The sequence below is a fragment of the Lytechinus pictus genome, chromosome 2, assembly GCF_037042905.1.
Source record: "Lytechinus pictus isolate F3 Inbred chromosome 2, Lp3.0, whole genome shotgun sequence".
Classification (NCBI taxonomy): domain Eukaryota; kingdom Metazoa; phylum Echinodermata; class Echinoidea; order Temnopleuroida; family Toxopneustidae; genus Lytechinus; species Lytechinus pictus.
Genome location: NC_087246.1, coordinates 50,869,125 through 51,010,000, shown reverse-complemented (window position 1 = coordinate 51,010,000; position 140,876 = coordinate 50,869,125). Strand labels below are relative to the sequence as shown.

The window sequence follows — 140,876 nt, the reverse complement described above, 5'->3', positions numbered from 1 at the left end:
TGCCTACTCCTTTTCTTTCATCCCCTTCACTAACCTGATTGGTCTTCTCTACTCACTAATGCCCCTTTTGTCTCCTTGTTTCTAGTGTTGCTGTAGCTTGTTTGTGGTCTATATTATGGTTGTTCCACTTTATATGTTTGTCATTTTGCCTCCGACGAAGATTCTGCTAGGATCGAAAGCTTAGGCCCCTTTTTGACTTTCTAATTTACTCCATTGGCTCTCTTTTATTAGATAAGCAGTTTTCAGCAGCTTCTTTTTGCCAATTTTAAGTTTTGGATCTGTGACGTCATAACGAGCTGTTGCCCCATATGTTACGTAAAATAAAATGCATAAATTCAATTTTTTAATGGCTCGTGATGACTTATTTTGGTTTTCTTTTCAGGAACGGGTATGAAATGATATGTCTATTGATATACTGTATGTACAGTAAAAACCATTTATGACTTTCTGAGAAAATGACATTTCAATAATTCTTTTACCATTCGATACGTAGGAAAACTGCTCGCATATGACGTCGCAAATCAAATAATTAAAATCCTATTAACTTTTTTTATTCTCCGATGGATTTTTTTTCAAAACTTCGGATTTTTTTTTCTTTCTGTTATTGCAACAAACTTTTCTTCAGGCTGAACTTCCCCTTTAAGGCAAACGTTCAATCCATGTTATTATCAGAATATTTGAAGTAAATTTCTGTGTCAATCTTTTAGTTTATCACGTAGTTGTTCTTCCTTTTACATAATCATCACCATTAGTTCCTCCATCACCATTATCATCCCCATGGTATTCACCTTCACCCCATCTTCACCAGTGTCACCATCATCATCATCATCCGTATCATCTCCATCTTCACCAATGTCACCATCATCATCATCATCCGTATCATCTCCATCTTCACCAATGTCACCATCATCATCATCATCCGTATCATCTCCATCTTCACCAGTGTCACCATCATCATCATCATCCGTATCATCTCCATCTTCACCAATGTCACCATCATCATCATCATCCGTATCATCTCCATCTTCACCAGTGTCACCATCATCATCATCATCCGTATCATCTCCATCTTCACCAATGTCACCATCATCATCATCATCCGTATCATCTCCATCTTCACCAGTGTCACCATCATCATCATCATCATCCGTATCATCTCCATCTTCACCAGTGTCACCATCATCATCATCATCATCCGTATCATCTCCATCTTCACCAATGTCACCATCATCATCATCATCCGTATCATCTCCATCTTCACCAATGTCACCATCATCATCATCATCCGTATCATCTCCATCTTCACCAATGTCACCATCATCATCATCATCCGTATCATCTCCATCTTCACCAGTGTCACCATCATCATCATCGTCCGTATCATCTCCATCTTCACCAATGTCACCATCATCATCATCATCCGTATCATCTCCATATTCATTATTCAATTTTGAACTGATATTACCATTCTGTAGAATAAACACAGCAAAAAAATAAAATAAAAATAGCACGTTGTTTAAGCCTGTTACTCTAACAACAAGTTGTTCAATTTTTTTTTTAATTGTTTAAACTTTTCAAACAACTTGTTTAAAAATGTTAAACAGTTGTTTAAAAAGTGTAAACAGTTGTTTAAACAGTTTAAACAATAGTTGTTAGAGTAACGGGCTTAAACAACGTGCTTTAGATTTCAAATAGCGTTTTTACAGTGAAGGTATTATTGATTTTAATGAGTTTTAAATCTGGGGTTGTCATTTTTCTTTCAAGCAAACTGCTTATGATGACAATCATTCTCCTGCAAGTTGTGTTTGTTATAATTTGATAGTCATATTTGTTCAGAATTATATTCTGTTATCATTTTTTTCTATACGATTCAATAGCTCTATGGTTTAATGAATGCTCTGAATGAAGAAAGAAGAAAGCAATAAAATCAAAACAAATAAAAAAAATTCAGATTTTATTATCATTATTGATTGCATGTTGATGGGTCAGTGAGAATGAGTGCAGCGCCACATTTCTGGGGATTATGTGATAATCGAATAAAAAGACACCAGTGTATGTGTGTCCGATTGTGTTTTGTTTGTGCTGGTGCTTTAGATGTCGGGGGGGGGGGGTGTTTTGAAGACAGATTAAACTTCTCTCAGACCTTCAGTTAAATTATGTTGCATGTTCATTATGTTCAAACAATTATCAATGATGTATTACTTTTTATATGAAAAATGAAAATGTTTTGTTGATTGTACTATAATATATGTTTATTGATTTTGGAGAAAAATAAAACATTACTAAAAAAAAATTAAAAAAACCCCAGTCAAGTGCCACATTCAGCCCCCACCCCCTTCTCTCTCTCTCTCTCTCTCTCTCTCTCTCTCTCTCTCTTTCTCACTCTCACTGCAACAATATTAAAATATCATTCAATATGAATAGCATATATTTTTTTTCTATAACTGATTTAATTCGTTTATTTCCAGATATGAAATAATAATAATAATAATAATATAGGGTATTTATATTGCGCACATATCCACCTTGTTAGGTGCTCAAGGCGCTCCTATATTACCCGGCTAAGCTAGGCGTTTATAGCGCACACAGCTTTTTAAGGAATTACTTCCTACCGGTACCCATTTACCTCACCTGGGTTGAGTGCAGCACACTGTGGATCAGTTTCTTGCTGAAGGAAATTACGCCATGGCTGGGATTCGAACCCACGACAAATAAGTAACAGGTTGTGAGTCATTTTAGAGGGGAGTTGTTAAAAGGCATCGCCTGTAAAGTGCAGACTACTAGTGAATAATACGAAGATGGCAATGATTGTGTATCTTGACAAAAAGAAACTAGGAATATGAGTGAAGGTTTTACATTATCCCTGATTTATTGTAATGATAATGTCATTACCATGATTACCAATGAATGATTGGCAATGAAGTACCCGACTCATTAAAAAAAATCTTGCACGTCGTCACTACAAGACTAATGTGTGTATCAAAACTTACAGTATTGGGCAAAATCTGAGGAAGTAGTTCATTCCGCATTCCCCGATACTATTGCCACAATATGTTGTTACTTTGGTCACCCAGTACCATATTTGGAAAATATATTATCTTCACTTCAAGCACATCGTGTGTACCAAATGTCTTTAGCATTGGGCAAAAACTGATGCAGTAGTTCGATACGTCTGGTGTGCGATCGATCGCCCGCATCCAGTCGCATTCGCTGATTCATTATGTACCTCAAACAAAAAACAAATAAGTTGGCTATGGGACTAAATGAAGTTATTCATATCAACAAAATATACCTACCTGCCCCCCCCACCCTCTCCTTCCACTATACCTATATACCTATCCCCCACTCCTATACCCTCTCCATGCAAAATCTATGTCAGCTAGCTGGATTAAGCTAATTTTTATTTGACAAGGTCAATTTATCCAATGCCGGTTAATGTTAAGGTACGAGTGTCGTGTTTGGTATATGGAAGCGAGATCATTTCCGCGAAAGTAATCGACTCGACATGAACGAAGGCTGACGTCAAAAAGCCCCAAACAAACCAAAATTAACAATCTTCGGTTCACAACACCTATATCGGATGTCAAGAGCGTTATCAAAGGATTTGTCCGTTATTACGATTTTAAATAATATAGAAAGAAAAAAAATCACAACTACAATCCGTTTACAAAAATCTATTGAAAATTCTGAATGCCGTTATTAAAGATTCTTGAAGAATCGTCAAATACATTAAAACACTTTAGGTAATTGAGTATAATCTTTTTAAGGATCTAAATGTCAAATCACTATCAATAAATCCCCAGATTTCTCGACTAAAGAACAGAAAAATAGAATTTGGACGTCGACACGACTACGTTTATTATTGTTTTTATTTTTTATTACTAGTCGAATTCTTCGCTCTAAATAGCAATTCTAGTTAACAGAAGTCGTATCCATTTCAATTAATTTAATGCAATAATAATTAAGGTAAATCTTATCCGGCTTTATAGTCCTGCGATGTCGCCTATATACTAGTTTACTTTCGAGGAGGAAGAGATTGAAGAGACTGAGAAGGAAGAAGATGAGAAGTAGAACCAACAGAAGGAGGATGGGGAGAAGAGGAGGATGAGAAGAAGGTGAAGGGGAGATGTAGGTGTAATGGTTGAGAGAGGAAAATAAAGATAAGGAGGGTGAAGAAGTTTGTGGTTATATAGGGATAATCGATGTATAGTGCACGGTCAAGAAAACAAACCAAAACTCAGACTGTCAAGTGTTACTTACAGATTTGCTTCCACTTGCATTCAGGTTACGAGAAATCCTCTCAGCTAAGATTTACCAACTAATCCATCAAGTCGTGAATCATTGTTCTGCGTTCAATTTGATATGATGCTTTCAAATGCTGATCAAAGATAAAGAATTATTCGATATCATAAACTCCGGACCTCGAGGATCAACAATTTACCTCGAACATGACTTGTGAAACGAAAATAAGTTTTTCAGTCAAATGGGGATAATTCCATGAAGCGAATAGATTGAAATCTCTGTCATACAAAAAGCTAACGTTTAGGGTCTTTGCTTGTGACGAGTGTCAAAGTTTAAGTCAGTGGTGGATAAACTGGCGTCAATATTGTAAATGGTCCCGGGTGCATGGTTGCGTGCGCCAAACAGTGTGTTTTGTGTGATCAGCTAAGAAGGACCAATCAAAAAGCCGCGCGCTGCATAAATTACACTACCAAATATTGAATATTTATTCCATTATGATACAGATTGGATATATATGTACAATAAAAAACACCGCGAACCATGCAGTGGACTATATGAATAAAAATCTAAATATACGACTTCATCGTTAATAATGTCAATTGTATTATAAGCTTCACCGTGCGAGAATAATGTGGTGATAATAGTCTAATATATTATTTCAGATTTTTTTAAAGTAAGTGTTTAATATATATATATATATATATTTGAGGGGGGCATGTGTGAATAGGGACTATGTTGATTGATTGATTGATTGATCATTTACTTATTCCATTCTCATTAAAATATTCACACAATTATGACGAACAATGTCCAATATACTACTGAATTGTAAGCAGTAATGCATAAAGAATGTTCATTTACAATATGGTGCTGGGAAATGAGAACACTTGGAAAAGCCTGATATGGCTTTGCAAATTTATAGTTCTCAGGAAAATTTTATTTTCGCATTAGCAAGTATACTGCTCTGTTTTTAACAAATGTGAAATTATGAATTTGAATTTTGAATTTGAATTCTTTACTCTGTATACAGAGTGAGTCAGAAAAATTGTATGAAGATTTAATCATTTATAAAATTATTGCTCTATTGATTTATTGATCTACTACCAATTTCGTGTGGATCTATCTAAAAAAAGGTCGTAAAATCTCAGATGTTGACTGACTCAATCTGTATAGGACTAATACTTTGTATCTATTCAATTTTCTTTTGCCTTCTAATTGTATAAGTTAGATATAGAGAATAAGTTATAACTTTCTAACAGATAGTAAATGTATAGGCAGAAAATATAACAATGATTGTGTATTAGACCAGTACGTCATGGTTGGATAGTACGTGCCATTGTTTATGAGGGTGATCAGGGAGGGTGTAGGTGTATAAAGTCTCTCCGTTTTGGCAAGGTTGAGAAATTATTGAGATAATGACTTGAACAGTATCTGTATACTATATCATGTGTGAGTGTAAGGGTGTGTAGGTACACTGCGAAAACTGCGGTGTTAACACAGGTCGGAATCTATATAATTATATGACCACACCAGGGATGCTGTTTTAACACTAATTGGTGTTGTATAAACGCCTATCTGTAATTAGTCCAAAACCAAACCGGTGTTGTTTTAACACTTCTCCTGTGTGGTCATAATAGATTCCGGACTGGTGTTAAATTAACACCGCAGTTTTTGTAGTGTACGTTACATATTGTTACGACCTGTGGAAGTTTCACACACACCTCTTCGTCACACATTTGACATGTAACAAGAATTATAAATCAATAATTATGAGAGCGAAGTTGGCTCAGTCGGTAAAGTGTCTGCCCGTCGAACCAAAGATCGAGTCCACCCCGGGCGGATGACTAAAGCCAGTGCGTTGTGTGTAAACGTCTCTCCCCAGTTTCATAGATGCAGGCTATGTTACAGTGGAAAACACTCCGTCCCTCGGATAGGACATTAAATGGAGGCCCCGTGTAGAGGAGAGTCAACAACTTTGCACGTTAAGAACCCACTGCACTATTCGAATAAGAGTAGGGGGAAACCGCGGTGTAGTGGTCCACCTGCAGTCCCCCAATCATATCGGGAGGAGAGACCTGCGGGTCACAGTTCTGTGTGCGCGCCCTTCTTGGCGACCCAGAAAAGCTCCTCCAAAAAGCGCCTTTGAATGTCTTTGACAGATATATGGCGCTATACAAATGCTGTGCATCATCATCAATAATTATGATTAATCATAATTATTGATTTATAATTCTTGTAATTTTTTATCAATTGATAAAAGACGGTGTCTGATTTAGAGGTGACCTCGTGGCATCTAGGTCCTTAAGTAAAACAATATAATAAAATTCATGAAAATAAGAATTTGGGGAACAAACTTTTAAATTCTCTTACTTTCTAATTTTTGGATTTTCAGTGGCGCCAAAAAGTCGTGTTTTGATCGATGAACTGGCTTAGTCCTACAACATCGTTGGAGTAAACTAAACTAAACAAGATTCAAGAACATTCAAGATTCAAGAAAATTATTTTCATTTCCATGACAAATATAAACCAAGATCACTTTTACCTCAGCATAATTATACAGTGCGTCCCACAAAAAACGAAACCGAGATTTATCGATGATTTATCATAACTCAATCACAAATACAATAGACAAATGACCTACCATTGTAAAGCTTAGAATCTCTTCTTTTATCTGAAATTACTTAGATTATTTCTCATTCACGCATGACTGAGCAAAAATAATTTGAAGAGAGGATACCAAAAAGTCACTTGGCGGGCTGTATCTGGGTTTAAAAAAGAAAACCATATTCTTAAAAAGTTCAATATCTGCTCTTTAATTTGATACCTCAATTACAGAAAATGGTTAAGAAATAACAAAGTTCTGGTTATTTGAAATAAGGCTTGAATTTCAATTATTTCATAAAATGAAGAGGTTTTACAGGCTAGCGTCCAGACTCACTCGACACTCCTTTTGTTGATGATCAGCCATGCATTAAGTCTTTTGTTAACCGTGCGATATAGCTTCTGTGGGAAACCGATGAAAACACGTTTATTTAATGAAATTATGGAAATACAAGCATTGTTTCGAGGGAACATAACTTTTTTACTTCTTGGCCATTTTCGGTGATTAAGGTATCAAATAAAAGAGCAGATATTGAACTTTATAAAAATGTGGTTTTCTTTTTGAAACTCAGATACAGCCCGCCAAATGACTTTTTGGTATCCCCTCTTCAAATTTTTTTTGCTCACTCATGCGTGAATGAGAAATAATCTAAGTAATTTCAGATGAAAGAAGAGATTCTAAGCTTTACAATGGTAGGTCATTTGTCTATTTTATTTGTGATTAAGTTATGATAAATCATCGATAAATCTCGGTTTCGTTTTTTGTGGGACGGACTGTATAATATCACACAACAATCCACACAAAAAGCGAGTACAGTATGAAATGCCGTAAAAGAAATAGGTTGGCAAAGTAAGGAGATGGAAAAAATGAAAGCATTCAATAGTAAAAGAAGCGAAATATAAGAACTATCAAACAAAACAAAAATATGAAAAGAGGGAGATCCTAAATCAACGAAAAGGGTACCCCCCAAAAAAAAGTACGAAAGAGAAAGAAGAAGGGTGACTGATGATTGTATACTTTAGGTGTTCACCTGATTTAAAACAAAATATTTTACCTTTTCTTTCAAACTCTCTCCAACGACTGTTCTTTGACGGGTCAATGGGGAGCAAAAATACAGAAAGGGAAAAAGAAATTCCCGTTTGAGACAGGATGAGAAAACACAGAGTCAGGTTGACCGGGGAGGAATAACAGCAAACATCGGACTCTAAAGTCACGAACGAAAATGCCTAATGGGGGCAATGAAAGGTACCATTGGCGGTGTTTTTAGCAATGACCAAGTACACGTGATACGGTAATTGCGAGCACTGCTGATGGGATTACGGGATCTATAAGAAAGTCCACGCCATTAGGAAACGATCCCTGATCAATACGGTATTGACATTTGTCGACTTTTAAAATAATATGAGCTTCGGGGGTTCGTCGTGATCTGTTTGTCTTCATGTTCAAGCTATAGTCGATGTAGACTGTTTAGACTAACATCGATAAGCTTTAAAAAAAATTATTCTCATAATGAACTAATAATATAGGGTATTTATATAGCGCACATATCCAACTTGTTAGGTGCTCAAGGCGTTCCTATATTCCCGTTAATAAAATAAATAATAAAACTTCAGAAACGTGCTGCCAGAATAATACTCAAAGCAAACTTCCTCACCCCGTCTGATCAGTTATTTAAAAAACTTGAATGGTTCTCCTATCCCCAAAGAGTAATGTATTTTCGATGTATATTTATATTTAAGAGCTTAAATAATTTATCTTCCGACTTTTTTAATGAAAATTTTAAATTAGTATCCGAAAAACACAACGTAAATACAAGATCCGCCTCCAATCTACAGCTCGATGTCCCAAAATGCAATACTGAATACTATAAATGCTCATTCATTATTTCCTCAATATCAATGTTTAATTCCTTACCCCTTCATTTAAAAACCCTATCCACCCTCTCTAGTTTTAAAAAAGAACTCAAATCATATATAATGTCCAACAAATGTTAAAATGTCAATGTTTCCTGTGCCATAAATATTTTAATAACTCAATTTTGCATGCCTTTCTGTGTTCTAATATGTATGATTTATATAATGTTTTTACCTTGTTTTACCTTGTATGTTTTACCACTTGTATATACATGTCTTGTTTTTATGCTTTTAGGGCCCCTTTTGATACCAGCTTTTGCTGAAAGGGCACCCTATTGAAATATTGTTTAATAAATAAATAATAAATAAATAAATAAATATTACCCGGCTAAGCTAGGCGTTCATAGCGCACACAGCTTTTTAAGGAATTACTTCCTACCGGTACCCATTTACCTCACCTGGGTTAAGTGCAGCACATTGTGGATCAGTTTCTTGCCGAAGGAAATTACGCCATGGCTGGGATTCGAACCCACGACCCTCTGTTTCAAAATCCGAAGACTAATCCACTGGGCCACAACGCTCTACATAATCATAATATATCGCCAGTATTTGTGTTATCCCATCCCGTATTCTCATTATCCGTTAAATGCGACGGCCACACCAATGAATCCGACTCCACACCGACCGATGGTATATCAATATTCAGTCGATCTGGAATCAGCTTTGCCGGTGTGACTGAAGCATATATATATATATATATATATATATATATAAATATATATATATATATATATATATATATATAGTGTGTGATGATAAGTTTACTTCTACCAATCGCTGTTGAGTTGTGAATATTATAATGAGATGAGGCGAGGCCAACTCAACAGATGACGCAGGACACCATTATTTGCTTTAGCTTTCGTCTTTTAATTGAGACTTCGTCAGAAGCGTCTGAAAATATAAGGAGATACAACATCCAAGTTTGTTTTGCACATCAATGAATTATTTTAATTGAATTAATTATTTATTATTCATTAATTTATTTATCTGTTCATTCATTAATTTGTCATTATGGAATATATTCAACTTGGTGATAATTCATTGATGTGCAAAACAAACTTGGATGTTGTATCTCCTTATATTTTTCAGACGCTTCTGACGAAGTCTCAATTAAAAGACGAAAGCTAAAGCAAATAATGGTGTCCTGCGTCATCTGTTGAGTTGGCCTCGCCTTATCTCGTTATATATATATATATATAATACATATTGTTATATATAAGTAGAATTGTAGGAGCAATTACATTCATTTATTTAGTTATTTCCTCTTTAAGGATATTCATAGCATATGATTAAGAATATTCCAGAATGTCTCAGTAAAGCTTTGTTAGGCATGTTTTTTAATGAGATAGAATAATCTTTGTTATTTCTGGAATTTCCAAAGACAATAGACAATAGACTGCTAGTGGCAGTGAAAAGGACAATAGGATTAGCTATGTTGTTTACATTATTAATTTTACTGAGGTCATTCAAGAGTCTTCTAAAAATTAGACTGCTCTAGGAATTGGCAGAATGTTCTTTTTGTATAGACAACACTAGAAGCTTCCAGAATAGCGAATACTTTGTATATAAGCTGACAGTTTCTTCAAGGACATCACTGCTCATATCAGATCAGAGCTTAGAGTTTCACGCCAGACTTTATGTCAGAGCATAGTTTATTTCCAACTGGAATATAACATTTATCTTCTGTGGAATTATTTGCACGCCATCAATGAACTGTTTGCTTTGACTTTGAGAGAGGAATTCTCAGTTCTCATCGAGATGATCAACCTGTTTTAATAAACGCTTTTCAACCCATGGATTGCTGAGATTGACTGTTAATCATCATCAACATCGTCTTCACAGACATTTCAACTCATTACAGTGACTCTTGTTATTCATCATGCTTCAACATCAAAATCATCATCGCCATCATTATGAACTTTAGTTTAACGAATCTTTGCCAACCAACTTGGATTTTATTTGGATATACTATCATAACTTTGGATTGCACATCTGACACCTCAAGAGATGTAAGATCAATATTTATATATGTTTTGTTAGTTTATGATTGTTATGTTTCCTGTAATAAAAAAAAAGGAAATCAAATTTAAAACTAAATTTTCATTGTTATTTGTTGCAGTATCGTAACAATATATATATATATATATATATATATATATATATATATATATATATATATATATATATATCTTTCCTCATTCCTTTTACAACACATATAAATGAATATAAAAAGGAGTGCGCCAAATTTGTTGTTCATGTAAATGTATAATATCTCATGTGGAATGACTACACGTTCTGCCTTGTCCATTTTAGAAAAATATGTTCAAAGATTTTTTACAATGGTACTCTACACCACGGAAAAATGTTTCATTATTTTCTCATATTCATTTACTTATTCCAATATTCCATCATTTAGCGAACGTAAAAACTTTCTTTATTGTCTTTCATAATCGTTATGATTCATCCAATGGTAGCGTTCAAAGTGTTTGACAACTTTCACATTAACAGTTGTATATAAGAAGTGTATACAATCAACCGACATCTTCCTTTTCATTCTCTATATAAAAAATTCTCCTATTCTTCCCACAATTTCTTCGATATCCTATACCACTTAGTAATTACCTACTCGTTCTCAGTCTTTGCTTCTTTTTGTCTCACCCACCAGAGGTGAAGGCGAGACTTAGGGATCCAAATGTCGTCCGTCATCCGTCCGTCGTCCGTCCGTCACAAACCTGTAATGACACATAACTCCACAACCGTAAGTCGCTTTTCAACCAAACTTGAATGGTTGAGGGACTTGGGGGACCTGCATGTTATGCTCCAGTCTGAGGTCACATGGTAAGGTCAAAGGTCATTTTCAGGTCAACGTTAAAGTTTACATGCAAGACTCTCTTATGACACCTAACTCCACAACCGTATGTCGCTTTTCAACCAAACTTGGATGGTAGATGGACGTGGGGGACTTGCATGTTATGCTGCAGTCTGAGGTCATATGGTAAGGTCAAAGGTCATTTTCAGGTCAACGTTAAAGTTTACATGCAAGACTCTCTTATGACACCTAACTCCACAACCGTATGTCGCTTTTCAACCAAACTTGGATGGTAGATGGACGTGGGGGACTTGCATGTTATGCTGCAGTCTGAGGTCATATGGTAAGGTCAAAGGTCATTTTCAGGTCAACGTTAAAGTTTACATGCAAGACTCTCTTATGACACCTAACTCCGCAACCGTATGTCGCTTTTCAACCAAACTTGGATGGTAGATGGACTTGGGGGACCTGCATGTTATGCTGCAGTTGGAGGTCACATGATAAGGTCAAAGGTCGTTTTCAGGTCAACGTTAAAGTTTACATGCAAGACTCTCTTATGACACCTAACTCCGCAACCGTATGTCGTTTTTCAACCAAACTTGGATGGTAGATGGACTTGGGGGACCTGCATGTTATGCTGCAGTTGGAGGTCACATGATAAGGTCAAAGGTCGTTTTCAGGTCAACGTTAAAGTGTACATGCAAGACTCTCTTATGACACCTAATTCCGCAACCGTAAGTCACTTTTCAACCAAACTTGGATATTAGATAGACTTGGGGGACGTGCATGTTATGCTGCAGTCAGAGGTCACATGGTAAGGTCAAAGGTAATTTCAGGTCAACATTAAAGTTTACATGCAAGACTCTCTTATGACACCCAACTCCGCAACCTTAGGTCACTTTTCAACCAAACTTGGATGGTAGATGAACTTGGGGGACCTGCATGTTATGCTGCAGTTGGAGGTCACATGGTTAGGTCAAAGGTCATTTTGAGGTCAACGTTAAAGTTTACATGCAAGACTCTCTTATGACACCTAACGCCGCAACCGTAAGTTACTTTTCAACAAAACTTGGATGGTAGATGTACTTAGGCGACCTGCATGTTATGCTGCAGTCGGAGGTCACATGGTAAGGTCAAAGGTCTTTTCAGGTCAACATTAAAGTTTACGTGCAAGGCTCTTATGACAAGTGTTATTCCATCCCAGTCATTTCACAATGAAGTTTCGATATAATTCTCTTGCGTGCCCTCGCAAATCACGATATTTCTGGTTATTTCAATAAGTGGGCGAGATACAAAATTGCTTTTGCCTTGTTTTTAATTTCTAAAGAAAATATGGGCCTGCTTTACATTACTGAAAGTCAGCATTGATAACTTCTATTCATTTTTTTTCCTTTCCTGATGCCCTTCAGCAAGGCAGGTTATCCACATTGCTGTTTTATCTTACATCAAATAAAAGAAAATGTTACATGCATTATGAATAAAAATGTGTGGACTTGTTTAAAAAAAACACTTCGATCTCTGTTATAAAATGCGTTTCTAAATTTAAAGGAAAATACAAACGAAATAAGTCAAAATAATGGAACACAAATCCGCAAAGATTTTGTCATTATATTTTTTTTATTTCTGTGATATGAATAAACGAATATGTACAATGATACAACACAAGTGAATACTGAAAATGATAAATAGATATTTTACTGACATTCGATGTAATAAGTAATCAATCCGACTGGCTGTCCAAGAATCAGAATGATAAGAGGGATCTGCCCAGACAAGAATACAATATAATTTTAGCTTCTTTGGGAGGTAAATCGAATTAATGAATAGAAAGAAAGTATTAATAACAATATCATGCACATGGATTATGGCAAGCTAAAAATTGCGTTTGTACGTTCTGTATCATTCCAAAATACGTGCATCTGCTGACAGTGTATGATATATCTTTCTTTGCAATGTTTACTTTCAATAATCATGAATCAACATACAGATTACAGTTACAAATTGAATCAACAAAGCAAGCATTTTTCATAATAATAAATAATATGCCCATTTATATAGCACAGTTTATATGTGCATATACTCGACTGCGCTTTGATACCTGGTATGATATTATTACCTCGGCTGTAGCTAAGCCGCCATAATAGCCGCTAAAGCATTCAAGGAATAAATCCTACCGGGTCCCCATTCACCTCACCTGGGTCGAGTGCAGCACAATGTGGATAAATTTCTTGCCGAAGGAAATTACGCCATGGCTGGGATTCGAACCCACGACCCTCTGTTTCAAAGTCCGGAGACTAATCCACTGGGCCACAACGCTCCACATTTGCCACACTAAGATATTTAAAGAGGTAGAAATGTCAAAATATCACCCGAGTACGGTACATGGAATAAAATGCTCTAATATGATTACTTTCAATTAGGACAGCTATAAAGAAAGCATTTTGAAAACATAGATGACAAGATAAATGTTGAAATAGGTAGAAATTTCTAAGAATCATTCTTTCTACCTTGGTCACAATTGTTCTACGGCGGCCGTACGGCGAGTCGAAAACAGTCGTTTTATTCATTTTTATTCAAACCACCTATATGTAGCTGGTACAAAAAAAATGTTAAAACGGCTGTTCTCGACTCGCCGTACGGCCGCCGTAGAACAAATGTGACCAAGGTATTAGACACCGATCAGACACGTATACATTATGTAGACCTACATGGATCTTACTTTTATACGGGAACATACTAACATGGTGCCTTATTAAGATAGTCTTACAATATTTCAACAAGATTGTTGGAGCCATTGAAATTAACCTCTTATGGCTGGAATCTTGTAACATCTCATTTAAAATACAAAATAAATTGGCGGGAGCACAAATATACTTCATTACATGAGTAATCAAATTGTTATACCTGGAGAATTTAAGGAAAGTAACTTACACACACAAAAAGAAACACTGTTATTGCTTATTCTTCACTATTTTTTCAATTGATATAATCCTACTTACTGTCATAGTCACATGCACTAATTAACGAAACCAAACGCAGAGCGAATAAAGTTGTTACGTATTTTCAAAATGTATTATTGGACGGTATGGAAGTTTCGTTGAGTTAAGAACATAATATACAGTGCGTCCCAGAAAAAACGAAACCGAGATTTAGCGATGATTTATCATAACTTAATCATAAATAAAATAGACAAATGACCTACCAATCTAAAGCTTAGAATCTCCTCTTTCATCTGATATTACTTAGATTAATCCTCATTCACGCATGAGTGAGCAAAAACAATTCGAAGAAAGGATGCCAAAAACTCATTTGGCGGGGGGTATCTGAATTTCAAAAAGAAAATCACATGACTAAACAGTTCAATATCTGCTCTTTTGTTTGATACCTTAATCACAGAAAATGGTCAAGAAGTAAAAAAGTTATGATCCCTCGAAACAATGCTTGTATTTCCACAATTTCATTAAATAAACGTGTTTTCACCGGTTTCCCACAGAAGCTATTGCACGGTAAAAAAAAGACTTAATGCATGGCTGATCGTCAACAAAACGGAGCGTCGAGTGAGTTTGAACGCTAGCCTGTAAAACCTCTTCATTTTATGAAATTATTGAAATTCAAGCCTTATTTCAAATAACCAGAACTTTGTTATTTCTTGACCATTTTCTGTAATTGAGGTACCAAATTAAAGAGCAGATATTGAACTTTATAGAAATGTGGTTTTCTTTTTAAAACCCAGATACGGCCCGCCAAGTGACTTTTTGGGATCACCTTTTCAAATTGTTTTTGCTCACTCATGCGTGAATGAGAAATAGTCTTAGTACTGTCAGATGAAAGAGGAGATTCTAAGCTTTAAAATGGGAGGTCATTTGTCTATTGTATTTGTGATTAAGCTATGAAAAATCATTGATAAATCTCGGTTTCGTTTTTTGTGGGACGCACTGTATAGTGTCACAAATAGTCGTGTTTTCTGGGGAAATGCAATTATGATAATAAAAAAGGTAAACCAATAATGAAAAGTTGATGTTCAGGAAGTAGAGATGTTATACGTGTGATATCATCCCACCAGGGAAGTGTTCCCTGATCCCACCAAAAGACCAATGATTCAGTGTCTTTAGTGGAACACTAGCAAGATACTGTCAAGAAAAGGTGCAAGAAGGAGGGAAAAGAGAAGGTGAAGAAAAAGAAGAAGAAAAAGAAGAAGAGGAAGAAGAAGAAGGAGAAGAAGTAGAAGAAGAAGAAGAAGAGGAAGAAGTAGAAGGAGGAGGAGGAGGAGAAGAAGAAAATCAAAGATAATAGATGAAACAACAAAAACACCTACTTAGTATGCAGAGAATACATATGATTTGAATATTTGATTTAAGTTTGATTGACAGCTGCAAACTTTAATGGACCATGAATTTCCTATGATATTTTCAGTACCTAAAACAAGATTGAATTGGATGATCTTTGAATGCTTGAATGGTGGATTGAGTTGAGTTATGATTGAGTGGACACACTAATTTTTTTTTTTGGGGGGGTATTTTGGTTAGTTATTTTCTCTGTTTATGTTCAATGGATGAGATCATTTATCATCCATCGCTAAACTGATTTTCACCAATCATGACACTTATTGTGTTCTGAAAGGTTTAATGAGCATGATTCTTGTGATTTTATTGAAGAAAATAAAGATCAAATATTGAGTAAACACAAGTTTAATTTTCATGTGAAGGTTGAGTAACTGCTAATATCTTTACAATATGGCACATTGATGTTTTTCTGTGACCTTTGAAAAGTGATAATTTCACCCCTAGTGCTTGCTCTCTCGTGCATGGCTCAATCACTACATACCTAAATGTAAAGGGGTTCTCGGCGTATTTTTTGCTTTCAAGCACTTATATATGCGAATGAGTTATGCCAATTTGATTTATGGAAAACTTATTACTGCTAACTTTTTATCAATAAAACCAAACATCTCCTTCCAATAATTATTCCAAACCAAATAAGGATATTCACATTCCCAAAATAGATCCTCCTCTTTTTTTTACAATAACAACAAGGGTTATTTTTGCGAGATTTAAAAACGGAAACAAGTGGTGATTTGTATAAGCAATGCCGTGCAACATTTTAAATTGAAACTCTCTTTATCTGCTGTTCAGGGTTCAGAGTACAATGTCTTTGTCTCATAAAAATGTGTTCAATCTTTTCACAAGAAAAACTATACTTGTTCTTTAACCTTTCAAAAACATCAGGTATTGCGAAGTTACATTTTGTAAAAAAATTGGCATAACATTTTTCGATACTAACTCATCTATTGATAAAATTCTTTTTACTGTCTGACACGATATGACAATAAACAATCATTTCATTGAATATGATAATAAACAATCATTTCATTGAAATCAAAATATTTGGTGCTGCTTATTTCTGTCTATCTATATGGCCAGCTTCCCCAATCGAAGAAATATCGTGGAAAGGGTCATTAAATTTCTCATATACTCTAACCTTAAATACACTGTACACAATAATCCTCATTCAATGCATAGTTCATTAAATCAAACCCGATTTCCCAAAATTTGTAGAAAAAAATCTTCTTCAATTTACAAATATTCCAATTCACACAACATCACACCCCTCTCCATACTTAACTATGTTATATTAAACAATACATAATTTGAATAAGGAAGGTATGGAGTATAGTAATGCAAATACAAAATCTCTCTCTTGGAATAAAAAAAGCAAACAAACAAAACGATAAATAGATTTTCAAAACACTCCTCAAATCTTACCTCATTAAGCAGTCCTCTTAATTCCATGCATATCCTGTTCTCTCTCACTGTATTTTGTTACTTCTTTTTTTTCCTCTCTTTCCAACGCGCTTAGAAACTGTTGTATTAAGCGCTATATAAATGTTAATTATTATTATTATTATTATTATTATTTAAAAGTCAACTTGCGCTACAAACTATCGGTTTTAAAATGTCACCGACTGTACAAAAAGGAATGTACACCAATGTTAGTTCTAGACTTGTCTTGCCAATGCATTAACTATGCCCCGTTTTGACTATTGTAGTCCTGCCTGGTCCAATTATAATTTGAACGTGAAAGACACAATTATTAAAGGTCAAGTCCACCCCAGAAAAGTGTTGATTTGAATAAACAGAGAAAAATCAAACTAGCATAACGCTGAAAATTTAATCAAGATCGGATGTAAAATAAGAAAGTTATGCCATTTTAAAGTTTCGCTATTTTTCACAAAACAGTGGAATGCAAAATTCCGTGACATGCATATGAGACAATTGATGATGTCCCTTACTCACTACTTCTTTTGTTTTTTATTGTTTGAATTATACAATATTTCATTTCAGATTTGACAATAAGGACCAACTTGACTGAACCATATAGTATTAAACAATGCCAATACCACATGTTCAGGAATGAATTAATTGCTGTTTCATTTGACAATGAGGAGAAAATTAGACTATTTCATATTTCATATAAAGAAAAACACCCACTCATACCGTATGGAAATGCTGATAATTTATGGGGTCATTATACAAACATGTAAGACAGCAGTGGCGGATCCAGGGGGGCACAGGGGGCGCACGCCCCCCTAATATTTGAGCGGCTCAAACAAAATAAAAGAAAAGTAAAAGAAAGAAAAGGCGCAGTTTAAAAAATAAAAATAAAGGAAAGAAAAGAAACGGCGCCGCTTAAAAAACTTATACACTGATATACTATTAGCAACATTAAAGGAAAGACTATCCCTCAGCAAAGACTTTACCCCTTTTTCAACGTTTTCTTTTATGGCGTCGGTGAAGTGCAAAAATGTGTGCGCCGCTCGGCAGTACGCCCTCCCCCCCCCCCCCCCATTCGCCAAAAGCTGGATCCGCCTATGGACAGAGAAGGGGAAGAAAAGGTTATCAGTACACGGTATCGTTCTCTGAAATAATATTCCAACTGTATTAAGAAAGGCAGTCCTTCATTTCAACCTATTGGAGAACCCGCAGACAGCACACGTTTTTAAGACACAACTCGGCAAACTTTATTCTTTTCGTGTCTTTGTATTCTTTGTTGTTTCGATTTTGTATTTGTATGTGTTTACAGTCATGTAACAGGGCCCTCTGGGAGAACAGTGTGCGTCACTGATGAGGCTACCCTGTATAACAACAAGACTTAATAATAATAATAATGATAATAATAATAAGAAGAAGAATATTAGATTAGATAATTGCATAACAATAAGGCGTTGAAGTCTTTAGGCATAAGATATTAAAGTGAATATTTCAAATCAGCAAATGTAACTTAAAATTGTTGATATTCAGCTCGCGCAAACTAATCGTTATTTTTTTCTAATATAAAGGTCATACACGTGTGTATTTCCTAATTTGATAGTGGTTTGATTATTTTTTGTTACCCTACAGATGGCAAAATAATGACATATTTTACGTCAACATATTCTGTTCAGTGTGATACAAGGATCTGTTTTGTCAAAAAAAATTATCAAGAATAATTATTTTCTCCATATTTTTACTGATGGAGTTTGTTTTTGGAAGTTTTGTATTTTTAGGGTTCCTAATGCAATGTGCATGTATTTTCATAAAGGTTTTCTATGTTATGCAGGGCCTTATATTTCAACTACTGATATACCTTGCTGTAAGAAAATAAAATAGATGAATAAATACTGAACAAAGTGAAATAAGGGCAAGATCTAGATCTGGATATTGGAGCAAATGGTACAAATGCAGCGGGTGAGAGAGGGCGCGGTGATATCTAGTCGTATCGTATAGGTGGCTCTTTTCGATCTTTGACTTGAACACCTTTAGTGATGTGCTGTTCACTATGTCAGGTGAGAGATGGTTCCAAGCCAACGGGGTACTCACAAAAAAAAAATGATTGTTTTAATTGCTCAGTGTTTGTTGGGTGGATAGTGTAACCTTTATTGTGGTTCACTTCTTGTCTTTCTAAGATATTCTGTGCTTGAAAGTCTTTAAATTGTTTAGTTTTGACTTGTCGTTTTGGTCTTGGTTTAAGCAAGAAATCATCAATAGAAAGGGCTGGGACCAACCCCTCGACCACCTTGAAGAAGAAAGATAGCTTCAGGACTTGATAGCTTGAGGATAGTGTTGGCAGATTTAGCTTTTCTCTCATGCTGGTAATGGTGGCAGTGGCGTACCTGGCATATTTCGTCAGGGGGGCAAGCGACAAGGATGAGCAAGGTGGGGGGGGGGGGTTGTATAGGCATGGACGTATGTAGGCACAATTTTTTCAAGAGGGGAGGCTGATAATCATTGCCCAAATATCAACTTCACAGTTTTTAATTTTCGAGCGAGCGAAGCGAGCGAAAATTTTTTTAAATTATTATTTAGCCTTTTTACATGATGTGAAACGTGCAGAAATTATACATTCGGTCATAAAATTACCAATACACGAGGGTATTTGGGCACCTCGCAGTCCTCGTTGCCCTGCATTTTGCAGCCAACCCCCCTTACACGTTTTAATGTGTAGGTCAGGTCTGGCAGTGGCACTGAAGATGGAAAAGGTTACCCAGGGGGTGCCCAATAAAACAGTTGGGATCTTGCTACTACTGATTTTTGCTATTGGGCGATTGCACTTTATTGTCGAAATTAATTATTTTTATTTTGTATATCATTCCAGAAATGAAATGTATTGGATCGTGATCGATGTATTTCTAATCAAGTGGTAATTGCAATGTTTATATTAAAATGAAAACTTTACATTCTGAGCACTTCATTTAATTATGAACAGGATGGAATTTTATGCGAGTGCGAAGCTCGAGCTGAATTTTTTGATATTCCGACCTAAGAACTTGATATTCTAAGCAATTTTTGTAACCGTGAACAAATTGGTTTTTAATGATATATTTTTGATTTTTCATATTCCTACCTGAAAACCGGACATTCTAAGCACTCCATTTAACTATGAACAGGATGGATATATCTAAACAGTATATATGAGCACGAAGTACGAGCTGAAATTTTTGATATTCCGGCCTAAGAACTGGATATTATAAGCACTTTTGTAACCGTCAACAAATTGGATTCTAACTAATCAATTGACGCTAGCGCGAAGTGCGAGCTGAACATTTTTTATATTTCAACCTGAAAACTAGACATTTATCATAGGTATCCAACTAAACAATTGATGCGAGCGCTACGCGCGAAATTTTTATTGTTATAATTATATTACCTAAAAGTTGTTCTCTAACTTTTTCCTGTCCCTGGTCAGCCCAGTCCGTCCTCACTATCGGTACAGAGAGCTCTAAAAGTCGCAATGCGTAAAAATCACAATTTACCGATAAAAGTGTACAGTTTAATTGACATTTACCGACAAAGATGGTGGAACTAACAAACCGAATCAGTTGGAACAGCCCCGTGTGCCTGACAGTTTATAATTTTTTTCCGACAGTCTGCGGTCCAGTTTTTTGTTTTCCCCTTTCTCTTAAACTCTTTCTTCTTTTCACTTCCCCCTTTTTTTCTCTCTTTTCCTCTTTTCTTCCCCCCCCCCCTTTTTTTTCGCTTCTTTTTTTTGCTTGTGACTCGTCAGGGGGGCAATCTGCCCCCCTGTCCCCCCTTAGGTACGCTAGTTTTGCCTGGGTTGCGAGATGTGTAGTCTCCTGTGATGAACCTCACAGCTCTGCGTTGAACCCTTTCAAGGCTTTGGATATCTTTCTGAAGGTATGGATCCCACATACAGGCTCCGTACTCGAGAGACGAGACAGTACAAGAGAGATGTAGGCTGTACGTATACACTTCTCAGGGCATAACTGGAGATTTCGCCGAAGAAGTCACAGGATGAAGTTCGCTTTCTTCGTTGTCATGCTGATGTGAGGGGTCCATTTACGGTCTTCAGACAGCATGACTCCAAGGTACTCTCTTGGGAAATGTGTTTGAGAATATGAGCATTGATGTTGTAGAAGTAGGATGACTTCTGATCAGTACTCAGAATACTCGTGCTAACTATATGATTTTAGGTGTTTATGTAGAAAGTATTAAATCTAAGTACATGTACGTAAGTTATCTACTCACGGCTTAAATCTCATGATTGCAACAAGAGACACAGCGAAACGCAGTCGGTGTAAAGGCGACTGCACACCTTACGATTGGTCTGCGACCCGATTTCAGAATAAAATGTAGTAGAATATGATGCTAATATTGAGACTTGGAATATCTTACTGTGTAATGTTCTAAATCATCGTACGAATACCTATGTTCAAATCTGTGACTTATGCTCTCATCCTTCTTTTAATAAAAGGGAATCTAATTTCTAGTCGTAATGACGTCATAGCAGTCGTACAATTGGCTACGATTTGAAACTAATTTGGTCTTTTCTCCTAAATGAAGGCTTGCAATCTTTCAAAATGGTTACATTAGTATTCTTTCGATGATATGTTCCATTCACATTTTCAGAAAATGAGCAAAATGCCATTTGTTCCAAAATCGGATCGCGAACAGTCGTAAGGTGTAAATAGCTAAATCTTTATGTAAAATGCTGCACCACGAGCGCGTAGCTCTTTATGACGTCATCAGTTATTGCACTGTTGACTTCCGCGCAAGGAGTGAGTGCAATGCGCATGAGCACATCGCGTCAGAACTGACCTATTTTCACCTGAACCTATGATGTCACGTGATGTAAACAGTACGAGGTGAAAGTCACATTCAAGATGTTACACAGGGAGCAGAGCCAGCTGCCCGAGCTCCAAATAGTATCACTTGAAATCTATTAGTGAGTGATTTATAATACAAGGCGTCGATTAATTTTGTTTTTATTGATTTTTTCATTAAATAATCATTTCTTTCTGTTTATTAATTTACAATATTCATTAATCATTAATAGAAATAATTTATTCATTCATAATTCGAATTTTCAAATTTTGTTTACTGTTTTATTTATTTACTTTTCTATCCGTCTTGGTATTTCAATTGTCGAATATTGTATTTAAGTTTAATAAAGTATCTTAAGAGTTTCTTCTAATTCTTTACAGGAGCGTTCGCGCTTATGCTGAAACCCATTTATTAAGTTCTGTTAGCGTAACTATTGCTACGATTTTTTTCACTAGGTGAATTATTAAAGGATGTATAATATTTTAAAAAATGTCTATATTTTTTGCCTACTTTAATCTTTCGAAACTGGAAGATACCCCCTCCCAATAACATATCCCTGTTATTAAAAAGGATGTATTTTGACTATTTGATTTTTTTACATTTGAATGTAATGATTATCAGGAATTGACCAAGCAAATTACTGTACTATTCTGCCTTATTTATACGTCATAATTTACGCTGTATCCTTCATTATCGAGAATTGCTATGAAACACGCCCATGACAACAAATGAGCAGACGATAGTAAAGTCTTACCGTATAGAGCGAAGAAACCAACAGAATTAAAATGTGCCCCCTCACTCACTCTCCTCTATTATAATCCCCCTCTTATCTTTCTATCCTTTGCCTATCATTCTAACAAAAAGATGGCCATACCAATACACGCATGATGATAAAATATCATTAATGAGATCAGTCTGTATTTTAAAACCATCCTTTTGGAAATTGAAAATGGAATTTTAATTAATATTTTTGTCAATTGGACTAGACATTTTCTTTAAATCGTCTCATATTGTTTGAGGTTATTGCACCCCAAGTACGATTTCGGAAATGAAAGTGAATAAATGATTTAAAAAAGTTATAATAAATCGGCTTCTTCCTCTTCACTTTCCCCGTTTTTCTTTATTTCCCTGTCTACTTCAACCACCTAATAATATACATTAATGTAATTTACAATCTTCAAGTCCTCTAAAATACATATCTGCAATTATATTTTGTTCTCTCTTCTCGCTCTTTCCCTTTTCCCCAGTTCTCATATATAGCGCATAACTTTGTAAGTGCAGACGTCTCAATCTACATGGCAGCCCGAGAGGGTTCCATGACATTTGCTCCGGCGACAATTGCTCCGATTTAAATACCAAACACTAACGAAATGACCAAATTCAACCCTGGATTTAGCACTATCCTATCCTGAACCTAATATAAAACCCTATTGCAACCTAAATGCTAACCCTACATCTTAGACAAAATAAAGCCCGGAGCAATTGTTGCTGGAGCATATGCTGTGCCACCGCTTGGGACAACGGTATTTACAACTTTAGATCGGAAAATTAAATATGTCTATATTCTTATACAAACTATGTCAGTTTCCCTCTCTCTCTCTCTCTCTCCTACCACTACAAATTCCTCTTCCTCATATTACTCAGGGCTCTGATTCACAAAACTTCCTATCAATAACAAATGCTATATAAATCAATTGCAAGTTGCTCTGACCCAATCACATTGTAGGATCCAACTGGCTTGCAAGAGGTTGTTGTATTTGTCATCGATAAAAAAGCTCTCTCTCTCTTCTATCAATAACTTCCTAATACTTTCATTATCATGAAAAACTATTGGAAGAAAATTTTAGAAAACAAAAATGAAACAGAAACGTTATTCAAGGAAAAAAATGGAAGCACATTTTTTTATTTTATTATTATTCATATGTTTTTCTTCTAAAATGTGACATCTTCATCTACATCTTTGCAAAATGATTGTGACAATAACAAATATGAGCGTCTAGGAGATTACAATCTTGAAGCGAAAGAAACCCCAGAAGCATCAAAAGAAATTGGGACTAACAGAAGACCGTTTTAACCCTTAGAATTGTGGTTTTTTTATTATGAAATATAGAGTAAAAATTTGCAGGCACATGTTTTGCACATCAAAATTGCACACAATCTACACAAAATTGTACTCTAAGAAAGAAATTGTTCATGCACGTGGAGTATAAATAAATAAAACATTTCTGGCAACTATCTAGGTACAGCTAATCAAATACATGTTTATAGGACAATACTTTTGAAGCATCACCTTATGGGGATCTGTGGCATGGGCTATCACAAAAGGCTAGAGCCATGTAATGGTTTTCATGGTATGAATTAAATGAAATTAGCTTTGATGGTAAAATGCAGAGTAGCGGTTGTCATAAACAGGATGAAATGGATGCAGGCCAATGATGGTTTATGTGTATTTCTCATTGAATACAATAAAATCATTTTTGTATCATAAATGAAGTGTACTAGCAAATTAATCCTATATGGGTGACTTAAGAGTAAAAACTAATCTTTCAGATGTACTGAACAATGAAATGGAATGCAAAACAAAAAAAAAGAACATCTGATAGATCTAAATAAAACAATGTATGTGCCATGCATGGACAAAACAAAACCATTATCACCTGCAAAATGTATTTAAGGCAAGCTTTCTACATGTAATGAATAACATATATATATTCCATAAATGTATAAAACATCCTGATTTGTTTATATATAATAATAGAAACGACAACACACTGATACCCAATCAGAACACACCTTAAACTCAGAGACTTTCAACATTTACAAGAGATGTAGATAAATCCTTCTAAAAAGATCTACCATTCATGTTTTGAGCACGATACTTCCAACGCTATCATATTATTATATTTGATGATGAAATCTTTGAAAGTTTGTTTAGTCATTCCCATTCATGATGATGTGATGGTAATTGGTAAAAGTAAAGAAGTGATATCTTACTTCTGAGAATTTTCTTCAATTCACAATTGTTTTGCTTAATTAACACCCTGCTAAAATTGATATCGATATGTAGTTGATAAGAACTTGATACCAAAAAAAGAAAAGTGGGATGTAGTTGATTTAAATTGTAAATTTCATCAATTGCATATAGTTAATTGCTATAAAAGTCAGTAATGAATATATGGAAGTAAAATCATTACAAATGCCACATCATCTTAAATAGCAATGAGTTTCATCATAACAACACGAGATAAGATAGTAACAAGAGTTACATAAACACAAAATCATGAATTGTAGACCTTTATGATGAATTCCTACTTCTTATTCTCCCTCCTTTCCTTCTTTGAAAGCCACAACCACATGGGTCTTTTATTGACAACATTTCCGGATTTCAGCAAATTTTGCAATTAGGTAAAATCCTTCTAAGCAATGCAAAGATGAGATAAAATATCGTAAGTACAATAATTTACATTACAAAAAAGAAATCTCTTTACAATCACATTTATAAATTCATTTCGAAGTAGAAAATATACAACCCATGCTTTTGAATATTTATTTTTGATATGAATAACAGAAGAACAGAACTCTATAGACAAATTTCAATAATTTTCTTGCATAGAAAAACAGTATATTTTATCAACATATTTATGACAATAGAATTCATCAATTTTTTTTGTCATTCTATTTCTTTTCAAACTTTTTATTCAATATTTCTTATATGTTTTACTGTTTTTAATTTGTGCAATTACGCACAGAAAGAAAACAAAAATGAATTCCAGAAAAAATTTAAGTCAAACTATAGATCATTCAACTTTCAAACTGCACTGGAAAGGTCTTAAATATATGATGATATTTCAAAATGATATTAATAATTTTCTCCTTTTTCTTCAACAGATACATTCAGACAACCCTCAGAATACAACTTGTGGCAGATCTATATATGTAATTTTCTGTAAAATTTATTTTTCTTTTCAATTTCAGAATAAAATGCATCTACGATACTATGAAAATTTTACCACTGATGGTTTTTATCATAATTCTGTTTGAATACTCCTGCCGAAGAGCAAGAACATATAGGTTCTATTTTAATCAGTATCGATTCCTTGCTTCTCAAGCATAATCATATAGGGCATGGCAGAGAGGATGATTAACATATCTTTAAAATGTACAAAATATCTCTGATTTGTAAATTCAAATGAGACAGACACACACATTAAAATGAACAAGGTAAACACCAAAATTGCACACTACTTCTTCCACCCACTATACCCACTTGCAAATATAAAACTCTTTGTGAAATAAAGACAATGAAACATCACAATTTTTCCAAATAATAGATGAAAAGAAAGCTCAACTTCCTGGTTCACAATATTTTTTCTTTCATAAATATCCATTGTTAGTTTTGTGCATTCTCAGCTGGTATCAAAGTGATGATTATCATTGCGATTTGATCCATTATCCTCTTAATCAAATCACATGATTGCATAAAACAATTTCAGTATCTATAATGCCACAATAGCATGATATCCCCCTTCATATCACATCACACATTTTCACATTATGACTTGCCCTCATTCAAGAAAATACTGATAGAGATTGCTTCTAAGGCCACGTTTATTGTTCTCCAAGCAGAGAAACGGTTTATTTGGATTAAAAATAGCTCAATATTACAATATTTTCTTATAAAAGGACATTTATCCTGATATGTTAACAGCAAAGCTTTGACATAGGATAAAGCTTTGCAATAATTAGTTGAGCACAACTTTTGAATATTTACATACATCAAAAGATAAGTTAAATATTATTGTCGGAGTAGGAGTCCCATTACCAAATGGGTAGCATAACACAAATGTATAAGATGCACAAGAAATATCCACTGGGTGTTTTAAAGTTTAGTGTTAAAAGTTGGAGTTAGTGTTAGAAGATGTTACAGCAATAACCATAACATCAAACTTGGGTGAGTTTGGTGTTTGGATCAATGTCACTTGGTGTTCGGCTCTCAATGGCATGGTTGGTATCAGTCTTGCAGAATCACAGTCAGTGTTGTTCGCAACCCTGATTCATGCTCTGACAATGACACTGACACCCAACACCAAACTTGAATCACCCAAGGCGATCCTGCAGTGCATTTCAATCATTTCATATCCTCTCTTTCAGGATTCTGAGCGTCGTTGCAACAAGATTATCCCTATGGAACCTGTAGGGATTTTAATCCATACTCTATGGTCCCCGGATAAAGACATATTCACAAAGCCCAGTATTCGAAGGGCACATCTGAGATATTAACCCGACGACTGGAATTCCATAATTTCCACAGACTTTGCACAGGGACCACATAGTTACATTAGGTGACTGATTAACAGCCTTCTGGCCCGAACAGACATTGAGAAGATGATAATGCAAACTTGAAGAATCTGGTGCGTGTGACCTATAATGCACTCAACAACCTCATCTCACAGTCAAACCGGCATTTCATGAAAGAGGACTTGTTGGACTTTTTATCTGACAAGTCCCATTTTATCCGACAGTTACCATAATAACAGTGCCTCTCAGCCAATCAACATCAGGGAAAGATGTCAGATTTGACAACTTGTTGGATGAAAATGTTGATGAAACGCGCCCAAGGTCTTTCTCCAATAATGCAATGTGCTATCGGCAGTGGATAGAAGGGGGTATACCAGTCTTTAGCATAGGAACAGAGGCAGTTGGTCATCATACGTGGACTTCCGAGGACTTGGCGTGTAAGAGACCCAATGCTTGTCTCTCCGCGTCTGTCAATCCACTCTTCAATGTTCTCCTGACTGTAAATAGGGATCAAAATAAATCACAAAAATATGAAAACAGCACACAGATTTTGGTTTAATGTGCAACCAGTCAATTGTCAATTATAATCATATAAAAAGGTATTAATTGTACTTGTAGTGAAATTTGACTATTTACCAATTATTAATGGCATTTCATCTGGTTTTTTTTTTCTTCAACATTCCTACAAGGTTTTTAACTTCGTATTGTATTGTACAGTATTGTTATACTATTTCCAGGTAATAAATTTACTAGACAGTTACCAATAGACATTAAAAGATATTTTTACCAATTTGAGTGAGAAGATTTGAAAGTGATCACAAAGAAACAATCAGCTATACATGACTGGAATAAGAAAATCTTGGAAAAATCAATAACTTTTGTTTAGAATGGCCCAATCAGGTTGGGCAGTGTGTGCAGGTCTTTGTAATAGTAAGGAAAGGGTGTCATATTAAACAGCTATTGGTGTGAATTCCATCTCCTCCCCCCCCCCCAATTTTTCAAACTTTCTCATGCACATATTGCCTGATATATGTTTTCATAAGATTAATATAAAAAAAAATCAGAGCAGCGTATTCATTGCCAATAAGAAGATGTACAAGGTGTAGATTTAAAGGGGAATTCAACCTTGGTCATAAAATGTTGTGTGGGAAAGGAGAAAAAATAAGTTAAACCAAATGGTGAAAGTTTGAAAGAAATCGGAAAGCAACAAGAAAGTTATGACTATTTTAGAATTAAGATCCTAAAACTATGTAAATTTCAAATTGGCAACTGGATAAGTAAATTATGACAATTGGAAGGACATCTTTCCCCAATAGGCCTGAAATTAATTGTAAAGAATTTGTGGTTTTCTCTCAAGTACCTATTCCCCTGGGGCAGTAATCCAACTATATTCAATGTAGTATAATGCATTATATCCTCATGAAAGAAAAATATAGTTAAAAATAAAACTTTTGAAAAAACGACAATTTAACAATTTTATGTATTGGAGTAAATGGGAGAGTAGTCCTTGCCTTACATCACTATGACATCACCAATGTGGATAATTCAAAGTATTCATGCTTATAGCAATTACCAATTTTTGCAACTTTAAAATATTCATAACTTTCTTATTGTTTGTCCGATTTTGTGCAAACTTTCACCCATGTACTTGTCTGATTTTTCTTCTTCCGATAAAAAAAACTTTTTTTTTTAGTTTGATTGTCCTTTACCCTGCAAATAAATCCAATCATCAATGAGATACTAGATAGAGTAGAATAAAAATAAAGGCTAAAGATTTGACTATCATTTGGATCAACCTGTTGACTTGTAACCTATCAATTTGATCAAACGCAATACATTCTCATTTGTATGCCCATATATTGAAAATTGCATTTGATGCATGCATTATTCATTCAATCATACCATGATTCCCGCTGGGTCATAAAATGGTCATATTTTTTTTTTTTTAAATAACCAAAAAAGTGAAACATAGATAAACTCAATTTTTCTAAGAAAACTTAATGCATTCATCGAATTATTTTCAAACTTATTGACTATGTGAACTTCCTTGAATTAATATCTGCCAACATCCAGTCTGAAAAGTGAAGGGATTTTTTTTAATCACAAAAGGTCAGTTTTTCCGGTATTTAAAGATATTTTGCAAGTATTGTTCCTGTTCTGAAATTATATTAAGTTTCCCTGTATTAATGGAAATAATTGTATTCATTGCCTGGACATCTGAAGTTGAAAAATTATTGACTAGTGAATTATGAATAAACAGGTATTTCGGTCATAAACACGATGTCAGTTGTAACGAGAATTATCTTTCTATTAAATCAAGATGCCATTGTATACATGCCAACTCTAATGCTTGAAAATACATGGAATATAATTAAGAACCTGTTTTAATGCACTATATACCATGCAGTCATAATTAAACTGATTTTTGCTCATGTATGAAATAAATATATGTAGATTTGATTCTTCAAGGATATCATACACAAGAGTAATATCGCATATCATGGCCAGGCTGAAAAAATCTCAAAATTTAAAAATTTTGAGGTCAGCTTAAAAAAGGCTGTATTTTAAAATCATACCAATGGTGGCAGTCTTGTAATCTGAAAACAGTCTCCTGAGGTAAAGAAGGTTGCTACCCATGTTATAAACTCTAGAATCTACCTCATTCTGAGTTGTCATAGAAATATTTAAATTTTGAGATACAAGGTTATATCAGCCCACCAGTGATATGCTTCATGATATACCTCTTCTATTTACTCTACAACATGATGGAAATTTGAATTTTCCATTGCACTTTAAAAAAAAAAAAACCCTACTGGAAGTATGCGTCATGGTTCCATACCCACAATGCACCACGTACGGATGCACTTCGTTACTTACGAGATTTCCGGTTGGTGTTGCGAGTGCGTTTACGCTCTCGCGGGGCCGATCGTGAGCTGGTATTTTTGGCTGTGTTGACAAGAATTTGGATCATTTCGTCAGTTTGTTCATCGGCCACTTCTTCATCGGCCGTCATGCTCATGTTCAGACGGCCGCCTACAAGGGCGCACCAGTCATTCAAGATGCGCAGGTTGAAGTGACCAAGGTTGCAGATGGTTGGAGAAAGATCATGCAAGAGGTCATGCAAATAAGATTATAAAAAAAAAAAAAAGATGCACGATCAAAATATGGTAATGAGTATATGATTTCAAACTTTTCATTAATTGGTAAAATAATAGCATTCTAAGATACGATCCAGCCAAAAGTGCACTATTCGAGATATTAATCCAAAGATAATGAACCACCTTGGAAAATAATTTTTTTTTCTAAAATATAAAAACCTTGCATATCACTATTAAGAAAATTAACAGTTGAGTATTACTTTTATCTAAACACATGTAAATTTTACAAGAAATTTGTGCAATTAAATTCATATATATGCAGTAGCCTTGTGGTGATAAATAGTGCACAACTAGTACATTTTTGTAATATGCACACAAAATGCAGAAATTTAATATCATTTTTATTACACAACACAGATACAAGCAGTATCATTTGAATAAATACTTAACTCAAATATGTATTTGTTTAATTTGTTTTCATTCAACCATGTATCAGTAATATTATCATGCCTGCATACTAATATAAGCATACAAACATATCACCTTTCAAGAATTTAATGCACGTTTACGATATGAAAATTCAATATTTATGTTCAAACAATATTCCTTATTTTTTTATACGTATGCATCATTTAAACTTGCACGCTCCATTTTGAACAGAACATGATTAAAACACATTCAACATGCACATAATGAAATGAAAACTCCAAATCCAACTGTAAATTATAGAATCATTATTTCTGTTATCAAATCCTTCATACATCAACAAGATTATTTTTTTCCCAATATCAATATTTTAAACAAATTTTGAACAGTACATTACTGGAAAAGTGGTAGTTTACTCCCACAACTATTGTTATTGTTGCAGATAAACAATGGCTTAGTAATCCGAAAGATCAAAGGTGATGATTAACTCTTTGCCTGCCACGGACAGAATCACTCCTGTGCCACATTGATTTCAAGGCGCAACCTGAAGAGGGGTTTTGCATGGACGATGCCAATTCCGCTCCGATAGCTTTTGATTGGTTTATTGCAACGAAAAGCTTTATGTGAACACAGTATAATGCGATGCACACTTTACTATTGTGATTATGTCTATGAACGATAGACTTAATAATGCACTCTGTGTGTATTGCGAATAGAATGTGATTTCAGTCAAACTTGGCAGTCTGCTGTATGCGACTCCAAGTCAAACAAAGCGGGCAAAGAGTTAAAGTAGGTTTGAATGTACGTACTCATTGAAGGTCTAGCTCGTTGTCTGCTCTGTAACGTCTCATCACCCGGCGCTGTTCCTTGCTGGGTGCTAAGTAGTTCCTTTAACTTGGCATCCTCTGCACTGTCTTTACTAATTGAAAAGTTCTGTTGTTTTTTTTGTATCAAGAAATAGAATTCAAATTTATTAGAAATAATTGTTTAACTGTGACTGAATTCTGCAATTCCCCTAACCTTTGTACAAAAATCACCTGGGACGGACCTGTAACACTATGCTTTACAAGAATTACTTGTAGAACAAATTATTATGTTTGAGTGCACTGACCAAAATTTAGAATCATGAAAATCAAGTATAAGATCAATTTCTGTTATGGGACCCTTAATTGTGCGGGTAGTCAATGGGATATTGAAAAGCGAGAAAGATTTCACAGAAAATACAAGACTGATGAGATAAGGCACTAGACTAAAGCCCGGCTCACACTATCCGATTCGTTGCGATCCTAATTTCAAAGAAATTGTGATCACATTTGATATGGACATTCCAACTAATGAAATCTTATCAGAGTTCAGAATAGTGGTAGGACTACTGAAATCAAAATTCAGTCCAGTTTGAGCCTCCCTAAATGAAATTAAAAAAAATTCAAATCCAAATCGTAATGATGTCATCATCGGCTGCGACTTGAAGCTGATTTGTACTTTACTCCGACAACAGGGCTTGCCGCAAAGTAAAAGTATAGCTTTAGTATTCCTTACATTATGCCAAACATTGAATAAAATAATTTTACTTCTTGGAACTTTCATATTTAATGCAAAATGCGATTTCTTGAAAAATTGCGTCACAACGAATTGCTTAGTGTGAGCCGGGTTTAAGACCAAATCTGTAACTGCCCGGGAAATTTATTCCAATTGCCAACTGGGGATGGTACCTCAAAGCGTTTTGCATTTTGTGGAAAGGCACTATAGAAATATCAATACTAATTATTACTGACCACCAGAGTAACTTCTAAATAACCAATATGTTACATCAAACAACCAAAAAATCTAACCTCTGTGATCATCTTGCCCCTTGTCTTGTTCCTCTTCCGATGGTTGGCTTTCTTCTTCTCTTGTTCTATGATGCGTTCCCTAGCGCTACGATACTCCAGAGCAAACTCACTAATGATACGACAGAAATCACTAATCTTGACCTCCCTGGCTGCACTCGTACTCATACCCAGGTACAATAAGAACTTGTTAAATCTGATAAAGGGAAAAATAGTCATTATGGAAATTAAGAAGGACTTCAAAACTAACAAATAGAAGAACGCTGATGAAAGAAAACATAGAATTTAGAACAGATAACTATTTGTGGATTTTATTTGTCAACATATAATTTGTTTTCCCTACGTTGATTCAATAAAGTATGTAGTCTGATATCCTCCATGTGGGATAATAATAATAATATAGGTATATTTACCCAGGGAAGCCACTTCAGTTCTGAAAACTGTTCTCCCAGTGGGCCCTGCTATTATTATTACCCCGGCTTTAGCTGGGCTGCCTAGGTGCTCAAGCATTCAAGGAATTTCTTCCTACCGGGTACCCATTCACCTCACCTAAGTTGAGTGCAGCAAATCTTCCTAAAGAAATTCATCTTTGTTTTCTAGTTCATATAAATGGTTGTAATGCTCTCAAATTATAATGGCTTGTGCTATTCATGAAATAAAGTAAGAACGGACAAAAATGGGAAGGGGGTCCGACTAAAAAATGGTGATTATTTAATGGATTTCCCTCATTCAAAGTCTTTGTATGCATTTATCAAACTTGTCCGAGAGTAAATGAAAAAATGTCAACACTGACTAAAACTATCTGCTCTATTTCAGTGAAATTCTTGGTATTGATTTGGTGAGAGGCAAAGGGGAGCATTTCATGAAACAGTTGGTCAGGTATTTTCATCAATGAATTTATTCTGAGCCAATCAGATGCAAGGATTTCAGTAGCTTATAACAGTTGTCTGTTCAAATCACTAACCATGTGCTTCATGAAATGCTTCTCAGGTCTCTGGTTGTTATTATCTTGCAATTGTCCATGAAAAACAACTTGTCCGTGCTAACATGCTTCATAAAATGATGCCCTTTTTACAGATATCATACAGTGTCAACTAGACTAGCAATAATAAAATAACATGCTTACCTATTGCTCACTCTTCTGTGAACTATCTTGAGTACTATAATTCTCTTGGCACAATCTTGTAGAAAATCATGTAACCTGGCAAGAAAGGAAAGATAAAAACATCACAAACACCAATAACAACTACAATATCAATGATTATAACAACATTTATCAGCAGCAATAATGCTGGGTCAGGGAGGGGGGGGGGGTTGGCAGACCATGCAAAAAATCTATCACAATCAGATGGTAATTTTCATGTTTTTTAACACGGTTTTTGGGTTGAAGCCCTCCCAGTCCCCCCCCCCCACCCTTCCCGGTTCCACAGCCCCTGTTTGACATATTCATAAGATACAGGCAGTTGATTTATTCATAAAAAATATAAAAATCAGCCAATCATAACCAATAAATATTCACAAAGGTATTATTCAGGAGATACAGTATGTAAACAAAAAATGTCAAACTGAATGAAAGTTCTAATTTAAAAAGGCTTAATTGTCCAAAAAAAAATAATGCTGGGTCCTTGTATTACAGAGCTAATAGTCAGACATTAACATGCATATTACTGCACAATTTTATAAGTGGCTTTAGTCAAAGGTTTGAATCACAGTGGCAGGTCAAGTGTAGTGACTGAAACATCATAAGATACTGGTAGATATTTGTCAAGATATGTAAGAGTAAACCGATTTTGTAACATTCCCACCCAGAATGAGGAATATATACAGCATGAATTCATTCAACTAATGACAATGAGAATATTTCATGAAATGCACTTACAGACCATAATGGTCAAGCTTGATTATCAATCTACATTGCTGTTGATATTTCATTTTCATACCATCAGAATTAAAGATGCATCTGTTACCGGCTGGAATATAAATTGGATTTGGTTGCTCCAACTAGGAATATACTTACTTGTTTTTATTCTGTGATGTTTTCTCATGTTGCGTAATGACTTGAAGATGGTCCCATGACACCTTACACTGTTCTTCTAACTTGGCAAGATTGATTGTTAGTTGGTCAAAGTCAACCTTAATGAAAGAAGAAGAATGGGAAATCCAAAGGAGATTTAGTTAAATGGTGGTCAATTACAAAATAGATCAAGATCAATCATTATCACCATCACCGGATCATCATCATCCTTGTCACTTTCTCCCCTACCACAATCATCACACTCTTCTTCATCGTTATCCTCACTGCATCGTCATCGTCGTCGTCATCATCATCACCACCATTTCAACCACCACCTCCACCATCATCCTTATCATCCTCGTCATCATCATCATCATCCCCATCATCATTATCATCATCATGATCATGATGATGATGATCATCATGATCATGATCAACATCATCGCCATCACTATCCCCACTATCAGCACCACCACCAACATCACCACCACCACTATCAACATCACCACCACCATCACCATCACCATCACCATCACCATCACCATCACCATCACCATCACCATCACCATCACCATCACCATCACCATCACCATCACCATCACCATCACCATCACCATCACCATCATCATCATCATCATCATCGTCATCATCATCATCACCACCACCACCACCACCACCACCACCACCATCATCATCATCATCATCATCATCATCCTCCTCCTCCTCCTCATCATCATCATGACCACCACCACCATCACCGTCATCATCACCACCACCATCATCATTACCATCACATCACCATCATAATCTCCACCACCAACAGACCAGCACAATGATCATCACCATCACCACCATCATCATCATCACCACCACCATCATCATCATCTTTACCATCACATCACCATCATAATCTCCACCACCAACAGACCAGCACAATGACCATCACCACCACTAGCATCATCTCGCTCATCACCACCAGAACATTCACTACCATGACCACCATCACCATCGCCATCAAAGGTCACAACTCCACTAACCTTTGCACATCTTGAGATAGTTCCAACCTCTGAGAAGAAGTCCGAGCTATCCGGGAACTGTTCCATGACCGTTGAACAAAGATGATGAAGGAGCGATTGTTTGTGGACTGTGTCTTTGACTTCAGGAACCTTACTCAAGTACTCTAGGTTAAAACCAGCAGCCTAAATCAAACCAAAGGAAAAATTGCTTAGGACTCAACCATATGGAGGTGACATTGCAAGACATGTACATATATCAATGCTACATCCGCACCAACAAGACCAAGTCAAAACCAGCCATTGATATGTCACTGGAAATAATATAATAGTGCTTGTCAGTCTGGAGATGCTTTTATTTGCGAAATAAAAGTAATAATTGAAAATTCTTTGTGGGAGAATCCTGAGTAAGGTAATTTTCTGAACTTATCTGCAGCAATTATCACATAGGTACCCAATATAGATAAATTATTCAAACTTACAGATCATCATGAATAACCAGACAATCTTACAAAACTCTCAAAGAGTTATAAAGTGATGAACCTCCTGTAAATCTGCAGGTATTAATGAATAGCTTGTGTCCCCCTGGTACTCTAAGATTTGGGAACACTTGTATGAGGTATCTTGTATAAAAATTATGATTGAATCTTCTTCACGATTTTGCTTTCTGAAAAATAAGGAGACTTTTCAGACTACTTTTAAACAATGGACCTAAATATCCCATTATCTATTGGAAGTAAAAATAAATCAATTAATAAAAAAATCAATCAAAATATGAGAGTTGGATCAGTGAAATAAGTTTTGTTTTCATTTCAAACAATTCAAATATGCCATGATAAAAAAATACATCTTACTTCTTACATTCCTGTAATAATTTATTTACTGTTGGAAAAATTCATTAGATACTTCATGCTCCCACTGGGAAAGGATCAGAATTCATTCAATGAACACTATCATCTATACACATGTAAATGTACACTTCACATGAATATCATTGTACTAAATGGTTAGGAAATGAACTTTGGAAACACACAGCACTCTTATTAAATTCATGCTTAATCTAACTAGTTAAAGCAAAATTGAAAATAGAACTTTATGATTAAATCTTATTAAATTGTTTACGAGAATCCATTGTATACTTGCAATGGTTCAAAATTCTAGAACAAGCTGGAAACCATTACAATTTAATAAACACATATGGCTCTATGATTTTAGATATTCAAAGCGATTTGCATAAAAAGATTTTCATGTAGAACAACTAAGAAATGGTGGGAAATAATTTTTAAAAAGACTTCTGTACATTAATTCTTTGTTGAAAAATGGTATTCAGGGAAAATATACCATATATTCAATTATTTCTTTGATAACACTTAAAAATACAAAATAATTTAGTTTACAAGTATTATTTTTATGTCTACAGTCAAAATCAATGCCAGATGATCATAATTGGTTGAAGAATAAAGGCATTTTAAATGTAATTTTACATGTTGTCTCATCAAAACTAAGAAGCAAACTGAAATCTCATGCTTGACGTGTACACTTAATCATTTCATCATTATACGGAAAGTATATTTATTTATATGTACGGTTTATATATTTATAAACAAACTGAAATGTACACAGGGCTCAACATCGCTGATATTCGGGGTCATTTGATGATTCCAAACCACTAAGTGAGCCCCCAGCTAGTATAAAGCCCTGTTGTACATTGCATGCTTCCTGATATCAGGTCTTTATACTTAAAGAACTTGTTATCACGTACAGTCTGAAAATAACAAATGGATGAGGGGGAGGAAATTGTTTTGAGTGATATGGAACATCTATCATCATTAATAATACTTTTAAAAATTTGATTCTATCAATAGCAACACAAACAATTGGTAAAATATTTGACTATTATCGGCAAGGTAAGCAAGCTCCTGAAAATTGCCGATAATAACAGGAGAATATTGTGAGAGCTGAAGTACTTAGCAAATACAAAAACCACAAGAAATTTCACTTGTTTCATGCACAAAAGTAGCAAGTGTATGAAGCGTAGTAATGATGCTTCCTTTCATTCAAACCAACTAAGAATGAAACTACCAAACGTTTTGGCATTGATACAAGTGAAATATTCAGATTCAGAATAAAAGTGTCAATGTCTTAACTTTGGTTACTTTCTATAACAAATGTCAAAGAAAAAGAGCATACCCTTATTAAAAACAATATTGATTATTCAAAGTGGTAGCAATTACTACCCTGTCTGCCCCCCCCCCCCTTAAAAAGGAGAGAGGGAAAAGGTTATATCAGTATCCTTTGTTATCATACTAATATTCACAGTAAATACCAGTCTGTAAATTACACAGAAAAAAAAGCGCTAGAAGATAAAGAATCGAATAATGAACAAATGACTTACTCTTCCGCCGTTCAAGAAGTTTCCAATGGCAAGCAATGTTGATAAGATCTTCTTGAATGTTTTGGATTCTCTCAGGTCTTCTATGCCTTTCTTCAGGTCAGCCATTGGTTCTGCAACTTCCTGTAAACCACAGCGTAATCAAAAGAAAGGAGAACAATTAAAGAATTTTCTAAAAGCTAATGCAGATCGAATCAAGTATCTATATTCCTTTATTCTAAATGCTTAAACCTTTCAAACTATGTAATGATATAATGACCTATATGGAATAAGACATTACATAGGTCTTCATATTGGTCCCTGACATATGTAATGGTATAATGACCTATATGGTATAAGACATTACATAGGTCTTGGGATTGGCCCCTGACATATGTAATGGTATAATGACCTATATGGTATAAGACATTACATAGGTCTTGGGATTAGTCCCTGACATAGTACTAATGAGCTATGAAAAAGTCTTAATTTACATTTGCCACTTTATACCCAGGAGACAAAGGTGTAGAAGCTTCATATTAAATAGCTAGGATTATGGCAAGATATTACTTAATAAGATAATCTGCTCCTGCGAATGTCAAAAGGAAGTGTTTTTTCTATCACAAAAAGAGATATGAGGTAATGCCATTCTAACAACTATCAGCATATTACTTGAAGACAAAGTATTACATATTTACATACCTCTTCCATGTTATCATAGTCCATTTTGAAGAGCCATAGATTGAGTCTCGCTTCCAAACCACTGATGGTTGATAACATATGAAGGAACTGCTCAGCTGATCCTAAAGGCACATCAGGGTTTGCTACCATGGCTTCCTGTATCCTAGCAACCTCTTCTTCGGATGGTACCATACTCAACAGTTTCTGGGTGTGGAGAATAAATTGATCACAGGAATATTATACTTAAAGGACAAGTCCACCCCAACAAAAAGTGGATTTAAATAAAAAGAGAAAAATCCAACGAGCATAACACTGAAAATTTCATCAAAATCGGATGTAAAATAACAAGTTATAACATTTTTCGCAAAACAGTTATATGCACATCCTGTTCGGTATTCAAATGAGGAGACTGATGACGTCATCCACTTACTATTTCTTTTGTATTTTATTATATGAAATACGAAATATTCTAATTTTCTCCTCAATGTCATGTTCGACAACGATTAACCTCTTGAACATGTGGAATAAGCAATGTTTAATACTATATGGTTCAGTCAAGTTGGTCCTAATTGTCAAATCTGTAAAAAATGAAATATTGTATCATTCAAACAAGAAAAAACAAAAATTGTGATTGAGGGACATCATCAACTGTCTCATTTGCATGTCGCCGAGTTGTGCATACCACTGTTTTGTGAAAAATAAGCGAAACTTTAAAATGTCATAACTTTTTTATTTTACATCCGATTTTGATGAAATTTTCAGTGTTATGCTTGTTGGATTTTTCTCTTTTTATTTAAATCCACTATTTGTTTGAGTGCATATGTCCTTTAATTAAGAAAGTCAAAAATCTAATGTGGATATGTCCTGACCAAAGTCTCACCAACCCATTTTTCTTCTCAACTCGCCCTCAATTTTTTCAATTTCATGAATCGATCAGACATCCCCATAGTCAAAGACTAAACCAGATTTAAAACCAGGGCCCCGTCATACAAAGAGTTACGATTGATCCAATCAACCACAACTATGGAAAGCCAGCAACGTCAACATCTATAATGCATGTTTGTTCAAAATATATTCTAGATGTGATGTATAATACATTCATTGCTTTCTTGAGAATTCAGTGTGCTTCTCTTTGTTTACAAAGGACATCATGCAAATCACCTGGAGGACAAATTATGACACTGATGGATTTTCATTGAGTTTAAGATGATCAGATCAATCTTAACTCTTTGTAAGACAGGGCCCTTTACTACTACTACTACTACTACTACATTGCCATTAATTCATTATTTTTGAAATGAAATGAACTTAAGTGCAATTTGATGCCAAATTTCTATTTCATTAATTTGTGATCATTTGGCAGTCACAACCACCACTTGAAGTACATAATTCTCTGGAACTGCTCCAAACTGGTCTCACACCTACCCCCATCTATACTTCATGTTACCCTTCCTCCCACTCCTCATACTCACCTCCACGCCCTCTTTGTTCATCACCATGCTATCCATATTCAAGATAGCTTGTTTGATGGACCGTGGTTGTGGGAGTACAGTTAGTCCGATGTTGATTGCGTTGGATTTCTTCGGATCTAGCACCGTGATGAAGTTCTTCTTGTTTGCCTCCATCGCTTTCTGTAGATTCGAGGGAAGTAGAATTCTATTTTAGAATTTGAATCATTTTCATTGGTAGTTTATTGAGGATCTCTTCCATCCACCATCTTCTTTTCCTTTTCATTTTTCCTCACAAAAAGATTTGTTCTGCAACTCACAAATGAAGTCTGTTGATGTGTGAAATACTTATTTTTTCACTGGCTCTCAAACATTCTAATATCACTGTATTTTTTTTAAATTCTGATAATAGATACTTTCTCAGTAGCATGCAGTATTGAAATAATGCCTCTTCTGAAGAAGAATACAATAATAATAATAATAATGGTAATAATAATAATAATGATAATAATAAAATAAAAAAATGAATATAATAATAACGGTAATAACATTAATAACAATAATAATAATAATAATAATTACAATTGAAGTTCTTTTATCTGAATCATCACCAGTACAATAATCAGAGCATTAAATTTCACTTCCATGGTATTATTACCAATTTGTGTTTTCAATTATATTACAAAAGGGAGCAATGTTCTTTCTATCAATGACTTGCAGAAAAGCAACACTGTGTTAATACTATTTAAGATTAAAGACTAATGAATTCTCTTTAAGAATATTGCTAAATAAATTATATACAAATTTGGAATTCTATCTACAGAAAGACAATTTTGGAAATGCAATAACACCTGAGATTCAACCACACAACAAAGAACTGAAAACTAAAACTATTCCACACTAAACTTGGACCAATTGATTTTAAATCTGTTGGTTGATACAAAATGACAGTCAGTGAATAGATCAGTCTGATTAAACAGGCAATGAATTGCAATTCACTGAATATTTCAATCAAAGATCTACATTTAAGATTAAAAAGACCAATTCTTAAACCATGATCAACTCATCTCCACCAGAAATATCAGATAACCCTTCTAAATCACCAAAAGATATCTCCTTGAAAAAAAAAAAAAAAAAAAAAAAAACAAGAGCGAAATATATGCCAAGTATAAGTAATAGAATATATCAGAACATCACCTTTTTCTTGTTATAGTTTAAAGCTTAAATTAAAACACTGTACTGAGATCTAATCATTAGGCATTCAACGTTCATTAGTGCATGTTATGACATTCATTTTGGTGCAAACAAGATAAACAATATCAATACTAAATTAATGTAGTAAAACGATAATTATAAAGAAAAATAAACATTGAAACAAAATAAATAAACATGAATAAACCAACATAAAATAAACATAAAGAAATAAAACAAATAAACATTGAAATGGATAATGAGATCCAGTCCCAGTTCCAGGTAACTTATAACAACAAATGTAGTTTTTAGCAATAATGTTGAATAATTTGGCACCTTTCGTTGATTTGTTGTATCATACATGTATAAGGCATTACCAAAATATTCAATATCATAATGATTGACCTAAACTATTTGGTACAACAGAAAACAATAGTATTATAGACAGAAAAAAATTATATTTACTATTATTTGTATTCAATATAGTTTTATTGAAAGTGTTAAGTACCCATGGAATTAATAGTAAACAGCAATTTATCCTGTTAACTTTTTTTCTAATTCAGGAATTTAAATCATTAAAAAATCCCATCAGACAGTGATGAATATGAAAGAAATGTACTTTCTTCTACCTAATCTTTTTCCTCATATGGACCGAGAAAGTTACGATTATTATTTTATATTCCTTATATATATATATATGGAAACTTCTTAGTGTTCAAGATATAGTCATTAATTTTCATCATCATTAATATCATTATAAGAAACCTGGGACTGGGGCTTTGATAAAAAATGAAAATATAACAAACCTGATGATCCTGCGGTAGTATAATTGTAGCAGAGTAGTAGAAGTAGTATTGTAGTAGCGGTTGAACACCAAGTGTATGTGTGCACACGTGCGTTGCATAGAAGGCAGCAGAGACATTTTTTTTGTTTTGTGTTTCCACAAAAATTAAACAAAATAGATTACAACAGCCAGTGCAAGACAAGACGAGACAAAAACGAAAAAGAGAAATAGGGGGAGAAGAAGAGGGGGGCTGTTAGTACTCGGGCAGTACATCATGCCTAAAGACCTTTCAACTTGGACATGCTACAGGCAGTATATATAATAAGACCTTTTAGATATTTTTCTCTCCAGAAGATGATTACTGGAATTTTGTCATAAAAAAAAAGCTAATATCATCATTATTTGAGAAAAAAATCAAAATAGGGTAACTCTATTATGGCAATTCTAGCAATGATGTTAACATTTTAAAAATAAACTCTGTATACAAAAAAAGTGACAAAGAGTATTGCAATGCCGTGATCATCGGCTCTGTGTGTTGGATGCCAGGAAGTTGAGTGAACATACACTCTGGACAATATTAACAATCTCATTGACACAATAAAAAAGGTCTTATTATTCTAAGTTCATTATTACATTATTTTTGTATATTTTAAGGACAAGGCTAGCTGCAAAAATATTTTCAGGTAAATAGAAATTTTTATATATGTTTGAAGAATTGCTGATAAATATTGCATTGCAGGGGCTCAAGTATATATATACATGTAAAATTAAAACACTTGAATTTGCACTAATATACTTTTTTTTTGGGGGGGGATGGGGGCTTTCTACTCAAATCACAATGCATAATTTTCCTTATCTTAGACATAAACCAAAAACTTGGTAACTGCCGTTTCTTTCTATTTAATCTAAATTTTGTTAACTTTCATAAATAATATTATTCAACTCAGAGAGAAAATGAATGGAACTGTGCCTCAAGCTCATTGCACATCTGTTATCATATTGTACCTTGCATATATCTTAATCTTTGTGATATAAATCGATACTTAATTCATATTTTGCTGATTTTCTCACCAATTAATTTGCATACTACTTGTTTGTAAACTGGCTTGCTCGAATGGGACTTTGTTAATACAAATTCTTGAATTTTGTTCTGTTGCTATATATGAGCAGTTAAACTGATTTTGCAATGATATATAATGGTAATTTAAGTTGTAATATACAAGTAGTTTGTCCACAATGCAGGATTCTAAAGAGAGGGATAAAAGCATGGATCATATACCTACACGTACTAGGAAACTTCAACAATTTTGAAGTCATTTCAAATTTGAATGACAAGTCAACATAACTCAATGGATATGAAAATATATTTCAATGTAAATAAACCTTAGGTATTATTTGAACAGCACTGTATAATTTAAAGCACTTCCTTCCTTGAAAACTAATATCAAACTCACAAACAGCGATATAGTAATAATGTATATAAAGTTAATGCATAAATTCATATACGTGTACAAAATATTGATAAAAGCAATTTAAGGATAATAAAATCTGTAGTTTGACAAAGAGCAAGATATTTAAAGGCCGCCGCACAGAATACAATTGGAATAAAACGTAGTAGAATTTTATAATATTGAGACATGGAATATCTGTGTAATGTTCTAAATCGTTGTATGAATACCTACATGTATGTTCCAATCTGTTACTATCCTTATAATAACAAAAGCAAATCTAATATCTAGTCGTAATGACGTCATAGCAATTGCACGGTTGGCTACGAATTATATCAATTTGTCCTTTACTTCTAAATAAAGGCTGTCATCCAAAATGGTTATATTACTATAAGTATGCTTTCCGATAGTATTAGCCTCAAATAAAAAGAGACTTATTGTCAGAAAAAGAGCAAAATGCTATTTGTTTCAAAAGCAGATCATGGACCAGTGTCAAGGTGTGCGATGGCCTTTAAGGCCCGAATTCACAAAGGTGGTTTTGAAAACCCACGGTTGAGTCCATGGTTTAAGCAGATATCCTGTATAAGTTATGCTTATTTCACCGCGTATATTAAAAAATGTCCGATGCTGATGCACGCTTTTGTCACAGTGCGCCAAATTGACACCTGTTGCCGTGGTTATCCACGCTATTTTATTCATGAGTCCACTGTTTTGAATTAATGAGCCCACTCTTCAAACAGTGGACTCATAAATGAAATAGCGTATCTAACCATGGTAACAGGCGTCAATTTGGCGCACTGTGACAAAAGCGCGCATCAGCATTGGACATGTTTTATACACGCGCCCCATACGCGCTTCATTAAGCGTAATTTATACAGGAAATCTGCATAAACCATGGACGCAACCGTGGGTTTTCAAAACCACCTTTGTGAATTCGGGCCTAAGTGTCCCAGAAGTTTCTTTCTACTGTCATAGTTAAATACACTTGAAAATTTGGGACACAAAATGACCAATAATAATCATATATTCAGTTACACAACATGTTTATTTCCCAAGGGAAGTTATTTTAAAAGTACATTGGTTAAACCATCAAGGTAAATATATTGTTAGAATTTGTTGCATATTTCTTGACATGCTACATAAAATATAACATTTTGTGAGAATAATTACAGAGCTTACACATGCCAGGCTGCGTCAGATTTCAATTATATTCATAAAAGTGTTAAAGCTACCAGTCGTATCTTGCATTCATATCTTGCATGCGATGCACATTTCTTGCTTCGAGTTGAGTTCTCAGTAGTTAAAAGAATAATAGACACTTATCTGTATAAGTGTTGTTTATTGCATTCGTAAACAAATACATTGGTTGTCCAAGCTTTGTAATGTTAAAACATATATATACCTTTTCCTAACATAATTTGAATAAGCAAAATATCATCCCACATAAACTCTATTATTAAGATTTTTTTCTTCTAAGTTAGCCTTGTTCAATATAATTTCTAGTTTCTGTATAGATTCCAGAATGATTGCTGCTTAAAACTGGATATTAACATACCTTTGTAATGAGATCTTTTCCTCTGTACTCAAAGAGATGTTCTAGCTTTTTACCGTCGAGGTTGACATCATCCAGCTGAGTCCAAATGGTGGATTTGATACCGTTCCTTCCCAAAGTCATCGTTTCTGGCTGGGTCTCTTTCCAGAAGAGGCGGACGGTCTTCTTCTTCTTTGATTTGGGGAAGGTGTTGCTGCCGATGACTGGTGGTGGTGGTGGAGGCGCCCCTGGCCCCCCAATGGCGGGAGGTGGAGGCGGAGCACCAGGGACAGGGGGCGGTGGAGGGGGTCCACCTAGACCAGGAACAGGTGGTGGTGGTGGCGGCGCCCCATCAGCGGCAGTCATGTAAGGTACAATACCCATCATCAACGGGATCGGCTTGAGGACATCTTTGTCATCATCCCGACCCAGATCGGTGAAGTCCCATTTGTTAACCCGCAGCTCGCGATCGTTAAGCTTCAGAACCTCCTCCCAAGCTTCTTCTTCCTTCTTGCTCTCATCCTCCTTGGGCTCTACAGGTTCCGGTTGCTTCGGAGCAACATTACTGACCTTGATACCCTCAATGGCTTGACTGATCTTCCCACTAACATCACCACGTGGCCCTGTCTTCTCCTTCTGATCCTCAGATTTTTCCTGTTGCTGTTGTAACTGTTTATGCATAGACTGAACAGCACCGCTATTGTTCAAGATTTCCTTGTCCTCTTGCAACTTCTTTTTCTCCTCCTCCTCTTTCTCTTTCACTTCCTGAAGTTCTACCTTGCGCTCTTCCAATTTTTTCACATTCTGCAAGGTAGTCGATACCTTCCGTGACACCTTACCCGATGAACCATTCTCTTCCTGATCACTGGTCGTCACGGACAATAAATTCCCGCGATCTGACGGATCAGTCTGGGCCTTTCCATTTTCAACAATCTCTTTTGGTGCTTGTTCATTTTCGTCTGTAGTTGTGACAGCAGATTTAGTATCTGTTACAACTGGTTTCAAAGGCACAACTACTTCCTCTGTCTCCTCTTCACTAGGTTCCTTGTTCTTTTCATTTTCTGAAGTTTCTTCCTTTTTCTTCTCCTCTGTTTCTTCTATCTGGATTTGAGGTTTTTTCACTATAACAAGAAAGAGAGGAAAACAAATTGAACAATGGCAATGATATCTTTCTGGAATCTCATATTATCACTTCCAAACTCACATAAATTAGTCAGGTATACTGCAAAAACCATCTAGAAATAGCATAAAATATATTGCATTACCAGGACATTTTTCCTGAAAAAGATTGCTTGTCAAATGATAACAATTGCTCTGTTGTGACTTTAAATGTGACATTAAAATTTGCAATAACAGTTACAGTATAAGCTACTGAAATACTTCAATGTAATTGGCTGATATTAAACCTGTTATTGAAATTGTTCATTTGTTACTATAACAAATCTTTATGAAACAGAACCCAGAAAGCTTTACAATCAGGTTATATTACTCACCAATAAAAGCTCTCTTTATATTTTGATTGAGTTTCTTCTCCTCATCTTTGGTGTCTGCTGGTTTGTCTTGGACTGGTTCCCTGATCTCATCTTTCTTCTTGGTTTCTACGCCTTCATTTGGTTTACGCACTGAAGATGTTTCACCATTCACCACCTTGGTTTCTTCTGGTTTCTCCTTCTTGTCAGCTAGGGTTTGAACAAAACAAGCAAATTTGAATAATCACTTGGAGGTGCAATAGCTCAGTCAGTAGTGCGGGGGTTTTGTATTACGGTGACCGGGTTTGATTCCCACTTGGTGCGCTAGTGCCCTTTGGTAAGGCATTTCAACCCTCATTACCAGGTCCCTCGGAGAGGGCCTTAAACCGTCAGTCCTCTGGTTGCTTGCTTATAAGCATTCATGCTTTCTTGGCAATCAGGTAAAAAATTACTACCATCACTACCATTTCCAAGAGAAAATTCCTCAGATGAATGATATTCTTTGGATCAATAATTCATGGTGCAACATTACCACTCACATTGATAAAATGCAGATAATAAGCAAATAATCACCGTTATTGAAGGTGATATGGGCATACTATCACTTACGAGGCAAGCTGGATGTAGCTATCTTTCCGAAGCGAAGCTGAGGAATGATAGCGAGTACATCCAGCTTACCAAGAAAGTGATAGTTTGCCTCGTCACCTGAAATCAAGAGGTGATTATATGCTTTATATTCCGCATCGAGAACCATAATAAATGAAGAAACCAATATCAATACTTCTCAATAAGACTTTTTTTTTTAAATTATGGTTTCCTTTGAAAAAAATATCCCTTGAGACAATTACGCTTGTTTTAATGCTAGTGTGTAAGTAAATGTGCGCAAGCGTCCAAGATCTTGCTCCAGCAAGATTTATTGTGACCACACAAAGGAACTTTACCGTCACAGCAAAACAATCGAGGGGCAATGTACTTTTTTGTGCATATGCACACTGCGCAATCGTCACTGCAGGTGATGGAGAAAGACGGACCAAAAAAATCAAGTGGCAAAATTTGCGCATTCTCATACTAATTCATAACGCGTTATGACCCTATGGGCCGAAAAAGATCAGCAAAACAAAAATGATCCATCACTGAGAGTGCTGATTGACGGGAAACTACCCAATATCACGTAACTGACTTCTGACCAATCCTATAGCAAGATTCTTAGTATGCGGAATATAATACACTCTAATCAAAGAAGATTTGTTACATTACTTCAAGGCAATATTTCCAGGTTGATATTTTTTTTATTTGAATGAAAGCAGATTGATTCTTTATCAGGTCATCACACGTAATTTTCAAACATGAGCATAAATAATTTAATAAGCTGTAAAATAGATTTATCAAGTCTAAATTTGTGTTCCGAAACTATACAGAAAATGGATCAAAATAACATACACATATACATGCTTGTATTTGGTGAGAAAGAGAAAACAAAAAGATGTTTACCATGCACAAAACAAATCGTCTGACAGATGAGAAACAGAATAGGTGAAAATGGGTAAAACACATCCAGATTTCACATGAAAATAAAGAGAATCAATCAAGGAGAAAGGAAAATGAAATTAAGTTATTAACAGAAGTTTCTTCATACCTTCCTTCTCTCTTCTCCATCTGTATCTACTTGATGTTTCATCATCAGTGTTTGAGATTGCAGAAATATCACCATTTTCAACTGGTTTGGCTTTGACATCACCGCCTCTCAACTGATCTAATATAAGATTAGCCGATCTGGTGTCAGTATCTTTCTTTGTTTGCGGAGTGGATGCCTTCACTTCGTTTACTGTTGACGTCTTCTCCGTTTTATTTTCCTTCTTTTCTTCTGCTTGTCTGCTCCTACGTGCAGCGATGCCATTTGTAAGATCTAAAAATAAAAGAAAAACCAAAGATGAGTGGCATTAAAAGGTTATTGGTAAAAGAGTTATGGGGAAAATCCTTAGTAGATACCTTGCTTGCTTTATAGACAGGTTTTGATTATCAGTTCAGTTTAAATGTTAGCATTACAGAAGTATCTCCATAGCTATAATAAGATAAGAATTTCAAAATCATGCATCTCTGAGATAGATTTTGGGAATGCTATAAAGCAAGGTTTTTATTTATCTTAAATAGGTCCTCATAATAGAAATACAGATTCTATGAACAAGTAATTACATTATCAAGTGAAGCGGTAGAAATATCGTCATCCTGATTTGGATTCAAAATGATGATAAGATCCTTAATAATTACAAATTTCAGGCAATCAAATTCTTTATAGCTGTAATACGATGCTGAATTGGTTTCAAATTGGATAATCCTGCTAAATCTTTAATGATTGTTCACTGTACAACCAAACAAAAACTAATTAAGTGTATTTTTCTTAATCAAAAAATGTTTGAAAAACGTTGGTTTACTTTAGTATGTATAGACATACAGATCCTCGGTCAACTGAATTATGTAAATAGACATTGAATTCGGAAGATCATGAAAATGGATCAAAATCAAAAGGAAAAAACAGATAAAGTAACAAAGCATGTGATAGGCTATTATTTCTATTAAAAATACATATAATATCCATGCACTTCATTATTTCAAAAAGGTATCAATGAGCTAGTAGGTGTGTTAAAAACTTTTATATATATCATTATATATATCACATTTGTGAAATTCATATAAATGTTGATACAAGTAGAATATACACTGTGTTGTACAAACAAGAGAGATAAGATAATTTCACAATTTTCATTTTCTAAAGTGTACAACATCCATTTAAAATATGAATACAATCGGTGAAAATAAAGAAGAGCATGCATCTTTACGATAAAGTCCTAAAGAATTCATTTACAAAACAATCCATATTGCATGCACTGACACTATCAAAAGTGTGTAATTTGAAGAAAGAAAGTCATCCGGAAAAAAAGACATCCTAAAATATACAAATCCCATTTTGAAAACCTCATACAAGGAGAAGCAATATAAAGATCTGTACATGCAAAAAGCAGGTGTAAACGATTGAAATTGTGTAAAACTATAATAGCAAAAAATAAAAACATGCATGATAATGTTCTCTGCTTCGCAATAGTATGTTGGTAGTAGTTTTTATTACACATTTTTATAAGTAACTGACGGTATCTCTTTTTCTTGGAAGTGGGTTGTATAAAAATAATTTAATAAATATGAGATACCTTACATTGAAATGTTACAATAAAACAATGAAGGCTTACACAATTTTAAGTATAACTTTCAAAAATTATCAGCGGTAGAGAAAGAATCAACTCATTGCTAACTGGAACCCGGTGATCCCTGTACAAATCCTATATAGGAATAACACATTATCCAGAAGTCAACAGGGTTAACCCATTGCCTACTGGAACTGGGTGATCCCAGCACAATGCCTAGATGGGATTTACAGAATTCAGTAGCCAATAGGTTAATTTTCCCCTGGAAGTATACAAATGTGGAAGAGGGCTCCAATAAAAGGTGAGGTCACTAACGTGTAGACTGGGAAGGAGTTATCTGCATCTTCATCACTCTTGGCTACATGCGTTTTCCAAGGCAGCATGTCAATGTTAATTATATACAGAAAGTTAATTCTTACTCTTTTATTTAGCAAAATCATACACAATCGTCACAGTGCCATTATTTGTTTTATAATTGACATTGGCATTCATAGGGTTAATAATTTCCATGCCGTGCTTTCCATGCCTAACTCACAATCAGGTTTCTTTAAGTCCTTGCTTTCAGTGGTTTTATCTGAAGACTCAGATGTCGTCCTGTCTCTCGGCCTTCTCTCAGAGGATTTCGTACTTGATGCTGTGACAATGAGAAGTTATCTCATACCATTGATGATGTTGTTAGTGATGTAAATGATATTTGATTTATTGCATCTTGCCTCCATCTAAGCAGTGCTCATGCAATGGCAAAGAATAGTTTCACTATCATTTCACTATACAGTGCATATAAAAAAAAATTTACACTTTGAAAAAGCCCTGGGAATTAAAAAATATAGAACATGTGTGTAATTTTTTCACATATAATCTTGGGTTTGGGTCTCATCTATCCAATGAAAGTAAAAGTTTTGACAGAATGTTACACTTGAGTGACCACTGTCCATTTTTGTAAAGCTCGCAGAAATCTGTTTGCGCAGAAATGCTTGTTTTCACGCTGTGTCAAGGGAACATGGCGGAATCAAACTTCCCCTGCGAAACATTTCTCATACATTTCCCTTGCACTTTTAGTCAATTGAAATAAAACGGATACATTCAAGCATTTTGTAACAATTTTGCCACCAAATTGAAATTTCAACACATATTAAGCACAACATTTACCCTTTTTGTGCCAGCTGGATCTGAGGACATAACTGAATCTGAACAAAAGTTTATATCAGACATCTCCAGAATTTCTATCATTTAAAGTGGGTTTACATTTCATTTTTCATTTAATACTTGTTTCCCCACACTTTTCCCAAGCTTGACAATGATTAACAAAATGAAAATCAAGCCTAAGCCATTTCAAGTAAATCACAGCTCAAAGTAGAGCAAATATCGTCACGATGGTCTTGGTGTGTGGGGGAGTGGGGTGGGGCACAATGCACTCTTCAAAGTGTTTTGGGCAAGGAAACAAGTTAATAAAAGGTACAAGATATCTTCAAATCAATAGCAAAATTTCACGTGTTCTTTATGATTAAGGTCTACTTTTACTCGCATAACTATTTCAAAGTTCTGCGCAAATCATTTTTCACTAACTTTTCAAAAGTAAGTGGTGCTCACTCAAGTGGAAATATTTTTCGACAGTTATATCGAAAGAGGAAGAAATCTCAAACTTAAAACAAAAAACAAAACAAAAAATCTAAAATTCTACTGATATTTGTTTTCAATGAAGTATTCTTGAAATATATTTCAAAAATTGTTAGAAAACTAAAATGTTTTAGAAAAAAATAGATGAATCATTGCGGCACACACGCACCTTTCTTCCCACTACAAGTCTGCACTGATCATAACAAGACTCAAAACAAAGGCTGAAACAACTAGAAATATGACCCCAAAACGTACTCCTTTGATCACATCGTCAAATCAGTAATTTGAAAATCCATATAATTAAAACAGTTGCATAATTTTATAATTATTTTGTTGGAAATAGTATTTATCTTGTGCGATTGTTCACTCCGATTTGGAGTTTGATCGGGGAGGTGCCGGTGCTGCAGCTATTTCGAACCAATCTATTGGCTCCTGCCTGCCATGCAGAAGCCCCAGCCATCTGCTACATGTATGTGTGTAGATCGAAGAAAATGGCCCAAACTGGCTTGCAATTTGAAGAGTTCTCTCTCTCCTGTATTTTTGCTTGTGAAATATGGGCAACTTTATAAAATTTAATTTCACTGTGTGAAGAACTGAAATGGTCAAAACAAATTGAAAATGTATGTAAACTTACTCAGAAAAGTATTGGCATAATAAAGAGAGCGAAAAGTTCTTTGCCTGTGCAGTCCTTAAAGTTGCTTTATAACAGTTTAGTGTTGCCAAGATTTGATTACTGTTCTGCTGTATGGTCGAATAGATTTCAATCCCATACAATTAAGCTGCAAAAAATTCAGAAGAGGGCTGCAAGAATAATATTGAACAAGACATACGACACACCGTCGGCTGATTTGTTCGCAAGTCTTAAATGGATGACACTAGACAAACGATTTGAGCTCAGTCGCGTTTTGATGATATATAAATGTGTTCATAATTTTGCACCTTCTTACCTTCAGGTAAACTTAACCAATCCAAATGATGTACATGAACATCATACCAGACAGAGAGACAGTGGATATTTACGCGTGCCCAAGTTTCGCACTGATTGTTATAAGTGTAGTCCAATTGTATCTTCAATATTTGAATGGAATAAGCTTGATAATTCAATTAGAACAGCTCCTTCTGTCATTTCATTTAAGAGAATGTTTAGAAGAACTTGTAATTTATAAATAACTTGCGGAACATCCACTGTTGTGCGTATTTTGTGTTAGCATGACCTTGATGATTTGGTGTATATTATCAGTATTTTCAAGATGTCGTTCTTAGTTAATTTGATTTATTTATATTTGATTATAGGTCAAACGAGTGCCCGTCTGCGTTTTGTTTGCTGCTAATTTTTTTTAATGTTTTGTTTTACATTCAAATCCCAATGTGAATCTTAATGCCGTAACATTCTGTACATACCTTATGCATTTTGTAAATATGTTTGTTATTCAGGGCCCCATGGAAGACCACTACTTATTGGTGAATGGGCTACCCTGTCAAAATATCAGAAATAAATAAAATAAATAAATAAAATATCGTCATTTGCTTAAATGGATCTGTACCAATGTTAAAATGTGAAAAAATCTTCAGGTTATTACAGATGTATAATTTTACAGGATTTTTTCTAAATGTAAACTTTTTTTATATATGCACTGTATAGTGAAGTTTTTATAGCAAAGTATAGTTTCACTTCATCCCTGGCCATGACCACGCTGCCTGTAATCATCTTGAGGAACACCTTCATAAAACACCCCCTTGAGCAGAAAATAAGGAGTTTTCGCACAGCCAAAATGCTCTTCATGACAAAGAACAACCAGGATGTCTTTGTCGGAAATTGGTGAATCACAACAACAGTTTAGCCCTTGACTCCAGAAAAACAACACATGTACAAGTTGTCATCAGCTCCAAACTTAGGACGAAACTGCTGTCCCCGTTTCACCAATTTTCGACAAAGACCTCCCAGCTATTCTTTGTCATTTAACATGCATTTTCAATACATTATTCTGTGATCTTGAATCCTTCGTACGCCGAGGAGCGATAACTCCCTGTTGACACTGTAGCTTCTTGACTTGCCCAAGGACACTGTCCTTAGGACTTGACACATTGGATTAATGCTATGCTGATATACTATTTGCATGAAGCTCCTCTTTTCGAATTGACCTTTTACCTACAAAATCAACAGAGCAGGCATATTTTTCTTTCTACCTGTACCAGACATTTCTACTGTATTTTCATGATGCACATACATTTACATGCATAGCAGCAGATCTTTACTGCCTCAATGATAGATGGTAACAAAATGCAAATCTAAAACCTTGATCAAACAGCAATCAATGGCATTGATGATGTTGCAATTTCATCTAGATCTATAAGCAGTGCTTGAAGTCAGTTTAACATGAATTTTCGTTTGTGAAACGGGGGGCATGATTGACATATCGATCACTCTCATTTTGGCCTGTATTCTCAAAGAGGTTTCAATTGAATAATAACAACAATATGTCCATTTATATAGTGCAGTTACTATGTGCATATACTCAACTGCGCTTTGATACTTGGTATCATATTATTACCCCGCTGTAGCTGAGCCGCCATATTAATAGGCGCTAAAGCATTAAAGGAATGAATCCTACCTGGCACCCATTCACCTCACCTGGGTTGAGTGCGGTACAATGTGGATAAATTTCTTGCCGAAGGAAATTACGCCATGGCTGGGATTCGAACCCACGACCCTCTGTTTCAAAGTCCGGAGACTGATCCACTGGGTCACAACGCTCCACATTGCCATTGAACCATGGTACAAAACCATGGACTATGCAGATTTTCTAGAAATGTAATTATCCTTAATTCATCACAAACGCTAAGAAAAATCGAATTAAATGCACGCTTTTGGCAAAGGGCACTAAAAGGGAAGTGTGATAAACCATGGTTTTGTACCATGGTACAATTGAAAACTCTTGAGAATAAAGGTCTCCATGTTTCTATCTATGTCTCCTATTTAATTCTCTACCTTGAAACAACACAAACCTTTACGAAGTTCAACATGAAACAAATATGCATATCATTCTTTATAATATTGAATTAAATTTCAATCTGCCACTGAATTTCTGATCTGTATGTTAGTACTAAATACAATCTCAATATACTAACACAAAATATATACTAATAAAATATATACTAAATAAATCTCATTGTAAATTCATACTGATTTATAATGTTTAAAAAAGAGCAGTACAATAACGATGACAGATCAGATTTTAGTCAGTAAGTAATGCACATTAAAACTATGTTATAACTACACTAAGTTTATATTAAACTATAGTTTTTTTACTTTAAAACATTATCATTTATTCTGTTATGTTAATTTAGGGGTTTATTTCATTTATTTCTTTTACAAGATTACCATTGAAAAATAACAATTGAAAGAAAACATTTTTTAATTTTTTTTTTATTTTCAAATTAATATTTATTACGTTAATACTTATAAATTTGGTTAATAAAGGGAAATTTAAAAAAAAATTGCTTTTAACGACAGGTTGGATGCAGAAAATGGTTTGCACAAGCAAGAGGGGTAAAAAACTAGCAGGTGAAAGGGGTCATGCAGGGGTCATTCATAGGTCCAAGGGTCATTCAGGGTCAAACAGAGGTCAAGGGGTCATTCAAAGGTCATGCCTCGGGATGGAACCAACAACTCACATTCCTGATTGGTAGTCGTTTTAGTTGTATCATCAAGCATTCGTCGTCTCCTGCTTCTATACGGCATGCTCAAAGATGTGCCTTTAAGTAATTCAAAAGGCCGTATAAGCCATTTATTTCAAATTGACGGAAGAGCACTTAGCTTCCGAAGGCAATCACTTGCAAAATAATCTTTTTGGCTCCCAAACTACCACTGTGTATAAAGAGAACTTGATATATTTTTCATAAAACTTTAATAATGGACCATGGCAACTTGTAAACACATTCCAATCCCATCAAAGAATATATACACAATAGCCTTATATGAGGATATCTTACCAATCGACACCACAACTGATACATATCAACACAGAAAGCAAAACAAACCACATGCATACATGTACATGGATTACCCTTGGAATTTCAAATATCCCATTAAAAATATAATGATATGAAGCAATCAGAAGGAATGACTAATACAAATTGGAATACATAACTTTGAATAATGAAGGCATTATGATAAAAACTCTGTGATAAAATGTATTATTTTTGTATGAATTAAAGGTTTACAGATGAATTATGTAAATGTCTCAGAAATGTGACAGAAGTTTAAAATCAGGGAGTAGGTGGTCTCCAAATTATCATAATATTAGAATATACAAGAAAATATGTAGGATGGACAAATCATAATAGTGAGTAGAGCAAATGGTTACCGGTAGAGTAAGTTGAATTAATAACATTATCGTTTGATGGTGATTATAAGAAATAAACACATATGTTTGAGATTGTACGCAGAAGCATTGGAAAGCCTGATGTGATAGTTTACTTTTATTATAGTTGTTGAAAAGATAGATATTATACCTTCACTTTCATCATCTTCATCATCGGCAAAACTAAACCTGACTCGACGTTTCACTTCTGTACGATAAATGTTAATATGTCATTGCCATGTCATTTTAAGCAATTATAAAGAGGACGAAGAGGCAGCATTTGCTGAGTTCTTAAATATTTTCTTTTTTTATGGCAAATGCATGCAATATATTTCTACCAGCCAACAGACATGTAAAGAAAACTACTAACTTTGATTGTTTTTCCTTAGATAAAACAAGGGAAATGATAATACATTTGTGCATTAGGAGATTTTTGTTCTAACTACACGTATGGGTATTTCAGTTTGAATTAGATGCTTAGATAATATCAAGCAAATATGATTTTTTTTTCTTAAAGTATGAATGAATTTGGTTAATGAACTATAGAATAGGTAAGTCTGAACTCAAGAAGACATGATTTCATAATATTTGCATGAAAAGATAACAGAGCACGAACTGATGGCACATTTGCTATTATGTATACAAATTGTTGATTGTTGAGTTTTGTTCCCATGGTAACTAAAACTGAAGGCAAAATACCACTTATGGTAAGGCTCAAGTTATGAAATATTGCAGGAATATACCACTCTGTGGCAAATATTCAAGAAAACAATTCAAATGTTCTCATCAGGAGTGTAGAAACCCTTCTTCATCTGTCTTTAAAAACAGATAACAGAATACTTTTCTAAATGCATAACGAGACTTGGGCAGTTTTTTATTTGAAGAGCAGGAATTCAAAGACATCTTTTTCAAGACTACTCATGGGCACATTTTATAATGTGAGGTCTGAATAAGGAAAAAAATTGCACAGAATATTTTTTTGTGTGAAAACCCTTCATGAATTACTTAAATAATGAACATTTCTGGAATCCACTCACTGTTTTCGGCCGATTTTTCTTCAGCGGGTTTCTCTTCAACAGCTTCATGTCTCCTTCTTGACCTTGGAACATAGGAAGCTAAGGGAGAAAGGTCAAAGGTCAAAGGCCATTTTCCACACTGAACTGCTTTTAATCCATTTATATCTCAGCAGATAATTCAAGAAAAATTAAACCTGTTCATTGTAACAATACATTGTATTTACTGGAACAATATTCTCTCCCACTGCTAGTGTATTTTTCATTGACACATCTAAAGTGTAATATATGCCAACATTTCAAAACAAAATAATTCTAATTGTAGGTCTTCTGCAAGCATGTGGGTGTAATCCAATTTTCCTTGAGGTCCAAGGATGAATTACTCTATAGATATTAACTAGAAAATAACATACATGTATATTCACATTGTACATATTCATTTCCCACTGTTAACAAAGATATTGAGAGCATAACTACAAACAGAATGCATGGAGTTGTATCAAAGTTTTGTAAAAAAATAAAATAAATTACAAATTTAGTAATTTAAAATTACTAAAACATTTTGACTTACACATGGTTAACTCTTCTTTCTTGGTTTCAGTTGTGTCTAAAGATAATAATAAATCACAAGAGAGAGAAGGATTTAAATCATTAAACATTTTTTTTTTACCAATGATGAACTATTTCATTGGGGAATAAATGATCTTATCACAAAATCATCCAGGTTGTATATAATATGGCATGCATATTTTGGATAAGAGATCATAGTCACATCAGATCTCATACAGGACTTACACTGTTCAAACATTTTTTTCTAATTTACAGAAATATTACATAATATTTAAACTAATAATAATATCTTATTAATTAGTAAATGCTGGAAACACATCCTCCGGTAGTAACATGTCTACTTACAGAACATATAATAATAAATAAAATAATCATTAATGATTCTAAACTGCTAGGATAGTAAACATGAAAGAAATTGGGAATTAGACAACATGAATGAACCATGAAATTTGCAGATTCATCTTAACTTATTAGGTAGCAGACACATAAAACCATAAGGTAGCAGATATATTGGAGATTTACAGACAAAACAGATATTAGCCTTAAACTATAAATGGAATAAAGGATATGTAACCAATAAAATAAGAGACTTGGAGTATATCCTTGGCAAGGCATCAATTCACACTTGGCCACTCTCCACCCAGGTGTTAAATGGGAACCCAGTAAGATGCAAACATCAATGTAGTTTGCTTAAGCAATGAGGACATCAGGGCGGGTCATTGCTAGAATACTCCCCAGGGAGTGGAGACTGTGCATACATTGTATGCAGGCAAGCCAGGATCTTATCACCTGGGTAATAGTAATATATCTCTGAATTGCTTAGCGACATCGTTCCAGTGTGATAAACGCTGCATAAAGCCGGGATGTTGATATTATGACAGAGAAATAAACCAATATGATCATACCTGTGGATGCAATAGATTCATTATCTGTATCTCTATTCCGTCTCCTTCTATACGATACACCTGAAACAAAAAGGACATCGGTTGTAACACATGAACAAGGAGAGAAGATTGGGCAAGAACTGTGTATGCAAGCATTACCAAACATCATTTTCATTTGGAAAATAATTTTACAGATAGGTTGTTAATCTGACCCAAGCTTTAGACGAGAATTACTCGGATAAAACTGATCAATACACTAAATTCATAATGTGGACTGTGATGGAGTGGATAAAAGCTATTTGGGACTATTCAAATACCTGCTCATGAAGCTGTTTGTAAAGTCATGCATAGCCATATACCTACTGGATTATGGCAAGCCTAAAATCTGTCTCAAACGTAATAGCTATACAAGAGGTAGATGTTGAGTAATGTTTCTATTGTTATTGCACATTTTTGCAGCAAATTATATGCTTTCTTTTACATGAATACATTTGAAATACAATCATAGTTTGTCAATATGTCATAAGGAATTATTCCAATTATTGGTAAACATAAATTTATGAACAGCTTTAACCCTAATTCTCCCGGGGGGGGGGGGGCCATTATGGCCCCCCCCTCGACAATTTTTGCGATATATCTGCTGCGCAAAATTTTTTGACCTCGCCGCTCACTGACTTTTTACTTTCAAGTCTCGCGCAAATTTTGAGACCAAATTTGTGACGCCCGGGTACGCGGTTACGACATTACGCAACATTATGTAAGTGCATGTCAGACCCAAAATTGCTCATAAACGTGATTTCATGTACAAATCCAATGCAAATTGTGTATTTGGCCAAAATTCATAAATGTATCATTATTTCTACTTTTAGTGATCAAACTTAATTAATTTTGCCTTGTTTATGATTAGAATTAAGTCTGGAACGATTTCCATTGAAAAAACAATAAAAAACAAAAAGTAAAAAAACAAAGAAATACATAAGAAATTTAAAAAACAATAAAATACATAAGAAATCGGTCTTGGTACCAGAATTTTTTTCATTCACAATTGTTAGGAATGCTATAAAGAATATTTTCACCAAAAAATAGCATTCTAGGAGCTTTATTTAGTGAATCAGAGCAAAAAGTATGATTTCATGAATAAATTAGCATAATTAATTCATATAAAATAAAAATATATGAATTCAGTGAAATTTACCAATGCAACTGCGTAGATTACGTCATTCTCTACCATCATGCAAATTTTCGTTGTGATCGCGCAATCCACGGCTGAGATCTTAAGGGGGGCCATAATGCCCCCCCCCCCCCCGGGAATGACAAGAATCAGAATACCCCGGGAGATTGAGGGTTAAGATACACCCATTTAATAGACTTACTGGCCCATATTCTGAAGTCAGGTTTAATGTAAACTCAGGTCTGAAGTTGTGGTTAGAGCTAATTGTGATATACATCTCTGACACTTGAGGTTCAATGTATCAGCTCATTTGACTCTAAAATCATTCTTAACTGTCTGGGAAGGATTAATAAAGGAAAGTTGTCTTCACAATAAATATTTCAAGAAGAGCACAGTAAACATAAGAAACATACGGGGGAAACACAATTCTGACATTCATAGCATTGCATAATTTTAGCATAGAGTTAGACCATGGTCTAAGTTAAACCCGAATTCAGAATACGCGTGATTATCAATTAAAAGCTATTCTTACTTCCAGATGAGACATCCATTGATGTACTGGGCGTTGTGTCTGTTCTCCTTGATGAAGATGTTCTTGAACCTGAGAAAATGACAATTTAGAAATATTTATAATTATAATTCATGATCTTTTCCTCAATTGATTGCTTACAATTATTGAAACAATGCTATTCCTGAATAGCAGTGCAATGTTTTTTTGTTTTTTTCTGATTAAATTGTTTTGTTTTGTTCTAGAATGTATGAGGTGATATTTCTGCCAATAATATTTTTTTCATTACATAATTTTTTCTTGTACACCAATGACTTTGTTTTGCTTTCATAAGCAATGTTGATAAACAGAAAAACAAACAGCATGCTGAACTTTCAAGATTATGAAAATCTTTGCTCGAGTAATAATTTCTGATATTCAGATAACTATATTTTTCAGTAAATTCCCTGAGATACTGGCAGAGTATATTACAAACTAATTTTGAAAAAAGGCCATTATAACACTTTACAGCTGCAAGTTGTCTTATATTCAAATGTTTTATGCAATGAGCACATTTTGAGGTTTCAACTTTTGTTAAAAACTGAAAAAAAATTATTTCTCTTTGTCCACTGAAATTGACTTACTTTCTGTGGAGTCTGTGGACATTGTTGATGAAGACCGTTCTAACCTTGATGGTATGAGGGGCGTGTCCTCTGTAAAAGACAAAAATTCATAGTATGATTTAGATGGTAAATCATATTCAATTAGAATACCACTGTTTTGTGCTGTGGATTATATTTACAGGTTTGAATAATAGAAATGGTGACATGCATGCATGTCCAGTATTTATCAATATTATTATCTTTAGAATTAGTTGGGGTTTTTTTTTTTTTTTGGGGGGGGGGTCATTTATATATCGACTAGCAGTTGATAAAGATGAAAAATACATAAGAGACTTCCCTAATAGAAGCATTTGCAGTCGTAATGGACAATCAAATCGTCTAATAAGTTTTTCTTTGTATGACAAAAGAAACATGTGTAAGGGTAGCAAAGAGAACAAGTGTGGGTGAAAAGCACAAAATGTAAGTAAACATCACAATGCATCCATCATGCAATTACTGATGCATCTTGGGAGATGGTTGTCACCAGAGCAAGACAACAGATGGCAGGATTTCATAATAATGTCATTAAGGCTTGGTCACTATTGGTATTCTGCTCATTTTTACTTATACCACATATAATCCTAAACATGTGCAGTTTAACCAGAGGCAGATCCACATTTTGCCAGAGGAGAGGGGTAACCTTGTCAGAAGGGGTAACAATTTTTCTCAAGCCAAATATATATGTATATGAAAGATCATCAACACTTTCAAAAACAAAAAACTTTCTGACAAGCAAAAAAAAAAAGAAGATAAGTAACAAATAACCCCCCCCCCCCATTTGGATACAGCTCTGTAGTAACCATTAGGACACACAATCAGCGATTGCACAGCTCCTCTGGAAATGAAACAAATAAAATATGCTGCAATAACTGTACCTCAAACTCTCATAATGTGACATAAACAAATACTGCATTTCGAGCATGCTAAAAACTTTTTCAAACCTATCTAAATTACATAACATACCAAGACAAGTTAACAAGCGAAGGGTGAATTTTTCAACTATCAGTTGTGATAGATCCCATCAATCACAAGTATGGAAAGTCATTAATGTCAACTTTCAGAATGCATGCATCCTCCATTCCAAGTGTTTTTCTTAGTTATGTTAACTCATGGGCGCAACATCGTCTTTGAAAATCAGCGTGCTACTTTTTGCTACCTGGGGTCCGTTGCAGAAAGAGTTGCGTTTAAACGCAAGCCAAAAAATCAATCGCAAGTCCCAAATGCGCGCTGTTGATTGGTTGAAAATCAAGTTACGCATGATTTCTAGAGTTGCGTTTGATTGCAACTCTTTCTGCAACGGGCCCCTGGGGTGATACTATGTACATTTTTTTATAAGAAAAATTTCGACTTTGATGGATTTTAATAGTTGAGATTGATCAGATGAATTATAACTCCTTGTAAGACAGGGCCCAGATTTGCATTGGAAAGACAAACAGATAAATCTGTAATAATTTCAAGGCATACATAAAGAATGTTCAGATATAATTGAGAAAGGAGAGCATTACAAACCATATTACGGGATATATAAAATATCCATGGACTAATGAATTAACAGCAACAACAAACTTTGGGTATCTTTAGGACTTTCTTTCATGCAATCAATACAACCCTTAACATGTTGGAGACTGCAGACCGCACATGATTGAGCTGAGGTCTATGGAAAAGACTTGTTAAAGCAAAATCAACCAGTCTGCAACAGATTAAGACTAGTGAAAGTGTGGACAATTTACACAAAGAGCATGCAGGTGCACTCCGAGAAGGGAAAACATTGAGAATGTCACCTTCAAGATATTTTCTCAATTGTTCTCGTCGTTCTTTCCTCTTCTGAGCATAAGAATCACCTTAGAATAAAGAGGTTATTTTAGAAGATGAAATGAGAATGAGAAAAGAAAAACATAGAGGAACACATAGACAACTTGCGAAGTTTACCTCTCTCTAAAACTAAATAATATTAATACCCCTTTCACATAGAATTATAATCCATATCAACTTGTTTTACCATATCTTAACAACAGTCAGTAAAGAAAACTTAAATAACTTTTTTTTTAAAGCCAATGGAAGTTTATATACATGTATATATCCATGCATCAAGATACATACAACTAACTCTAGATGATTCAGGCTTGATGGAATAAAAAAATCACAAAATTATATATTTCAACTTGAAATTTTAAGTCATTTACTTTAAACAGAATTTATTTCAAACTGTTATCTCATTACCATTTTACAAGAAATCATATATACATGCATAAAGGGTTTGCATAATTTCTTCAGTGACTTTTGTAGATTAATTTTTAGCTATGACAGTTAACATGATGCACAGACCTGTCAACCTTCTACAAAAAAAGTATTCTTAGAAGGAAAAAAAAGAATTTTTGACAAAAAAATGTATTTTTTTATATGTGTCTCATCGTCACAATCGCCAGCCTGTTGTAGTGAGATCGGTGAAAAAAACATGTGAAATGACTCAACTTGAAAACTTGATAATTCACCGTTAAATATGTGCTCGTAGGCAAGAATTTTCTTGTTCTTTTCATGCAACAAGTTACTGGTCTGGGACTGTTGGACCGGCGCTAATGTCACACGCTGTGTATAATACATACTCCATGATCGGAAATTTTTTTTTTAAGTAACAAATCATACAAAAAAGTATTGGTGTATTCATAGCAAAAAGAGGAACAAATACTCCAAAAAGGGAACGGTTGGCATGTCTGGATGCAGTACCAGCAAACATAACGCACATAAAACTTCTTTTTTTTAACAGAGTTAAATGTTTAAATCAGTTAAAGCCCATTACCTTAAAAAAATTTAATGAATTGTAAATTGGCTACCAAATCTATTAACTGTTATGGAGGAATGTATTCCGAAAACATGTAAGATTGAACTTTTGGCTGTTATTGAAGCTAATTTTTGGATCAGATGACATTAAAAGGGTATTAATGATGGCCTTAAATATATTCAATAAATTATTATGTTATAAAATTAAATCTTCATGCCATATAGATCAGTTTTTGTAAATGTTAAGACCTTGAACATATCCACTTAATGTCAATTTTGTATTCTGAAATTGAGCAGGTGTCTAATTATTGAAGTCACTTTTATTAGATAATCCAATAGAATTCAGACATATTGGTAAAAAAGCTTCAATAAACAAAATATCATTTACCCTTTGTAACAAATGTTTAATTTGTATCATATGCTCCAACTGACATAGCAACAAGTTATAATTTCAATAAAATTATCCACAACAGATAAATGAATCATGACCAGGGGGTTGTTTCTTGAAGGAGGCTTGTCGGACATTTTATCAGTTCCCATAGTAACGATCAGCCCCTGTGCTTCTCAGCCAATCAAAATCAAGGAGAGTTGACAGAACTCGACAAATGTTGACGAAATGCTACCCATAAATAGATTTATGCATGAAAACACAAATTTTTGTATTTTTATTCTATTGTAAGATTTAAAAAAATGATAAAAATCATTGAATTTAGATACTTTATCATCGTTATTCATGGCATGCAACATGCAAACTTACTGTTATACTTCTCCCAAAGTTCATCGTCTGTTTTAGACTTTGAGTTTGAGGATGATGTTGAAGGAAGCGTGTCGTAGCCTTCTGCAGGCACAGTCATACATACAAGACACCACAAAGAGGGAGTGGGGGATACAAGGCAAATATCATGAAGGATACCATACCAAGTTTAAGAAGTCAACTCCAAAAGGCAGTAACTCTCTTATGATAGTTTTCAGACATTTGTAAGTAATCAAGATTTTTCAACCATGTTTTTTTCCAAATAGTTTTGTAGTTCATTAAATACTTTCGCTATTATCTTAGAGGAAGAGTTCACTAAATAGTGAACTTCATTTTTTTTTTTAAAGCTAGTTTGGAAAGAATATCTTCTGAGGTATTTATTTGTATTCTATCACTCTAAAGAACTATCCTCATAAATCTTGATTCTCAATTCATGACCTCATAATTTTGCAATGGTAATGATATTTATAGGACTACGTCATCTGATTTCCAGATTGAATGGTTTAATATCGCATACAGATTTAATGCCTTTTGGTATTAATTATAAATACAGATTTGATGCCTTTTGCGATCAATGTGACCATATGCAATTTTGGCATACATTAGCTGTTGCATGATGTGATCATTCTATCAAAGACACAGATCTCTGAAAATCAACTTTAATTAATGTAAAAAGCATCTTAGAATGAGACCTTGTATAAGAGCTAAGATTCCATCATTCAATAGCATGCATTTTTACATAGCCTTTCCTTCACAATTTATAAGGAATTTAAAAGTTACTATTGCTATTTTCATTTTAAAATAAATAATATATACCTGCCTTCTTCTTATATGGCAATCAATTTTTATTACCCGAACTGATATACTTTGAAAGGCAGAGTGGAAGGTAAGAGATTTAGCAAGCTACTGGCTCTAATCAGACAGCTGGCTTATAGCTAATTTAGAAAGCTTTCTTTCAAAGTTGTATGCAGTATCAGTTTTTCTTTTAATAAAAGTATCCATCGTTAACACTCATGTAGTTCTGAGCAGAATTTTTTTTATAATTCTTTTAAAATACGATGTTGGAACTTTGTTAACTTTGGTACTAAGATGCAGAGTGAAAACACTTTCAGTTTTTAACAGATAAGATATCTCTCAATTTTCAGGATGAAGTATGATGATGCATTTGATATATATATGATATCTATATAATACAGCAGATACTGACCATACAAAGACCTATGGCAAGCATGATCAATCAGACATTCATGTTCATTATGCAACGAGCCATGCAGCATCAAGCATTTATGCAGCTTTTTATGTCGAGATTTTCTGAAGTATCACATTCCCAAATCTACATGAGTATATATCTTATTAGTCCGGGTTATAATTGAGCAAGGTGCCACAAGAAAAAGGAGAAATTTTCATATAGTGCTTCTAGACCAGTTTTCTACGCTGAATATGAATATATGAGGTAACCAGGCTGTATCCTGAAAATTAACCCGTGAGGGCGCTTTTTTCAAAATGGCCGCCAAATTTTCAGAACATTTGAATTTTCGTACATAGATTTTGACATAAATATTCCATTGCCACAAAATTAGTGTCATATGAAAGACAAATAAATTTTATACAATTTGGTACTATTTATAGGGGATAAGTAGGTCATTTGGCTGAGATTTTAAGTAGAAAACTGCATTTTTTGTCATTTTTTCCCAAAAATTGAAAATTTTGCAAATACATGATTTTACATAATTCTGAGAAAAATGAATGAATTACCTTGAAATGTTCCAGAAAACTTTATTGACATACTATTATCATGTGGATGAAATTCCAACTCTGTATCATTCTTCTTAGCAAATTTATAAGGTATCAAACTTGAATACTTCAATTTCAGAAATGTCGCTTTTTGTATGCATTTCCATAGACTAATACGTATAACATGTACTGTACATGTATAATATGTATAATGAATAGTTTAATAAAATTTAAATGCAATTATCTCCGCTTTTTAACCACTTAGAGAGTTAAGAGTAGGCTTTTCTCTATCAGCTACATAAAACAAAATGTTGGCACATCGAGGCCTAACACTCTCATGGGGTGGGGGTGTCGAAGCCCCCCCCCCCACCCCCTTTGGCTATATCATGTTGTTGTATATTGCCTATTTATTGGAAAATCACTATTTTTTGAAGCACCCATTGAGGCAAAAGGCATTTCTGCTATACAGTACAGCCACTTTAATTACTTTGAAACCACTTGGAGAGGAAAAGAGTAAGCTTTGTCATGTTTGTTCTACCAGCTATATCAAAAGAAGTGGCACGTACATCGAAGCCAACCCCTCTCCGGGGGGGGGGGGAGGGCGCTGGGGAAGTCACCCCTCCCCCTTTTGCTTATTGCCAATGTATTTGGAAATTCACCATTTTGGACCCAACATTAAGGCAAAAAAGCGTTTGTGCTTATTAGTATTTTATTAATTTGAGAGAGTAGAGTTTGTTCTACCAGCTACATAAATAAGCGCTAGCACATCGAACCCTAGCCCTCTCTGGGGCTGTCTAAGTCACCCCCTCCTCTATATCATGTATGTTGCCTATTTATTGGAAATTTCACCATTTTGGATCACCCATTGAGGCATAAGGGCGTTTCTATATCATACAGCCAATTTTATTTTCTTGCAATTACTTTGAGAGAAAAGCGTAGGCTTTGCTCTATCAGCTACAAATTATTAAGAAGCGCTGGCACATCGAAAAATATCCCTCTCAGGGGCTGTCTAAGTCAACCCCTCCCCCTCTATATCATGTATATTGCCTATTTATTGGAAATTACACCATTTTGAATCACCCATTGAGGCAAAAGTGCGTTTCTACTATATAGCCAATTTCATTTTCTTGCAATGACTTGGAGAGGAAAGAGTAGGCTTTGCTCTATCAGCTGCATATAAACAAGTGCTGGCAAAGAAAAGCCTACCCCTTCCGGGATGCTGTAGAAATCACCCCATCCCTTTTGCATTATAGCATATTTATTGAAAAATTCACCATTTTGGAGCCCCCATTTAGGCAAAAAGGCGTTTCTGATATAGTTCTGCCACTTTTACTGCCTTGAAACCACTTAGGGAGGAAAGAATAGGATTTGCTTTATCAGCCACATATAAAGAAGTGCTGGCAAATAAAAGCCTACCCCCTCCGGGAGGCTGTTGAAATCACCCCACCCCTTTTGCATTATTGCCTATTTATTGGAAAATTCACCATTTTGGAGCCCCCATTTAGGCAAAAAGGCATTTCTGATATAGTTCTGCCACTATTACTGCCTTGAAACCACTTAGGGAGTAAAGAATAGGTTTTGCTTTATCATGTACATAAAAAGATGTGCTGGCAAATAAAAGCCTACTCCCTTTAGGGGACTGTCGAAATTACCCCCCCCCCCCCCTTGAAATTCACCATTTTGGAGCCTCCATTGAGGAAAAAAGGCGTTTCTGATATATAGTTCTGCCACTTTTAAATCCTTGAAACCATTTAGGGAGGAAAGAATAGGTTTTGCTTTATCAGCCACATATAAAGAAGTGCAGGCAAACAGCAGGAGGCTGTCGAAATCACCCATCCCTTTTGCATTATTGCCTATTTATTGAAAAAATCACCACTTTGGAGCCCCCATCGGGACAGATTGTCATTTCTGATTATGTTTCTGCCTTTTTTCACCCTTGAAAACTCTTGGAGAGAAAAAATAGGCTTTGCTTTAACAGCTACATATAAAGACATGCTCGCAAATAAAAGCCTATCCCCATCAGAGGGCTGTTGAAATCACCCTACCCCTTTTTCATTATTGCTTATTTATTGGAAAATTCACCATTTTGGAGCCCCCATTGAGGCAAAAAGGCGGTTCTGATATATAGTTCTACCACTATTACCGCCTTGAAACTACTTGGAGAGGAAAGAGTAGGCTTTCCTCTAACAGCTACATATAAAGAAGTGGCTCTACTATATACATGTACCAGAAACACTTTTTTGCCTCAATGGGGCTCCAAAATGGCGAGTTTTCCAATGAATTGGAAAAAATCGTAAAAAAGGTGGGGTAACATCTATATAGTCCCCTGAAGTGGGTCAGGTTTCGATATGGCAGCAATTCGTTATATATAGCTAAAAGATGGGAACCTACTCTTTCCTCTCCAAGTGGTTTCAAGAAAATGAAATTGGGTGTTTTATACAGCAGAAGTGCATATCGCCTCAATGGGGGCTCAAAAATTGTGAATTTTCAAATAATTAGGCAATAATGCAAGAGGGGTGGGGTGATTTGACAGCCGCCAAGATAGGTAAGCTTCAATGTGCCAGCACTTCTTTGTAGAGCAAAGCATATTCTTTCCTCCTTAATTGGTTTCAAGGCAGTAAAAGTGGCAGAACTTTATATCAGAGATGTCTTTTTACCTCAATGGGGGCTCAAAAAAGGTGAATTTCCAATAAATAGGTAATAACGCAAAGGGGTGAGGGGGTGATTTCGACAGCCCCCAGAAGGGGGTAGGCTTTTATTTGCCAGCACAAAATTATGTAGCTGATAGAGCAAAGCCTATTCTTTCCTCTCTAAGTGGTTTCAAGGCAATAAAAGTGGCAGAACTATATATCAGAGACGCCTTTTTGCTTCAATGGGGGCTCCAAAATGGTGACTTTTCAACAAATAGCCAAAAACCGAAAATTAGTGGGGTAACTTCTATAGCCGCTTGAAGGAGATACGCTTTGATTTGCCAACACTTCTTTATATGTAGCTGATAGAGCAAAGCCTACTCTTTCCTCTCCAAGTCATTGCTAGAAAAGAAATTTGCTGTACTATATAGTAGAAACGCCCTTTGCCTCAATGGGTGATGCAAATTGTGACTGTCCAATAGATAGTCAATTACCGAAAATTGGTGGGGTAAATTCTACAGCCCCCTAAACATTCTGAAGGGGATAGGCTTTGATTTGCCAACACTTCTTGATATGTAGCTGATAGAGCAAATCCTGATCTTTCCTCTCCAAGTCATTGCAAGAAAATAAAATTGGCTGTACTATATAGTAGGAACGCGCTTTTGCCTGAATGGGTGATCCAAAATGGTGAAATATCCAATAAATTGGCAATATACATGATATAGAGGGGGGGTGACTTAGACAGCCCATGAGAGGGCTAGGGTTCAATGTGCCAGTGCTTATTTATATGTAGCTGGTAGAACAAACTCTACTCTTTCCTCTCTAAGTGGTTTCGAATCAATAAAATGGGGTGTACAACAAAGCACAAACGATTTTTGGCCTCAATGTTGGGTCCAAAATTGTGAATTTTCAAATAAATTGGCAATATTAAGCAAACCCCCCCCCCCCCCTCGAGAGGGGTAGGCTTCGATGTGCCACTTTGTATGTAGCTGGTAGAACAAAGCCTATATACTCTTTCCTCTCCAAGTGGTTTCAAAGCAATCAAAGTGACTGTACTGTATAGCAGAAATGCCTGTTTTTGCTTCAATGGGTGCTCCAAAAAACAGAGATTTTTCCAACAAATAGGCAATATACAACAACATGATATAGCAAAGGGCAAGGGGGGGGGGTGACTTCGACACCCCCACCCCATGAGAGGGTCAGGCCTTGATGTGCCAACATTTTGTTTAATGTAGCTGATAGAGAAAAGCCTACTCTTAACTCTCCAAGTGGTTAAAAAGCGGAGATAATTGCATTTAAATTTTATTAAACTATACATTATACATATTATACATGTACAGTTACAGTACATGTTATACGTATTAGTCTATGGAAATGCATACAAAAAGCGACATTTCTGAAATTGAAGTATTCAAGTTTGATACCTTATAAATTTGCTAAGAAGAATGATACAGAGTTGGAATTTCATCCACATGATAATAGTATATCAATAAAGTTTTCTGGAACATTTCAAGGTAATTCATTCATTTTTCTCAGAATTATGTAAAATCATGTATTTGCAAAATTTTCAATTTTTGGGAAAAAATGACAAAAAATGCAGTTTTCTACTTAAAATCTCAGCCAAATGACCTACTTATCCCCTATAAATAGTACCAAATTGTATAAAATTTATTTGTCTTTCATATGACACTAATTTTGTGGCAATGGAATATTTATGTCAAAATCTATGTACGAAAATTCAAATGTTCTGAAAATTTGGCGGCCATTTTGAAAAAAGCGCCCTCACAGGTTAATTTTCAGGATACAGCCTGGTTACCTCATATATTCATATTCAGCGTAAAAAACTGGTCTAGAAGCACTATATGAAAATTTCTCCTTTTTCTTGTGGCACCTTGCTCAATTATAACCCGGACTATATATATTTCAGCATAAAACATATATATTAATGATATGATTAAATATAAAGAGCTCAATTCAAATGTATAAACTGGAGCTTTCTAATTTAAAAAAATAGTGTCCTTCAATCAGAATTACAATTTAATAAGGCCAAAAACTTAAAAATAACCCTTTTATCACCCAGATTCCCAAGATAGACAAAGAATTACATGATTTAAGATGTAAAAATCTGTTCCATGATTCAATATGTATTTTGCACCTAGATGGAATAAATAATCCAATTATTCTTCATTGTTTTTGGGGTCTTTGTTAACAAGAAATAATCAAATGGGATTTTTAAGTTGCAACCCCAACCAAGTTGCCTACTTTCCTCTATTTCTCTACCCATAATGCACCGAGAGCTGTTTCTCAGAAACTGTCAGAAAGCTGAATTCTTAGACATCTCACCAACAGATGACGCAGCATAATTCATTTGACAGGTATCAAGCATGTAGCTGATGTGATGTCCAAGAACTCAGTATATCATCTTTGAGAAACAAGGCCCTATCATCTATAAAGCATTTGCATGCAGGTTGCTAGTCTTCATACCAGACTGCTTACCATCAAATTGCCACGAGGGCTTAATTATTGTACTTGACTGTTTAGAAGATGAAGAGGCTGCTAGCATAGCAACAGATGATCATGAAAGACGAAGAAACAAGGAATGGATACTCAGATGATTCAATGCATGTGCCACAAATGAAGTATGACATATCTTAGAAGAAATTTCTGACCATTTATACCAATGAGTAACATGAAGTAATGATCTAATTTCATTATCATGGTATGCTTATATTCAAGCATGACAATGAAATGAAAGAAGACAGGAAGACAAGAATTGAGTACAAAGATGAAACAGAGCGTAAAGAATGTCTCACAACGCCTAAACTTCATTCAACTCATAATATGGATTATAAGCATGAAGCAATTTTTTTTTTATTAATGACATTCCATAGGATTTCATCTTTTGAAAATGAACTAATACTTCATGGAAGTTGTTACAATGGTTGAAGTATATCCAAAGAATTTGGTGCTCTATTATAACCATTAAAGTCTGAATTAAGAAAATAATGAACAAGATTGTAGAACAATTCTACTGATGCACAAGGATAATTTTTTTTAAATTATACTGATTTTCATATATAACTGAGTAATGATTCCACCAAGATGGCTGTAAGAACCATAGTTTTGCAAAATCACCACAAGTTCCAATACCATAGACATCATATCAAACAATGGACTTCATTTAGGATCTGACTGAATTTAAATGAGATAAGATAAAGTTTTGTAATGATTATGTTAAACTTTGTATTGGTATAAAGTGGTATTAATTATTATCTATGATACTGAGAGAAGGGGTGGGGTGAGATGAAGAACACCCCCCTCCCCTCTCAATAACTTTACAACCTCATTTATATTTTTAGCAGGTGGCATGGATGGAAAAGTCATTAAAATTTGAAATTCCAAGGTAGAAGAGGCAAGATTCAAAATCTATATTTTCTGAAAAAATACTGAAATTCAGCATTTGCTGGCAACAAATGAAATGAAATAGAATGAAATGAGGACAAATGAGACTTACTGCTGCTGGTAGTTGAGCTCCTGTCTTTAGATGCATCGCCTGATGAAAGGAGGGCCATTATATCATTCTCAGGTTCTAGATATAAACAGAAAAGGGAAAATATGGAAATATGCATATATCTCATAAAATAGAAGGGTTTATCAACAATATCACGATATAAGTAACTGAAAATAAGGTGATAAAGCCTGGCTTAAAAAGTAAAAAAATATATAATTCTAACATTTATCAAGAATGATAAAAATTATTGTTGCTATATATTTTACATTTTTCAACACAATACATTTAAGCAGTACTAACAATTAGTGAATGCTTACAATAAGAATTTGTTGCTTCATTTGTTTTTTTAAGGAATTTAGATAAAACAGCAAAAAAAGAACATAATACTAGAACAAACTTTTAATAACTTGCCAATGCTTCTTAATGAAATATTGTAACATTGATTAACCATAGCAAAGTAGATTCATTACAAAATATGAATACCAAAACAAATAGATAAAATCAATTAATGAATCCATCAATTTCTGGAATGAAAAAAATAACAATAAAAATTCCACTTTATTTATGGAACAGTGAACCTTATAACATAATCCACAAATCTCTCTCTTACACCCTGCTCATGCTTGACTTACCAATCATGTGATATCTTGATGTAATTTTTTTTTTAATTAGCAGATACTAATAACAATCAGTACAATACAAAGTTATTCAGTAAAATCATTATTATTCTACATGCATGTTTTAGAGTGAAAACATTCCATAGTGTTACCACGACTAAATACACAACAGCATGCACCCATCTGAAAATATTGACAAATGTGTATCTGTATTCAGAAACCACTTTGCATTGCAATCGTGAATGAAAACATACAAGGTTTTCATTAAAAAGTTCCATTTTTAGTCATACTGATGTAAATAAACACTTAACTAAGTATGAACTTTTTGGAAGGAAAAAAAGAAAGATGTATAAATGTACATGTCTGAAAGTGATAGAACACTGACCAAACAACCCACTCATATCTTACAAATAAATTAAGTTGCCAAATTATAAGGAAAAACATCTTTATTCAAAATTGTTTCCCATCATAAAAAGTAATCATTCACATTATGAAGATTAATAGAAGAATAAATGCAGAAAAATAAAAAATTATAAAGAAAAAGGGATAGACAGATAATAATTCTCAATCCTGAGAATTGAGTGATAACACCTCTGATGGTGAAACTGAATGATGATTGATGAAATTGAATGATTGATGAATAATTGCATTATTTCACTCACGTGGTTGACAAATAAGATTGCTCAGGTGTTCAATGAACAGAGAATCAGTCTCTTCTCTCAGTTTAAGACTAGAACGTCGTCTAGTCATGTCTATACGATTGTCATCTATTTCATCATTGTCTGCCTCATAGTCGGTGTCAGAGTTGAGTTCATCGTCAGAAGCGGGTTGGATAATAATCAATGGATCACTAACTGAAATATTGCCTGAATCAATATTGTTATGTGTAATTGGTTGTGATTGGTCAGTTTCATCTGGAGTCATAAAATGTACATGCTTCTGGATTTGGTGTGTGTGATACTCTTCAAAATTGATAAGGTCAAAATGGGAATCGTGATCAATGTTTAGCAATGTATCAGATATTGTTGAGATATCAAAACAAGTTTGTAATTGTTTCATATCATCTAAAGGCGAATAATCCTTCTTGTGAGCCGTTATGTTGACCTCGGGGTATTTGCTAATGAATGTCCAGAAATCGGGGTCTATAAGGTTGCAGTCCGGGTAATCATTTGACTCTATAATAATTTGTGATTGGTCAATTTCATCTCCACTTGAAAAATGGACAAGTCCTCTTCTATTATGAGATGTGGAAGACTGTTGGTTTCCTACATTGGTCTCTGTATTACAGTTCATTACTTGCAAGGAATCAAGCATTGTAATATTGCTGTCAGGGTCAAAGTCTGCATCTAATGAGGTTCGTGATTGGTCAATTTCATCTCGATACACAAAGTGAACACGTTCTTTCCTTTTGTGTGCATGGAATGCTTTTGAATGAAGAGGGGTGAAAGTAGAGAGGAAAAAAATATACAAAATCTTTTATTGGACAATTCATCACTGGGAACCTTTATTTAAAATATAATCCAAGAGGATTTGAATAAAAAGATTACATTATTCGAAGTGAAGTAAAGTAGGCTAAAACAGTTCTCGATAAGCACATCTATGGTAGATGTGAACTTGCCAAATATTGGAATAATGAGAATACACATATTTCATGTTGATATTACTGTATATACCCAAAGTTTGAAGCTTTTAGTAAGCAATTGAACATTTTTCACATTTTGAAACTTTAGAATACGATAAGTTGTAAAGTAACAACTTTCCCCTATATCTACATGGTGGTGCCAGCTTCACTGGATACCTTCCTAATGGGAAACTCTTTAAGAGGACAATTCACCCAGCTTGAGAGTTGTCCACAATGACTGTAATGACCACAATGGAATCATACTAAAATATTCTGGTCGTTATCAGCAGAGGGATTGTACAAGTTGCAACACTGAACCAGTAAGTGAATATTGTCAAGATAGCTTGAAGGTTTACAGAAATACATGCAGAAACTTACATACAATGGTTATCATGAACTTGTTAGAAACTAGTAAATGTTCACAACAATTTTCTTAAGAATACGGAGCATACCTGTATTCAACAATATCCAAATATCAAAAATACAAGATATACACACTGGCAAATATTCATAATGAAATAATTATCCACTTTTTCATGACTTCACAGGGAAAAGGGATGCAAAGTTATCAAGTGAAATAGGATAAAATGGAAGAACCGTGATGTTAAAACCCATGCAGTGCTGTATCCCGTCAATTCTAGAGTAAGTTAGTACAAACTGGGAGAAAAAACATGTCTCATTCAAGTTAATACAGTTATTATAATGACCTGGAAAAGTGTAAAATCATTATGGAATAAGAATCATATTAAAAGTATTAAAGTTTATCATGCAGTACATGACACTTGTAAAATCACAATTATTATCAACAATTCATGTGAGAGTTCACACTGAACATGCGATTCAACGCAAGTTATCTCAACACGTGACATGCTCTCCTACCCTTCTTGGTTGTCGTAGGGGACTTCGTTGTCGGCGACTTGACAGACTCGATGGAGGTCGAGCGACGGTACGATCGAGGAGTGACGTTTTGGCTATACGATGACGAGGGGGAGGAGGGGGAAGTGGGGGATCGTGGTACACTGACCACGGATGTAGTGTCTCCTATATTTAGGGTATTGGTCAATGGGGTAGGAGGCAAATAATGAATATCAGTATATGTACATATAAACTTGTTGTCCAGACGGTTTCAAGAAGTTATGCTTGAAAAAAAAGGAAAAATGTTTTCTAATAGTCTTCATGTTCAATGTTATTAATAACTTTTAGCGATATATATTGCGAAGAGTCGTAAAATCTTTGAAATTCATTCAAATAGAACACTATACATAATATTTCTGTGAACATTTAACATACAATTACTTGTGAATACAAATTAGAATGTATAACTCACTAATCATTTTAAAAGATCACAAGCCTACTTAACCCAATCAGTATCATAAGTGGATATTTCATTAGTGAATTTATAATATTCTTCATGTCCATGTAGATTTTATTCAAATGATTTTTTTTTTTATTCTTTCATGTTGAGAAGTATACATTGCTTGACTTTCAGAAAACAACCCTCAAGTTATTTCTGCCCTGAAAATGTTAACATTCATGCATGGTCATTCCGTTCATAGCAGGTGCATAAAAGAATCAGCTCATCTTATAAGACAGTGATATAAACATTCCTGCATACCCAATCTCGATAGCCTGTCACTCCTGTACGAGGAATAGGAAGATGACGGCTGATCGGTGGACGCTGAACGTCGCACCGAATCTCGGCTGCTCGAGTACGGCGTGTAACTACTCGTCCTGTCTTCATCGATTGAAGGTTCGGCTTTTCGTCAGAAGCAGTTAGAAGAGCGAGAAAAACATGCAGTTCAAGATGCATTAAACAACCATAAGCATATTTCATGAACCTCTTTTTTTTTTTTTACTCGTAACTATCATTGCAGTTTTGTATAAAATTCCCGGATATATTTGCTCATTCAACACTACAGTATCAGCTCATGATACTTGTCTTTATTGAGACATTCCCAGTATTCAAATTAATATAGGCCTATCATTTCTGACAACCATTTTCTATGCACATTCTCTTTGCAAAAATTGATGGATAGTTTCTTTAATGGTGAGAAGTGTCAACAATCATGTGCTTTGTCTACAATTGAGACAAGACTAATATCTACTGCTATTCAACGGTGCTGATTCTAATTCTACATTGGTTAGTATGCTCCTATTTCTACAACATTGTTACTGACCAACCATGCAGTGTAGTGTTGTGCAAATTTGGATTTTCATCAAAGAATTTGATTCACAAATCCTGATTGTATTTCAACTGATGGAAGACAACCGCTGATTTTAAAACAGTACATTCAGCTTGATATTTATTCAACAGAGTACTTCATCTATCAAGTCGAATCAATTCATGTATACAGTATATGTTTTGTGGATATGATTATTCATTAAAAACTCTTCTGCTTCATATATAGAGCTCTTTCAAACTTATAAACAAAATAATTATATCGTGTTAGAACATTGCCAGTTTCCAGCCATTTTAATATAGTGCCGTGTTGATTACAAGCAGATAGCATAAGTGTACATCCAGTTTTATGAGTTCATACTTCATTCCCATATCCCCCTCAATCAAAAATGAAAATATAAATCTACTTAATGAACTTTAAAAAAAAGATGTTAGATGCCCACCAGGTCGGGATGATACACTGCTCTTCCTTGAAGAAGGCTCGTACGACGACGACGAACGACGGTATTCACGGTTTGATCGGGAATAGGAGGAGTCTAAATATTGGATGAGAGTTATTTAGTAAGCCAGTTACATACACATTCATAGAATCATACATAATAGAGATTAATACTTTTCTGAATTAAGAAAGTAAAAATAAAATGAAATAAAATAGAAAATAGAAAAGTGAAAGAATTCAATGACTTGTATGATATGAATTTGAAAAAGATTGCTTAAATCATCAGAAGATACATGTCTTCACTTTGTAAGAGTTCATACTGAAAAGTCTGATCTCACTCAAAAGTAAGCACAGTAAAATAGAATGTACATGATAAATGATTACAGATGGAAGATTCAAATATTCTACATTCCTATGAAAGTAGAACAGAAGTCAGGAGTCAAATTTTAAAGACTCAAGATATTCACCCTAGAACAATCAAAATGGTTGAGGAGAAAAACAAGAACAATCGACTCATTTCTGCTAACGGCTATAAAACTGTGATCTACTTTTAATATTTTCATTATCAAGAGTGATAATTGTGATGTCTAATAATGCACTGAATGTAACTTTATTCATCAAGATACAAAAGAGCACACACAACATGCACTCATACCACTTGTTGAACTGGAGCTGTATTTATCCCTATCCGTCCCCCTGTCTGTACCCCTCTCTGCCCGCCTATCGGTATAACTATTCTCCGAGCTCCTGTTTCTGGTAGAACTATCTGTCCTCCCATCACCGTAACTCCTCTCCGTACCCCTGGAGCTGGAGCGAGGGGTGGTGGAGGAAGTGTAAGAGGTAGATGGGGGTGTAGAGGTTACCCCTGTAGGGGGCTTGGAGGTAACGGATGAGCTCCTGGTGGTTACAGGGTGCTTCTGTCTTGGGAGTGTGGCATATGGGGAACTGGCTAGCTCTCCCGGGCAGTAAGGGATCCCTGTTTGGGGTAGGCAGGGTATGGGAGGTTGGAGTACAATTTGGCGGTAAAAGGGGAAAGGGGATTAATAACAAGGGATGGGGATAAAGATTAAATGTAACAGATGAGATTAAGTTACGATGCAGAGTCAGGCAGGAGAGGAAACGTTGAGTGAATTGAAGTGGGGAAAAGAAAATAAAAGGATTGTTAAAAGTAAAATGGCATTTTTATTCCTGGAGTACTGATTTATCATATTCATTGCAAATTAAGCACACATAAAAAGAATCAGCTCTCCCATCAATTTGGGCCGGCGTGGCTTGGAATGAATATAAATTATTATAAAAAATGTTGGTAAACAAACAATATAGAGAATTGTAACATTTTACAATTAATACCAAAAAAATATGCATTGTTATCTTTCTTATATCTTTCATACACGTACATAAACGATTCTCTGATTTTATAACTAAAATCTACTTACTTTCCTCATTCACATATGAAATTTGAAATATATAAATAAAACAGAGCAAATGTAAACAATTGCTCTCCAAATATTTAAATGCAGACATGGTTGTAAAACATAGAAATGATACAATCAGGACACCATGCACTTGAGAACTAACACCAACACACTGCAAATGAATTGACAAAAATATCAATGAATGAAATAAATCATTTTATTTGGAAAAATCTGATAAAAAACACATTCAACAACAGTCTATAAACTAATAATTATTTTTTTGTAATATATACAGAAGATGGTAATAAATCAACCACAAGATGTCAAGGATTCCATGCAGGCACTTCAGAAGACTTTGTGATCGGTCCTTCTGCGTTGACAAGTATCAAGTTTTGTTCTGCAAACTGCCGTTGAATGAAACAAATTACCGGTACTTTATCAACATTGGTAACTGCAACAAAACCATGCATTCTAACCACTCGAACATCTACTGCAAGTCAAACATCTGCCAACTAATGACTGGATATTCAGAATTACTCTCGGCAGCAACCATCACAAATGTATCTAAAATATCTGGACTGATCATTTAATACTAAATCAGAAGCTAGAACTCCACAACAAAGTGAGACTAACAAATCGACTTGCTATGAGGGATTTCATATAAAATTTCATATAAAATCCATGAAAACTGCAAAAACCAAGACATTAAGAAATCAGGCATAACCACACTACAGCAACCTGTCCATAACTCACATGTAGAGGGCAGCAGACCCCAATGTGTCCTCCGCAAGATGGGTTCAGGGTTAGCCAGGCGAGCCCATTCTAGAAAGGGTTTCAGGGGGTACAGTCGTGAGGATTGTGGCGTATACGAAGATAGTGCACATAAGTGATTACATACCACCTCACCGAAGAGGTGGCCGTGTATTGTGAGTGGTTTTCCAATAAACAAAGTAGAGTTGTATTCAGTAATAGGGAAAGGGACATACACAACTTGGTACAACAAAAAGAATGATAACTTGAAATAAAATTTACTTGTGGTGCTCATGAACATTGCAGAAAGAGGTACAGAAAAAAAATATATAATTTCATTCTTGTGCCAAACAAAAGAATGTGTTAATGTAAGAAATTGATTTACAAACAGATGATAAACTCTCGAGGGTTTGCATACAACATAAATCAATGGGATACATACAAAAGGGAATCCTTCATAAGAGTGCATAGATAGAACCGGAGGGGCACCTTCAGTATGACACAAACCTCCATTGTCCAAGCCTGCGCTTCTGTCACCTTTTATCTTATTGCATATTAATTTATACATATACTACATCTTGTACACATTAATGCTGTAAAGTATAGGTTGTAAATGTATTTTTCCTTTCTGAAAATGATTATTTATAAGACTTTTTTCTTATAAAAGTATTGTCTTTCATAGTTTGACACTGAATAAAGGACTTAACAACACTGGAATGACAGCATATAATAACTTACTGTCAGCACTAGTATCTCCATAGAGAATGGATGATGAGTCAGCTATAGGGAGGAATGAAAGATTGAAAATATGAGCAGAAGAAAGAAAATACATTAGCAGAGCAGACAAAAAAAATATATATATTGGCCTAAAGATCTTACATTAACAGAGAATGTAAAAAATTGTATTTTGTATTGGAGATGTAGAGAGCAACTTCGAAGGAAAGTGACTCTTAAATAGTCTTCATTAAACTCACATTATTTGATAATAAATATCATTTCAAAGCAAGGTCATTCAAAATTAGAAAAGAATAGAAATAGAATTATTGAACTTGTATTTGAATGCCCACATTAATGTTCCACTATTCTGTGAATCAAACAACTAATTGGATATTTCATGTTCATAGAATGCAACTCTTTAATGAAAATAAAACTTACAATTGATATTCTCACTTGACATTCCCCACAAACCTTGAAGAAAAAAGAAATAAGAATTATTAACAATGATTTTTTTGAGAGAAGACTAATCATTAAGGCAAAAAAAAATCCTCTTCTTCACTTCCAAACTCCAAGCAGAGCAGATGAGTGTACAGATCAAATAAATGCATATAATGTATGAACATCAGGGTCAAATCCATGCTTGAATTAAATACTTATAACTTAGAACTAAATTTATGTCAACCATATATGATAAAGGTAATATTTAACCATGCTTATATGAAATCTTTGATAAATGGTAATGGCTATTGAGGTCATGTATAATGACAAGATTAAACAGTGGAAATAGCATCATTGAATAAATACATGGCTTTATTTCAAAGGGAATGGGCTTGGGAAGGGAAATGGATCATGATTAAATCATTTTGCATCGCTTATGAATTTTCTTACTCTATTTGACATAATTGATTTCCTTTCCATCAAAATAAATCGAGGTCTCTCTCGCAAACATCTGGAACAGAAACAGTTTCCGATTGTGGTTTTGAAATAAGAACTCACTTTTAGGCTTTTCCTTGACAGTAACATCTTCTTCAGAGGTTGAGGTCTCATCTCCTTCATCCTCCTCCTCATCCTCATCATCTTCCTCATCTGGAGTTGGTCCACTCTGGCTACCACTCCTAAGGATCATCAGCAGATCATCCATGTTTTTGTTCTTCTGGGTGTGACGTCTGAAAAGCTCTGGTTCCTTGTCGACTTCCTCAAGGGTCTCTTCACATTTGGTCGAGTACTCATCCTTGTTCTTGTCTTCTTCCTCCTCTTCTTCTTCTTCCTCCTCTTCTTCTTCTTCCTCCTCCTCTCCCTCTCCCACCTCTTCCGCATTCTCCTCTTCTTCCTCCTCTTCATCATACATCTCATCAAGGTTCTGTCCACAGATTTCACAGATGTGTCCCTTCACTTCTTCTTCTTCCTCCTCTTCTGCATCGCTTGTAGCATCCAAGCCACCCTTCAAGAATGCCATGATGTCTTCCTCTTTATCAATCTTCTTCTCTTCAACATCTTTTTTCTTCTTCCTTGGCCAAGTGCCAAAATCAGTCTCATCCTTCCCTTTCTTCTTCTCTCCTCCCTTTCCATTCTTACGCTCCATCGTCCCATTTTTCGTGTGTTCCCCGGGACACCTGTGTTTGTGATCTTTGGTCTTGAAGTTCCTTGGTAATGAAACACCTCCTGTCAGCAGCGTCATCAAGTCATCTTCCTTCTCATTGGCAAATATTTTATTATTCATGGTTCTCTGCGACCTTCCCCTTCCTTTGCCTTTGAGGCTTCCATTCTCAATCTTGTCATTCTCCTGCCCTTTCTCTTTACCATCCTCCCTATTCAACTTGTTTTTCTTCTTAACCTCGCCATTAAGCTTCAGCCCATCATTGGTTTGGTCTTTTAGATTCTCCTTCTGTTTAGTCTCATCCTTCCTTGATTCTTCAGCAGATTTGTCACTTGTTTCATCAGGTTTGATATCATTGGTTTCCTCCACAATCTGTTCTTCCTCCTTAGTGATGCTCACCATGGCCTTGATGCTTCTTCGCCTCTCAACAGGCTTCTTTGACGATCCCCCTTTAGAACCATTACTCTTCTCCACTTTGGTCTCATTCTCTTTTTCTACATTCCTCATCTCTATATCCTTTCCAGCAGCATCAACATTCTGTTCATTCGTTGGTCTCTTCAAAGTAATGCTTGCTGCATCCTCCGTCATTTCGGCAGCTTTCTCTTCTACCCTTTCATTAGCAGGACTGTCCGTTTCTCTTGGTCTACCAGATGTTTGCTTTGGATCCTCTAGTTCTTTTGTTTCTTCAGGTTTAGCAGCCTTACGAGTCCTTGTAACCACCACTGAGTGGTTCAGTTCACTGCCATTCTCAACCGATCCTCTAGAGTTTGTATCCTCATTTTTCGGCCCCGACGATGACCCTCCTCGGAGCAACGCCATGATGTCATCCCCATCGTCCTCATCCTTCTTCTTCTGCCGTGGATTCTGTGCATTCCTCTCGTACTGTTTCCGCCTCCTTGCAGGGGAGGGCCAGGTTCCATGGTTCTCATCCTCCCCATTCTCTTTGCCTGATTCCGCCTTCATCACCGGCCTCAGACGATCTTGAGAGGATGGAATGGAAGATGAATGAATACCATGATGAAATGAGACTGGGGTGTGGGGTAGTGAAGTGAACTGAAGGAACCACTGCACACCATGCTTCCATTACAATGTGACTCAAAAGTAAACTATATTCCAAACAAGCACTGGATAGCAATATCATCCAACAAGTGACTATTCTTCATGCTTAATGATCTAAGATTTCAAAATTTATACAGAAAATCATGGCACACTGTTCAAACTTATCAACTTGTACAACGTAAATGAACTATACTACCACCCCAGGCACAATATTTCAGTGTGGTTAACCATTTACAAGTACATACTGAATAAACAACAATAACGTAAATCTAAATTATTAGATTTATAATGACATGTTTTAGTATTGATGAACTCTTCAGTGTCTATCTAACAGAATACTAGTTCATGTTAGTTCTTCTTTAATAATAATCTCTCCCTAATACAGATGAACAAAAAACTTAAGTTCTATTCTTTATCATCATGCATTTAATTTGTCAGATTATACTTCACCTCAAAGTGAAGAAAAAAATTAAGTAATTAAAGTACAAGGTGAAAAATTATGCCATATGTGGTATAAAATATGTATATATGAAACACACCATGCAAGGTACCAGAACCAAGGAATGTCACAGAAATTTCATGATTTTTTTTTAATGAAATTTGCTCTAAAAAGTGTTTTTTTTTTAATATAAAGTTTCATCTGTATATAAAATTCAAATTTTGACCGTGATTTGAGTTTGAGGTCCAATTCCTGCATCCTGCACCACATGAACACACATTTAATACCTCCACCAGAGCTGTCATCCTTTGGGTTGTCATGGCAACTTATATCTTCCAGTGGGGATTCCTCCTGATCTACATTAATTTCTCCATCTTCATCTTTAATTCCTCTCTCTGCATCAATATTTTGGTCTTCAGTTTTGTCATCTTCATCATCATCTTCACTGTCATCATTGTACTCCTCTTCAACATCATCTGCCTCTTCAACTTTATCTTTATTATCTTCTCCCTCTTCATGAAGAGGATGCGTAACTTCATCCTTATGATCATCATCAGATGAATCCTGCTCAAGATTATCTTCATCCTCTTTAGGACTATCTTCTTTATTTTCTTTGTTGCCATGACAACTACCAGGATCACACTTCTGGTGATCAGTTCCCTTTTCCTGACTCTCCCCTTCCATGCTCTCTACGTGCTCTACTGCATTCTGGGTAATATGCTGGTCATCGGGTGACCATGGCGGTTTGGAAGCGTGGCCATCTGTTGAACTTGTTGCCAAGACGACAGAAGGTGACATTGGTCCACGCATAACAAAATCACAATCATCATTAGCATTGCTGTCATCTGCGCAACCAATTCAATTCAAATAAAGAAATAAACAAGATGAATAAACAAATAAAATAAGTAAATAAACATACATTCAATAAATCCTACTGATTTCCACCAAGTCCCATAAACAATCTACAGCATGCTTAAGAGCTGTACATAATATCAATGCAATTTAAATACAATAAATCAACCCTCGAGCATACCTTAACAGCTATTTCTTTGCAAAAGTACATGCCTGTAGATGCAGTTTATCAAAATCTGTATTTGTGACAACTACATTCATCTCATGCTAATATATTCTTTATTGATCATCATATATATTCATACTATAATCAGATATTAAATATGGGCTGATTAAAATATGGCCTTGGAAGAGTTATAAGGAAGTACAAAAGTTATTTGTATTAAAAAAACAGTATCATAACACTAGCTATCACCTTCACATCTATACAAATATGAATATTCTTAATGTCTTGTCAATACTAATACCCCTTTCATAAACCCAATAAAACATATCCTCCAATTAGCCGCCTAAGAGTAATGCGGATAATTCAATAAAAATTGCGTTCACAAACTCCATAAATTATTTTTACGAGCGCCCGTCCTGGAAAAGGCGGATAATCGTCATGACAACTGGACATGCCCCCTCCAATGCGGTTGTGTTGGAAAAGGGTGACCTTGTGACCGCACCATGGCAATTATCCGCATTATTTGGAAATACGTTCATAAACTCAAAATCTTGTCCCGATGCCGCTATTATGCGGATAATAGCAGCATCAGAATAATGCGGATAACTCTTGTCCTCCTCTGATTTTACGACCAAATTATGCTGCTATTAGCCGCATAATTGTGTTTTATTGGGTTTATGAAAGGGGTATTACAATGAATTCCATAATTTGATATTGGAAAAATGAAGATATTGGACTCCAAAGGGATTTAAGTTCAGCCTAATTGTCATAGAAATAAATTCCAAAATATTATTGCAATAGTACCCATTCATAATAATGTTTCTTACATCAGGAATTTATCCATCTGAGATATTTTTAATATTATTTCCATCAAAAAGCAAAAACTAAGTTTGCATTAATCTATGAAATCCTCCTTGACAAGTGACTTTACTTCATCCTAAAACCTTTCAAATTTTGTATTCTATGTTTTGCTTGGACAACCTTACACTGCCATACATCAATTTCAAGCAGAAGTATAACAATCACACAGCACGCCAAACTTACTGCGAGATGATGATTGGTTGGTTGAAGATTCTGACGACTGATTCTTTTCATTTCTAAGAGGATCTTTGGTTTCAAAAATTACGATTACAGAGATACAAAACAAAGAAAACATAATCAAACACACTTTTAAACAACCGTCTAAAAATCAATATCAAAACCATTTGTTTTTTAATGTAGAGTTGCTTCAATCAATTAAAAAAAGTATAGGCCTAATCATATAGCCCTTTTGCTCCCTGACCAAAATTTTGATTAATATTCTTACCATTATTATGAGCATTTGTAATCATTATAAAGTCTTAAAATGGACGGGATTATCATGGTAAATATGTTTTAAATAAAAAGATTTACAAACAAAATCTTGGTACAGCAATACAGATTGGAAATTTGATACGTTTTCTGTCTTTTACAACATTGTGATTTATTAATCAAAAAATTTATGTTGAACATTAACTATACCACCAAGACTGGATAACAACAGGAATAATTCTACATATTTTATACAATCAAGAACAAAATCATCAGTATTGATAAAGATATTAAATCAAGGGGAAAATTCAATGAAGGTTAAGAAATGAAGAACCACATGAATCTACTTACAGTACACCATACCAAGCCGGTAGCCAACCCATGCTGACAGACATTAAAGTGAAGGCAACACAGATTCAAGCAAAAAGTCCAGGATAGAAACAGATCATGCCCAAACATACACAAGACAGTGCTCAATTCTGTTCATTCAAATATGATTTGTACTTCAAGAATTATATGGTGGTTAAGAACAAATTCTTTTTATGATATAGTTTTGTGAATTATTCATTCATTTAAATAATTCTATACCAAAACTGTATGACGGGGAATGTGATCGTATTTTCCTCTCTATTATAGTCAGTCATCCAGACGAAAGATAAGAAATGATCTTTAGAATAATGACTTCAAAAGAATAATACATTTGCATACCCCGACAGCAAGCAAATGGGAGATATCATAAAATCAAAACTATCCAAAATAGGGAATTCCTTTTCTCCATTTCCAAGGAAAATATAGACAATTTTGTACAGCAATACAATAAGATGAGAAGATTATCAAGTGAAAATTACTCATTTTCTTTGGCTAAATTCAAGACTGTCCCAGGAGAATCACAATAGCTGGAAAACCTACAAAAACCTTTTGGACAAAAATAATTGTTATTACATGAAAACATCACAGGATGCAAGTAAAAATTTTGGTAAAATGGTTAATCACACACAAAAATATTTTTCTGGACTTTCAAGCATTTAAACTACAAAACTTTATCATGCTCATCTGGAAAGTGAAAAAAAATCTTGGATGTTAGTATGTGCTGTCAAATCTTAAAACATCTGCTGCGAGTTTTCACAGATTGAAATCGTGAAGTATGTCTAATATATTCTGTGTCATAAAAAGAGTCTAGCCTCTGTAAAGTGGCATATGTGCATGGTTAGTTAGATACATCATACATTTAGTTCACAGACAGACAAATCAAAATATTATGTACATAAACCTGATTTTCAATGAAAATCAGATGATCTAAATGTACATCCTGTTATTCATATTCTGAAAATGAGAACTGTAGACTGTGAAATTTAAGCATTTAACAGTGGCATGCATATATGAAAGAAACAAGGTTGAAATACCCAAGTTCAGGTCAACATCAATGTCGATTTCAATGTTACCGGTGAATCAACTATGATCTGATTAGAATGTGGAGATTCATGGAATTATGTTACATGATGAACTTGTAACCATATTCAAGACAAAATGGTAGTCATAACACAAACATGAGGTATCTGGAACATGAAATGATAGGGTCCATAAATCTCAAACAGCTTGGGGGGTATGGGATAGGGGAAGGGCGGGGCACTTGCATGGGGTTGGGGGGCAGTTGTTGTACCTGTTTGGGGGGTTTGAGGGGAGGCGCCGAGGATATCGGCCGTGCTCTCTTCTTTTACAACAGCTCGGATGGATAGCTTGTGTCGCTTTTTGGGTGCAGCATTCTGGTCCCCTAAATAAAGGAATGTTAAAACCCAAATCCCTTCATGATCATGATCAAATTATAAATTGAATAAATAATGTGAGTTAATGATATAACAGTGAAAAGGGAAATAATTTTTTATTACTTTGTCATAAACCGTAAACCAAATTTGTCATAAACCAAGCACATAACCTTTCATATATATATGTACAGGAGTTATTCACATGGTACATCTTTTTATAGCATGAAATTTCCCAAGTATCTCTTTACCAATTACCATTAAACAAAAATATTACCGTTTTTTCCTACATGATACATACAATGATTTTCCTCTTCTTCTACAGAATCTAAAGGTAACAGACATAAGATACATCTCTAATCACAGTTGTCAAACACATTTTTTTTTTCAAAACAGCATTTTGAATTTCAAATTTGATGAACATGTGATGATTCGTACTTCATTAAAGTATGAAGAGAAAGAAAAAGGGACTGGGAAAAATCATACATAATATATCCTAAATTTTGAGATTAAGTTATTCTAGAATAGTAAGACAGAAAGGGGTAAAACAATGATGATAGTGAGACATTACATCACATGAAGTAGCGACTGAAAGAAGAAACAAGAAAAAGAAGAAGACTAAGAAAAACCCTGAGGGGAAGGTATGGCAGTGATGAAGGAGAGAAGAAAAATTATTGAACAAGTGACAAAATACAAAAAGAAACTACAGGTAGGTGATTATAGAGAGAAACTGGAGACTAGTGAGAACAGGATGAAATGGAGGGGGAAAATGAAAATAACAGGGAAAGATTTGTGGGGACAAGGACTTACAGAAAAATATAATCTTAACAGAGAAGAAAAGAAGAGAACAGAGAAGAGAGACACATATTACATTTCACGAGAGACACCTGTGTAACAAGGTACAAATTAGAGGTTGAATGAAACCTTCAAAGAAGATCAGAATAATAAATGTCAAGCTCACATAACACAGACAGGCTAGATCCGCTGTGATTTATGCACAGGAAGAACTGATGAATGTATCTTTGTAAATGACTTTGACATGACACGTCTCTCCAGAAATTCTTCCGGAAGGACTTGCTTATAGCTCAATCTCTGAGGGGTTTCCCTTGTTTTCAGCACAAAAATGTTAAGTTGCGACATAGACAACACCTAATGTGTCTGGATCTTATTCCTTTGATTATCAATACTCCTCTTTTGTCATAGATGATGGGAGTAAGGAAATTGGTTCCTTATTTGGATTTATAAAAAAAAACACTTTCTGATGGAAAACAAAAACTCTTAATATTGCCCTGTATTGCAGTGGTGTCATGAGCCAAAATTTTTTAGGAGGCCATGGGCAAAATTTCTTAAACTCTGTGAGCAAGCAAAAATTTTGACCCAAAATAAATATTATTACTTATTTTTTCGATACAAGATAATTACCAAACAAATGCCAAATTTATCATATACTTATTGTTTTTAGCGAGTTACAATGAACCCCGCACAACCCCCCCCCCAAAAAAAAAAAAGAAGGAAAGTTAAAAAATGTCATGAAATTCTCTCAATCTTTTAAAAGTCACAAAATCTAGGAAAATTTACTAAATTTAACTGTAGGCAATCGGAGACAAATGAATAAACAGTACTTTTTTTTAATTTAAACAAGATTTGTTGTTAGTTTTAATTACATGACAGGTATATAACTGTGTTTGGTGACCTGAAAACCATCATGTGGGAAAATGGTTGCTTATGAGTGGGTGTCTGTATTGTAAGAACGACCATGTTATCTGTGTGATTTCCTGTGTAATCCCCTTAATTGCTGTAATTAGACAAGTTCCATCAAGTTAAGAGGAAATCGGTCAGGAATCATGGGGTATTATCACTTTATAACGGTAATCCACAAACATAAGTTATGCAACCCTTTCCATAATATACACACCGGAAGCTATGTTGATGGAGGAATGAATAAGGTTTGCGCATTCATTAACCCTTAAAACAATTTTTTAAAGTAGCAGATTAACTATAATAATATTGTATACGGAAGATTCATGGTAAATGATAAGATATTTCATTGGATTACGCTTTTAAAATGCATTTTTTTTTCCTATACAATATCTTTCAGTTAGAAAATAATGACCTTTGAAAGGGAAATCTGATTGAGGTAGATTCTCAGTAGTTACAAAGGAAACACAAACAATGAATAAAATAGCAAAATTGTTTGTAATATTTATTGTAATAATAATGTATTCCTTACATTATCCTAAAAAATGAACATATTTATTCAAGAGTATTTACAACAACATTAAACTTCACAAAGCCAAATGGCTACACAATTGTTTTGTACAGGTATAAGCAATGTGCTGATGTTATGCAGCCAGTGTTGTACAAATGAACACAAAGCAACATTTTGCACATGCAGTTTTTGGTGATATATAATTTGCTAGAGAAACATGTTACAGCAAGAATTCTGGATATATCCATATTCTGCAATTCAATTACACAATAACATAGAATCATTAAGAATGTATCTCAAGCAAGCAAAAAGTACTAGAGATGCACTTAGAAACCCATTACAGCTCTCCCGGTAGTTCGTTTTTTTTTCTTCAAACAGGTCACACGAATCACACATTCCCAATATCTTAATACTAGTTTAAAGAGATTCTATCAGCATTCAATCCAGTCTGGAACCAAATGTGATGTCTTGTTGGAGTTTTCCAATGTTGAAATGATGTTTTCTCGCAGTGCAGTCCAAGTAATGAATACATCTTGAAGCATTACCTACAATAAATATCAAGTTTTTCACGTCCTTTGTTTGATAAAAATCATGAAAACCTGACAAATAATAAAACCTGTCGATCTTCTTTAATCTTAATCTTCACCTGATTAATTTCATCTTTAAAAAGCTGTTTATTACGCTTGTTATCTCCGATTCTGTCTCTGTCTCCACTTCTCTCTGCCTACCTATCTACACCAGTTTCTCATGCTTCATGTTCTTTGCAGAGTACATTCCCTATACTCCTCCATCTTTAAACTCGAGTCCGAGACATGAACAGACCAACCCTATCAGACTTACCACTAGGAGTACTTGGGGTGCTGTCAGAGTTCATGGCATTGTTCCTCTCTCGTATCCTCTGCCTCCTCTCTTCTAATGTCATCATCATGTCGCTTTCGTTGCCGTTCTGTGATGAGGTGGGTGTGGTCCCTTCGTCATAATTCTGCGCTGACAGCCCTCTTCTCCTGGAAGGTAACGCACGAAGAAGAAAAAAAAGTTAGCAGAAACATGTAACGGTGATCCGTGGCATTTTTTGAAATATCTAACACTGAGGGACTAAGATCTCTCGCAGTGATAGACCTTTTTTGTTTCGCTAATCTTTTTCAGCTAATGGGTTATAAAAGCGTTATGAATTGATTTGAGTACACGCGAAATGAAGAGGTCATTGCAACTCGATTTCTTGGTCCATCTTTCTCCATCACCTGCAGTGACAATCGCGCAAGATGGGCACATGCAGCTGGATGTACTCGCCATCTTTCCTCAGCTTCGCTTCGGAAAGATATAGCTACACCCTGCTTGCCTCATAAGTGATAGTTTGCCCATCATCTTCACCAATGGTGATTATTTGCTTAGTATAGTAGCACACAACTAGAAACTTAATATGGACTGAATTTAAACAAAACCATAATTTTTTTTATCCATCCATGTTCTTTTTTTTTCATTTATTTATTTGCAACATGGTATATGTACTTCAGACACAGGCTGTTCTTCAGAACATCCATGCATACATAAAAATCCCCATTAGATGTATATATATAATTAAGAAACACAAAATAATGATTCAATGTACACGTAAATCACTATATAAACTTAATTTGCAATGAAATATTGCATAAATCCATTGAAAATTATTTCTTAGTGATTTTCTACTACATTGAACATGTAAACCCCCTCACATCAATCCTTTTTGCACTGATTTCTAATATCATGTCTGTGAGTGTGTTTACATCTTTTCTTGATATACTTCTATTCCTACTTCCCTCCGCTCTATCCTAATATTTTTCTCCCTTCCTTCCCGATCCTCTGCCACCCCCTTCCCCTCATCCTTCCCAACAGGTCTCCATTCTCTTCCGCTATCTCTTCCTCTCCCCTTCTCTCCCTCTCTGTCTTTCTGTCTCTCCCTCCTGTCTCTTTCTTACCCCTCCCTATCTTCTACCCCCCCCCCTCTGTCTCTAGCTCTCTCTTCAACTCCCAATTCTCCATCATGCTTTCCTCTGATCCCCAATGTCCATCCCTCTCAAATGATTTTCACCTCCTTATCCATTCCACGAGAACTCTAAACAAATTCCGTCGCGAGGTCCTAGACCTCTTCTCCATCTCTGCCCTTCTCTTCTGATCCATCGTGAAAAAAACAATCCAATATTGTGCAGGTTATGTTATTCCAAAGTAGATATCCAAAGGCAGATGAGTGGAAAACATTCTCATAACTTCAAATCCCACATCATTCATCAACACAATATATGAGCAAAAAAGTAAGGACACTAGTAAGTCTGTGCTGCCTTCTCGACCAGGTACATACAATCAGAAATTCATCATTGATGCCTTCTTATTTTCTCTGTTTAAACTGATGTTTATATTGATTCAGTTCCTTTCATGTTAAAACTAAACCAGATGTCAAAAGAGCACAAATATTCCTGATTGGAAATTGCGGTGCCTTCCAATATACTCCCACATTTGTCGTCAACGTTAATTCGAGCAATGAAAACAAACTGCATCGTATCTTCAGAAAGTTATTTCCTTAAAGAGATGAATGAATTAGAATAAAAGAGATAGGCTCCACAGAATTCTCTAAACCAGAACACCTACATTTCCACAAAGTACAAGTCAAGGTAAGTTGCATTCTTTTAAGTGACATCTGGTTCATTGATGATAAGCCTTTGCATTGAAGTCAATAAGCTCCAAGAGGCCTCTTGAATTTCCTCATTTTGGTATATCTTTCAATTCATGTAAACCACCTTTCAATTTCTTGAATACTATTCTTTTATACACACAATATCTCACATGTTAAGCATCTGATAACATTCCAAAGCATTGTAGGACCTGATTAATGATGGAGGTTTAATTGTAGACATACAACAATCTGGTCTCATGCAATGAAATTAATAATTCTATTGTCATTTTTCATAGATTTTGGCCTCTTGGGACATATAGGAAATAATTTGATTGAAGTTCATTCTCTTTCGAGCATTGAAGAAGCATCTACTCCTTCTTGAATACAGAAAAAAATCTCCCCTTACTGGATGAACAATGCCATAAAAGACAATCTTCCTAAATTGAAGATCCGCAATGGTTCAAGGAGTGGTATTCTCAAATCAGATCTTGATGGCAGGCTAGTCATCCTTGCATGATAAAAACCTTTATCAAAATTCATTTCATTGTCAAAATCCTCAAGGATAAAACAAGATTGGAAAATTCATTTTTCATATATACATGGATTGTTGCCCTCTCGTAAACAAGGACCTAGATCCTGACAAATAGGGTACGCCGAATCCTTTCAAATTGCAGCCATAGTTGAATAACCTTATGACATCATCAGACCATATGGATGTACACAGCTCTAACAGAGCTCTACCAAATCCACAACAAATTGAAGCCAATATAAATCTGACGAACTGTATCAGGCAGGCTTGATTTTTTTTTCTAAGGTGAACTTGATCACCTCCAGTTTTTCCAATTTGCTACTGTCATTTTATTTTTACGAATTCATTTTCTCTTTTACTGCATACTATTTCAATAAGATGCCAATGTCCCTCTAAAAGAGGAAATCCTTTTCATTAAAACCTTAACTTCTTGCATGAAATAAAGCCTGGACCCTGTCTTACGAATGACTGCAATCAATTCCGATCAAACTCAAGCTGAATATTATTCTCATCTCTTGATTATATAGTGGAGGCTAATTAAATCAATCTTTTGCGATATACCCAAGTCAAACACAAAAAACGCACGCAAAATGGTACCGTGATCAAATATTGAAATCCTCCTCTCATCCACTTTCCAGCAACCTTCCTTACCTTTCCCTTCTCCTCCTCTGTGCCGACAGACAATCCTCGCTCCCGCTATTCGATGACGTCTCCTCCGGCGTACTACGCAGCTTAGGGTCCAGAGAAACCCTCTTGTTGACATCGTTGCCCCATTCGGGCGTGGTCCGAAGTGACCTCATGCTCTTCCGGTCTGTGGCAGGGTCCATGCTCCGCCGTGCCTTGCGTAAGCTTTGCTTCTGTTGCATCGGGATGTCCTCTTCACCGTCTTCATGCTTGAGAGCAAACTGGGAAAAAAATGTAGGAATGGTAGATGAAATTTGCAAATGATATTAATATAAGACAGTTATACATGTATGAGTTACAATTGACCTTTACCCCCTTCCTACTCATAAGACAGAATCGTTTTGACCTTTTGGAGTACTTTTTTTTTGCCTCAAAAGAGCACATTGAAGCTCTATTCACCTATTGATATTAATGTTCCTCCCCAAGAAAAAAAACAATAACTATGAAACAATCAGGGGTTTCTGGTAAAACACTCTATTTTCCGAGTGATACAAACAATTTTTATTGAAAAGTCCTTTGTTATTGAGTTACAGTGACAAAGCCAGAAGGTTATGACCTTAAAACTCTTAGAAACACCTCTCAAGAATACAAAACAAAATCTGGTAATTCAAGAACAAATTCCCAAAACAATCCTAATATAAGACATTCTAGACAAAAGGTCAGATTAAAAATAGCATAAAATACACACATCTACTTGCATTCCAGGGAGCAAACAGACTCCTGGGTAATGAATCAAATTGCACTTAAGGTAAAATGATATACTTCTATTTCCTATTGTTTTTAGATTTAAGTCTACTACCCTACTTCTGTCCTCATTCATAAAAAACAATAACAATAATAACTGTTTTTAAAGACTATAAATATCTACTAAAATTAAATCTCATGTCAGTAAAGACTAGCTCTTTAAATTGTTAAACCTGCTTGCTCAGAATTTTGTCATCAATGAGAATTAAAACAACCATGAAAGAATTGGCTAATTTCTGCCAAAAACTGGAAAGTAAACAAACTGTCATTAATTCCCTTTTTATCACAACATATGAGAAGGTTGTTTAGGGGAATTAACAACTGAAATCTACACCGCCCCTTCTGATGTGAGTTGACATTGCATCTGTCTTGACTGACCCTAAACCAAACTTTGAATCCCAGGACAGACACTCAATGGAGTGGGAGCATAAATATGAGTTAACTCATAAGAAATTCAGGGAATAATAAATTATGTTCTGAAATTTGTTTTGGTGATGTCAGCTGCATCAGTCCTTCATCTTTGTTTTGCAGGATAATTCAAACACATTTGACCATAAAAGACCTTAATTATGTAGGTTCATTCAATATATATTTCTTTGCTTTCTATACTGATTACAAAAGATAGAGATGTTTTATATCAGATGAATCAGAAGCTTTTGCATTAGGGTGGATGAAGAGGTGGATGGGAGAGGGGGAAAGAGAGAGAGACAGACAGAAAGAGACAGAGAGAGATAGAGACAGAAAAAGATAGAGAGACAGAGAAAGATAGAGAGAGACATAGACACAGAGAGAGGGAGACGGAGAGTCAAAAACGGGTAAATGAGGGATATTTCTCACCTCTACAACTTGGAGGGGTTATTAAACTTCTTGACCTTATCCTTAAATCAGTTTAGACTGGACAGGATGAAATCCATGAACATTCATGCTTTATTTTGGAAAGAACTTGTACAAACAATAACATGGCATTCTTAACCCTTCCTTACCTCCTCAAACACTTGCTACTTAGGATATGGAGAATCTACCGGGAGTGGGATTGTATGGGGTAACGAAGGGGGTCACCTGTCACCACCTACCAGTGCTCATGGGGGGAAGACCCAATTAAATGGAGGTGCACATACAGGCTAACATTACAATCAACATCCATGTCCCCCTGGGATGAGTTGGTTAGAGCGATGATGAGGGTGAGTGAGAGTTGGAAAAATTATAAATGATGAATCCTGGATATGAATGAGGACATTCAATACTGAAACTTGGACAACAACCTCATGAGGTGACTAAACACATCTCAAACCTGATGCGAAGTAATATTTAAAAAAAATATATATTCACTACACACTTTAACCCCATATTGGTCTAGATTTGTCTCTGATCTAAAATTTCTTGATAAAATATTTTTTATCCAAGAGAGCACATGGACATGTGTGAATAGGATATCATTTTGACAAATGGAAAATATATGTTTAAGAGGGTCGACAAACCTGTGGTTACATAATTATAGAGAAGGCAATAGCTTTAAATGCTAGCAATAAAGTTAATTAAATGCCATATGGTTAATTCAATCAAATTCTATTTGATTTTACTTCAATGCATGTTTTTTTCTGTCACTAATCCATACTCGAACCAATCCATTTTTTTTGTCTGATCTTTCTCTAAAATTCTCAAAAATTGAATAAGGTGTGTTGTGACCATGGTATCTCAGATAAATTACTGATACTCTAGAGATTTATTTCAGCACCCCATCATAGTCCAGGTTACACCCCTGGTATGCAGGTAACTCAAATCCTTGCAGGATGTCAATCATATCACTGATAAACTCCATACTACCCGACATTCACTGATTCTGTTCACACAAGGAAATTTTGGATTACAGAGTCTTTTTACGTGTGAAATGCAATTAAAAGGAGGATGGTGATTCAAAATGAACATGCAACTGATGATCAAGAGGTGTTTCCCTAGTCTGCAGGCACAGACCCTGATTGGAACTTTGATCAACAAGTGTGCCTCCACGTAAAGACTAGCACATACAAAACTTAGAGGGCCTTCAGTACACAAGGCATGAGTAGGCTGCACATTCAGACCCTTAACTCGAGTGAAGGGTTTGCCCAGCAGACTGGTGTTTCCCTGCGACCTCAAACCACAAAGCAAAACTTAAAAGTAGATGGTCTGTTATTCTAATCAATTTTTTGGAGTTGGATACAATCGTCAGCTGATCTCTTGCATACTTTCATCAGTACAATATTTTCATAGGTTTGCCTCAATGAGTGAGAGGGTTGACAGGGCAGTCATAACAGACATAAACTTCATCTTCATATTGCAATTTTAATTTTCATTGCAATGAAAAGGTTATGCTCTAAACATTATGCTCCGTTACATAAATATCTTTAGTCAAAATGCATGTTTAGAATGATGCTAAACTGCCGTGTGAAAGCTCTTCTTTTTACAGGCAATACAGGGAGGTTATCTTACCTACCATCATCAAGACTCAAGTTATTGATTTCTCGGATATTGACTTTAAATCCAGAAGGGCGTTAACTCAGTGATGAAGACTTGGAACTTCGGCCCTTCTGGCTCTAAAGCTAGTCCCAGGAATGAAGTAGCCGACCAAAGCTGTTTACACCTTGTCAACCAACATGGGTTCTTGTCGAACTGAACCCAATGTCAAAGTTCTGTCATGTTACGATATTATTATTTTTCCTCTTATACTCATGATGAAGTATCAAGTTCTCTTAAAGAATTCTTGTGAGTCTCAAGAGTTTTATCTCCCATGAAGCATTTTGTCAGTTCAGAGGCAAAAAGGCTTTAAGACCCTAATTGTAACCTGGTTAATGCCTTTCTGCATCGATCCAAAGACCCATAGCGTATTTAAGCATCACATAATACTGGATAGCATTCTTATGTACATGTATCACCAATCAGTAGAATATTTCTTGTTCGTTGCTTGTGCTCAACAAAACAGTTCTTGAAGGATTGAGAAATAAATTCCTATTTGCATTCAAAGAATATTCCTATATTGTCTTCTAACATTTAAGATAGTTGATTCACTGGTTAGACTTCAACTGAAAATGATGTTTGAAGAGTAAAAGATGGAATTCGGGAAGAAATTTATTCCACTTTTCAAACCAGTACAAACAAAATGAGAGGGAAAATGAAAGGAGTCATTCCTACTTCAAGAACTATAGGTGGTTTCAGACCGCCTCGAAGTTCGTCAGTTCCAGGTATTCTCTGATCGGGAAATTTACCCCGATCAGAAAATACCAGGTATTTTGGCGGTGTGAAAGCAAACTACGCGTAATATCCCCGAAAGAAAATACCCGATAAATAGTAGGTACTTGGCGAAATTACGAGAACTTTCGCGGGGATTTTTCCAAGGTCGTGGGTATTTTGGCGGTCTCAAAGCAAATTACGGGAACTTTTAGCCCTGCGTGTCGTTGGGTGCGGCGCCGTGCATGGGTTGCTGCTGGGCTAGTGATTTTGAATTTCGCGCCTTGCTGCTTATCAGACCATACTGCGCATGCTCGTAACTTCGGGAACTTATCCCGAAGGGTATGTTTCAGGGCGGTGTGAATGCAGGAATAATTAATGGGTATTTTTCAGCCTAAAAAAGTTCTCGTAATTTAACGGGGATTCTTGTGATCGAGGCGGTTTGAAACCACCTTATGTCATCTTCCATTCCTCTTATCTTTCCTTTCCTTTTAAATACCCTACAATCAGAGGCTTCTGAAGATCTCTCGCATCATCTTTTGGAAGACCTTTGTCTCAGAGTTTCCTCTAATTAAGCCATCCTCACTGGCCTTCCCAGGAGATGGATTACTGTTACAGACGAACAAGAAATCAAACTACCTATGAACCAGAGTCCCATTAGTCATGTAACATCCTTTACAAAATTTTCTGTTTTCAGTCAGTGCATTGGATCTTTGGCCTACTTACCCATTTAGGGATGAGGGGAAATATAAAGGTGATCATTAAAAATATACAGGTAATGAACGGGAAGGATGCCAAGATTGTATTATTCCTCAAGTCATATGTGATGGAGAATAGGCTATGGTAGGTGGGAAAAGATAAAAGGAAATGGGATGTACATTTCTGTCACTCACATCTGTGTAATATAGATAAAAATAGAAAGAGCCGAGATGACAGCGATGATGAATGCTACATTAATGATAGTATCAAAGGTATCAATGAGGATTTTGGCTGCATATGGGTTTTCTTTTTTGTTGTTAACTATCTTTATTTTCATCTTTAGGAGGGACACTAGATTTCAAATGGGCAAGGGGACAACAGCTGTGTCTCTTTCAATCACTTCTTCTACAAAAAGATGGTGATGATGATGATGGTGATGAAGGTGATGTTTATGATGATGGTGGTGGTGGTGGTGGTGTTGGTGACGGTGGTGGTGATGGTGGTGGTGATGATGATGATGACGGTGATGACGACAATGATATTGTTGGTGATATTGTTGGCGATGATGAAGATGACTGTGATTATTATGATGATAATGGTGACTAAGATCATGATGATAATGTTGGTAATGATAAAGTCAATGAATGTAATTATGATGATAATAATCTCTCTAATAAAGATTAAGATAACAGGATGCATAATTAATATCATCTTCATCAAGACTGTGCTGCTGCTGATGACAATCTTCAAACCTGTATCGCCTCTCCAAATTAATACCCCCCACCCCCACCAGCTTAAAGTTTTGGAGAACAAACCCATCAAAATCATTTATACCCCACTCTCACCTCATAGATGCGAATCTGCTCCATCAGGTCTAGATCCGTTCCAGACCGTCCCGTTAGCCTCTGTGTAACCTGTTCCATACCTTGAACCTCTAAGCCATCTGTGATGTCATAGAAGGAGTCCTGATCTGGGATGGCATTGAGAGTCTGGAGAGAAGAGAGAGAGAGAGAGAGAATGAGGGAAGGAGAAAAAGAGGAAAGATTTTCAACTGTCTTGTCTCCTACCTTCATTTTCAAATCAGCATAAAAAGACTGTACCACCAAACTAGTATTTGCAAGCAGGAAAAAATAATAAAAATTCCCAAATGTTCAATTTAATTCAATTAAAAATTGATTTCAATCATGTACAGTAAAAAAATAAATATTGACATCAAACATACATTACAAATATAATCAATACGTGAATGACGATCACTTAAGAAGACTGAAAGTGCTATAAAAGTAAATCATCTAACAGGATACTTTTTTTAACTCAAGTTATGAGTTGTTGATACAATCACATACTAAATAATACAGGAATCAAAGGTTAGTCATTTGGCATTCTGCAGCGAGAAATATTCCCATAAAATAAACAAAATTATTTCATAATCATGTATAAAATCATAAAAAATATGGTAGTACCATGCATCATCCAATTTGTATCTGTTTAAATTCATTGATAACTTATCTGCCACCTTATTCATTCATCCTTTTTACAAATGTGTCAAGCCAAAATCACCACAGGTGTTCTGAAAAATAATACATAAAGCTTTAATTTTGTTTATGGAATAATAAGATCATAAAAAGACCTCTGGGGATTCATTGTGGCTTCACCCCAAGTGAACACAATGAAAGGCCCAGCAAGACATAAAAAAAATGTCCCTCAAAATAGTTCCCCAGCATTGAGAAAGGGGAAGTCCCCTCCCAAGTGACAGGAAACACACAGCATCAAGCAATTCTACCCCATTCTACAGACATATGAAACGTTAAAACAATACATTTATTTCTCATGTTCACTTTCTATCATTCGTATATTCCTTTCCATTTTTCCCTTTTCCCAAGACCCTGTACCCCCAATTTCTCTCAGTAGTTAACATGCCTATCATTTACAACAAGTAGTGTACACACTTTGTAACCATGTAGACAGATAGTGTATAGATTTGATTATGAGCCTAATTTATCTTGTAAAATACAAGTTCCAAGAAAAAAATGCTGTATTTGTAAAATGATTATCAACTATAAATCACTCACTAAACTTTCAAATTCAAAATGAATCACAACCTTTTTTATGTAATGATCACAATGTCCACTTCATTCCATAATGTTCTACCCAGGAACACAATATAATATAGATGCCTGTAAACCATAAACTTCAAGAGCCTTGCATAGCGATAGAAAGCAGGAGTATACCAAATTTCTTGGCAGAACTGCAGTTTTGCTTTATATGCAAAGACACACGCTTCCATCAAGCCTGGTTTTGGAAAATAATGACCTCCTGTCTAAGAAAACTCTCCCCCTTTTTTTTTCCTTCAGAAGGATAACTAATCCTTAATTTCCACATTAAACATGTCCGTCTTCAGAGAAAACTGGAAATTGACAATTTGAACAATGTAACATGTCCTCTGATCAAGAGGTCAACTGTATTTGAAGGATACTTGAACTTGAGGTTTATTCAGTGTCCAAGCAGCAGCTTAAATTCAGGTTTGAAAAAAGGTAGCACTTGTAAATGAAATGAAAAAACAATGTATGCCTACAGTTCATTCAAAGGTAAGTCTTTATTAATCTAATTCCAAAATTTGTTAAGCTGAAATAATTACTTTGGTAAATTGAACAGATTGAACATTAATCAGAGCATATCTAGGCAGCTTGTCCAACCTGACAAATACAAAAGAAGCAATTCATACATGTAACTTCCCTTTTTCATTATTTTTACTATAAGATAAAAACATTCTTCCAGCTTCATACCCATATAGATCAAAGAAACAGAATCTTCTCTGAAAAATCAAATCATCCAGTGAGATAAAGATTTCAATGTCATTATTTCACCCCAATGTACTCATGATGTAGTAGGGCTCATATATATTTACTTAAGTTGGGTTGTTTGAACACACATACTGAAGTCGATAATGGCAAGATGATTCATGGGTATGTTATGGCATCATTACATACCAGAGCTCATATCTACACCTGTTCATAGTACAACCACGGCACCGTTTCATTAATTAAACATGATACTAGTAACTACATGTAGTTTTATAAGTTCACATTACATCTTCTCTCCTACCAACTTTGGTAACTTAAATGTTATAACAACGAAGTATGTCACTCAAGACTGTCATTAACCCGACGATCATTAACTCTAAAATTACCAAAATGTTGATGTTCTTATAGCCCCAAACAAATGATTCTAACACAACACAAGATATTTTTTTTTTTAGCATGATATCATTTCATAAGGAAGCAAATGGATGTGATAAGTGAAATAATGTTCCTATATTGCTACAGAGGGATTCATTGAGTTTGAATAAAGAATATAAATTCTCTATGTATGTATAGATAATACATCAAGGACAGAGATTAAAAAGACCTAAATTATACTAAGAATGACTCAATTACGTTTGAACTGGAGAATGACTGGTGGCCTTTTAAGAGAATCATTTGGTGGATCATAACTCAATGCCAGGTCTGACCCACTTTCCCTAACTGATGTCCTGCTTTTCTTAATTGACGCAAAACATAGCCCAATCAAAACAAATATTCTTCTCGCTATGGTCTCTCATAATACACCCCATACATATTTCATCTAAGACACTGACTAATACACCCTTAAATTCTGTTGAATTATGAAATAATAAATATTTGACGAGACAGAAGGAAGTTCTCATTTAGAGTTGAGGTCATAATAAATATTCTCCATTTGGCTTGCTTTTTTTAATGGATTATTTTCTACCAAACAGTGCCAGTGCCAGTTTAATTGTTCAATGCACAATCAGTAGGAAATATGAAATTTTAATAATAATAACAATGACGGCATATTTACCCAGGGTAGCCACTTCAGTTCCAAAAACTGTTCTCCCAGCGGGCCCTGCTATTATTATTACCCGGCTAAGCTGGGCTACCGATTCAGGTGCACACAGCTTTTTGAGGAATTATTTCCTGCCGGTATCCATTTACCTCACCTGGGTTGAGTGCAGCACAGTGTGAATTTTGAATACCTCCAAATTCATTCAGATCTGAGCATCGTCACTTCTTTTCTGAAACTTACTGGAAATGCAGATCTATTAATATCAACTCACACAGGACACCGTCTGACTTTGACAAATTCTAAAGTTTCATTCACCAATGATCTCTGATTCAATGTGAACAGAGGACCACTGTCGGCTTGTTTTTTCAAATCTTAAAATGGAAACATATATTGACTCAATGCACAGTAGACTAAAAAAATCAACTCACTAGAATCATTCTATGACATCTACAAGAAGACATTGGGACAGAATGTATGTGGGCCATCAAATAAGCAATATACAGTGAAAAAGAAAAAAAAAATGCACCATACGGAGACAAGATGACTGATTGAATATCTATTTCGGGGTAGCACGCATCACGCTGTAATCAGAATGCGGTAATTTATATGTTGTAACCCCAGACAACATTCAGTTCATCGACATTCCAAAGCGGCACATGAATGATATTTAATGAACGCATCTCGACATCCACCGCCTAACAAGTTACACCTGATCGTTTTCTAGTCATCTGTCTTCGCCTCGTCTCGAAGAACAGACCAAAAAGTGTTTAATCTGAAAGGCAGTGCAATCTGAACGCAAGATGGGGATAACATGTGAGCATCATTTGTCAGGGAAATGGGAATGATTGACTTAGTCAAACTGAGGTTGGTAGGTCTGAACTTCACGTCATCAGGAATTGTAAGGACAGTTACAATGTAGCCAACTTAGAGCAAGATTTTGAATACTTATGCTCAAATTCAAACAGATGAGGGATTGAATGTGGGTGTATTTCAATGTGTGCTTCACTAAAAACTTCTGCATCCAAAATCGCTTATTTTCATTTATTTCTCCATCAATTATGTTGTTCTTGAGGATTGTAGTTTTAAGGTGCATACAAAGAATTTGGTAGGTCTTTTATTTGCTTGTTTTCATCCTCGCTTTTTGAGAATGGGTGCATCTGTTTGTAACCAGAACAAAACTTCAAATTATACTTCTGTCACAATATAACAAATATTGATATTTTTTTTTAAATGAATTGTGTGTCGTGATGAAAACATGTATAATAGACAAGTCAGATAATTTTTCATCATCTCACAGATCTACTTAAAGATTGGCTTTCGAGCACATATGAAATTGTACACAGAGCCACTGTGATTAAGTCCCTGGCTTTATCAAGGTTATAGGTGTAGAATAGCACTGGGGTGAATCATGCATTACATGTGAGTCAATACCATGCAAGGGGTGCATACCACCACTGGTAGTGGTAGCAGAGGTGATGATGCAGATCAGATGGACGAGATAATAAAGAGGATGGATGACCTAGAGGGAGGGAGGAGGTAGATAGGCTACAAGGAAGTGACAATACCAGATAATGCTATCAGAGGTGGGAAAATGGTAAAAAAATTGGGTGAAGAAGAGAAACAGGATAGTATAATGGAATAAGGGGGTGAGGAGTAGAAGCTACAAGGAGGCAGGGGTAAGATGGAAGATTTGATACCTCAATTAATTATACCTGGACTGGCAGTGGTAGCAGAGGTGGGGGTCACTGCATTATCTTCTATTAACAAGCATACAACTTTCCTCCAAGAATATAATTTTCAACAAATAACAGATCAATTATACAAGAGCAATGGGCCCGTTAATAACAAAGTGGGGGTACAATATGCAACCCCTACCCCCTCCCAGCCCCCACGAACACCCCATCCAATCAGCATTCCATTCCAGTGAATATCAACCCTATTTTAAATGGCATCCTGACATTTTGGGAGAAGGGGGGAGGAGAGCCAAGACAACGTCATAAATATTTGCTACTGTCTCTTTTGGCTACTCCAACTTCCAAGTTGATGTCTATAGATGCTGTCATCTACATACGGTTACACATCTCAAAATCTCCATCCTTTATCCAATCGTACCAATTATCAATGATTTATTCATTTGCTAATCCCTGAGATGTTTTTTATTTTCATAATTCAGGGTAAAAGTCAAATTTTCAATATTTCATCTTCCAAGTGATTTCAAGATATTTCATTTCGATTCACTTTCCCCATCTCCACATCTTTATTCTTTGTCCAATCATCAAGATTTCATGATTGCTTTATCCTTGATTTTTTTTTTCATTTTATCATTTATCATGTTGGGATTATTTTCTATATAGCTTATTGTAACAAAGTAACTAGTGGAGATATTGAGACAGTGATTGAGATTCCATGCATGTTTTCAAGTACATCCCACTGTCAGAGGGACCTGTTTGGCATTCGGTGTTATTAGATATTAGAATGATTTATGCCTTGATGCCTCATGCATGCATGTCTTTGATCCTACCAATTTAACGAGAGCGATGATGACCATTGAAGTGAGCCCCCTTCCCCTCTCCAGGCTTTTCCACCCCCTCCCCTACACATACATGTATAATGTTGATTACAGCCTTCATGCTGAAAATTGAGATAAACCTTTTTTTTTAATACAGATCATCATAAGATATGAAATCACTATTATTCAAAATGTGAACTAACTAAACAAGTAAGAGCCTATAGCTCTTGCAATATTCAAATATGAAGTGTCATTGGCCCTAAAAAGCTTATTTAAACAGTCAATGCATTATCTTGCCACAAAACATTGATAAAGATTCTTTGGACAAAAACCCCCCCTAATTTTCAACACTGTCGTCCATGATGTATATGGAAGCATACAGGCTGAAAATTACTGTTGATGTTACATCCAGGGATCCCCCTCTGAAAATCAGTGAAGCATGATGGAGGGTAGAGCTATGTTCTCACAATAACATCTTAATCTGATGAATTGAAGATATAAGGGAATGAAGGACTAGAAAGTGGGGTGGGGGCAGGAGAGGGGGGAGTTCCTCCCCAGAATAAAGAACAGACGCTACAAAAGACTTTGCTTGCCAAGACCTACTTTGTCACAAACTCTACTGTCTTCATCACACGTTTGACGTTTAAGAGACCATCACTGAATCCAACTATTATCTCTAGAAGATTTTGTTACTCAGATTGTCTATCAATATCACCATCAGGTGCTACTAAAGACTGGGTTTCAAACTGGCAGCCTGCTGGGTTTCTCATTTCAACCCAATGATCAAAGCATATCAAGGCGATGCCATTTGACAGATGCCACTGTAATATGCTTTTCACACTGCACTTTTTTCCTTTACCCTGGGAAATTGGTGGGGATAAGGGGGGTCTCAGCCCCACCAATTTCCGGGGGTTAAGCTTTTAGCAAAGTGGGCTAGCACGGTAAATAGTACGGTACTATCTGGCCCTGCAAAAAAGCAGGGTTAGCCGGCTTATTGTGGTGCTAGCACCACAATTGCGGTGCTAAGAGATGCAGTGTGAAACGAAACTGGGCTAAGGAAAAGTGGAGTTAAGCATTAGCCAATCACAGAAGTCAAAATTGCACGTTAATCGCACTCTGTATGGTAAAATCATAAATATTCATGAGCAGTGTGGTAGTCCGGGGTTAAGGCGTTTACCCCGACTAAGCAAATAGTATGGGGTTAAGTAAGACAGTGCGAATTAAAAAAAAGATAGTATGGGGTTAAGGATAGTCCGGGGTTAAGGATAGTACATGGTGTTAAGGAAATACAGAGTGAAAGGCATATAAGAATGTTCTTGAAAGACAGATATTTATCATGAGGTGTTTTACAGGGAATGGGTTGGAGTGCAACGAACGGTGAGAATTCCTATGAGTCACTCTTCATCAATTTTGCGGAACTTTTTATCATTCTTAGTTTACATTTGGAACTGACAATAGATTGTAACAGATGATTACCGCTACACAATGCACATGTTTGAATTATCCAAACTATGGAACAGTTGGACATTATTTCTCAGCAGAAAAGACTTTGACAAATAATAAAATTTCATTCACCAATGATCTCTGATTCAATGTGAACAATTGAATGCCTATTCTGCTACAGTATTCCAAGAGTGAATAGGAGTATGGAAGCCTTAAAAGTACATAAATACAGTAGCTAACATAAGTGGACTTTGTTAGGTTTTCTGTCATTCTATTCCACTAATCCTAGATCATGCTACACAATCAATCAATCAATCTATTGCCACAAAAGCTAAGGACACAGTAATTTCATAACATGAAATTATTGGTTGCTTTGAATTGAAACTGAAAATAAATGATCAGTGAACTTCCAATAAAGGATGAGTCTAATATCTAATACTGCAATGGTGCCGAGACTTGCCCCTTTAATCTTATGCCAGAGAAAACTTTTCTAGTCTGCAGGCACAGACCCTGATTGAAAATTTGATCAACGAGAGTGTCTCCACGCAAAGACTAGCACATATAAAGTTGCTGTTCAGTACACAAGGCATGAGTAGGCTGCAATTCAGACCCTTAACTCGAGTGAAGGGTTTGCAAAGCAGATTCAGAAAACTCTGGGTAGTATCTAATATCCATGGAAAATATGTATGATATCAAAATTGATAACTAACCTTATTAAAGAGGGTCATAACATAGGTCATGATTTCAGCATCCTGCCCTTCATCCTTTAGAAGCTCCATTAGATTGTGCCATGCCTTGTTATCTGAAAAAATGAAAATAAATAAAGAAATGTTTTGTGAAATTTCATTGGAAAAGCATAATTATAGAAGTTACATTGATCTGCATGAAGACATTTTTATATTCATTAACATAATAATGAATTTACAGCATTTAATACCTCAGAATGGCATATTTTAAGTGCTTTACAGATATATATTAAATCACCTTGGGGCCCGTAACACAAAGCTTAGCAATGATCGTCATACAATATTTTTCTTTGATTGATTCCATTGACTACAATGTACAATCAGTCATAAAAATCAAGCGTACGATTGATTGCTTACCTTTGTGTTATAGGACCCTGGTCATCAGATTCTTGCTTACTATTACACATTGTACTTTGAACTTTGAAATAAGCAGATGGAATCAATATTCTATCATCTTAATCTTACATACAAGATATATTTTAAATGAGTGGGCATTGACATGGATGAGACTGCAATCTCCTGATTGAATGCAGACTTTATAAATGTTGTTAAGGTCCGTTTCAGTGGGTGTCTCATAAAACTGTTCCAAAGTTATTCATGAGCGACTTTACGAAAGAAAGGTGATCCTTTCTTAGAAGCTAAATTCACATCAATACAAATTTTGGTGTGCATAATTTACTTCAAGTCACTCATAAAGTCCCGCATAAAGGCCGTTATAGCGCGCAATGCGCGTCGCCTTTCTGCACATGGGCCGTAAGTGCACTGCACGTCGCCTTCCCGCAAATAGGCCGTTAGCGTGCAGTGAACAGTGGGTGCTAACAGCCTTTGTGCGGGAAGGCGATGCGCAGTCCGCGCTAACGGCCCTTGTGCGGGAAGGCGACGATGTACAGTTTATGAAACACCCACCAGGTTTGACAAGTTGCAAGACATACAAGCTAGTTTACACAGCTAGCACAGGATTATTGTGGATAAACTTATAATCATTCCCATCTCATTAATGAAAAGTTTATCCGCCATTTTATTACAAGTGCTACTAAAATAAGGTCAAATAAATAACACTGAAGGCGTAAACTAAAACAAATCTTATTAGGTGGTTTCAAACCACCTCGAAAGTACTCGTAATTTTGACAAGTACCTACTATTTAGCGGGTATTTTCTTTCGGGGAGATTACACGTAATTTGCTTTCACACTGCCAAAATACCTGGAACTGACATACTTTTTTGCAGTCTGAAACCACCTAGTGACACTGCATTTCAATCTTAAACTGCCATATATATACTTCTCTGTTTTGTTGCCTTGACTATTTCAAATAAATTCAAATAGTACAGATACATGAAATTTTTTTAGTAAACAACACCTACAAATATCCTCAACTTCAACTCAACTACTGTAGACTTCCGAACCAATCTGTTTAGGGTTCAGATTCAATTTAAACAGAACTGTAAAATGAAAGTTTTAAACTGATACTGAATATTAACAGGTGTATGTCTTATGGAACAGGTGGGTGTCTACTGAATGTTATGAAAATAATGTCATGAACACGCAAACAGCAATGCACATGAAACCTGGTATCATCAAAGCATCTGAGTCAACAATATCTCAGGAAAGTTCTCTGAAAACTTGCTTAATAATTTATCAAACATGCATAACCACCAGAAAAAAATAAGACCTGGGACAAAAAATGCTGACTTACCATTAAAAACAACAACAAACAATACATTAATCATTGGTATCAAAGAACTTTAGGGAGCACACAAATTTATACAAGTTTTTGCAGCTATAAATGGAGATTGTGGTGGTAATATGGAAAAAGTGTGATTTGAGGATAGAATACAAAAAATATATCCTTTTTTGAGAAGGTGATTCATGTCTCAGGGATAAGCTATGGTGTCATCAAACTTTCAAAGCAGTTTAGCGGTATGAATGCTGTATTCACTAGTTATATAATGAGCAAGAATTGTCACAAGGAGGAAGGGCCTTTATTTGATTTTGAAGTGGCTAATGAATTGTTTCCTCTGTAATAATTTTCAATAGAGTATTGACCTTACTCCATGTAATCAAATGTCTGTTTGAAAGAACACATATATCCACAGAAGCTTATTGTGAACAATAATACTCTCTTTGAAAATCACTGAAATCATTGAAAGAACAGATATATCCATAAAATCTCTTTGTAAACAATAATACTTTTGGGGGAAATACTAGTAAAACAGTCAAATTGGTTGTAAAAATGGGGTTTGAATGCAGCAGGGAGAGTAAGGAACTGATGTTCCAATTATATGAATAATAGATGCATAAATATCATTGCATTGCTAATAATAAACGGACGTATGAATTAATGATGAAATGACAAATGATTGTAAATTACTTCAGTACTCAGTGATACATTCTAGAGGTGAATTCAATTATTATATCAGGATCTCATAACATAAAAGATATTTTTATAGTAATTTTATTACCTGATGGTAGCTACAATGTTAACAATGCTCAACAACTAATCAAAATCAAGGATTCAATGGGAGTTACCCTTGGATAACAATCTTACTATCATAGTAACTCTAATGCAAACAGGCCCAAGTTTTAAATACAAGAATACCTTTTCTAATAGAGGTTGTAAGAATATCACAATTTTCCCCATAAAAATCAAGTTTATGGCAACATTTGGATGATGGTTTCAAAACAGACTAGACCTTGATTCCATTTGCTGCTGATCAAAGATATTTTGGAAGCTGTTCATATCTGACAAAAAATCTGTCATATCTCTCCTATCTAAATACTACCAAGGGAGCATCAAGGTTTTATTTTTTTTACCAGTATCAAGTTGAATATGATCACCTTGCCACAAACTATGTCTATGAAGTATGAATGCGATGAATGATAGGTGTGTTGCCTTTCCAATTCCACTGATGCATGCATGTGTTTAAAAGTTTTTTTTCAATTCACTTTGTAAAGTGCTTAATAATAATTCCGCTTTTATATCATGTTTGATATATTGCAACAATGACTTTAAACCATTTATTATGACCCTAAATCATTAGATTCTGGATTGTCCGCACACAAAATATGCTCTTTCTTCACTCCTTGGGGAGTATTCTAATTAGATTTTCCATAACAAGGGTGGGGCATAGGGACTTGCATTCTACTGCATACCCATTTAAAACCTGGGTGGAGAGATGCAAAGTGTGATCTTGTCAAAGGCCGCGATAGAAATGGAATACATATCTTTCTAATTACAAATCAAGAGTAATGCTAGTCGAGCCTTAGAGGAGTCGTTCCAATGTTTATACTTTATAAGAATAATACCATTATTATCACACATTCATATAAGGTGAAAAGGGACAAAATCTTATAATCTTTTTATTAGAAATTGACTTACGATTCTTCCCATCCACCTCCTTTGTGGACTGCAGTAGAAGTTGGGCATTGGTTTCCGTGTATTCCACAAACACAAGAAGGAGCTTTAGAGCTGACTTGGTCACAAGACGATGCTGTGAAGGCAGAAGAAGAAAAATGTTACAAAACATTTGGAAACTATATCATGTTTTGGAATGTATTTACAACAGTTTGACACTCTCTGAAAAATGTATGTATGCTCTAAATGACATGGATTTAAAATAAATCCAGATCAACTGTAAATAGTCGTCAGTCAAACTCTGGAATTGATTTGAATCCTTAAGTTCTATTCTTTTAATCGCAAAGGACTTAAATTCAAATCTTAAAGCTTTAATCAAAATCTGGTCACAATTCACTGCCAACCTAGATTTATTTTTAAATCCATGTAATTTAGAGTGTTCATTGAATCAATCATCAATGAAAGAAAAATATTATGTTGCAATAACAACTACATAATTTTACCTTTGAAACAGTGCTTATATTACCATGATATATATTAAGCAATCCAACTTATTGAATGAATTTTCAGAAGGAACATTAAGTTAGAATTAAGTATATTCTTCTGGGATTAATTCATTAATCTCTTCATCTATTTACAAACCAGCCTCTCTATCCTCCAACACACCTTTAAACTTTTTTTCTTCCTCTCTTTTCCTTGCTTTTAATATTTCCTTAACACTTTAATAAAAATCTTGCTGTCAAAAGAGAATATTTTACACACTACATATCTCCTGAGAGATGTTTATAAATGAATCATATATCACAAAAGCTTCCTGTAAGGAAAGCATAGTGGTATGAAGTATGTTCTGTAATGTTACACCTTAACAATGTTTGATGTTGATATCCAGTTATAAATCATAAATTTATGAGAAAATAAAACTTTGCGACAGGAAGTTCTGGTCTGGGGCAATAAAAGCACGGGGGCGACCGTCTCTAAACTCAAGTTGTCCCCGGCGACCGAAAAGGATGGGGGAACTCCTTGGAAGATTGACTCAGCGTAATCTGTCACTACGAATTACCCACAATACACAGCAAAAGCTTTGCTTTCCCAGGGAGAGAGAGTTCATGTCGGTATTTTTAGGAAACAAGTGTGTCAGGTTTAAGAGCAGGTTCATTGCTACTCAGAAAAGGATTTCAATTGTTTCTATGACAGAGTAGAGGCCAAGGGTACTAATTGAACACAAGGTTAATGTGAGCTTTGATTACTTATCACGGCATCATACATTATAATTCAGATCAGATTGACATTAAATAAGATCATGTCATCGCAAGTGTTTCATCCATATCCACAGCTCATTCATTCACCTCTAGTGTGTATTGGCTTTGCTTGTAGTATGGCTTTATTTACAAGCAATCTGAAAAGGCAATAGAAGCCAAAATAAATCTTAAATCAATGAAAGCAAATTGCACAAACTAGACCAAGCATGAATAACACAGACAGTATTTGAAGCTGAAACCATTACTTCAGATTTGACACATGGGACTACAGCCATCTGGCCGTCCCTTCCGACAAGTTAGGAGATTTTACTTGGCTTTCACAATGAAGTGTCATACTTCATTCATCAATGGGTGGTCATGTCTGGACCTTATAAACCTCAAAGAGGACAAACTTCCTCCAGGGAAACTGATGTAAAGACATTCATCTTCATAAGATAGTTTGCAAGCAGACCATTTATCAGCACAATTCATCAATTTGTTGTGCAGCAGTCTTGCCCATTCATCCAAACCTTCCCACCCCCTTTACCATCAACTTTGTGTGTATGACTTGGCAGAAATAATTGGCCCTTTTGTTGTTCTAGTGTTCTTTCATTGATAACTTTGGAAAACAGATTGTAAAGATCATTATGCTTATGAACTTCAAGCATGCCTCCTAGTATACCACATGAAACAAACATTGAGTGCAGTATATGTTCATCATAAAAAAAGTTCCCTTTCCACTTCCACATTTCAGGCATGTTTCCAGGCTCTACAACAAACAGTATTGGACCAAGCTGGAAAAATATGAACTTGTTGGTGGATAAAGGGTTAACGCACCTCATGCGAGCCTTCAAACATCGTTGACAGCCTCCTGAAGACAGGCGTAATCATGAAAGAACCGGAAGAACAGTATTTAGCTCATGAATCAAAGCATGATAAGGAAACTTGATTCCCAAACCACAAAAAACATTACTAATACTTTCTCAAGTGACGATAGGCAACAGGTTATGTTCAAAAGCTTCTTTGCCCGGCGAATGAGGTACTAGTTAGTTGGAGGTAAAAGAATTTGAACATTGATCTAACAAACATCTCAAGATCATCCTAACGGGGACTAAAATACAAGACAACAAGCTCCTGGATGTCTTCATGTCCACTTGTCCGCAAAAAAAGAGTCGACTCGACAAGAGCTTTGAATCTTGACTGTTTATCCTCATGAAGTCAACCTGTCAGGATCTAGGAACTTGATTGCTTATCCTCATGAAATCAATTTGGCAAGATCTAGAGTCTTTTCCTCGTGTCCTTATGCAGTCAGCTTGACAAGATCCGAGATCTTGACTGCTTTTCCTAATGGAGACAACCTGAGAAGAACGAGTAGCTTGCCTTCTTGATCTATTTTCTCATCTTCTTGTGTTGAATTATCAATGCACCTTGATTTGCTTTGAAACTTTGGTGATTCCTACACATACCAAAGCAGACCAATAGGATCCAGGTCTACAGTTGGTCTGATCCACAGCAACGACAGTGCCAAAAAAGAAAGACAAATGCTCTGTCTTTTAGAAAGGTATACTGGTATGCATGAAGTTCATACCAATAGAAATTATCCCTGTATCAATAACAAGGGAGGTGGGCACCAACCAAAAACCAAGTAAGTCTTTAGTAAAATTGCTTTGAAATATTCAAGAAATAAAATCCACTAACCTGTTACCAAATATACTTTCTTTTGCTATACATTTTAGTCTGAAATTTTGTAAAAACTTTCAGGATACTAGCAAATAATCTCCAAGATTGTAACAGTTAAAAATAAAATTGAACATCTATTTTGTTATCACTATCACTTGGTTATCACTATCACAGAGAAATACCATTTCCACCCCCCCCCCTCTCCCTCTCTTTCTCCCTCTTCCCTCCTCTCTTCTACAAAGTCCCATCAATTCAATTATTATCAGAGTATTTCTCTTTGACAAACCATTCATTCAGTCAATCAGTATCAAGTACTTCCCCTGCTCCTCATTACATTGTAAGAACAACTGTCCAAGCGTCAACTGTCATTGGCAATTTGACTTTACCGACCCACTGTGTAACCATGAGCGCCTCTGATATTAAAGTCATATCTATGGTGAGACATGTCCAGCAAATCTAATAATGTGTTCAGACTGGGGGGAATTTATGTTAAAAAGAAAGTAATAAAGCGGAATGGACGTTTGTTCAAGATGTTGCTCGGAAGCAAGTTTAAATCAATTCCATGCACAACAATTTTTGCACACTTTCTATAGCTTGAAACCTTAAATTCAGTTTTAGCATATCTATGGAGAGACATGTAAAAAAAATATTGTGTTCAGAAGTAGAGAATCTTACGTTAAACAAACGTGTTAGTTGGAAGCAAGGAATCAAACGGAGTTGAGTGCAATCCAATGCATGCCAGACATTCAATACACACAAGTTTTGAACTTCGGATTAATCAGATTCAGCTACCAAAGCAAATTCTTTGTTTCACTAAACTTCTTATTGTGCGCTTAAACCAGTAAATGTTTATTTCTATATTTTTCCTTCCTGTTTAAGTAAATCAGGTATTTTGAAACTTCATTTCATTCCTTTCATTTATTAGTATAGAATCCTTTTAAAACAAATATTTCCTTTTATTTCATTTGATTTCATTTAGAGGTAACCCTATGATCCTTTCAAATGGATACTTCTGCAAAATAAACAATAAATTCAATGAAATTTGATTGTATTTTACAAGTTGACCCTCTTTTTCCTCAACTTCCCAAAGTTCTTTCCCCTTCTTTGTGCGTGGGCGAGAAAAGGGGATTCGTTTTTGTTCCTTTTCAAATCTCCACTGCTCAGTTTACAAATCCAATTGCAAAATCAATGTAACATAATATTTAGTTCAGTTCCCATACATATAGAACATGCTTTTGAAACTAAATCCTGACTAGGATTATTTGAAAATATACCACAAAATTAAAATTTGCCGGAAATGTACTACCCTATGGAGACAATGTGTCTCTTCAGATTCATTCTTGGTTTCCTATGTTCACATATTCACCCAGAAAACTGCAAAATTCAGATCTACTTCCCAAAGGCTTTCTAAAATTGTGATAGACTGCACATCATTAAAGTTTTCTTGGTCCAAGCTTGGTAAAAACTGCAAAGCATAACTTTGCTCCTGACTACTTGGATACCATAGTCAAAATTATTGACTGGGTAGAACTACTTGTGGATACAAAAAGGATCTTTTTTATCAATGTGTGAAGTTCCTTGCTTGCCTCAAGATCAAAGTAAACCAAATCCAACCTAAACAATGCTTGAAGGCATTAACTCCAATCCGAACTAAGATCCATATTGAAGAACATCGTTTGATATATCTTTAATTTCATGATCATTATTCTTTTTAGAAAACCTATTATTAGATGATTATTCTGAAGGTATTTAATAGGGCACCTTGCTGATCCAAGCATTACAATGCACTATTCAAACTGATCTACATTTCTATATCACTTCAATTTGGTGAATACATGTATTTGAATTTTGACTCTTAACTCCTCCAGCAGTAAATACCTGATAGGGCACTTCTCAAGAAAACCTTTTGAATAAGCTTGGGCATTATACAACTCCCAAGAATGTTCTGTAATCTGCTTGGTCCAAATCGGATCACATGATATTCAGTGAATTGCACTATGGCATCCAAAATGCACTATCCTGCACTCTGACGTCAGAGTGCAGGATAGTGCGAGGTATGGAATTATTTAGAATTTAGATCAAATATAGCATTCGGGCCAACTCAGTAACATGGGGGGGTAGGTCATGTAAAGCAAATAATGCACCCATTCTTGTGCATAGAGTACCTAAATAATGAACTCTGTGCTCTACTCGGCAAATGGATATACCGCACTCGATCCTGCAGACCTCGATGCGGTATATCCTTTGGCCCTTCTCTCACATCGTTCATTATTTGGCCCTGCATGCACGCGCTTACGTGCATTATTTGTATATTTTTCTTCAACAGATACATAAAGACTGGATTTAATTGTTATGGTTATACTGTATGACTACATGAGTCAGTTTATATTTTAAATGAGAATGGGGCATACAAGTGTGCACTCTGCACAAATTGCTGCTATGCCAGGAAAAGGACCATCACTTGATCACCACAGAATAGACTGAACTTACATGAATCAGTGAGAAGGATATGTATCAATTTGAAAACAAACCATTCTTTGTAACCTTCATTAAATAGATATTTACATTATCAAAACAAAATTACTAAAAGCCTAATTCTAAATAAATACAAAAAAATGAAAGCTATAATTACACATCTGCAAACTTGAACTTCTGAGAAAAACTAGGTAAGTATGGCATGAAATGAGACAGAGTGGGCAACAAAACTTGGCAACACAGTCATTGTGAGGTTTCTATTTAAGAAAACTCAAAAACTACCATGAGAATTGACTGGTCCATGTCCTTTCGTTTTTGGACAGTGTCCAACCATGGAAGAAGTGCGTAGTCATGAAAATATACAGCCTACATCGATACTGCGCATCAATCCACCAGCTGAAGAGGTGAGGACTGGAGATGACCTGAAACTGATGTGGGCTCGTAACACAAAGCTTAGCAATCATCGTAAAACATTTTTTATGATTGATTTCATTGACTATAGTGTGCAATTACGATTAAAGAGAAATTCCAGTAGTTGCAGTAAACACTGATTTCATGAGAAAGTCTGTAAAACCTGGCTTAATTGTCAGTATATCATCGAGGATCTAGATCTGGTACAGTTACATAAACTGAACTTTGTGAAATCTTGAAATCTACGCTGAAAAATGTTCAGACTAAACTTCCCCAACACAGATAAGCGCACGTGGGACAGTGTATAATTATTGCTTTGAGCGTCGGGCCCGACGCTCTACCCGAATCATGTGCTTATTTGCTGATTTCTCAGCAATTACACAATTTCTTCCAGAATCCTTTGGCACATACGTTTTATTTATACAAACAGACACTTTGGTGGTCATTTCATTGGATTCTGTACGAACTCATTTTGATATCGTTACCAAAACTAGCATTTACCTTTAATCGCTAACCTGTGTGTTGCAGGGCCCTGAAACAGTGATTTGTTTAATATGCAGAGGAGCGTTTTATTAACATCTTTCATCCGACAAGTTGTACAGGGAGCATTTCATCAACATTTTTGTCCGACAAGTTGTCAGATCTGAAATCTTTCCTAGATTTTGATTGGCTGAAAGGCACTGTTACTATGGCAACTGTTTGATAAAACGGGACTTGACGGATAAAACGTCCCACAAGTCCTTTCATGAAACACTCCCATCTGACAACTTTCCTTGATTCTAATTGGCTGAGTAGAACTGTTACTATGGTGACTGTCAGATTAAATAGGACTTGTCAGATACAATGACCAACAAGTCCTCTCATAAAACAGTTCCCTGGTCTCTAATGTGGAGTACATACTGTCCTCCATCAACACATCATCAATGGAACCACCAATGACCAACAAGTGGCATCAGATCAAGACCAGCTACAGAGCTGAAGCATGGAGGTAGAAGTCCATGGCTGAGGCAAGCTGATGCCTTCTGTAAGTTACAGCCATGGACCAGAGAAGGTGACACAATCATGTGTGTAGTTGACACAAAATGAAATTCCTGCACAATACTTCGAGACATTAAGGTTAATACAAGCAGTGTCACGAGCTGGAAATTTCTGCAATAACACAAACCAAACTCAAAATGAATAAGTAAAGAAGAAACAACATGGTGAAATGTTATAGAGTGACTGCCACACTGTGAACATTTGTAATGTGGGTTGAAGTTGGGATAACTGCCAACAAGTCTCGTCAATGTAGAAAACCAGTATAAATGCGGTATTAGTGGTTCATGACCAAAGTTCCAAGGTCATTGAAACTTTTTGAATCAATGAGTCTCACACGTGACCACCATCAAATAAAGCTTTCTGGGGTCTGGGTGTTCCTTCTGATACATTGAACATCAAATATTAAGATGCTTTATAACACAACCCTTTCTGCAAAATAGGCCCTAAATGCCTCTTTCTTCTTGTCCATTTCTCCACAAGATTATTTTCTCTTTCTCTTCTCTATGTCTACATCTCTATCACTTTCAATTTATATCTATTTTATTACCCTTTCTATAAGTTGATGTCTTAATAAGCTCATTTGTTTCATCTGTCTTCTCTCAGATTTGTTTACATTTCTTTCTATTATCAGCTTCAGAATGATGAATGATCACTCAGATATCTGGGACAACTGACCCCCGTGCTTCCAGCCAGTCATCCACTACAGACCTGATGGTCATACCGGGCAGAGCTCTGGGGTAGCGCTTGAGCCGCCTGCTCCCCTTGAAGGAGGAAGGAGTCTGGCCGCCGGAGGATCAGAAATAAATGACTTCCTGCGCTAGCTGATAGATTCATTGGATTAGATAGGAAAGGAGAGATTAGGTCACCGATCTTCCTACACAACATGTTGGCTAAACGGGAGCTTCGGGGGTCAAGTCCTCCAGCACATGGCTTGCCACGCTTCCTCACATGGCCCCTATCAAGAACTTGGCACAAGGGTCCAATGTTAAATACATGAATGAGAGATGGATGTCTTAACATTCATGGTCTTTGTACAGACTCGGTGGATATCTGGCTGAAGCCAAACTCCCTGCGAAGACAAAGGTGGCACTGGCAGGCTCCAAGACTTTGGCATTGCTCATTGCCTTTGCAAACAACCTACAGGACATTGTTTCAATGAATTCATGTTCTTTGAGCTGTTTCTATGCAGGTGATCTTACTTAGTCTGGAACTGTACTATTTGAGGTTAAATATTAAATAGGGTCGTGGTACTACAGGGTTGTAGCCTTCATCTGTGCAGTTGGAGCTGGTTGGCATTCTTGGTTAACCGATTGCCTCCTGGAACCAAGTGATCCCTGTACAAATCCTATGAAAATTACATAATCCAGGTTCGAAAGGGTTAGACTTCTGAGATACAGCCAGAGCTAGGAACAGTTGTGTATTTGGGTCCTTGCTTGAAGAAAATACTTCGGATAGTGTTCAGATTTGACCAAGCTACAAAACAAACTTTGTTCTGTCTCGGAAAACATAGTTCAGATGAGAATTTAGATGTCAAATTCAGGGTTATATGTAAGATTAGGATATAGATTACATTACATTTACAATTTAGTTTTTATATTGATCTAGGGATCATATTAGGAAGATATACTGTGGTTAAAGTATTTAGAGAGCTAAGACTTTGGATTCCAGGACAAAACCAACCAAATTTTATGTGTCCATAGACAGAAAATCACTTTTTTTTGTTAGGGCAATTACATTCTGCTTACCTGTATATCGAGTAACGAGTATAGCCATTTTATTGTTTCATTGTGTTCAATCACTCCGTTCATACCATCCAAATACAGCATGATCTGACCAATAGCTGAAAGAGCAAAATTGAATATCAGGAAACTTAATTACTTAAGTCTGCTGAAAGGATGAAGTTAAGTAACAACGATGACATATGGCGTTTACGGACATGACAAATTAGATGTTCATCTTTATGAGTGATATCATTATGTGAAACACATTTGGAAGAACTGTGATCATTTGTAGGAAATGACTTAGCAGCTTATGCAAGTAGCATGTCTGTTTTACAACATAACATGGGCCAGTATAGCTACTGTAATACCATCTGTGGCTGACATAATATAATACAGAGATAATCACTGAATAACTCAAAGCTGTTCTTAAGAGATTTATTTCCAAAAAAAAATGTTACAGCTTTCACCATGATCATAGGACACTGAAATCCAGTAACGACCAACAAAGATGGAAGTGATTTTACAGTTGTGATTAAGATGAGGAGGATAGTGATGAATTCACAATTAAAATGAAGATTATGATAAAAATGTTGAGGATGAGGATGAGGATGAGGATGAGGATGACGATGACGATGATGATGCACATGATAATAATAATAATGATGACAATAATGATGATATTGATGTTGATGAGATAAGGAGTAGGAACAAAAAGATGAAAGGGGGAGGACGACATCAATGATGATGGTAATTATCATAGTGGTCATGTAGTGACAATTGTAATTGAAACAATGATCATTATCATGAAAACAATCAGTCAAGCCCATCAGAGCTTGCATACTCAGAGATAATATAAAAGTAATAACGATAACAAGACAAGGACATTGATATTTTTACAATGATGATGGTACAATTACCTCTTAGGATATAATTTTGGTAGTTCTGGTCAGCCTCAGAGCCAAGCTTGATGAGGCAGTCGAGGCCATCGCAGCTAACAAATTCATGGACAAGATCTTTGTCATCCTGTTCAAGAGAAGAAGAATAAAAGAACATAAGGAGATTAACATTATTGAATAGGGCCCTTTAAGTTTTACATTATTCCACACTCTTCTATCTCTAGAATCAAGTCAAGAAACATTCAAGTTAAACACAATAGACTGTCTAAAGTCTTCTTCCAAGAATACCATTGTCCACATTTCCTTGAAACTTTATCTCCGATTGCTAACTTCTCTTTTATCCCATTCCATATAGCTGTCAAATTTCAAGATCTTAAAACCCTATAGAATACACAGAGAACAATAAATACAAATTATGTACAATACATGTTCAGCAAAAGCTTTATTTTTTTAGGACAGGAGATGAATTAATGACATTCAATCAAATTGAACAAATCAAATGATTATAATGTCATCATGGTTTCGAAAGAAATAATAAAGATACTTGTACTGAATCTCTCTCTATTCTTTCAATGTTTACGTTGAATATGTTTTTACACAAAACAAATGCACACTATAGCAACAGTGAAATAACTACATAGCATACATTTATTGCATCGAGAATTAGGAACCCTCAAAATCTATCAGACCAAAAAGATGTCAATATTATACACAATTCACTCAAACTTGTATCCGCCTGTATTAAATTAAACCATGGTCTAACCTAACCACATCATTGCCTCCCTGTGCACCCTAACTTGAATCTAGGCCATCTGATTCTAATATTGGGTGGAAACATAATTTGTCAATTTGTGGCTCAGGATCAAGTTTATACAGTCATTAACTGTCTATCTGATCCAGGCTCATTCATTTGGGGAAAAAATATGCAATTGTCATTTTTCCTCACAATTCCCACAAATGTAATATGGCCTTGAGAGATTCATAAACTGGTATGTGTAATTATTTATTTTCTTTCAAATGGTTTAATATCATAGAGTCAAAACAACTTGACAAATTGAGGCACTGCTATGAATTATAAATGAACTTATTAACAATCTTTATCATCTATCTACAATGTAGGTAATTCATTTTCTTACTCATATCAGCATTCTTAGATGTTTTGTTCATTATTATACAAATTCCATTAGACTGTATTTGAATTGTGGAAGAAATTGTTTCAAATTGATGGAGATTTTTATTTCAATGTACTCAAGAGGAAGCGATGCTTTAATCAGCAAAAGATCAGAAATTCACTAAAATTTGTGTAGGAGTGCATACAAATGTTTGGTCAGAAAACTTTAAGCTTTTTTTGTCAAAGTTTGAAAGTTACATACAACATCTGATTCTGAAGAGCAATTCTGCAGTGGATCTTCTTCGTAAGACATTCTTCCAAAATAATGAACAGAGATATTATAAACTAACAACGATTACAATGCATTTACAACTTCCTCTTAACAAAATTGCCCTTTAAATTAAGGGGAGGACCAGGATTAGCTTGTAAACAAAAATGGAAGGGGGTGTAGCCCTTTCCTCATGTACTTGTGTAAATATACTCTGTCATGTTTGATATTCGAGTGAATTAACTCTCTTCCACCTCCCTGCCCAAAGCTAACATATTCCGTTTTCATAAGCAATGTATGAGAAAGTCAAACAGTGCTGGTATTTACAGGTATATAGTCTGTTACCTTTATTATTTACCCATGTCATCAATCAGTGGAATAAACAGTGTGGTTTCAAACTGTTATATGCTTTTCACACTGCATTTCCTTAACCCCATACTATCCTTAACCCAATACCATCTTTTGGGGGGTTTCACACCGTCTTTCTTAACCCCATAATGTTTGCTGAACCCCGAACTATCGCACAGCTTATGGATATTGATGATTTTGCCACACAGAGCGTGATTAACGTACAATTTTGACTTCTGTGATTTGCTAATGCTTAGCCCCACTTTTCCTTATCCCCGTTTCGTTTCAAACTGCATCTATTGGCACCGTAATTGTGGTGCTAGCACCACAATAAGCCGGCTAACCCTGCTTTTTCGCAGGGCCAGATAGTACCGTACTATTTACCATGCTAGCCCACTTTGCTAAAACGTAGTGTGAAACCGAAGACGGCTAAGCATAACCCCAGGAAATTGGTGGGGCTAAGAACCCCATTAGCCCCACCAATATCCCGGGGTTAAGAAAATATGTGCAGTGTGAAAAGCAAAATAGAGTGGGCTGGATTGTGTGGTTTAGTGGATTGATTGATGAAGGCAGAGAAATGTTCGCCTGGTACAGCAATACCCATATTCACAAACACTGACACAGGGTGACTGGTGATTGTTTTGATCATCAGTTCAATTTACTATTTTCAGAACCATCATTTTTTTTCTCAAGATTTTTAATTAAAGAATAAAAAATCAATAAAAGCTTTATAAAATCTATCAGAAATTGATCATTAGCAATCACATATCATTTGCATAAAGCGATTTTTAAATCAAGTGCACAGCAGAATTGAAATTTGAGATATATTATGTTTTTTATTAATATTTTTTCTTTAAAAAATATATCTTTTAAGCTGAAACAACTACATGTAGGCGAGCATATATATACTAATACATGTAAGTGCTTGTGGCAAATAATAAATACAATGTAGGCCTATGGATTTCACACTAATTTAATTGTATTATTAACCAACCAGTTTAGAGTGTACATCTGAATTATCAGTCAGTATTATGTATATTCCCTCAATATAAAACATAAAGAGTGTCTTTGCATTATATGGTGTAATAGAGGGAGGAGTCTTAGAGGCTGTTCTCACTACGTTCCTAAAACTAGTTTACTGGAAACTACTGTAGTTTAGTGGAAACTAGTTTAATGCGTAGTGAGAACGGTCAAAGCGGTCTTGGAAGCGATCTTCCAAACCAGTTTGGAAAACCACCTCGTGATGCAGTTTTCAAGATCGCTTTGCCTCGTTAAACTGGTTTTAGCGTAAGTGAGGACACAACCGTTCTTCGGGAAGCGATCTTCGCACATTTTGAGCGCGCTACTCCACACGACAGGTGTAGAATGCCTATGCTGCGGTTTCGAATTTTGCGCGAAACGTGTCACCCCACTGAGAGCGTTTCCATAGCAACAAGAGTGCTTTACGTGAAGTGATTTTGAAAACCACTTTCTTGTGATCAAGTGGGAACGCTAGCATAGCGATCTTCCAAAGTGGTTTCCTGAATCGGTTTCCAGTAAACTAGATTAGACAGCGTAATGAGAACGGCCTCTTACAGACTTAAATATAGGACATTTGTGACATCAGGCTTTGTCATTCCTATTACTCCTGTCAATCATCTTTTCTAGGTCATTTTTTTAAAAATTTCCATGGTCAACAAGGTACAAAAACATTTACATAATCATCATTGTAAAGAGAACTATGCAAGGAATTCAGTGTTCATTGAATAAATACAAGGTTATGGTCACTGGTAGAGAATCCAGGCTCCTGGCTAAGATGAAGGAAATCATTGATTGTTATTTTCACATTTATTATTTCCCATTCTGACAAGGAAATGTTTCCCGGAAAATCAGCTTAATTGTAAAGAACTGTGAGCCGTTCTGGTCACTGTTTTTACATCTGCCCCAATAGATACCATTTAATCATACTTATTTAATTATTATTAATCGGATGAATTTGTAGCATAGGGAACAACATGATATTTGAAAAAAAGTTACACTCTGCCTTTAACCCAAGAAAGGATGTACTATGACCAAGTCAGACTGACATTTAAAACCAGAAACAAAACAATTGCATTTCTAAATGTAACGAGATATTTGTATAACAATAAAGGCCTACTCGTGGGCTATTAATCATGTCCATGATATTCTCAACTCCACATTTGAAATTGTTACAATGAAAAATTCCCCTTTCATGAAAAAAGAAGCACGAGTAACCTTTCAATACAAAAAGATAGGATTTCCGAGATTGGTAAAACTGGCTGAGAATGCAGAGATACATTTTGTTTGTCCCTGGATTCATTTCATAGCATCTTCAATGAATCTACACTGAATGGTTGAAGGTATTTGAGTAATGAGGAAGTAGTGTAGATTTCCTTGAGTTGGAGGATCTCCCTGGTTTCATAGTACTGTCCCCATATCTACCACCTTGCATATATTAGGCTTTAATTGACTCTACCAAATGAATAAAGACCTCATCAATATACAACAAAAGAAGATTCATTCTACTTCATAAAAGTATCTAATTTACCCTACATTCAGACAAGAGAATTCTTGAATACAACATACAGAAAACGGGTAACTAGATGTCGCATTTGCTCTTACTTTTGATTTGTCGTTCCAGTACAGGACATGTACTGTTGCAAATGAATGATATTGCATAACTGTAGGTTGTGAATGAAGGTGTCTTCAATTAGAGTATGAATACCGGGTATATACATGTACAGTTAGTTGGTGCATCTGAAAGTGGGGCAATATTTGTATATTTGCCGATCATGGGGAGGAATTGAGACCTCATACTCACGAATCCAACATAAACACAGGTGCATTTCTTTTTATATTTTTTCCAAACAAAGGTAAAAAATATCAATCTAGTCCTTTGATTGTCATGTAGAGGCCTAAAACATTACATTTGCCTTAGTGTGAACTTTGAACAGACAAAGATGTCAAAATAGTCCAACAGAGATAAGTTAATTGATTGAATTTGTCATTATGTTCAATCATTCGCACTAACATTCTGAAATTGTATTTATTTGTTCAGTCTATTGATCTTTCTCTTACTCTCTGCTCCCTGTGACGAGATGCAAAGTTATTTGAAGTATTTCAAGTGATTATAAACTAAATATAGTCTATTTTTATTGCTTCTTTTAATATTTTTCTTAAATATACTATGACATTTGATGGATTCACAACCTGCCAAGCGATAAGTACTGGTAATATGTTCCACTTTGGCTGTAATTCTCGCTACCCCAAATAGCGATTTCGCCGAGATCCGGGAAAATCCCTGTAACGTGCATTGCATTATGGGATAGCTTTTTCGGTATTACAACTTCCTGTTCGGAAGTCCAACGCACGTACTGTTTTGCCATTTAGATCAACAGTGCCGTCATGCACAACAACACAACGTAGCTTTCGCTCGGAAAGTTCGTGATCACAACCCTCTCTTTCACTAACAGTTTTACAGCCTTTTCTGCTAAAGTCACTAATTCTGCCTGACGCTTTCCATTGCACGGTATTCATCTGTCAGTTAAGATTTTTTTAAGTTCCGAAACTGATTTTTATCCATTTTGTGGTCGACGAAAAATTGAACGAAATGAATGCTGAATATATTTAGTGTCTAGTTGAATACGATCGTGATGTCAGGCCGGTCGATCGCTAAATGCAAAATTTTAAGATATTCATTAGTTGTTTGATTTTTTTATAACCAAATAAAAACATGAATAAAAATTATTCTCACGTGAAAGATATTTTTTATTTTTATTTATAATTCAAATGGAATCAAAACTGACCAAATGTAATAAAAAGTATTATACTCTGTACATATTACGCTGATTGGCATCGATTTCAGCGTGGTGGAAAACTCAGTATCGCGAACCTCGCGCGAGCATGACTCTAAACCGGAAGTGGTGATGACGACCCGACGGAGTGAAAATTATCTCGTCTCGCGCATTATGAGATTTTTGTTCCTATTTGGGGTAGCGAGAATTAATATTACTTCAAAGTAAAGTATTAAAAAGATTTCCCACTGCTGACCAAGGCAACAATAATATTAGTTATCTGAAGTACCAAAATATGTAAAATAGACCTAAAAGATGAATATACTTCATTAGACTGTGTTCAAACAAATAAAACACTAGCAACAGTGCCATTTTATGGATCCATACATATATATGGTATTTGTTAAATATTACCCAAGTTTCAGAATAAGTCATGTTATTAATTTCAAAGACAAACCTTACAAACTGGTTAAGTAACAAAATATATTTGCCTGAAAAAGGGTTATACAAAATATGGTCATTTTACGTTTTTGTACATGGTTTTGGAAAAAAGTGGGGGGCTGAAGCCCCCCCCCCCCCCCCCACTTCCGCGGCCCCCTGCATGTATGATACAATGTATGATGGTTTGATGGGCATTATGGTCTGAAGTATTCCCCAACTCTGACAATGTATCCCTAACAAAAGCACTCACCATTAAAGGTGTATAATATTTTCATGAAAATGTGTCCAAATGCGTGAACTTCATCACAAAAACACTGGGTAGTATTTAATTTCATCATTATTTAATTAGGCTTTTAATCAAAATTTTTTTGAAATACGGTACCGTATGTACAACGGGCATAATAATTGCTCACGTCTGAAGCTTGAGCCTGTGGAATATGGAATGCCTGACCGTGACTGCATGCTGCAATATACATACATGTATAACCAATGACATTTACAAAGGCTGTCACAACAATCAAGTTGACGAGCATACCCTGACACGGGTCAAAGGTCAATTTAATTTCTCGGAAATCCAAGCATGATGTCTATTCAATCTACACTGGTTGGAATTCAATATATACCAATGATTGCCAAGAACATTTGTGCAAGAGTTGGATACAACCCCTCAGGGTTAAGGCCTACCAGCCGAATCTTATTCAGAATACAATAGCTCCTCAAACAGTTTCAAATCATCTACAGTACAAATAGCACAACTATTATACAACGATGTTACGGCATTACTAGTACTTTTTACTATCAACCAATCAATCCTATCTGGTAGAATTAATTCGTCAAGTGCACTAAGAACGATGGTTGATCAAGCTCATAATTAAAGTGTTGATCAATATCAAGATCCTTTTCAAACACATGTGTTTAATACATAGGGGGCATCTTACTATATCAACTGAAACACAATTATTCAACGCAAGTTCTTTTCTATATAGAAGTAGGCTGTATTGCTATAAAGTCAAAAGGGTGCAGATGATGTACTCCACCTCTAAAAATTATGACTGTAATTCCGTAAGCAAACCATAACAAGGCTTGATGAGCAATGACAGATAAGAATGCACAGGCATAGCTTGATAGAAAAACCTAATAGCACATCGTATCAAGATTAAATTTCAACATCTCATAAGCTCCATATGATATCCCATACAATGAAATCATTATCATTGTCGTCTATGGAGCTGAATATTCTATTGTTGTATTCTTTAGGAAGGTACCACATCATTGTTCATGTTCCCACACTTCCCAGGAAAGTCAAATTCATGAAAATATAATGAATTATCAACTAAAGAACAAACTAAAACACCATTGTGTGAATTTACATCTTGGAATGATCAACATTCAGCTGGTAGGCCTTCATATTGAGGGGATGCATTCAACTCTTGCACAAACGTTGCTAGCAATCATTGGTATATATTGATGAATTCCACTATTTGATTTTCGATCATGAATTCATCCACACACAATCACACCCTAAATGGAGGGGGGATAAATCACACAAAATATTTTCATAAGTAATTAACACCTTTTAAAGTCAAAGACAGTCTATTTTGATAATATGGTTTGTACTTGAGACACTCTTCTTTTGAAGGGACTTGTACCTATTAAACCATTTTGGTCTGTTATAGATACAACATCTTACGACAGGTAAATGAAAATTTGAGCACATCCACATCAAACACATTCTACTTTATAGGTTGATCAAAATATATGGGGAGATTATATCACGGTATGTTGTCATCATCCACACATCCATAATTTTGCCATTGTATCACTAGTATATATAAGTGAGTTCATATTCATTTAATAAATATAAACATCATTATGTTCAATGTCTGAAATAAATGATGTCTATGCACGTTGTAATGTATTCTATCATTTTAACAGTACTGAACTTTGAACTCCCTATTGAAGTGGTAAAGAAATCTTATCACAGCCCATGACATTCTTGTTTCACATCATGCTTTACAGACTCAGGGGCCGATTGCACGAAAGGGTCTTCCCAAGGACCGTCTTTCGTGTCGCCCATCTTTTATGATACGCCATGTGAAACGCATTTCAAATAAATTATCTGCAAATATATTTTATTTGTCCGTTAAAATAAACAAAATATTTGTTTATAAAATGATGTGATATCTCATGAAATTGTATAAAATTTGATTTAAAAGCAAGCTTACAAATTGTATTTGTTTATCATAAATTTCAGAAACACCCCGCTTATAGCGCATCATAAAAGATGGGCGACACGAAAGACGGTCCTTGGAAAGACCCTTTCGTGCAATCGGCCCCAGGTCACTGTAAACCCAACAATGAAATGCTCATAAATACTGTGATTCAATGACTTTTTTCACACAATGGACCATTAGTAACCACATAATCAGGCAGAAAATATGAAGCATTTTGTGGATAATGAGGAAAGACATGAAGAAAAGGTTTCCCGTATGACTGGAAGAATAATTGGTAAAGTATGTGTGAATGTCGAAAAAAAAGAGAAAGAAAAAAAAGGATGACACATTCACACAGCTACTGGTGACAAGTGAATTATCTCTCGACTTGGAGCCAAGAAATGATTCCTTTTTGATTAATGAAAATAAGAAAGATGAATTGCCCAACGAGCACAGGAATTGATTGATTTCATTCTCTGTTTTGGCTGGCTCCAATTTGGCCCAGCGAAGGGCCTACAGCATACCTAGAGAAAGAAAGGCTTCACCTCCAAATACAATCGTGAAATCTTCTTCTCAGTGCAGTTCTAAGTATGTATCTTTTGTATCGTCATTCTGCATATAATCTTTCATAAGATCATGCTTTTTGGTGGGGGCAGGATACTATACCCTCAGGCATACATTGCTTTTTAGATAGCTATAATGACATCTTCCATTTTGCCTAAGATTTACACAATAAAAGTGCTGTTTAATTTTTTTATACAACACTCTTTATCATATGAACCTTACAGTAGTTGTTTAGATGGATTAAAAGTGTTTAAAATCTTTAACAAAAATGTTTAATATTTGATATCTAATTCTCAATAAATTACCGGTAAGCAGGCATGGTTGTTTAAAGACTGTTAAACAACTACTGTAAGGTTCATATAATTAACAGCATTGTATTAAAGTTAGTTTAAACTTTGTTTTTACTGTATAAGATATTGTTGCCTATAAACTAAAGGTAAATACAAGTACAGTATTAACACCCATCATTCCATCCAAGCAATATTTCCACTTTTGACAGTATTTCATTAAACAAGAGCCATATTTCATTCACGGCAAACTTAGTTAACTGAATGCCATCATTTCTAGAATGTCGGATTCAAAACTTGTATGATCTGCAGTTCTATTTGTCAGAGTTCATAAGTGTATAGGCAAAACTATCACCAAGACCAGTTTTTGTTTTGTCTGGCAACAAAATGATTCTTAGTTCCTACCAACCTGTCTAGTCATTAGTCCTTCCTTCCTTCCTCTTATTATGCTCCCTGCATGAAACAATTATCCTCAAAATGCTTTCAACGCCAGGAAGTATTATCGAACATCTAATCCTTCCAAAGCTCTCCTCTGACATATCATTTGTAACAAAAGTATCATCATGTTCCCTGCTCTTCAACATGACAATGATATCATCTGAGTATCAACAGTGTTGCTTCTCAAAAGTATAAATTTCAGGACCCAAGTTAGGTCTAAAAACCAAAAGTTAAACAAAAAATTACCCCTCTGGCTGAAACTCCAAATATCATAAAATTTCCTAAACATTCATAAGAGAGAATGTTGCCCTTTCATTTCACCCATACTTTGGAATTTTCTTCGAGAAGTTGAAAACTCAACAGGTGTATTTCATGTTTTTCATTGTCTATATCCATTTGCGTGGAGCGTTGTGGCCCAGTGGATTAGTCTCCGGACTTTGAAACAGAGAGTCGTGGGTTCGAATCCCAGCCATGGCGTAATTTCCTTCAGCGAGAAACTGATCCACAATGTGCTGCACTCAACCCAGGTGAGGTAAATGGGTACCGGTAGGAAGTAATTCCTCAAGAAGCTGTGTGCGCTGTGAACGCCTAGCTTAGCCGGGTAATATAGGAGCGCCTTGAGCACCTAACAAGGTGGATATGTACGCAATATAAATACCCTATATTATATTATATTTGCAGAGTTGCAAACCAGGCAAAAAATTCTAGTTTATTTTCGAAGGCTACCTGTACTTTTCACAACTGCTGAAATCTGCAACACTGGAACACAATCTTTAACATTGCAGTGAAAGGGGAATTTTCGGGGGCTCTTTTTTAAAACTTTCCAGAGATCTTTTGAGCATGTCAGGGGGGGATCGCCCTGAGCCCTTGTGAAATTTTGTCTCTGTTGCAAAGTAAAGGTGCAATAAAGAATTCAACAATAACTCTGGAGGCGGGGGGGGGGGCAGTAAATAAATTTATGAATTCATAATCAACTAAATGACTTCTGTTCCATGGGGGTGTATTTGTAGAGTCTTCAAATTACATAAGCAACATGTCATGTTTGGATAGCTCGTAAATACAGAGGCATTAATAGGAGGTAATAATAATTTGTGAACAAATTTTTCGGCATTACTCCTATGTGTTTAAGATCGCATGCTCGATCTGTAATGAAAATCATAAGCCAGAAAAAATTGGAACCAGTACGATTCGAACCTGTCATCTACTGCTTGCCGGGCAGCGACTCAACCACCAGGCTATTATGGTTCACGGCTCTGGTTCATCGTGACTTAGCCGTGAACCAGAATAGCCTGGTGGTTGAGTCGCTGCCCGGTAAGCAGTAGATGACAGGTTCGAATCCCACTGGTTCCATTTTTTTTTCTAACTTATGATTTTCATTACAGATCGAGCATGCGATCTTAAACACATAGCAGTAATGCCGAAAAATTTGTTCACAAATTTGGATAGCTCCTTTACAAGACCTCTCATTTCCAAGGAAGATAAAAGGTGTACGGAAAAGCCTTGACAACGCTTTTGAATACAGATTACGTATACCATTTCCTGCATGCCTTCTCGATCCAATGTAAAAATAGAGATGAATGAGTTCACATATCAATAGAAACATAAGACCTGTGCAAGAAATATGGCCCCGAGACTATCCAACAAAAGATAATCACTGAACAATAGAACAATGTCACGTAAACCCTACCTAAATCTCAGATCTTGATGAAGAAATTGAACATTATGAATTTTAGCGTTTACTACATGTATTCCTAATCCTGTGTCGCATTGTGTACTAAAATAGCACTGGCATACACGTAGAGCTGCAGGAATAGGTGGCGTGGGGATTAACTGTGATGATTAGAGATAATTGGCATGAATCATTTAGCTTTAATTGTTCCTCTCATAAAATCAGTTCTACATTTCCTATCAAGTTACCTCCTCCTGTTCAATGACACACCATGAAAATTAGCAAATTGATAGAATAGCTTATAAATTCTTTTTATCCATTTTATGGAATAATATGAAAAGTGTCATAATGACATTTTGAGAGAACAGAAAACTCTGCCCAAGTTGACGTTCCACAAGTCATATAATCTTTGAAGCATCTTTTCCAAACCAGAATATGTACACTTTTGAAAACAAATTTTGCCAAAGATGAATTTTTGCATCAAGCAAATATCCCTGGTCCCTTAATATTCAGTAAACTTTAGGCAGATTTACTTGTACTTGTATAATTAGATTAAACCCTACAGCAACTTTCAAAAGCCTATTACATGATATGAAAACAAAGATAAATTAGGGATAATTTCAATAATCAGAAGTAAATGCATAAAATTGACCTTAATTTTTTTAAAGTTCTGTCACCCAACAAAATATACCTTCCCTTTGTGAGAGCTAAGATCATTTCATAAGGAAAATAACCAGGTGAATATACAAAGAAAAATAGAATAAAAACATTTTTTCTTATTTGAGCTCAAAATATAGCAGATCTGATACCATCATTTTGTACTACGTTCAGATCTAAAGAAGAAATTCACAGATCTATTTGCACTGTTTGACTGTTACCGCAGTATACCACAGAGATATTCTCACTCTAAACAGCCTGGCATTACAATTCTGGATGCTTTTAAGGAGGTTTTCCTAATCACTCCGTAAAATTGAATATCCTGTCAGACTTGAGCCTTTCCGGGCATCCCAACAAATCTCCACCAATTATGACTCTTTCCCGCTCTATTTTTCCTCAACGAATATCAAAACTAAAAACAGTTCCTCTCTTAAGTGAAAGCCGCCAACAAATTTAATTGGAATGCAGCATATTTTTCTTTTATTCATTCATATTTGTTTTTCAAAGAAGAGACTTCAAACCTAAAGTATGATTTTATGGCATCCCTCATTGCTGTTATCTTGGCAAATCGTTCCGTGTTTCATGACGAAACTGGGAAATTCTTCATTTTTTCAATTTCAACTATTTGTTACTGCATTTATGAACATCCTGGACTAATGTCGTTAACCTCACATAAAGTCGGACAATTAAAGTGTTTTATTGTGTTTCTATGGTGATTCATGAAAATGAAAGGAGTGATTTTTTTTCAAAATGTAGCAGATTTATGTTGCTTCTGTGTCTTATGTACATGTAGGCCTAAATGTAATGCCTGTTGATATATGACAATTTTATTTAACCAATATAACAATCATGAAGGCACAGGGGATGTACAGTAACTTTTTGAATTTCAGATATCTTTTTTTTCTATTCCTTTTCAGAAATGGGTGCATTTAAAGGAGACAATGCTTGACTATGGAGAGATATTTTTACAGCAATATTGTTCACATTATCTTTGTAAACAACAGGAATGGTAATCTATTAAAAGAATAATGAAAATAACTATAACAATATTGTGAACAAAATATATTTTTGATATAGAATATTTCTACTTTTCTATCCTACATGTAGGCAGTGAGCTTTTCAGACAAAAACACATGTCATACAAATGTCATTGTTAAAGATTTGAAGGAATACACTATTAAAGCTACCACAATAAAATAAAGAACTTAAAGGGAAATGAAACCTTTGGAACAAGTAGGCTTGTGTCGAAACAGAAAAATAAAAGAATAAGAACAAAGAAAGTTTGAGAAAAATCGGACAAATAATGAGAAAGTTCTGAGCATTTGAATATTGCAATCACTAATGCTATGGTGATCCTCCCTTTGGCAATGCAACAAGGATGTGTGATGTCACATGTGAACAACTTTCCCTTTGATGGACTATAAAATACCTTCAAAATTTCTCTTTTTGCTTTTTCTTATTATGACACAAACTCTTTATCCATGATGTATTATTTAAATATCTGTATTACATGCCCTCCTTTAGAAAGAACACATGATCTACTGATAAATGTGATAAAAGAGGCAATTTAAGTTAAATATATACTAAGGTAATGGGGAGAGTTGTTCACAAGTGACATCACACATCTTTGTCGCATTGCCAATTTGAGGATCTCCATAGCATTAGTGATCGCAATATTCAAATGCTCATAACTTTCTCATTATTTGTCCGATATTTCTCAAACTTTTGTTGATCTGTTTCTTTGATTTTTCTGTTTTCACACAAGCTATCTTGTTCCAAAGGTTTCATTCTCCTTTAATACACACTTCCTTCCTACATCTATTTTGAATGGGAAACAGTAAGAGGTACAATATTCCTGAACATCATATTAATTATTCCAGGACAATCCATAGAGAGAACAATCTGACAAACTACAAAAATAGAATGTCTCTCAAGACTACACAGTTTTATGAAGTCTCCATGAACAACATCAATCACCCGTCCCCGTCCCGGCCTCCTGTTATATCTTTTCACAACAAATCAAAACTTATCAACCAAAATTAGAATCAAAATATTCAAATAGGCCTACTATGCAATGTTAAGCATAAACTCATTATATTTGGTAAGGAGTCCATAATATGGACCTATAAATCAGAGACAATATATCCACATAGAATTTTTTCTGTTATCTACATCCAGATACAGAATGTAATATTTGAAATACAGATGTTAAGTTTACCTTTGACTTGCTGAAAAATTTTATTTCAGAATCTAAAACAAACTAAATTAAATAATGTGTTCCATTAGGGTTCTTAACCTCAGGAAAAAAAATGCCCTGGTATGCAGACTACAGTCCATACGCAAGTTGGAAAGGAAAGTCGTGGTCAAAAAACCTTGAAACACAAATAGCATTTCATCTTCCCCTCCCTACTGCTATGTCCCCTTTTCTCAAGTTCACAAAGTTTAGATAAGAATCTTTATCTCACATCAAATCAAATCAGAATTATGACACTGCCATTAAAACTGGAAGATAGCGCCCACTTTCAGGATATCCAAAATTGTCATTGACTTTCCAAAGAAGATATCTGGGCCAACTGCATATACTGGCACACTTGGGAATTTCCTATTGCCATGGGAGTTAAGTACGCCTTTGTCTGTGATTTCAGATTCTTTTAAGAATTGTAAATGAATTTTCCAATTTTTGTTCTAATGCCTTTTATCAGAGATTGTATTTAAGATGACTTGACAAAAAAAAACACTGTATCAAAGAATAAATGAATTTATCTAACAAAAAAATTATGATTTAAAATATAAATCATGATAGAATCAACATCTTTCTTTTTGGAAAGTGAATCTTAGAGGATTCAAGTGCAGGGGATGGCCATTTTATTAGACTTAATTTGTTTTCAGTAACACTAGTATCACTTGTCGATTCATATAACTAATTTATTCACATCAATTAGTTGTAGTTAATTTTATCCATTCATTTAAAATCAATATCTTTTTACTGATCAATAATCACTTATTAAATTTTTAATTTGGAATGTCATACAAATTTTTCTATTATCATATATCTTCTTTGTGTTCATTTTATATGTAAGTTTCTAGCATTGTTTTTTTTTTGCGGAACGTTAGGTGGTTGAGTGATAAGCAAATCAGAAACCTTGACTCGACCCCCTCCCCCCTGTATACAGATAAATTTAAAGCCTTTCTAACATTCTTACAAGAGTTGTGATATGCAAGCATCCAGAATTTCACTACAGCACAACTTCCAGTAAAGCATCCCTGATTATAGTCCCTTTAGCGACACAGAGATTCTGTAACAGCACCAGTTCAGTGAACCTAGATCATGAAGGGTACGTTTTAAAGGATCAATGACCCATATAGCCTCTCATTGAGAAGGCTAATTTCCAATGAGGAAAGAGTGATCAGAACAAACGGCTTACCTGGAAGAGCTGCTTGAGGGAGAAGAGCGCTCGTCGAAGCTCTCTTCCTGACGAGTTCAGGAGCTTCTCTGTAAAGACACATAAAATTAAAGAATGATGAGTTTGATCATCAACTCAATAAAGCAATGTATTCTTGATTTCCAATAAGGCTTATATACTGCAACATGACCGTATCATTCCTACAAGACGGGTTAAATGCAGAAAACAAAATCAATGAAAAGATAAATAACAATCAATAAATTTTTGACAATTTAAATCACTGTGATGGGAATTCTAATATGAATAATAATTAAAGGAAAGCAACAATATAACTTGGTCACATTGTCTTGCAGAAAAGAAAAAGTAAATATTCAACAACTACACGGTTCACAGCTTTTCAAGAAACAAAATTCTCTGATTTTTCCCTGATGAAGTCTAAAAATTTCCTGATAATTATTTAAACCCATTCCCAGTTTTGCATGCTTTCTAAGTTGTTGCAGTGAATTACATGAATTTTCAGTATGAACAATAATGTCAAACTAATTCTCGCTACCCCAAATAGGAACAAAAATCTCATAATGCGCGAGACGAGATAATTTTCACTCCGTCGGGTCGTCATCACCACTACCGGTTTAGAGTCATGCTCGCGCGAGGTTCGCGATACTGAGTTTTCCACCACGCTGAAATCGATGCCAATCAGCGTAATATGTACAGAGTATAATACTTTTTATTACATTTGGTCAGTTTTGATTCCATTTGAATTATAAATAAAAATAAAAAATATATTTCACGTGAGAATAATTTTTATTCATGTTTTTATTTGGTTATAAAAAAATCAAACAAATAATGAATATCTTAAAATTTTGCATTTAGCGACCGGCCTGACATCACGATCGTATTCAACTAGACACTAAATATATTCAGCATTCATTTCGTTCAATTTTTCGTCGACCACAAAATGGATAAAAATCAGTTTCGGAACTTAAAAAAATCTTAACTGACAGATGAATACCGTGCAATGGAAAGCGTCAGGCAGAATTAGTGACTTTAGCAGAAAAGGCTGTAAAACTGTTAGTGAAAGAGAGGGTTGTGATCACGAACTTTCCGAGCGAAAGCTACGTTGTGTTGTTGTGCATGACGGCACTGTTGATCTAAATGGCAAAACAGTGCGTTGGACTTCCGAACAGGAAGTTGTAATACCGAAAAAGCTATCCCATAATGCAATGCACGTTACAGGGATTTTCCCGGATCTCGGCGAAATCGCTATTTGAGGTAGCGAGAATTAGTACCACCATAACCAGTCATTCAATGGATGTTGTTTTGATAAGCAACAAAATATAACAGAGTCTGACTATCATTTTAGCAACTTTTGAGCTGATCAAAATTCCCTGATTTTTCCCTAATTTGAGGCACTTTTCCCTGATTTGAAGTATTTTCTTATCAAATTCCCTGATATTTCCCTGACTGAAAAAAAGTAAAATAATTTCCCTGATGGGCTGGGAACCCTAAACTATACACCTGTCATGAGTAACACAATAAATTCAATCATATACACCTCTGTGCACTTGTTTATGTTAACCAACATAGACACAAATACATTTTTTTAAATTGTACATAATGAAGATGACCTTTGACTTTTAACTTGAGACCACAGAGAAGAGTAATTGGTTGAGACATCTAAGTGGCCGATAGCAGAAGGTCCGACAAACCAATATCCTAAAATATCCATCTTGAAATAACTTTAAGGTCAGTCTTCAAATCTGAACTCTTCTTCAGATCTGAACTCTGATAGCAATGTAAAAATGTGTAACACAGTGAACTTGTTAGAGCTTAAACCTTCTATGAAGATTTATAGTATGATGCAAAATCGATAAAAGTTCTTGAATCTTGATAAATTATATCCTTTTCAAACCTATAGCTCAAGTTTTGGGCTGTTCAATATGTAATTTTTTGTAGCTCAGTTTTCCAAATGCGATTCATTCTTTCACATTGCCGTGATTTGGGCCTTCATAAACTCGTTATTACAGTCATATAACTTGGACCAGCCAAAACAAAAATGTTGCAAGAGCACAAGATATGCAAGGACCTTGGACTTGGAGAGGCAAATATCTTTGTACAATATCCCACCAGTGTTAGGTCAGCCCAGCTTGGACTAGAACCATATGTTTGTGTGGGCCAAAATATTGTTTTGGCCAGCCCAAATGCTATACATGTAGATGGGAAAGGCATAATATATATTCATGGAAAAGAAAAAATCTTTTGACAATCTTGAAATAATGCTAAGTTTGAAACATCAAAAAATCATTTTGAGTTCAAAAACTTATATAGTTTTTGTAATCTAATCTAAAAATCTCCATAAATAACTGGACCGTTGAAGGATAAGCTCATGTTATAAGAGATTCTCTAGCGATGGATCCTCTCCATGTGTTGAGGTGTTAAACAGTAATTATCACTTAATCATCTTGATCAAGCATGCAATCAATAACAATGGAAACCTCGTTAAGTGCCTCTCAAAAATCACATACCTGCCAACTCCTTCCCCTTCACATTCCTAAAATGATCAATCATGGCGTAATTCAAGATATATTCCACAAATATACCACATCCATGCAAGAATAAGGAAACACACGATGAAAGTTGCAGTTCAAAGGCCTACTCCACAAAAAGGATGGTATATTACAATGTCCATGCAACTAATGATTACTAATCCATATGAGAGAAAGTATATCCACTGAAAAAAACTTGAGTCATGGAGAGATGTTTGACGATCAAGTCACTCGAAGCCTCACACCACCGAGTAATGAAGATTCCACTTGCAGCGAGTTGAGCACAAAAAATAGGGGGATCACAGAGGAGGAGGGGGGCTATTTACAATTCGAACAAACCGACAAAATACAAATGACAGGCCGATTGTCGTTGTCGCAGGGGGAGGGGTGAGGTTTCGACTGTGAGCAAGTGGAGATGTCCCTGTTTTGTTAAGTTATGGCATCCTGTCGTGACGGCATTATTGCGTCGTCGGCTATCTCTTGGCTTGGTTGGTCTGGAGGGTTCGGGATGGTTGGTTGCTGGTCGGCTAGCCAGTGGACGGGGAGGGGGAATCAGTTGGTTATGCATGGTTATCGCCACTGCACTGAGCATGAGCAATGGGTCCACTATCAATACCAAGGTAGATAACGCTTAGTCTATGCTTGAGGCCTTTCAGACTCTGAATGTACACTAAATGGCATTAAAAAAAATTCTTCAAGATACGGTGATCTTCAAATATACAGTGGTAGTATTTTGAGTCCATCTTTCAAGACACATAGTACATGTACTACATTGTGGAAAGGTTGATATAGAACATGATGTAATTTGTCTTGCCAAAAAAAAAAAACACTTCCAACTTCAAATGAAATTCAAGTTCAGAAAAGTTTGACAAAGTCAAAGTAAGATTCCCAGTTCAATACTTCATAATCTTATTCTGCAATCAGATCTAACATATGCCTTTAGTGCAGAGCACAGATCACATAGTACACTATCTACTACAGTAGATGTATCTTATACATGGTTCTGTGGTCTTATTTGCTAGACTAGCAGCACATGTTAGGAGTGTGTGATGGAGGGGGGGGGGGGCATGGAAGCATACCGATGATGAATTCCTGAGATAGCTGGATGGAGGACGTAGGACAGAATAATTGAAGAATCAAGTTCAGTCTATAACCCTCTTCATACATGAAATTAAAGCCCTCTTAAATAGTATACAACAAATATGAAAATTATGATGAACTTTAAATTAGCAGCATTATCATATTTATTCTTGGTCAATCGTTTATTAAACAGGTTTGGTTTGATTGAATTAAGAAGTACAGTGATGTTTGATTGACTGATTTTTTTTTATAGTTACAACTTCATTCTGCTCAATCACATACATGTACACAAACCATATTTTCATGAAATGTAAGAAATGATTATTCAACCTAAAGTGTGTATTGTAATAACTTTAAGAGGAAATGGGACATCCAGAAATGATAAAACAAGCTTGTTAAATGAAAAATACTTTGAAAAAACATCTTAGTTGATCAGTCCCTTGGATAAGACTAACCCGATGTAAGTCCCTTAGTTTGGAAATAGGCTATATTAAAACATATCAACATATTTTTTTTCATTTAATACATCCTAAAGAAGTTTTCTTCAAAGTCAGGTAAAGCAAATAAAGTGACTGAAATGTACAAACTTAAGTCTATCAGGTATCCAAGAGCATTGTTTCTTTAAGATGTGAATGGGGCCATGGATTGAGATGGTGTGTGCCTACAGTCTATCCCTACGGCGCGTGGCCTGGGCCGGAATGATCCCGTAATAGCACGCAGGTCACTGTCAGCAGCCACTAAATATACACCATTACAACAACGCTACACCGCAAGATTGACTAACAATGGTCTGGATGCCATCCAGCCGGAGATTATCTGGTTGTTTCTCAAGCATGGATGATGCTTTCAGATCTAAGCAAGATGATGTACAAGCAAGAAGATACCATGTGGGAACAACATGTATCTTCAGGAGGGGTCTTTTTGTGCTTGATGATACTGCCAATAGGATTTCCTATGCAAATGCTGGCACATGTATGTTAATGGTAAATGGTGTTCATGTTTTACCTGATTGCTAAGAAAGCAAGAATGCTTGTAAGCAAGCAACCAACCAACCAGAGGACCAACAGCCTAAGGTCCTCTCCGAGGGACCTGGTAATGAGGATAAATGCCTAACCAAATGTTGGGGGTGGTGTTAACCTTAAGTTGACCCAATTTCAATTGTACATGTAGATTTCATAGGCCAATATTATGCAGTTGACTAATAAAAATTTCAAGTTTGATGTGTCAAATAGACAAAATAAGATTAAACAAGATGAAATTACAACATGCAATAAGCATATCCTGTAAATGTAATATCACGATCTGCATGAGTGGAACTAGAGGAGCTTTTATATTCAAGCTCCAAAGACACATCAATTTAATGCTCTTTGAAATTTATCAGATTATGTACATGTACATGTATGTGGCTTTGTAAGAAAAATTCCTCACATATGGGTCAATGAATGTCATTAAAATGAAGGACTATATGAGGTAAAACTATCAATAATTCTATCATCACTGCTATGGCTGATATATCCTTATGTGAAATTGCCTTAAAGGTAAAATCATAAAACTCAAACATTAAGCTTCACAGAACCATCCCCTTTAATACTTTCATTAACATGGTTTTATTTTCTACTAGTGGACTTGAAAATGTGTTTTTCTGCAAACCATGAGTTAGGATACAGTATGATAAACATTTTTTTAAAATCAAGTTCAATGACCTATTGAGCTGTACTGTGAGTTATATAAATATGAGATCATGAGTTATCTGAGTGACCAATTGAATTACTTCATACACGTTCATGAGCCAAGCGATGAGTTACACTTGTAACCAGTTATAAATGCTATAATCCGAGTTACATGTTAGGTTAAAATCTGGGTTTTACAAGGCCAATTATAATTTATCTTTATGAAAGTGACAATGTCCATTCTATTTTGAGCAATGGGTTACTATCTACTCTAGATGAACTGATTCCAGTTTAAATCATTGAATATACAATATAATAATACATTTGACCTTCAATTTGAGGGCATTTTATAAAATATCAGAACATGTATTACATATAAAGGAAAGTACTATTCAGTAAACCCTCCAAATCATGCGCATGAAAACACCCCTTTGCCACACCAACAAAAATCAAAGAGGACGAATCAACTGAGTTTGGACAGAGATACTATACTTCATCACAGAATGCCAATGCACTGGGGAGATGGAAACGAATGGCACAGAAAGCTGAAACTCGGTTACAGCTGTCTTTACGCTTGAACCGTACCCCAGCGGGGAGAACTGGTGTGGAATCCATCTTCTTAAGCTCTGATTAATTTACCAATTTCATCTTCCATTTAAGATGTAATTGCCATCATGAGTCCGTATAAATGACCCAATGGCTCTTGAATAGTCACGTCGGGTAATTAGATTTGTCAGAAATGCAACATTCCACCAGAGAGCTAGCTGGTTTGGTGTGCTATTTTGGCAGCGAGTTTTCACAGCAGAAAAGGTGGTGGTAGGATTGCATGCTATCTGCATGAGAAAAATCAAATACATTAAATGAATGCAGTTCATTTTTTTTTAAATAAAAATGCAAGACTGTGCTGCCTTGAAAAGGATAAAGAAGCTATAACTCCTTACTGAGCAAAGTATGGTTGAAAAGAAATAAATGTTTGAGTATTATTCATACCTGGCTTTAAAGGAAAATATGAATAAAAGATAACACCACACCAAAATTAACCAACACTCTATAAATTCCTTGGATTGAAATAGACTGCCATCAGGGACAAATCCAAATTTGGATTGAAGTTATCACTTCAATAGATTTACAATTCAATCTTATTCGATTGAAACTTCCTATCAAATTTTGGATTGTGTCCTGACCACAATCTATTAGATTGACTTTCAATCTACAGAATTTAGAGAAGATTGGTAGGATGTTTGTGATATCATTAACAAGAATGTTTCCTTTCACT

General features: G+C 35.3%; 1 protein-coding gene across 1 annotated transcript; it reads right to left on the bottom strand.

Moving 5' to 3' along the window:
* Positions 1–24,034: 24,034 nt before the first annotated feature.
* On the bottom strand, positions 24,035–120,534 carry LOC129278099 (FH1/FH2 domain-containing protein 3-like). The gene is made up of 43 exons (XM_064095682.1): positions 120,484–120,534; positions 119,132–119,237; positions 118,239–118,333; positions 109,676–109,787; positions 106,263–106,354; positions 98,600–98,743; positions 93,078–93,331; positions 90,088–90,251; positions 86,939–87,049; positions 85,033–85,095; positions 83,258–83,815; positions 80,872–82,452; positions 80,314–80,346; positions 79,897–79,938; positions 79,162–79,230; positions 77,649–77,969; positions 76,998–77,090; positions 75,991–76,131; positions 75,255–75,416; positions 72,141–72,215; positions 71,123–71,182; positions 64,266–64,346; positions 62,512–62,571; positions 60,713–60,781; positions 60,114–60,182; positions 58,432–58,491; positions 57,528–57,563; positions 56,981–57,058; positions 55,255–55,335; positions 50,498–50,596; positions 48,402–48,671; positions 46,790–46,975; positions 45,321–46,417; positions 40,367–40,525; positions 38,916–39,098; positions 38,238–38,357; positions 35,867–36,028; positions 34,833–34,948; positions 33,942–34,016; positions 32,819–33,011; positions 31,796–31,919; positions 30,340–30,495; positions 24,035–27,959 (listed from the first exon to the last, which is right to left on the bottom strand). Exons 1-43 carry the CDS (start codon positions 120,532–120,534, stop codon positions 27,871–27,873), a joined length of 7,890 nt encoding a protein of 2,629 aa, XP_063951752.1. The 3' UTR covers positions 24,035–27,870.
* Between the last annotated feature and the right edge of the window lie 20,342 nt (positions 120,535–140,876).

Bases quoted from the DNA above. Each gene is read 5' to 3' on its own strand.
- LOC129278099 (XM_064095682.1), bottom strand. From the start codon at position 120,534: ATGTCTTACGAAGAAGATCCACTGCAGAATTGCTCTTCAGAATCAGAT. The intron at 118,334-119,131 runs GTAATTGTACCA...TTGCTCTTTCAG, and splicing joins CCAAAATTATATCCTAAGAG to CTATTGGTCAGATCATGCTG. The intron at 93,332-98,599 runs GTGAGAGTGGGG...TTTTTTTCCCAG, and splicing joins AGCAGATTCGCATCTATGAG to TTTGCTCTCAAGCATGAAGA.